Source organism: Callospermophilus lateralis, chromosome X, assembly GCF_048772815.1.
Source record: "Callospermophilus lateralis isolate mCalLat2 chromosome X, mCalLat2.hap1, whole genome shotgun sequence".
Taxonomy (NCBI): domain Eukaryota; kingdom Metazoa; phylum Chordata; class Mammalia; order Rodentia; family Sciuridae; genus Callospermophilus; species Callospermophilus lateralis.
This window is the reverse complement of record NC_135325.1, coordinates 21,487,428-21,631,606: the sequence shown is the minus strand read 5'-3', so window position 1 is coordinate 21,631,606 and position 144,179 is coordinate 21,487,428. Positions and strand designations below refer to the sequence as shown.

Here is a 144,179-nt window from a genome sequence, read left to right as displayed (position 1 = left end):
GTATACACATATATGGTGTGTTTGTGTTTAAAAGATTTAAACAGATGTTTCATTAGGCTAATAATCATTGATTTTTATGTCATTTCTGGCTACTAGTAACAGACTTATTTCCCTAAAGTTTTGAAGTTTCAAATCTTGAGGCCCTACATTACATTTATTGTCTATTTAAAAGTCTTGCTTGTAATATCTATTCCCAAACATTACATTTTGATTTATGGAAAGGTTATAACTAATGTAATTCAATATGTAGGAAAGAGGTTTGAGTTGAGAATTTGAGAGACTCAAGATGAAATCTATGAACAATTTTCCAATCATTTAATCTCTGTAGACTTCAGTTTCATAAACTGTAATATGAAAAACTTGAATATATCTGTGAAAGTTTGATCTAGTCAGTTGGTTAGACAAAGAAAACTACTCAGGAACAATTAAAACTAGTACATGAAACAGGATGCTGAATTGGCAATGTGAAGTTAAGAGGAGAAGTTGAATGGGGCTAGAGTTAGTGCCAGCAAATGCTGAGTTGAGAGAAGCCAAGGGATCAGAATGCACTTCCAAACTCCAAAGTCAAGCTAGGAACAACTCTCTCCCAGATTTATTCAAAGCGAGTCAGTTAAAGTGGAGGATTGAGCTGAATCATAGAAGTCAATTCAAGAAGATTCAGGGTTGATCCAGAGGAAGGTCATGAGGACCTTGGAGAAGAATGCTATGAAGCTATAGCAGATACGAGACTTTGCTAAATTAAAATATTTATATCTTGGATCTCTGAAGATTGGTACTCTGCTGTCTTGATAATTTATTGCTTATAAGGCAACATTTGAAATGGATGACCTCAAAGTATTTTTGTTTCACAATTTTATGAATATTGTTTCATAACTTAATGAATAAGAATATGACAGTGAGCTTTCTATTTTTATTTTTTAAACACTAAGAAAAATCTTAAACTTCAGAAAGTTGTCACAGAATATGCATAAGCCCCAAACATAGCATGTTAGCAGTCGTTGCAAAGTTATAAATCATTTGATTTCTTAAGATTTTTCATACTTAAGTTCATAAATGAAGACGAATGGATTTACTATTTTGGAGGTGAGAGGAAAAACTAAAGGTCTATTTATCATCTGCTACATGCACTCATGGTATTATGCACTCTTAGATATATGCAAGACCTAGGTAAATGAAAGTGTAGTTGTCAAACTTTAAAATAAATCAGGCAATCATTTGTTTCTCCACAACACATCATCCTAATGCAAGAGCTTTTCACTAGGAGAAAAAATGAAATGGCTGAGCGTTGCATACTGAAAACCACCGTTTTAACAACTGATATTACCTGTGTCTCAGTCACAAAAATTCGAGGTGTATTAGAATTGTTTGGTAAATTATCCTTTTAATAATCAATTCTTTTCACCTGAAATGTCTTCATACAAATGCATCTTTAGATTACAATTAAGATCAGAAGATAAATAGCACTTGTAAATAAATCTACAGTAACTTTTATAGGTTTTTAGTTTAAAGAGTGAAGGCAATAAAGATCTAATCACTACACAGTTTTGGACTACTAACAAGAAGTGGCTGCATACATTAAATTGTGAGGCCACAAATTATGTTAATCTGTTTACTTTCAAACCAAACAAGTGAGCATTCAAAAGAAGATGAAATTTTACTTCAAATGTATAAACTAGTAATGAAAACTGAAGTCTTTCGCTTCACTTAGAAGATATTCTAATATTGTTTTTCAAATAACAGAAACAAAATGCTATATAAAATAAAATTTACCACCTTAGGCCAAGGCTTAAAACAAGTAAAATGTTACACAATGTCATAAATTTTGTTTTCAATTGCTAGTGGCTTTTCCCAAGGACTCACCAACTGAGTATAACCCTTCTCCCCTCCACCCTAGTCCCTAGTCCTCAGATGGCTTGTTTGTAGTTCATTAACTTAGATGTGCACCTCCTTCTTTGGGACAATTGGAGACACTCTTGGATGGCGATTTGGACTTTGATTTCTTCTCATGTCCTGGTGGAAGGCTTCTGGACCTAGAGCGGGACCCGGTCAGTGATGGAGATCTTGACACTGAGGAGGACTTGGAGTTGGATCTTTGGGTAGATCTGGATTTAGAGGTTGATGGAGAGCTCCTGTGGAAATGAAAGCAAGAACGAGAGTGATCAATCGGATCGGGATCTCGGGACCAGGATTGGCTCCCGGTGTTGGAATGGCTCTGACGACTATGCCCTGGGCTACAGCTCTGGCCATTGTAGTTGTCACTATCGTAGGGCCACCTACCTGTGGGGCGACGTTCCCCAGCGGCAGCCTTGGTGGGAATCTAGGGAACGACCATAGCGGGCCATCTGCACCCGTAGCTCCCTGCCATCCAGTACGATCCCATCTAGGGCATCCATGGCATCCTCAGCGTGGTGCTTGTGGTGGAAACGGACAAAAGCGAAGCCTCGGGACTTTTTAGTGAAGCGATCCCGTGGGATGTACACATCCCCGACAGGCCCATACTTCTGGAAGACACGACGCAGGGTGTTGGGCGACGTGCGGTAGGTGAGGTTGTCCACCTTAAGGGAGGTCATGCCCTCCACATTGGGAGGAGGACGGCTGTAACTCATTGTACCTAAGAGGTTTGTCTGGGGACCTTTAAGTTTAGAGGGGTCATTAGGAGAGAGTAACCAACTGGGAGACTGAGCTTTGCCCAGAGGGCTGCTCTGGTTGCCTTGGGTTCCTTTGGCTCCGCCTCTTTTTCAGTTGTCTTATGCCTGTGGTGCTTAGAGATTTTAGAATGTTACACAGAACCCCGCCCATCACTAGAGCTCAGACCACCTGAGAGAGAGGAATGACTACATACCAATGTTTAAAAATGTGATCTTAATCATGACATGATCATTTTGTGACTTTACATATAAATCTAAGCATCCAGTTTTATGTACGTATAGATATAACTCTCTGACCTGAAGTATTTTCGCACGGATTCATATATGCCAGATATATGAATATTTTCATATTTTATTCGTATTTTAAAAGACAATCAAAAGTCAAACAAAGTTTAATCTGGTAATGGTTATAATACTACTGTTACAGGGTAGAACCCTTTCCTGAAATGGAGGCAGAGCAGAGACCCTCCCCCTCCCTTTTCAAATCATGATTCTTACAATCATGCCCAAAAGTTTTCAGATATGTCACTTAGAATAACAGGTGTGAGTTTATTAGAAGGGATAGGAAAAGGGAAAAGGGGAAACTCTTGAGAGTGGGGGTTGGGGGCGTGGGGGGCCTGGGGTGTCCTCTAAAAGAGGAGAAGTATGTTGTGCCTCCTGACCTCCAGTTTTATTAGGGTCCCAGGGCCATTTCCAGAGAGTCCCACCCAGGCCTACTTCTCTACTTTTGACTGAAAACAGGATGATATCGGACTTCCAAATCTACACTTTGCATGACAACTCTAGGTCATGTCGTGAAATCTGTTCTTACAGATTCTATGGTTAGGGGGATTTATTCTCACCTCCCTGAGTTCTGGGATCTGGTCTATATAAGAGTCACAAAAGTCCCCCTCACCTCCCTTCAGGATAACTTGTACTCTTTTTATTGGTGTTTAGGGCCTGTATCTCTCCTGCAGATAACAGGTAGTTTAATGTGGAATGTAACATATCCTGTTGACCAGGCAGGGCAATAGATAAATTGCTTTTTTTTTAATGACAGTATGTGGGGTCAGCACAGTGGGCCCAGTTTATAGAATTATTTCCTTAACTTCATGTTCCCACCACATATCTCTCTATTCTATATCACTAACAGGCAAAAAGAGATTGAGAGTCATCTATAGTGTATGAACTGTAATCACAAACTATTATAGGTCCCCTACTCTGCTATAGGCTGCTTGAAAATATGAGTTAAAGGTGTCATGATCTGTGATTCCAAATTATATAATTGAATATTATACAGTTTCGTAGACATTATTGCTTCCTCGTTAGTTTACCCAATATACTTTCTGATTACTGGAAGTCTACTTAATGTAATTTCCATTTTAAAAATTGGCTATAATAACAACAAAAAAGAAAATGATAACTATATGAAGGTTATGCATATGTTAATTTGCTTGATTGTTGTGATTATTTCATAATATATGTGTATCTGTGTATCAGAACATCAAGTTGCACATCTTAAAACTGGAAGATAATTTTAGAGTTACATTTGATCAAATAGTTGCATCTTTTATCATGAATTAAGTTCATTACACACCAATATGGGTTTGATAGTGATTGGGAAAAGTACAAAATATGTTATTAACTATGGGTCACCCTCAAAGAATATTGTGTATTTGCAAGTCATAGAACGCTCTATATTTTATGAAGTTTTCCCTAAGGACTCCTTGTACAATATTCCTGCTTCTTTGACATAGTTGTAGGCTTACTACTATGTGTATAGGACTGTTATATATTTTTAGCCATTTTTTCTTTTTAGATATACAGTAGAGTGTATTTTGATATATTATACACACAGAGTATATTATTTAAGATTCCATTCTTGTGGTTGTACATGATGTGTACAGGACTGTTTTAGATATCATATATTCTGTTTACCTAGTACATGAAAGAATTAAAATGATTGGTTAAATGTATTCTGTGATTGCTATAGAAACTTTACTTGATGTAAAGCATTAGAAACCTTTATATCAAAAGGCATTGGAGGGCTGGGGTTGTGGCTCAGTGCTAGAGTGCTTGCCTAGCATGTGTGAGGCACTGGGTTCAATTCTCTGCACCACATTAAGTAAATAAATACATAAAGATATTGTTATTGTGTCCAACTACAACTACAAATTTTTTAAAAGATTTTAAAAATTGGACAAAGTACTGTACTGCATAGTGTTGTTAGGGAAAGTAGAGATCAATAATGTAAATATACAGAACTAAAACAATTTTATAAGATTTAAATTATCAAGTTAACATATTGGTCTGAGAAGAAATATGAATTTTTACATTTAGGATATAGATACAAAATCTCGTTCAGCAGTTGATTACATGAAGTGATATGTGAATAAACCAATTTATCAATCAATCATTGAAAATCTATGAGCCACACTGTCAAGCAAATGAATATGATTATAAGTAAAACAGACATTGTGATTTTTTTCTTCCTTGACAAGCAAGTACAGTCAATATTTGACAGAATAAACTAAAGAAAGACTATTCACCAAACAGTATTTCAATATAAAACAATTATTTATATGAAAGCAGAAAATAAGAGATAAATATTAGATGATGTTTTCATCTCCATTCTATGAGCAAGGAGTGTTACTCTAGAGGTAGATATATCTGTGCCTTGGAGATGGATATATACTAATCATTAAGATGTTTCAAGTATTCCCCCTTTTCCAATTCCATGCCACAAAATAACCTTAAAATTGTGCTTTGGCTTCCCAAGAAAATATTTCTCCTGAGAGAAAATATACTGATCAATACATAAAAGTATTTGAAGTCCATTTAAAAGTAATATTTACAAATATAATTCAAAAATTTTATTGTAGTTACATTTAAATTAGTTACATTTCCAAATTTTTTATGACTTCAGACTTTTGAACCAGAACTAGTAAAAACCCCAAATATAATCCTGGAGTATGGTGATCCCCTCCAGGTCTTTTCAATTCTTAGTTCTAGGTAGGACTATCCTTCCTCAGTCATAGCTTTCTTATTGCCTTGTTGCCATAGTCAACTGCAATGCTCAGCAGTACATTAATTATCTTGGGGCAGGTCTATGATTTGTTTGCATCAAGACTCTTTAGTCCTGGTGTGTGGGGGACCTGCATATATTTCACAGAATTGTTTCCTAGTGAATTCTTGGAGGAAAATATCTAAGAGAGTCCTCTTGGGAAATATTCAAGTCACAAAACCTATCATTCTGTGAACCCTCAGCAGACTCACCCAGTGTTTTTCTTAATATAGTTAGAGGATTAGTAGTCTTAGGAAATGCTTTGGGAATAATCATATTTGTGTTGAAATATATTTGGAAAGTGCTAAATATACTAATCTTTCTTAGCAACTGACAGAGAATGTTAACATATTAAAAACTGAATGATAGAAAACAAAAATATTTGCCTAACATTTATGGCATCAGCATTTCATAAGAGCATTTCACCAAAGAACACATTTCCCCTTCTTCAACAACATCCATGCATAGTTATACAAACTATATATTCCAATATATTGGAAAGTCCAAATTCATTACTTTTTTAAATCACATAATAATTTTGTTGTTGTTATGTGCCTGCTCCTTGCTTATATGTCACATAGTGACAGAAAATGGAATTTACCCCATATATTTCAATTGAGCAAACTTTAATGAATGGGCTACTAAAGAGATGCATGCCAGTTAAGAAAAAGAACAAGGAATGGTTGGAATTCAGAGAGGAGAAACAGCATGAAGCTTTTACCACCTCTAAAGCAGAAGGGCAAGTGTCTTGGAAATGGGCATGCCCACTGGGAGAACTAATCATATAGGGATTCAGCAGTTGCTCAAGATGTCATAATGTGGAAGGAGTGGTGGTGTTATCCTCAACTTTTCTTTTCCTCATTTATATTCCAGTTAATGTTCCTCTTTGGCTTAACTCAAATACAAGCTAACAAGGGAACGTGAGATATGCAGTTTGAATAGGGCAATCTTCTAAGGCAACAGTATAGAGATGAGCATAAAATGAAGCAGAAGGTGTCAGCAAACAGAATTACTAACACATCTTTTATGTTAGTCCTGCCTCCCTAACATAGATTATGATTCCACACTATCTTATACTAACATATTCACAATAAGAAGGTAACTCTAAGCCCCTATGTTTCCTGCTTGATAATTTAAAACAAGTGCTTCATATTGCAAGAGAGATCTTTTAGGACGTTTCATTCTTGTTGTTTGACTGTTTTGTTTGTTGCCCCTGAAGTCCTTGTTCTTATTGAAATTAACTCCCTACCCTTTAACTCAGCTGAATTTGTAGTTATATTTTAAAGAATTATTGAGTGAGGAAAAAGATCAAACCTGATGAATAACATTGTCATAATACAATCCTAAGAGTCTTTCCGAATCCTTTCTGAATTTTTTTCACTCTATTCAGGTTTGTATTCTCTAAATTAAATCCTTATGTTGGAAGACTTGGGGTTTGCCTTATCAACTCATATTGGTCAGTTAGATGAATTGGATTATTTATCAGGGTCTGTTCCATGGCCAAAGTTGAATTTGGTCTTCTGCTATAGTTTTGGATGACAATTTATGACTTCTTATGTTTGTTGTCATACCTCAAGAACTGTATTGGGAAAAAAAATATAAATCTTACCCACTGAGGCAGAAAAAAAATGGTTTGGATTTGATATTCCTTCTATTGTCCCAATAGTACTTTCATGAAAAAGTAGATATAAAGATCATAATTTATTTCATAATATGATCAAAATAGCATGTAGCTAATGTTTTCAATCTTAGGCCTGATTAATCAGTGATGTGATGATTATGGGAGAAATTCTTCTCTCTCTCTATATATATATATCTATATGTCAGATTCTGCATCAATAGAACATAATATTTAAATTGTTTTATATTTAATGTTACTTTCTTAATCTTTTTTTTTTTGTACCAGGGATTGATACTAGGGATTGAACCCAGGGGTGATTAACCACTGAGCCACAGACTCAGCCCTATTTTGTATTTTATTGGAGACATGGTCTCACTGGATTGCTTAGGGCCTCACTAAATTGCTGAGGCTGGCTTTGAACTTTTGATCCTCTTGCCTCAGCCTCTCAAGCTGGGATTACAGGCATGCAGGCATGTTCCACCACACCCAGCCTCAGTTTATAATATTCTTAATAATGAAGTGATTTGAAGATTACTGAAGTTTTTTTCTTCCAGTCAATATCTTATTAACAACATGAAAACAGAAAAGAAGATGACAATGCATTAAAAAATGAGTTTTATTTCTCATCAAAAAAGTTGTTGATTCATTCTTCAAACACTGTTACTGGTTTTTAAAAATGAATACATAAAAACTGCTGAGAAATACAACTCACTGAATTCATGGTTTTCCCTTTACCTGGACTCACAAGTAATTATTAAAAATTTGTCCATGATCCTATCTACGTCAGCACCAACATTATATATATATATGGTTGTCAATGGACCTTTATTTTATTTATTTATATATGGTGCTGAGAATTGAACCCAGGGCCTCACACGTGCTAGGCAAGCACTCTACCACTGAGCCACAACCCGAGCCCCAACATTTTATTATAGTAACAATGATGATCACAGTGTCTTAAGTTTAGCTATGCCTTAATTGTAAATGATGGTATAAATATTCACTGACAGTTCAAAAATAATGAATTTGAAGGTAGAACCAGTAAACAATTTGTGCTACTTGATATCAAAAGATCTTCAAAAGAGAGAAAGTGGCAATGCCAGAAAAAAAAAAAGGACAATAAGAAAGAAGACAATGGAGACAAATGAGTGATTGAGAGACTCTAAAGAAAGCAATTGGATTCTTGTTTTCCAGACTCTAGTTAATGTGTTTTTTATTTATTTATTTATTTTTTGGTACTGGGGATTGAACTTTGAACTCAGGGGCACTCAACCACTGAGCCACATCCCTAGCCCTGTTTTGTATTTTATTAGAGACAGGGTCTCACTGAGTTGCTTAGCACTTTGCTTTTTGCTGAAGTTGTCTTTGAACTCGAGTTCCTCCTGTCTCAGCCTCCTGAGCCATTGGGATTACAGTTGTAGGCCACCACGCCTGGCTCAGTTTTTAAAAAAATAATTTAATAGTGAAAGAAATTAATTCCTAGCACATGTTCAAGCTGTTTTTCCATATTTCTTGATCATTTGAAACGATTAAGATTGTGTTAGAAGATCCAAGCAACTATCCTTTTTAGTAAATATGTTTCATAAATTTTTTTTTGTTGGTGATTAGGTATATTTCAAAAATAATCAGAGGCTGGGCATGGTGGCGCATGCCTATAATTCTAACGACTTTGGAGGCCGAGGCAGGAGGATCACAAGTTCAAAGTCAGTCTCAGAAACTTAGTGAGACCATGTCTCAAAATAAAAAATGGTTGGGGATGTGATTCAATGGTAAAGCACCCCCAGTTTAATCCCTGGTATGAAAAAATTAAAACAAGCAAAGAAACAAAGAACAAATCTCAACTAGACACAAGACGTTTGAAGCTGACCATAATAAACAGAGAATTTAGTCTAAAAGTTGATTTTAAGCTTACTTTTGCTTTCCTCGGTTCTTAACTTCCATTGAGAAATTTCCTGAGGTTCATGAGGCATGCCTCCCCAGAATCTATTAATTCTTTCCAAAAATTCAATTTATTGCTTTAGTTTTAGAGAACTTATTATTAGAACCATCTTCTCCTTAGGGATGGAAAGTATCACATTAGTTATAATGAACAGGCTAAAACAGTTAGCCCTTTCTTATCATAGGAGTTTGATAATTCTCAAAGTCCATAGGTTTTCCACTTCTCAATCATGCCCCTGGGGGATGAATAAAAGATTAAACAATATTGGAGAACCTCTAGGTCTGCTTTAAGGAAGCAATAGAAAAATTTTCATATTTGAGGGAGATAAGATCATAGAAAGGAAAGAGGTTGGTGAGGAAAGTGGAGGGGGAAGAAAGAAGAATGAGATTGTCTTATTTTACCTATTATTATTTCTTTAACCAAACAGTTTATCTTTGAATCCCTTAGAAATTCAGGACCCTTCTTACCAGAGTTTCCAAAAGTAGTAACTTACAAAGTGTTATGTAAACTAATAAAGAACTCCCTGAATATTTTATTATGATGAACAATGAAGGTATGCTAGTCACGCGTTACCAGAAACTTGCCATTCTAACAAAATTTTAGAAGAAATATAAACTGAAGAAATATTGAAGCCTTTTATATATGATATTTAAAAGAAATATCAAAGGTTTTGCTTTAACTTTATTTTGGGGGATCAGGGATTGAAACTCAAGGGCACTTGACCACTGAATCACATCCCCAGCACTATTTTGTGTTTTATTTAGAGACAGGGCCTCATTGAGTTGCTCAGTGCCTTGCTTTTGCTGACACTGGCTTTGAACTCAGCCTCCTGAGCCACTGGGATTACAGGTGTGTGCCACCATGCCGGGCTTAGCTTTAACTTTAGAAATTATATTTTAGGTCCAATATAATGTCTAGGGAACCAGCTAGTTTAAATCTCTTAAATTTTATTATGGAAAAAAATATTCATATTAAAGGAAGTAAAGCAGACTTTATTCAGGGAGAGAGAAGTTGAAATTAACTCTCACTTCTAGGACAAGTGGGAATTTGTAGTCAAGCAGCAGAGTTGGGATCAATGAATGAAAAATAACTCAGAAAAAAATTCTGAGGTAAGAGGCATCTGGCTTTCTGGCAAACCAACTTGACAGGATTGTTGTTAAAGACAGACCAGGGTGATAAGTTACATACAGAAGGTGGGGAATGAGGGATTTAGTAAAGTAATCAAAAATGGTCAGATACTACAGGTTGGGGGGATGAAGAATTTGGTTAGATATCAGTAGAAAGAGATTTTATTTGTGCTAAACTGACCCAGCAGGAGTCTTGCTAAGGATAGTCCGAAAGAAAACTCAGAAAAGCCTGACTCAAATTTAGCTAAGGACAGAGTCTATCAGTTTCCAAATTTACTCAAATATGCAATATCCTCTACTTTATTATTTGTGGTTTTACTTGTATGTTTCAGTTATTCATAGTCAACTGCTGACTAAAAATATTAAATAGTAAAATCTAGAAATAAGTAATTCATTAAGTATTAAATCATACACTATACTGAGCAATGTGATGAAATCTCATGCTCTTCACCTCTGTCCCACTGAGGACATGAATCACTCCTTTGTCCAGTGTATCCACACTGTGTATACTCCCTGTCTGTTAGTCACTTAGCTATCTTGGTTGGTTATAAGACCAAAGTACTTATATTCAATAAATCTCATGTACTAGCCTAACGATACATCATGATGACTATGTCATTCACCTCACTTCATCACATCACGTAGACACTGTATCATATCACATATTCAGAAGAAGCAGCCTGAGTAACGTATTATATGAAATTTTGAGAATTTTTATCACAACATATTGTTCTGACTGTTCAATTTTTCAGGTTATTATTCATCTCTTACCATCTCTAATCCCTAATTTATAAATTAAACTTTATCATAGCATTTGGTATAATATGGATTTCAAAAACAACCAGAAATCAAAGCCAGACACATAACATTTAAAGTTGATGATAATAAACTGACAGAATTTAGTCTAAAAGAGGATTTTAAGCTCATTTTTACTTTCTTCATTTCCTTATGTCCTTTAAGAAACTTCCTGAGGCATTCTTCTCTGGAATCTCTCCCTCTCCTGTATCCATCTTTCTCTCATATATATGCATGCATGTATTACATGTATAATACACAAATATGTGTGAATAAACATAGATTAGCCCCCCACATTCTTGTGAGTTCCATATGAGAATCAAAAATAGAAAAAATTTGTCTCTGTATTGAACACATATGGACTTTTTTCTTGGTGTATTCTCTAAACATACAGTCTAACAACTATTTTAATTGTATTAGGTATTTTAGGTAATCTATAGATGATTGAGAGTATACGGGGGATTGTGTAAGTTATAGGCAGATACTATACCATTTTATATGAGAGACATAAGCAGTTGCAGATTGTGCTATATGAAGGGGGTTTTGGAATCAATTCCCCATGAATACCAAGGAAAAGATGTACATATATTTCAGTACTACATGAAGTTTCAGGTATTATTGGGGGTCTTGGAAAATATACTCTGAATAAGCAAGGACTACTATATATCACTGAGTTCTACAAGAAGACAGGCACTCTAGACCTTTACAATTGTGTTTCTAAAACTTTAATGTCCTTAGAAATCACCTAGGGACTTAATAAATGCACATTGTGATTCAATAGGTTTTTTGGTTGGCCTGATAACTTTTATTTCTAACATGCTCCCAGATGAGATTAAGGCTATATCTACACACCCACTTTGATTAGCAAAATGTCATTGCTTAGAATTTAGTCAGGCAGATCAAAATTGGAATCAAGGCTTATTTATTTACATATTGTCATTTTACTTTGGTGAATTTCAGTTTCTATGTTTCAGTTTCCTAATCCGTAAAACTGAATCAAGAGTACCTCTCTTATAACATTTTTTAACCATTAAATAAAGCACCCTTAAATATTAATATTGTGGACACTAAATGGTGACTGGTACATGGTAAAGTTTTTTTTTGTTTGTTTGTTTTTTTTTACTGGCAGTTACTTTTATCTTTGGGTGAATGCCTGATAATGATTTAATGATTTCTAGATAAAGTATATTTTTTAGTTGTAGTTGGACACAATACCTTTATTTCAATTATTTATTTTTATGTGGTGCTGAGGATTGAACCCAGGGTCTCTGCACGGGCAAGGCGAGCGCTCTACCACTGAGCCGGAACCCCAGCCCCTAGGTAAAGTGTCTTATATTTAACAGTCTTCTGTTAAAAACTAGGATGCTAGATAATAAGAATAGTTATTTTTTTATGTTAGAATTTCAGCCCTTATAATATATGCATTTTCTATTCTGTTATCTAAAGTAGAGAAGATAGAAGTACTAGAAAGGGATAGAAGTTCCTCATAAAATGGATGAGTGCTCTTGAAACATTCAACTCACAGAAAAATGGTCTCCTTTCATTCTATCAAATGGCTTTAAGCTTGTCATATCAACAAGTGCAGGGACATAGCACAGACAGAAAAAATTCTAATGCCAAGAAGGTACAATTTTTTTTAAAGAGCAATACTACAAAAACGTAGGAGTTTAATTATGAATGAAATAATTCTATATCACAGAATGGAAAATAATTTATTTTCTAAAACAATATGGCCTGACATTCATGGTGCCTTTTTTTTTTTTAATTTGACTTTTATCTTTTTAAGCCTCATAGCTCCCTCCTGTGTTTATAGTGGAACTAGACCTTTTCCATCTGCCTGTGCTACATCTCCTTATTTGTTCCACAGAATTTAAATAAGCTTCATTAACTACATTTCTCAGTCATCAAGTTGAAATTAAAATATATTATAGCCTTGACAAGTCACAGTAGAGCACTAGGAAGGAATTTTCTAGTGCAAAGTACCTATATGTATTCAAAGTAAAATGTGTATTGATTTTTTTCTGTCTTTTTAAAATACTCTTTTCAATTATAGAAACTACTTATATCAAATGGAATTTTGTTAACCTGTTTATAAGCTATTGAAACTATCTTCAGTCTACATCCCTAAAATTAATTTACCATGGATTTAACAAGTGGTTGTATGCAATTTATTATGCAAAATACCACAAGAAATAAAAAAAGCTTGGTTCCTTTCTTTTTGCCTTATAATCATACATGGAAAAGTTAATGCTATAGAAAAAGCACATTGCCTTAGCCTCAGGTTTTAAGATATCTCTAATTACCCATATGATCTTTTTTTTTTTTTTTTAAAGAGAGAGAGAGATTTTTTAAAATATTTATTTATTTATTTTAGTTCTCGGTGGACACAGCATCTTTGTTTGTATGTGGTGCTGAGGATCGAACCCGGGCCGCACGCATGCCAGGCGAGCGCGCTACCGCTTGAGCCACATCCCCAGCCCCAACCCATATGATCTTTGAGCATGGTGGTTATCTTCATACCAGGAATTATGGTTACCTCTGTATGTAATGAGGGGAAGACTGGCTAGTATTTCCCAAATTTGAGGGGTCATGAACTCTTTTAGAACATTGTTACAAGTCAGCTATTCAAGCCCCTCCTCTGATGCAGTAGACTTGGGGCCGCACACAGGTGAATCCTTTTATCAAACAAGTTAGGGATATATACAGGCATACACTTTCTAAGTTTGTTCATCTGGAATATTCTATTGTTTCAAAAAATAACTAAAATTCAATGAAAGGTGTAATATCATATGAATGAGGTGCAACTGCTACTAGGATTTATTAAAGAAGGGACTGGGACTGGGGTTGTGGCTCAGTGGTAACGCGCTTGCCTAGCATGCATGAGGCACTGAGTTCGATTCTCAGCACCACATACAAATAAAATAAAGGCCCATCAACAACTAAAAAATATTTTTTTAAAAAAGGGACTAATTCTATCTCAGATTATCAGGGAAGTTTTTACCCTTTAAAAGACAGATATGCTATTAGAACCTATGAAAAAGGGAGAGTAGCAGGTGGGAGTACAGAGAGACTAAAACATAGAGTAATAAAAGGAAACGGAAGGGATGGGTATGTAGTTCAGTGGTAGAGTACTTGTTTCACATAAATGCAAGGTCCTGGGTTCAATCCCAGCATGAAAAAATTTTAAAAAGTAAATGGAGCTGGATGCAGTGGCACATGCCTGTAATCCCCATGATTTAGGATTCTGAGGCAAGAGGATTGAAAGTTTGAGGCCAACCTCAGCAATTTAGCAAGACCTTGTCTCAAAAAAACAAAACAAAAAAAAATGGAAAGAAAGAAGGAAAGAGCTGAGGATATAGCACAGTGGTAAAGCTATACCCCCAGCCTCCCTGCAAAAGTAAAAGTAATGTAAGTTTGGTAATATAACCTCTATTAAGAGTATAAAGAATATTTGGTGTTGGGGTTATAGCTCAGTTGTAGAGCACTTGCCTAGGATGTGTGAGGCACTGGGTTTGATTCTCAGCAAATCAAATTTATTTATTTATAAAAAAATAAATAAAATAAAGGTCCACTGACAACAAAAAATGTTTCTTAATATTTTAAAGTGTAAAGTATAAAGATCATTTAATGGATCTGTGCACGGTAAAGGTGAAAATGTAAAATTCTTTATGTAAAGAAGATGCTTGAATTGTGGCTAAGAAGATTGGACTTAGTTTGTTTATAAATGGTATCCACCAACAGTGTTGTGGTTTGGATATGAGATGTCCCTCTAAAAGCTCATAATGTTAGACAATGCAGGGATGATGTTTGGAGGTGAATGATTATATTATAAGAGCTATAACCTAGTCAGTGGATCCATCTAGTTTGAATGGATTACTGAGTGGTGACTGTGGGCAGGTAGGGCATGGCTGGAGAAAGTAGGTCACTGGTGGTATGCCCTTGGAAAATACATTTTGTTCTTGACTCTTCACTCTATTTCTTTGCTTTCTGGTTGCCATAAGCTGAGAAGTTTTCCTCCACCATGCCCTTCTGTTATAATGTTCTGCCTCACTTCAGGCCCGAACTCCACCTCTGATATTGTAAGCCCCAAATAAACTTTTTTTTCCTCTCAGTTGTTCTTATCAGGTATTTTGTTCATGGTGTTGAAACACTAATATGACTAGCAATGTTTTTTTGTTGTTGTTATTGTTGTTTTGGATACTGGGGTTGAACTCAGGGGCACTCGACCACTGAGCCACATCCACATCCCTATTCTGTATTTTATTTAGAGACAGGGTCTCACTGAGTTGCTTAGCACTTCACCCTTGCTGAGGCTGGCTTTGAACTCTCAGCTTCCCAAGCTGCTGGGATTATAGGTATGCACCACTGGGCCCGGCTACAACTAGTAAATTTTTAAGCTCAATCTATATATTCAGTAAGGAGCACATTAGAAGTAGAAGAAATAAAGATAAAACAGGAATGCCACTTAGAATAGTTTTGATGTGGTTTGTCTCCCAAAGGTCCATGTATTAGAGGCTTTGTCCCCAGGGTGGAACTATGGGTAGATAATGTTGAAACTTCAAGAGATGGGGCCTGCCCTCAGAAGTATTTAAGTTAGTTCTTGTGGAATCCATGGATTCTTGTGAGGGTGAGTTGTTATAAAAGCTTAAGTCTCTCTTTGGCTTCCTGTTTTGAGAGGTGATCCTTCCTTCAACATATACTCCTACCATGATGCCTTCAGGCCTTTGCCAAATACAAACAATTGAAGCCACCATATCTTGGTTTGTTAGTCTCCAAAAGTGTAAGCTAAATAAACATTTTCTCTGTATTAAGTTAGCCTGTCTCAGGTATTTCACTACAGTAATACATAGCAGACTTACATATCACTAATAAGATTTTAGATGGCTTAGGTATGAAATTAGCCATGAATATGCACATTGAAGCTGGAAATCATAATTGTGGTTAAGGGAGATCTCTGAAGATGGGGTTGGGAGTTGGGACAGAAAGGACTTTACTGGGAAAAGAAAACTGACAGGGAAAAATTGTCCTATCTTAGAATTCAGTGAGGTAACAGATTATATTTTATATATTTTCTAATTATTTCTTTCAATTATTAGAATATTTTTGCAGAAACAATACCATCATGTTTCCAATATCCTTTTATATTTCTTTCTTTCAGTATCATGGTGTAGATAATATTGTAGATATATTATTGTTCACAGTTTCAGTCTATTGTCAGTTGGCCCTGTTGCTTTGAGGCCTGTGGGAAGACAGTATGTCCTGGTGGGAATGCATGACAGTGGAAACTGCATATGTCTTGAATATACAAGCCATAATCAATGCCAGACCTTCCCATAATCCCTGGCTCTTGTTTCAGTCCTGAGGGTACCTGGTAGGCATGAATAAGACCATTTATGAGCTGGCATTAAATAGCACCAGTCATGAGTTACCTTGGGCCTGGTGTTCCCAAAGCATCAGCAATGATGAAGAGGAAATGTGGGAAAAAAGGCCAAAGGAATTTGTGGTATAACTTGGAATACTCTTTATTCAGGATAATATTTATTCATTCTATTTCTGGTTTCAGGATATTATAAAATATGTGGGAATCACTAATTTTGCTACTGAATTTACAAGGTAAAGTTGAGGCAAAATCATTCTTGGTATCTTTCTTAATTTCTTAGGGTTGCCAAAACAAATTGGCACAAATTTGGTGAATTAAAATGGTAGCAGTTTTATTTCTCATTGTTCAAGAGACCAAAAGTCCAAAACTAAGGAGTTGGCAGGACTGGTCCCTCCTGGAGATTCTGAGAAACCATTCTGTGTCTCTTTCTTTGTTTCTGGTGGTTTCCAGAATCTTTAGTGTGCCCTGGTTTGTGCAGCATGATGTGATTAACAGCCTCTGTCTTCACATGGCTTTTGTCTCATGTCACTCTTTCCTTTGTTTGTTTTTCTGTGTCCAGATTTCCCTTTCTTTACTCTTACAGTGACACCAGTCATTGGATATATTGCCTGCCCTCTATGGGGAGGTTGCCAGTGCCTCCCCAGGAGGTCCCTTTTCCTGCCCAGGAGGGTATAAACCACCAGAGAAAATAAGTCAGGAATATTTAATGAAGAATAAAAGGCAGAGTCAGCATTATAGTTTTGAAGCAGAGCACCTGATAGGGAGCTGGAGCTGGACAATTAGAAAATGGCTCCTGTGGTTTATTTAAGGGAGTACATCAAAGGCAGGGATAAGGTTTCAGGAGTGGAGTCTTACTTCCTGATGTCTTGCAGTCAGCAGGTTGATTGGCATCTTGCACCTATCTCTGAGAGGCTGTGTGGCTGTAGCATGTCACCCCATCTCTGTGTGGGACCAGGCAGAGCTGAATAGGGCTTACATGTGTCTGGGTGGTCTTGGCCAGAGGAAGTTTCCACTGGATGTTCTCAGATACCAGATTCTCCTATTCATTGGTTGCAATGCCAGTGTAGTCCACACATAGCTCACTGATGGCTCTCAACAGCCCTCAGTCCAGGATGATTTCATCTTGAGATCTGTAGCTAATTACTCTATTTATAAATACCCTATTTACAGATTAGGTCACATTCCAAAATTCTGAGTGAGCATGAATATTTTTTGGGAGACACTCTTCAATCCACTGCAAGATTTATCTATGTTTGTTCTTTTCACACACTTTTTTTTTTTTTAAATGAAAACTTGCACAGAACTTCCAGATATAATATTTGGAAATAAGAGAGTTGAAATTGGTTTTGGAAACCTCAAATGCTGGACTTTTGCTTTTTTCTGAGGTAACTATATGGATCTTAAAAATAACATAAAGGAAAATATCGAAATCCATTAATTGTAACACTGACTAGAGTGCTACTTATCTTAAAAAATAAACCTACATTTGGAAATCAAAATTGAAATAAAGAACTATCCAGAGGTCCAATACAGATTCAATATTAGTAGAATATCATTTGTACTATAGGCAGTTTTATTGCTGAGTAACACAGAATTTATAACTCAGTATATTCACAAATAGTAAATTTAGTGGCCTCAGATACAATTTACCAGGGGCTCTCTGTGTTGATAGCTAGTGCAAATATATTGAGGGGTGAGTAGGGTAATATTCCTGTAAATGTCTTGAGTGTATATCTCCAATGCCAAGTTTCGTGCTTGATTTATATTAAAGGATCAATGAAAATTAAGGAAGGAATATATTTTATACAGCAAGTTTTGGATATTAAATACCATGTGCTCATACTAGAAGTTAATAAGATAGCTTAGTCAAAATTTTTCCATGTATAATTACATTGTTTCTTATCCAGCATATATATGTTCTACTGCTTCCAATTTTGTTCCATCTTGTTATGCAGTGATCTTGCTTCATTATTGTCTCTGTCCTGATTGCAGTTTCTTTAAAGTGGTTAATAACAAAATCTTCAGCCTTTTTCATTGCTTTTATAATTACTTAAAATTCAGACTCTAAACCGAGAAATACTGCCTAGGCAGTATTCCTCCAGTGACCTCTCTAGTTCACTTTACCTCTTCTGAACTGTTTTGATTGATAGCCTTCTTCTGTTCATTTTTTAATCATTAAATATGACTAACCAAGCCAGTTCTATTTGTATATGTGAGAGGTAGGACCCTTATCTCTTAAACATGCTGGTTTGTACTAAACCCCGGATAGCATAGCTAGTATTACACTCAGTTATAATTCAAATTAACAGTCTTTGGAATTCATCAACCACATTAGAAAAAAAAATGTTAAATGCTGTTTCTTTCCAGATAAGCTTTAGTCATAGTAGGAAAAAGTCACTGAACAACAGCAGATCTAATGTGTACTCGGAGCATCACCTAGTGGCAAAAGTATAAATTGCATATGACATAGGATGGAGGAAAAAAGTGACAGCTGCAATCTAATTAGTATTAAATTTGGTCTAATACTGACATATTGTTGAACTTAATCAAAGAGAGAAGCAGGAAAAATAAGGTAAAAATAGGAAAGAAACTTTTGAAAAATTAAAAAAACACATGTGTGGCTTTAAGTGAAGTAAAGGAGGAACATGAGCAAAAGAAAATGAAAGAAAAAAAAATTAGGGACAGATTTGATGGATCCAGTACTCTGATGATTCCATGTTTTTCTTGGTTCCAAAGGTTCCCAGGGTGTTTTACCACTGAGCTATATCCCCAACACTTTTGTATTTTTTTGAGACAGTCTTATTAAGTTGCTGAGACTGGCCTCAAACTGTGCTCATCCTGCTTCAGCCTCTGCAGTCATTGGAATTGCAGGTGACCGTCCTGCTTCAGCCTCCCCACTCATTGGGATTGCAGGGGCGTGCCACTTACATTTCTTAATAACTCTTATGTTTTAAATATCATCATCTTAATTTGTAATGCATTTCTTTTTTCTTTATTAATTTATTTTTAAATTGACAAGTAAAAATCTTATATATTTTTGGAATATGACATGGTTTTATTTAATTAATTTATCCATCTATTTATTTATTTAATGTGGTGCTGAGGATAGAACCCAGTGTCTCACATGTGCTAGGCAAGCACTGTACCACTGAGCTACAACCCCAGCCCCACAACATGATGTTTTGATATATGTATACTTTTAAGAAAAATTAATGAGAATTAATGTGGTTGGCAGTTCTCTTTACTTTTCCCATACGCAGTCACTCCTATTCTCTTTTACTCTGGTAAAGTTAACTGTATTTTCATTTTGTCACAATGGGCAGGAACAGATACCATGTGTGTTTCATTAAGAACTGTTTCTTTCCAGTGGCATGGAATATAGCCACAGTTCCTACCCTAACAATACTTTCCCCTTCTTCAAGATCCAGGTTTCTGCATACCCTTGGGAAGCTTGTCATTCACATAATACCACTGTCCTTTTCTATCAAAATGTGAGGTTAATAAAAGGTTCCAACTATTTCTTATTTCTGTACACACAGCTGCTTTGTATCAAATTTATTTTGACCTTACAGGTTTTATCAATTCAGACATAAAAATAGAGTGAGATTATTTAGAAATCATGGCCTGTTTTCAGAGTGTCATTCCATCGATGAGCTATTTAATATCAAACACGTGTGTTTTCCAAACCAAATTTTGTCAAGTTGTATGCAGATTGCACATCTGTATCTAATTATGTTTGTTTTTTCAATTCCTTAAACAAACTGATTTATCTCCTAGGCTTCAGTGGTTTGCTTTGTGTACATGTAGGACATGAAGGGCTGTACTTCTAGTTACGATTGCCACTTATGCTCTGCTCTACTGTGTTTAATCCCACAGAGAGTATTGCATACCATAAAACAATTGAATAGAAAAAGAAAAGCATAATTCAAAATTTCACAATCGGGGATCATAGAGTTTCTGTTCAACTTGATTGGATTAAGAGATACCTCAGGTTAAAAGGCTTTTAGGGGTGTCATTTGAGGGTGTTTCCAGAAATGATTGGATGTAGAATAGCCAATTAAGAGGGAAATCCCCCCCTCCCAAATGTGAGCAGCACAGTCCAATAGATTGGGGTCCTGAATAAAGAAAAAAAGTGGGGGCTGGAGTTGTGGCTCAGCGGTCAAACACTCGCTTAGCACGTGAGGGGCCCTGGGTTCCATCCTCAGCATCACATAAAAATGAATGAATGGAATAAAGGTATTGTGTCCAACTAAATAAAAAATAAAAATAATAAAAAGTGAAAGAACCAGGAATCTGATGCAGACACAAGCCCTGTTCTTCTTGAGCTGGTGCTTCCATTGCTGCTGAGGTCACATGAAGACATTGGACTCCAGCTCTTTTACTCTCTCAAGCGGACTCAGGGAGTTTTCAGGCCATTGGTTCTAGACTGGGACTAACTCATTGGTCTTTTCCTTCCTTTCTCAGAGCTCCAGCTTCTTGAACTGAACAGCTACTGGTTCCTTCAGCTCTCCAGTTTGTGGACAACCGTTGTGGGACTCTTCATCTTTTGCTCCTGTAAGCAAATCTAATGAATCCCCTGTTTAGAATCATCTATATCTCCATTTCCTGTTGGTTCTGTTTCCCAGCATGAACATGTGGCCTCATGGCGAGTACATTATGATAAGTTAACATAGGAAGAGAAGACTAGGGCCTGGTTTACAGATGATTCTGCACAATATGCAGCTATCATCCAAAAATGGACAGCATCAGCACTATTTCTCCTCTCTGGGACGGCAGGACAGTAATGAAGGGAAATCTTCACAGTGGGCAGAACTTTGGGTAGTGCACCTAGTTGTGCATTTTTCTTGGCCAAATGTGCAATTGTACACCAATTCATGGGCTGTAGCCAATAATTTGGTGCCACAGTCCGGCTGGCTGGGCAAAATAACCGGGGCGGGGGGGGGGAGGGTGACGAGCAACTTGTGAAGGTTGACACAGCAGGAGTGGGAGCCGTTTATTGTAGGACAGGAGGTGTATATATACATTCCACACAGCTTATCTTAATTAACATAAACTAGATACATCAGTCAACCAATAAGGAATCTCCACACTTAATGGCTCGCTGGAGTTACTTCACAAACCACTCCCTCTGGCATTTTGCCAGGCGCCATCTAGACTTGTTTACAGACTCTAACAGTTTGGTTGGATGTTCAGGGACCTTTAAAGAATAGGATTGGAAAATTGATGATAAAGACATTTGTAGAAGAAGTAAGTGAAGATATTTGTGTCCTATGGAAATGCTCACCAAAAGGTGACCTGCAGAGGAGGACTTTAATAATCAAGTGGATGGGATGATTCATTCTGTGGATAATGGTCAACCTCTTGCCCCAGCCATCCCTGTCATTACCCAATGGGCTCATGAACAAAGTGGCTATGGTGGTGGTGAACGTTATGCATAAGTTCAGCAACACGGACTTTCACTCACCAAGGCTGACCTGGCTATGCCACTGGCAGGAACCAATACTAAGCCCCCTATATGGTATCACTCCCTGGGGTGATCAGCCAGTGACCCTGTGGCAGGTTGATTACATTGGATTACTTCCATCATGGAAAGGTCAGCAGTTTGTCCTTACTAGAATAGACACTTACTGTTGGTATGAATTTGCCTTCCTTCATATAACACTTCTGCCAAAACCACTATCTGTTGACAAAAGAATGACTTATCCATAATTATGGTATTCCACACAGCATTGCTTTTGACCAGGGAACTCACTTCATAGCCAAAGAGGTGCAGGAGAAGGGATGGGATAAGGGAAGAACAGTGGGATGAATCTGACCTAACTTTCCTATGAACGTACATAAATATACCACAGTGAATGCCAGGATTATGTACATCCACAAGACACTAATTAAAAATTGAGCACCGTGGCATGTGCCTGTAATCCCAGCTGCTCGGCAGGCTGAGGCAGGAGGATTGGGAGTTCAAAGCCAGCCTCAGCAACAACAAGATGCTAAGCAACTCAGTGAGACCCTGTCTCTAAATAAAATATAAAATAGGTCTGGGGATGTGGCTCACTGGTCGAGTGCTCCTGAGTTCAATTCCTGGTACAAAAACAAACAAAAAATGTAAATAAATAGCAAAAAGATTGGTAGAGTAGAGGGAAGGGAATAGGTGGAGGGAGGAGGAGAGGGAAAGTACTTGGGATTGAATTAGAGCAAGTTATATCCCCTACTTTAATAATTATGTCAAAATGAATCTTAATGTTATGTATAACTAAAAAGAATCAATAAAAAGCTATTGCCAAACAAAAACAATACCCCAGTGGGCTCTTCCTCATGGGACTCACTGGTCTTATGTCTCCCATCATCCTGAAGCAGTTGCTTACATAGAATGGTGAAATGGCCTTTTAAAGATGCAGGTACAGTGCCAGCTAGGTGGCAATACCTTTCAGGGCTATAGCAAGGTGGTCCCCTGGCTACTTTAGGCTCCTCATGGCTCTGAATCAACATCCTGAGAAGGTAGTTACTGTGTTGGTGGGGACGATTGATCTATAATACCAAAGGGAAATTAGACATTATTTCACCATGGAGGTAAGGAAGAGTATGCCTGGAGTATACTCCCTAAGTGTTTCTTAGTATCACCATTTCCTTTTATTAAGTTCACTAAGAAACTACAACCACTCAATCCAGGCAGGATGAAAAATGTCTCAGACCCTTCAGGAATGAAGGGGCAATTTGAATCATCTGAGGACAGTTTAAAACACTAATAGCTAATGCACTCCTCCAAGTAAAGAACCAAGACTGTTGATGTACTTTGCTAAAGGCAAAAGGAATTCAGAATGGGTAGTAGAAGAAGATAGTTATCAGTACCAACCATGGCCTCATCACCAGTTATGGAAATGAGAAATATAATCACCGCAAATATTTGTTTCCAATTTTGTTAAGAAAATATTTGTGTATATACACATTTATTAAGAGGATATATTGGTTTACTCTCCTTTTATTCTTTATCATGTGATGTAATATTGATAATGTCAGTACTTAAAGTGACATTATAGTATTTAAGTTGTGGGATTTCAGAACAGCAGGTATCACGCAAAGTTTTTGCATCCTATTCTAGGGAAGGAACTAGTGCATTTTTGTTTATGCAAAGGATAGTTATATCCCTTAAGTCAGGATTATTGCCTTGTTATTGTTTTTATTTATAAATCCAGTCATGTATAAAGTTATGTTTTTGTGTCAAGTAGACAAGGTGTGGGCTTGTGATGGCTAATTGGGATTATCACCTGATTGGATCAAGAGATGTCTAAGAGGCTTCTGGGTGTGTTAATGAGGGTGTTTCCAGAAATGATTGGCATGTGGAATGATTGGCTGCTGTGATCACCTGAGTACATTGGACTCCAATTCCTTCACTCTTCCAAAGTGAACTCTGACCATGGAGTTTTGGAGTCTTTGGTCCTGGATTGGAGGTGTGTATTATTGGCCTTTCTTCTGAAGCTCCAGCTTCTTGGACTGAGTAGCTGCTTGTTCTCCAGCTCTCCAGCCTGTGGATAGCCATTGTGGGCCTATCCAACCTCTGATTGTGTAAGCCAATGTAATAAATATCCTTTCTAGAATCGTGTGTGTGTGTGTGTGTGTGTGTGTGTGTGTGTGCATGTGTGCATGTGTGTGTGCAAGCATGCATGCATGCACATGCTTGTGTATGTATCTGTTGGTTCTGTTCCCCTAGAGAACCTTGAGTAATGTTGGGATGAGAGTTTCTGCACAGCTGTAAAAATATAGGAGGCTTCTAAGGTTTAGATATTAAGACTTTCTCAGAGGCTCATTTGTTGATGGCTTTGTCCCCAGTGAAACTCAGAGCTTGGCAGTAATTAGATCATGCGGTCTCTGACTCCATGAACGGATTAATCCATTAATGGATTGCTAGCTTAATGGGTTTTGGAGAAGGGGCTGTGCTATAAAAGTGAGCTTTCTTCACTTCCTGTCTGGCATGAGGTGAAAAGCTTTGCACCACCACATGCATCCCGCCTTCTCCAGTGATGTTTTGCCTCACCACAGGCCCAGAAACAATGGATCCAAGTTAACATGCATTGAAACCTTTGAAATCATGAGTCGAAATAAATCTTTCTTTAAATTAATTTTCTTGGCCCTCTGTATCTACAGGTTCAACACTACAGATCAAAATATTAATAAAATAATTGCATCTGTACTGAATATGTACAGACATTTTTCTTGTCATTATTCCCTAAACAATATAACAACTATTTACATAGCATTTATATTGTATTAGGTATAATAAGTAATCTAGAGATGATAAAAAGTATATATGAGGGAGGATTTGCATAGGTTATATTAAAATACTATGCCATGTTATGTAGGGAACATAAGCATCTGCAGATTTTGGTACCCACAGGAGGTATTAGAACTAATCCCACACAGATTCTGAGGGACAAGTACATATGTGTACACGTGAGGGGCCATAATATCATTATGGTGTCTTCAAACTATACATAGCTAAAACTTATGAGCATATTCTAGGCAACGAAATATATTTGATATCCCCTAAGCAGAATAATAGTCTTTTTCTTAGAGTTGGAATGATTTTCTGGCATTAACCACTGGCATTATGTTAAGAAGCAGTTACTTTATTTGTTTATTAATTACATATTTATTCATTTTAAACACTACACTTTTATTTATTTATGCTGTCCTCATTCAATAAAGGATTGGGCATAAATATACATTATTAGGTAAATTGAGACACATGTATATTTTTACATTTGAAAAGCAACATTATTTTGGAAGGGTAAGTGGGAAATCAGTGTACTATGGACAAAAACCCCAAACAAGTTGAGGATGAGAAAATAAAAACCTTTCATTTACTAAAATAAGAAATAATGAGGCTAAAGAAAATGAAGACTTATGCCCAGATTTCAATTGCATGGTGATTCCTATAACATAATACTATACTATGAAGCCCTAGTTGGGTGTTAGGTTGAACTCTGCTACCACAGTGCACTGTGACTTGGATAAAGTTAACTAAATGGCTCTTCACTTTGTCTCTACTCAAGGTATATTACGTAAGTGATATTTATGCTGAAGAAGTACTTTCTTCTAATGGTTAAGAACATAGACCCTGGAGACAGAGGGCCTGGATTGAATATCATCTCTGACATTTGCTAGTTGTATGAATTTATCATCTAGGATTTAAATAGTACTTTCCTCATGTAGTTCTTGAAAAGATTCAATTTGTAAAGCTTTGTTAGGTGCTTGAGGTGGTGTCTAGTACCTGGAAATGGGTGCATTAGCTATTAGTGTTTCAAATTGTCCTTGGATGATTCAAATTGCCCCTCTGGGTGAGCAGTTCAGTAAAAATGCTATTAAGAATGTGACTATTGTGAGAAATGCTTCAGTGAACATGGGAAAGCAGATACTTGTTTGACATACTGTTTGATCTCCTTTTGAATCTATACCTGGAAGTGAGATTGCTGGATCACATAGTAGTTCTATTTATAATTTTTTGAGGAGTCTTCATACTGTTTTCCAGAATGACTCACTGATAATGTGCAAGGATTCACTTTTCTTCACATCTTCATTAATACTTCTATTATTTTCATTTGTCCTTTTGAGGATAGTCATTCTAATATGTATGAGGTGATATCTCATTGTGCTTTAAATTTGCATTCCTCTGATGATTAGCAATGTTGAGCATTTTCTCTGTTTGCCATTTGTATGCCTTTTATGGAGTATCTGTGTCTTTCCCCCATTTTAAAATAAGAGTATTTATTTTCTTGAGTTTCTTATATTAGCTTTTAACTCCCTATTAGATTGTGGTTTGCAAATATTATCTCCCAATATGGGGTTCTATCTTCACTCTGTTGTTTCCTTTGCTGTGTAGAAGCTCCTTACATCAAACCAAGAAACCTTCTTTAAAAAATTGATGTAACAAAGTTTCTTATGCATATTTTTGCTTTTGCCTGGATTTTGAGGTCATATACGAAAAGTCCTGGCCCTGAACAATGTCATAGAGAGTCCCCTTATGTTTTCTTCCAGTAGTTTGATGTTTTGGGTCTTACATTTAAATCCTTAATTCATTTTGAGTTGTTTTTTTTTTTTTTTCCCTGCTAGGGATGGAACCTAGGATGTCATGCATGCTAGGCAAGCACTCTACCAGTGAACTATACCACCTGCCTCTTGAGTTGATTTTTTTTTTATATGAAGTGAGTTGAGGTGTAATTTCATTTTTGCTGTGTGTGTGAATATACAGTTTTCCCAACAATATTTGTTAAACATACTCTCCTTTCCCCAATGTGTGTTCTTGGCAACTTAGAAATGCCTTTTATGAAGCTAATTAATCAGTTAATTGTAAATGAATAGGTTTATTTCTGGGCTCTTTATTCTATTTCATTGGTCTGTTTTTATGCCAGTATCATGCTGTTTTGATTACTAGAGCTTTGTAATATATATTTAAAATCAAACAGTGTCATGCTACCAGCTTTATTCTTTTTGAGGTCTTTTGCAGTTCCAATATGAATGTTAGAATTATTTTGTTTGCCTTGGGAAAATATGATTAGAATTTTAACACTGATTGCATTGACTCTGTTATTAATTTTGAGTAGTTTAGACATCTTAATGATATTATTTATCTCTCTCACATTTATTTCTGTTCTCTCCAATTTCTTGCATTAATGTTCAATTTTCAAAACTCTAAAACTGAATCTCCTTGATTAAATTTACTCCAAAATATTTGTGAGTGTGTGCGTGTGCATGTGTGTGTGTGGCTGGGGATTGAACCCAGGGCCTTGTGCATGAAGGAAAACACTCTGACAACTGTGTTATATCCCAGCCCTCCAAAATATATTTGATGAAGAAAGATGTCCTCTTGCCTGGTGTAAAGGGAAGGCAGATGGGCAGAGATTGGAGATGGGATTGTATTTTTGTCAGATTTCACAGGAGGCAGAGAGGGTAGAGAGAAATTGTAAGTCCTCTGGAGAGAATTTTAAGGGGCTCTCATTCACGAATTTAAGCTTCATGGAGCATGTGACAGGATCTTAAATATCTGTTTGTTGCAAGCCCAGCCCACGACGCTGGGAAACTGGAGTCGCTCTTTGCCACGGAAACCAGCCAACAGCGTGGAGCTGGGACCCACTGCAGATGTGCAGAGGTGGAGCTCCGCAGAGTTCTGGCACCTCGGAAAAGCAGGGTTACCGATCCTTCAGGGCTGCAGCGGTCAGACTGCGACCCTCGCGTCACCACAGGGCACTGGACCGAGGACCGAATTCTAGACATAGTGTAGGAACAGAACAGCCCAGCTCCCTCTACCTCACTGGACACCCCGGCGCGGAAATGGGCGGTCAGAAATGGGCAGTGGCCATCTTGGAAAACCTACCTCAACAACTTTTGGAGGGTGTAGCAGAAGTGTGATTGGTGTCTGAATAGGTATGTGATTCCCAAACCCCCCTCTACCCAGCTGTGATAACTCAAGACCTTTCTCCCCAGCTCTCGGTGTGCGTATCAGAGTCCAGTGCAACTGAGAAGGTGCCTGGTCTCCAACTACCCCTCTCCCAGCTGTGATAACCCAAACCTTTCTCACCAGCTCTAGGTGGGCGTGGCTATCAGAGGGAATAGACAGAACAGGTTGCCAGTTTCCAACTCCCCCCTCCACAGCTATGACGACTGGGTGACTATCCAATACAGGGATAATGCTCAGTTGATCGGAAGCACAGGGTGGCAAGGGTGCCGCATGCCCAGAGTGAACCCAGGGCTGCAGAAAAGAAGTACTTCAATTGGGGCCTGGTGGGCAGGAGAGGGGAGGGGGATAGAGACTGGGAGCAACCCAAAGAGACCAGGATTGAAGAGGCACCCAGCAGGTGAGGGAGAGCCGCCTCATAAGGATTGCTTCCACCACCCTGAGGGCAGAGACTCAACCTGGAATGCACAACACCACCTACTGGAAGAGAAGAAAACAGAATTCTAAAAGTACATTTTTTTTCCTTTTTCCTTCTTTCCTTTTTTCTTTTTATCTTTTTCTTCTTTCTTTTCCTCTTTTTTCATTCCTTTCTCTGTTTCTTCCCCCCCATTTTTTTCTTCTGATTTTCTTTTTACTTTTCTTCCTCCTTTTCTTCCACTCTTAACCTCCCAAGTGTTACTATTTCTACTACGGGTAATTTACTAAATGCAAATAGGTATTTGTTTCTATGCTTCTTATTGTACTCCCATGTACTTAACTACCCTAAAATATCTCCTGTCTATTCTGCTAATAACCCCCTTCACTAGCTAAGATATATTAACCCCATACCCTCACATCTTTCCCCCTTAACATAACATCCTACGCACGACCCTTAGTTCTCTAAACACCACCAGAAACTGTATGCCTTTTATGAAGCTAATGAATATATTTTAAATTATAATTGAATCCAACATCTCTAGACATAGAGACTAACTGTAAATATATTAATAACAAAAACTAGTTTATGGGTGATGTATAGTTGATATTGTGATCTGTTTACATTGTCTCCCATCACAAAGAGAGATCTCAGAAATATACAAGAGCAATACAAATCTATAGGGGAAAAAACAATAACACAACAGTAACACAGCTGGAAAGAAACGTGAGAAAAATGAAAAAAACAAGGAAAGAAAGGACCACAAACAATGTAGGACAGTTCAACATTAGAGGAGATAACAGCTACAGAAGAAAGAATATCAGATAAAGATTTCAGGATATACATGATCAGATGATCTGGAGTCTGAAGGAAGACTTTATACAGCAAATGCAGACAATGAAAGATCACTTTGACAATGAATTATAAAAACAAATCCAAGAAGCAAAAGATCAACTCTACAGGGAGATAGAGGTTATACAAAAAAAAAAAAAACCAAACAGAAATCCTGGAAATGAAGGAAATAATAAACCAAATTAAAAACTCAAATGAGGTTATCTCCAGCAGAGTAGAACACTTAGAAGACAGAACATCAGACAACAAAGACAAAGTATATCATCTCAAAAAGAGTATAGACACTTCAGAGAGACTGATAAAAACCACAAGCAGAATATCCAAAAAATTTGGGATAGCATAAAGAGGCCAAATTTAAGACTTATTGGGATAAAGGAAGGTATAGAAGTCCAAACCAAAGGAATGTGCAATCTATTCAATGAAATAATTTTAGAAAACTTTCCAGACATGAAGCATGAAACAGAAATCCAAATCCTAGAAGCCTACAGGACGCCTAATGTACAAAACCACAAGAGATCAACACCAAGACACATTGTAATGAAAATGCCCAACATACAGAACAAGGAGAGAATTTTAAAAGCCACAAGAGAAAGGAAACAGATTACATTTAGGGGTAATCCAATTAGATTAACCACTGATCTTTCAACACAGATGCTGAAAGCTAGAAGACCCTGGAACCATATTTCAAACACTGAAAGATAATGGGTCCAACTAAGAATCTTGTATCCAGAAAATTAAACTTCAGGTTTGAAGAGGAAATAAAAACCTTCCACGATAAACAAAAGTTAAAAGAATTTGCAGCTAGAAAACTGGTGCTTCAAAACATCCTTGGCAAAACATTACATGAAGAGGAAATGAAAAATAAATAGTACAGTAAAGGGAAAACTAATCAAAGAAGAAAAATAAATCAAGTTAAATAACAAAAATAAACAAATATGGCTGGAAATACAAACCTTATCTCAGTAGTAACCATAATGTTAATGGCTTAAACTCACCAATCAAAAGACATAGGCTAGTAGACTGGATTTAAAAAAAAGATCCAACAATGTGCTGCCTACAGGAGACTCATTTGATAGGAAAAGACATACACAGACTGAAGGTGGAAGGTTGGGAAAAATCATACCACTCACATGGACCTCGGAAGCAAGCAGGGGTGTCCCTACTCATATCAAATAAAATAGACTTCAAGCCAAAGAGATAAAGAAGGACAGTACATACCACTCAAAGGAACCATTCACCAACAAGACATGACAATCATTAATATATATGCCCCAAACAATGGTGCAGCTATGTTCATCAAAAAACTCTTCTCAAGTTCAAGAGTCAAATAGGCCACAACACGATAATCATGGGTGATTTTAACACACCTCTCTCACCACTGGACAGATCTTCCAAACAAAAGTTGAATAAAGAAACTATAGAACTCAATAACAAATACCTTAGACTTAATTGACATATAGAATATATCAACCAACATCAAGCAGATACACTTTTTTCTCAGCAGCATATGGATCCTTCTCAAAAATACACTATATATTATGCCACAGGGCAACTATTAGCAAATACAAAGGAGTAGAGATATTACCATGCATTTTATCCAATCATAATGGAATGAAATTGGAAATCAATGGTAAAATAAGGAAGAAAAATTCTTACACCACATGGAGAATGAACAATATGCTACTGAATGAACAATGTGTTAAAGAAGACATCAAGGAGGACATTAAAAAATTCTAAGAGGTTAATGAAAACACAGACACAACATATCGAAATCTCTGGGACACTATGAAAGCAGAACTAAGAGGAAAATTCATTGCATGGAGTTCATTCCTTAAAAGAAGAAAAAAACAACAAGGAAATGACCTCACACTACATCTCAAAGCCCTAGAAAAAGATGAACAAATCAGCAGCAAATGCAGTAGAAGGCAAGAAATAATTAAAATCAGAGCTGAAAACAATGAAATTGAAATAAAAGAAACAGTTGAAAAAATTGTCAAAACTAAAATTTGGTTCTTTGAAAAAATAAATAAGATTGACAGACCCTTAGCCATGCTAGTGAAGAGAAGAAGAGAGAACCCAAATTACTAGCATACGGGATGAAAAAGACAATATCACAACAGACACTACAGAAATACAGAAGATAATTAGAAATTATTTTGAGACCTTATACTCTAATAAAATAGAAGATAGTAAAGGCATTGATAAATTCCTTAAGTTATATGATCTGCCCAGATTGAGTCAGGAAGATATACACTACTTAAACAGACCAATATCAAGTGAGGAAATAGAAGAAGCCATCAAAACATTACCAACCAAGAAAAGCCCAGGTCTGGACGGATATACAGCTGAGTTTTACAAGATGTTTAAAGAAAAACTAATACCAATACTCTTCAATCTATTTCAGGAAATAGCTGAGATATAAAACTCAACCTAAGTGTTCATTGAAAGATGAATGAACAAAAATGTAGTAGATATATACAATGGGTTTTAAAATAAAGGAAATGCTACCATTTGTGACATTGAACTTGGAGAATATAATGCTAAGTGAAATAGGACAGATGCTAAAAGACAAATATTCACTTTTATATGGAATACAAAGAAGTCACCCTCAGAAGTACAATATAGAAAGGTGACTACCAGCAGCTGGGGTGGATTTTGGGGGGAATAAGGAGGTGTTGGTTAAAGGGTAAAACAATTTAATTTAAACAGGAAGAATAAGTTTTTGATATATAAATCACAAAAATTGTAATAATGCAAGGGAATGGATATGTTAATTAGCTAGACTAAATCTTTCCACAATGTATACATATAACAAAACATCACATCTGGCTCCATAAATATACACAATTAATTTTAATTTACCAATTCCAAACCTAAATATGTGGAAAAGCAGGAAATTGTGATACCCAGGAAGAAAGGAATTGTGTTTGATATACAGCCAACTTGTGTCTAAGAATAAAGCTTTTAGTTAGCATGACATCATCTATACAGATTTGGTGGTGGTACAAGGGGAATGGAAAATAAGGTGTAATGAAGTGGTAAAAATGGCTTCTTCCTAATTCTCCTATGGAAAAAAAAAATTCACCCAGATGAGATTTGTATTAATTCAGTTAAGCAGATGGAACTTTGGCTTACTAGGTCAATTTTTGTGGAAATAATAATAATAATAATAATAATTATTATTGTTATTATTATTATTATTATTTTGATACTGGGGATTGAACTTAGGGGCACTCTACCACTGAGCCACATCCCCAGCCCTATTTTGTATTTTATTTATTGACAGTGTCTCTCTGAGTTGCTTAGGGCCTTGCTATTGCTGAGGTTGGCTTTGAACTCATGATCCTCCTGCCTCAGCCTTCTTGGTCTCTGGGATTACAGGCATGTGCCACCATGCCTGGCTCCCATTATTGAGCCCAAATTCAGTGAATCTGAATTTGAAGAAAGTTAGTAAGCCTTGACATATTACTGCACAATCAGTGATGACAGAAAACAGCCTTAAAGCAAAAGACCTCTTTGGATCACCCACGTTTTCTCTGCAATATCAGTTATCCCTCTGGGCTTTCAATTGCCAGTATTGGTTATAGAGTCTTAACTGACACCTGAGTTTCTATTCCAATAATAGTCAAGAGCCACCAATATTAAACATATGATATGAAGCAAAGCTCTCTGGATACATTCAGCTTTATCATGGTTAGGAGGAAGAGAAGACGTTTTTCAAATAATGAAATGGAATATTGAGGTGATAAATGAGAATTTAAATGATTACACACTTTTATTTTTTCTTTGCTGTGTGGGAAGTGGAACATATCATATATAGTTATCTTATTAATCACAAAGTCATCTGCAGACATTTAAACAATATCAATATATTGTATAGGTAAAACTAAGTATGATGATGGTACTAATAGTAAACATGGGGTCATTTATTCATTGCACTAATTCCAAAGCACTTAGTGATTTCCTGGAATCAGAATGAAGATTGTTGTTATACTGAAATCAAATGAAAATATTATATCCTGGGTCCTATGTGTAATAATTTTTTCCCTAAGGCAGAAAAGCCTAAAAATGTGTTGAAAAGATGGAATGGAACAGGAATGGAACACTTTGATTCCGATGGGTCTTCTAATATTCATACTTGAAAGTAGCTCAGCTCAAGTCAAGTCCCAGGTGTGAGGGCTGACCATAATGAAATCATGGAAGCAATTTTAAGTGGTTTACTGAGGTGTTTTTGGCACAGTGGATTTCAAGTAGAAAGTTGTAATTTTTAGGTGCTTCTGTAAATAAGATACATATGTAACTAGACCAGGTTGTTTTACTCTCGTACTCTTCAAAGAGTCTAATACTTTTCTGGTTACCAAGCTGGTCCAAATTACCCAGGATATTTAAACTTTGGGATTACCCAATGATGCTCTTGTGTTCTGAAAATGATGGGATATCTATGTTAATATGGATTATCTGCCAGAAAATTTTGAGAAAGAAAAAATATATTTTTATATAAGTTTTTTAAAAAATATTTATTTGTTTTTAGTTATAGGTGGACACAATACAATTATTTTATTTTTGTATGGTGCTGAGGATCGAACCCAGTGCCTCACACATGCTGGGTGAGCACTCTACCTCTGAGCCCCAGTCAAAGCCCTTATATAAGTTTTAATTTTTTTTGTGGTTGTAGATGAACACAATACCTTTATGTTATTTGTTTATTTATATGTGGTGCTATGGATTGAATCCAGTGCCTCACATGTGCTAGGCAAGCACTCTACCACTGAGCCACAACCTCAGCCCCAGAAAAAATATATTACTAATAATTATACAGGACAACAAAAATAAACCAGATGTATTCTGTGCATATCATCCCCCCACCCCCAAAAAATCTCTTTCTTATGATAGAGTTTCTCAAAGTGTTGTGTGAGGAATTACAGCTGTGGAATCTCCAAAAAGAGTCCAGAAAATATAGATTCCTGGTTCTTAACCAAAATGAACTTCCTAAGAACCTCCTGAACAGAGACCAGGAATATGTACTTTAAGAAGCCTCCTCTTTTTCAACTCAAGCATTTCTATGTATGCTAAATTTTGCATGGTCTTAGAGAACAAAACTGATAGACACAGTGTTAAAATGAACCTGTCTCGTTCAGTTGGAAGGAACACTAATATTTGCAAATGAGTTTTCAAACAACATAACACATAGCTCATTGTATTAGTTGAAAAATTTTCTCCTTTCATTACTTTTTAATTTCAGTGTTAAATTATGTACAAAAGACTGCTACCTTCACTGTAGAGAGCTAGAACACATATTTCATGTATCTGTTTTCATTTTGTCACACTTTTCATTTTTTCCTTTGAATTTCTAGAAGTTTAGTATGGGGTAATATTAATGTATCCCCTTTACTTTTCAAAATGGATGGAGTTAATACTATGATCTTAGTCTTTCTAATCTATTATTCATCTTAATAATGAAATGTTTATACTTTAAACATCTTTCAGATATAAGGCATTGTGCCTAGTATTTGCATTGAAAAACAGTACTTAAAAAAATAAAACCTCAACTGATGGAAAAAAACCTGTCCATCTGTGTCTGTTTGACATTTGTTCAATGTCCATCTGTGTCTGTTTGATTGTGGAGCAGATATTCACTTTGACTACACAGTCTGAAAGTTTAAGGAGCTGTGTAAATTTATAGTCACTGTTTTGTTCAGGCCCCACAGCAGGCTTTCCTGCATTTGTGCCAAGGGAGGTGGAAGGATGGTAACTTTATTGGTGTGACATTGAAAAATCTAAGACTGTATTATGCTTTTGACGTTTGTTCAATCTCTCATTTAACTTAAGCTAGAAAATCAATCTCCCCCTTCTAAACCAAGTCTCAGCAGGTCTTTTGGAGAGAACAGAATCACTAGACCAACCAGTCTTTATAGAGTTCTGAGTATATTTTGTTATCCCTGACTGTATATATTTTCTTCACAGAAGGAAGTATGTTTTAAACTTGATGATCTTTCAGAAGTTGGACTTTAAATTCATATCAGTAGAAAGGCACTGAATTTTGGGGGGGCTAATAAATGATCCAATTTTCAAATTAGGAACAATAATATTGGTGATTGTGTTGAGAATGAATATAAGGGGAAATGGTTATGGGGACAGAAATGGGTGGAGGACAGCCACAAGAGGGCTAGGTAATGATTACAAGATTCTGAATCAGGACAATGGAACTCAACCAAAATGAAGGAATTTATGAAATAACTAAGAAGCAGAATTGCTTAATTGTGGTGATATATTGAATAGAGAAAGAAGTGGTTAATTTATTGCCTAGAAGAAGTGGGAATAAGAGGGATGATGACAAGACCAGTAGTCAGAATTACTTCTCTCTCTCTCTCTCTCTCTGAACAGAGGCATTAATAATAAATAACACCTAATTCTAACACCTAATTCTTTAGAGCTACTAGAGAGAGCTTACAATAAAAAATAATAGGTCAATAAATTACCCGAAGAAGAAATTAGTCTTAACTCTGATGAAATCTGTGCACAGAAATAAACCAGATAATAGCCTCCAAAATCTGACATTAAGTGGCATCCAAATGTCAATGATTATGGTTTCCTGAACTGTTTTGGTGGTGGTTAAGTCGCAATTCTAGAGTAGGTAATGTGGCATAGGGCTCATATCCTGCAAATCTATTTATTGACCTTAGTTATTCAAATAGGAGCCACAAGTATAGCTATGATGCATATTTTGTTGTCCCCACTCTTGGCTTCTGAATTTAGCTGTGTGGATCCAGTGACTTCCCCTCTGGAAAGTACTCTTGCTGCATTAAGTCTTTCTTTGAACTCTGGTCTAGTTGATATCTGGTCTTCTGATGATCCCTCTCCTCATTTCAGAGCTGGAAGGTACATTACTTACTTGGGAGATTGACAAGATCATCAGCAACAGTTGAGTTGGATGGAATGAGATTGAAGATGAGGGGTTGTTCACTTTTATCATATTTAAGCACTTAAAAATTTGGTCCAGCCATTATTTATGACTTGATAAAACAATTAGATATTCGAAAACAAAATTTGGCTCTTCTGTTATAGCTGGTTGCAAAAGATGGAGTTTTTGAATCAAGAGTATAAGCCAGTCTCAGAAAGTCACACAGTGAATGTATTCTCTGTATGTGGAAGCTAGTCCAAAATAAGGAGGGGGAAAAAGGAGAGAAAGACGGAAGACTGGTGAGAGGAAGGGAGAAGAGACATGATAAGGAAAGAACAGAGGAATGAATATGACCTAAGTTTCTTATGTACATATGTGAATATACCATAGTAAATCTCACCATCATGTACACCCATAAGATACTCTCAATAAAGAAAAAAAATCTTTGTGCTGCAATTGTGTACAATGAATCAAAATGAATTCTGCCATCATATATACCTAATTAAAATAAATAAATAAATTTAAAAAAAGAAGAAGAAAACCTAAAAGTAAATAGTAGAAAGGTCAGTAGAGTAAAGGGAAGAAAACAGGGAAAGAGAGGAGAGGAGGGAAATTGGAAATACTGGGGACTGCATTTGAGAAAATTATATCCCACCTTTTAAAAAAATTATGTCAAAATTAATCTTAGTGTTATGTATAATCAAAAAGAAAATTAATTGTGTATATCATCCTGATTCAATTTGGGCAAATTATATGACTCTAGAAATTTGTCAATGCCTTCACTATCTTCTATTTTATTAGAGTATAAGGTTTCAAAATAATTTCTAATTATCTTCTGTATTTCTGTAGTGTCTGCTGTGATATTTCCTTCTTCACCACATATGTTAGTGATTTGAGTTTTGTCTCCTTCTCTTCATTAGCATGGCTAAGTGTCTATCAATTTTATTTTTTCAAAGAACCAACTTTTTGTTCTGTCAATTTTTTAAATTGTTTCTTTTGTTTAAATTTCATTGATTTCAGCTGATTTTAATTATTTCTTCTCTTTTGCTGCTTTTGGTGTTGATTTGTTTTTGTTTTTCTAGTTCTTTGAGATGTATGTGTTAAGTCATTTATTTATTGACTTTTTCTCCTTTTAAGGATGAACTCCATGCTATGAACTTTTGTCTTAGAACTACTTTCATAGTGTCCCAGAGATTTTGATATGTTGTATCTGTGTTCTCATTCACATCTAAAATTTTTAAAATCTTTTCCTAGATGTCTTCTGTAACCCATTGTTCATTCAGTAGCATATTATTTAGTCTCCAGGTGTTGGAGGGCATTTTATTTTTTCTTTTATCATTGTTTTCTAATTTCATTCCATTATGATCTGATAGAATGCAGGGTAGTAATGCCGAAGTCTGGCTGGGCACAATTCAGGAGCCACTTGTCAAAAGAAACGAGCTTTATTTTTAGAACCACACACGCCAAACAAAACAGCTCCTCAGGAAAACCTTCAGAGTCCAACTGCCACCATAGGCTTCCCACAAGTCTCTCAACCTCCCCCACTCCTCCTGCTCTTGAGGCCGATTGGCTGGGTCACGTGGTCGGAGCCAAAAAAGTCCCCCAATGAGCAGCTCCACGGTCTGAAAGGGTGGGGAAACAGCCCAATGAGCATCACCGCAGAGGAGCCAATCAGTTGGCAGCTAGAAGTTTGCTGGGGCTGCTGTGAGCCAATCATCAGCTGGCAGCTGGAAGTTTGCTGGCAGCTGGAAGTTTGCTGGGGCCCCTTTGGCTGTGGGTCTCAACAGGAAGGCATTTTATTTTTTCTTTTATCATTGTTTTCTAATTTTATTCCATTATGATCTGATAGAGTGCAGGGTAGTATCTCTACTTTTTTATATTTGCTAAGAGTTGCTTTGTGGCATAGTATTGACTATTTTAGAGAAGGATCCATGTGCTACTGAGAAGAAAGTGTATTTGCTTCACGCAGGTTGAAATATTCTATATGTCAGTTAAGTCTAACTTACTGATTGTATTATTGAGTTTTATAGTTTCTTTGTTCAGCTTTTGTTTGAAAGATTTAACTAGTGATGAAAGAGGTGTTTTAAAGTCACCCAAAATTATTGTTTGTGGTCTATTTGACTCTTGAACTTGAGAAGAATTTGATGAATGTAGATGCTGCATTGTTTGGGGCATACATTTGTAATTGTTAAGTCTGGTTGCTGTATGGTTCCATTGAGCAGTATGTAGTGTCCTTTAGCCTTTTTGATTGACTTTAGTTTGAAGTCTACTTTATTTGATATGAGGATGGAAACCCCTGCTTGTTTCCGCAGTCCATGTGAGTGGTGTGATTTTTCCCAATCCTTCACCTTCATTCTGTGGATGTCTTTTTCTATGAGATGAGTCTCTTGGAGGCAGAATATTGTTGGGTCTTTTTTTTTTTTTTGATCCAATCTGTTAGTCATTGTATTTTGATTGGTGAGTTTAGGCCATTAACATTCAGGGTTATTATTGAGACATGATTTGTATTCCCAGCCATTTTTGGTATTTAACATGACTTGGTTTCTCCTCCGATTAGATTTTCCTTTAGTGTAATCCCTCCCTCTGCTGATTTTCATCATTGTTTTTCATTTCCTCTTCTTGGAATATTTTGCTGAGGATGTTCGGTAGTGCAGACTTTCTAGTTATAAATTCTTTTAACTTTTGTTTAACGTGGAAGGTTTTATTTCATTAACAAATCTGAAGCTTAGTTTTGCTGGATATAAGATTCTTGGTTGGCATCCATTTTCTTTCAGAGCTTGGTATATGTTGTTCTATGATCTCCTGGCGTTGAGGGTCTGGGTTGAAAAATGCTGAGCCACAAATTGGTCTTCCCCTATATGTGATCTGATTCCTCTCTCTTGAGGCTTTTAAGATTCTATACTTATTCTGTATGCTAGGCATTTTTCATTGTAATGTGCCTTGGTGAAAATCTGTTGTAATTTTGGATCTGGTTCCTGTGTAAGTTGGAGTGGGTGGTTCTGGGCTGCTGTAAGCCTCTTGTATTTGGTTTTTCAATTTGTTTTTAATGCTTGGGAAATTTTTTTGATATTATCTCATTGATGAGATTGTTCATTCCTTTGGTTTGAGACTCTGTGCCTTCCTCTATCCCAATAACTCTTAGATTTGGTTTTTTGATGGTGTCCCATAATTCTTGGATGTTCTGTCATGGTTTCTAACTTTCTTCACTGTGTGATCAACTTTATATCCAGATTGTATACTTTGTCTTCATTATCTGATGTTCTTTCTTCCAAGAGATCTAGTCTGTTGGTTGTGCTTTCTATTGAGTTTTTTATGGTATTTAACATGACTTGTTTTCTCTTCTGATTAGATTTTCCATTAGTATAATCCCTCCCTATGCTGATTTTCATCATTGTTTTTCATTTCCTCTTCTTGGAATATTTTGCTGAGCATGTTTGGTAGTGCAGGCTTTCTAGTTATAAATTCTTTTAACTTTTGTTTATCATGGAAGGTACAATGTCTTTTGATTGATGAGTTTAGGCCATTAACATTCAGGGCTTAATTTCAAGGATTTCTGACTGTCCCCCCCCCCAGGGTTTCTACCTCTCTCTTGATGTAATCTTTTGCTACCTGTATTTGCTCTCTTATCTCACTGTTGGAATTATCAATTTTTTGCTTGTATTTCCTCATTTAGGTCATTCTTTAACTAACAGATCATTTTAATTTTGAACCTTCTGAACTCCTTCTCTGACATTTCATCAACTTTGCTGTCCATAGGTTCTGTGAATATAGTGTCCTGGTTTGTTTGGGGCACTTTCCTCCCTTGTATTTTTTATGTTGTCAATGTGCCTTCCTTTCTTGCAGTGTGGATCTGAGATATTAACAGTTTCTTCCCTATATTCTTGTAGTACCCATGCAGATTTTCTGTACCTCACCTTGATGTTGGGCTTCCAAACTCTGCTGGTGTCCCTCAATGAATGCTACTGCATCCTGGATCTGGTTCCTGTGTAAGTTGGAGTGCATGGTTCTGGGCTGCTGGGCTTGACCTCCCTAGGTAGTCTGCTAGTCAGAAGGGACTATCCTGCGCCAGAGGCTAGGCTCTGGTGGGTATCTGTCCTGCTGAGGGAGGGGTGAATTGGGCCTACTGAGAGCCTGGATCCCATGTGGTCTGGTGTGGGCAGTCTGGGATGCATCTCAGCTCACAAGGCATTCCTCTGTACAGAAGGGGTAGGCCTGCACCAGAGGCTAGGCTCTGGCGGGTGTTTACCTCGTCAGGGGGAAGGGGTGGATCGGGGCAGACCTGCACAGGGCCCTATGGATGGATCTGGGCCACCAGGCTTGACCTCTCGTGGTAGTCTGCTGGTCAGAAGAGGCAGTCCTGCACCAGAAGCTAGACTCTGGCAGGTGTCTGCCCCACGGAGGGAGGGGTGGACCAGGCCTGCTGTGCATCTGGGTCCTGCACAGGCCAGTGTGGATGGATCTCCATAATAGTTCTTATTAACATAATATCAGCAAAAATTTCTGTTACTTCTGCTTTTGCGGTAAAACTTGTAGAATCTCGACTAATCTAAAACATGGGACAAAAAATACCTTTGTGACCCCCCCCAAATGCTTTTATGTAGACTCCTACAAAAATCTAAACCTACAACCATCTCCTCAACTTCTGGTGGTCCAGAGATTTTTTTGTTTGTATGCCATCAGCCTTCTTGGCTGTTGTAGCTAATAAACCTGCTTCCTGAAAATTCCTCAGGTGTCCAGTCTCTTCTGTTCTACATCAGCTTCATCCAGAGTCAGCATTCTAAGAGGCTTGGTTGGGACCTGGAAAGTTTCCTCTGGCCTACCTTCTCTGTTGCATTCTCTTGATCTAGTAAGAAAATAGGTTGACCCAGATTCAAGAAGAGGGGAATTAGAGACTACCTTTAAATGGGAAGAATAGCAGAGATTTTATTGTTATATTTTTAGCACATACAGCATATCTTAAAAAAAGCCTTGTTGACACGAAATTTCAAGTGAAATAGAAATTCAGATCTTTCTCTACTGTCTCAGGAATATCATATTATTTGAAGGTCTTTATATTCAGTCTGATTTTCAAGATAATGAATTAAGAACCTTTTTATAATAATAATTTCTCATGTTAGAGAACAGTGATAAAATTAATAGCTGTTTACAGAGTAACTGTGATTATTAAACACTCTGCTTGTGCTTTACTAATGTGTCCACATGTCCCATATAAGATAGATATTACTACCTTTATGTTGCAGATGAAGGCATTAAGGCCTGGAGATAGTAAATCACTTTCTTAGCTACAGTGATAAATAATATTTTAGAGTCAAAGTCATGGGATAGGTATAGCATCTTAGTTTTATTCTAAACATGATACTCAGATTAATTGAGACCATAATCCTTTCACTTGCATGGGCTTGACATTTGAGAATTATTTTCATTTCCTCCTTACGCTTAAATCTAACTATATAAATAAACATGTTTATTATGCAAGGACTCTGCTCTCTTCTGATTTCCTATCTACCTGATTCTACTCACCTCTCATTGCTTGATAGCTTTTCTCTTATTGCTGTCTTAATAGATTACTTTGCTTCTAGGCTTTCTCTACTTTTGAGCCACTTTACACTGTTCTGTGAGCTGTACTTGGTCCAGCATGATTATTCACAAACAAGTCACTTCATATCTCTGCAAATTAGTCTCATTATTCATAAAAACTCTCATTTCTCTGTTTTTTTGAGAAATAAATAAGATCAGATATTATATGCATAATTCTGCTTGTCACCTACATGTAATTTTATAGATATACAAATATGAATTATAGTTAAAGACTAATTTTGTGGCACCAGTGACGAAACTGATATTAGGTTTTTATTTCTTAAAATGAGTGAATATAGAGTATAGAGAACACAAAGGCAAATGAGCAATATAAAAGCTCATAATATATCAGTAAAATGTAATCAAGGAAGGCATCATACATAGATTCACAGCTTGTGCACTATAAAACCTCAGGGAAGACCATTCATGAACAATGAAGTTAATGACACTCATAGATAAGTGTGCAGCCTGTACAACTGAACATGCTGTCTCTGGAAGTAGGCTTTCATACTATCTTTCACCTAGTAGGAAGAAGAGGAAAGGACACTAAGCTCAGGGGAGAGTAAATGAACTTATTATGTTTTTTCCAGCTCTAGCATATTTCTTGTTTATTTGGTAATGAGATTGTTGATATTGTTCAGTAACCTAAGGAGGAGGGTTACTTCTTTCATCCAGAAGAACAGTATTTTCACCAGCTGGTATAAAACATCTGGTGTTGGTAAACATTCACCTGATACCTCTTTCATATAGACTCCATTTTATAGTGCTAACTAGGTATTGTCATAGCCTTTTATGGAGAGTCACAGAGTGTTCAATCTGGATTGTCTTATCCAAAGAAATCCACCAAATTTTAAAATTATATTATAAAAGAGTCCTACACTTCAAGCACAACATTTTGCTTAAATTCAAAGTATGGTGCTATAATCAAGTTGCTTCTCTTGCTTACATGTTAATGCCCATAGCTCTCAAAATATGTAGTAGTCTGAAAACTGATGAATGGGAGACAGTCTTTTTGAAATTATTGTTTGCATTGGGAGGAGAGGTTGGGATCCATTTTATGATAAATTTCCTGCCCTCGCTCCCTTTGGGTACAGGTGATTGAACTCAGGGACACTCTACCACTGAGCCACATGCCCAGCCCTTTTATTGTGTTTTATTTAGAGACATGGTCTCACCAAGTTGCTTAGTACCTCGCTGTTGCTGAGCCTGGCTTTGAACTCATGATTGTCCTTCCTCAGCCTCCTGAGCTGCTAGGGTTATAGACATGGGCCACTGTGCCTGGATGGGGCCTCTTTTGATATTCAGGCTAAATACAAGTTCCTCTCCTCTCCATTATAATGTAACTTCTGTTTTCAAACACTTTTGGCAACTTACTATGTACAGAATAAAATAAAATTGTAAGTCCTTCTTAATTTTACTTTAACATTTCCAATACTACTGCATTTTCATCTTTCAACTCTTATTTAGGATATCATCTATGGAGATGTCCTTCTGAGCAATGCTTCTAAAATAATTTCAATTGTTATGTTCATTACAGACCTTTACCTCCTCCTCTAATAAAATATAGACAGTAAGAGTGATTCATCTGGTTTTTGGCCTTTCCAGTTCCTGAAACATAGTAGATACTAAATAGATATACGTTAGAGAAAGAAATAAAGGAAGGAAGGCAGGTAGGATAAGAAGAAAGGATCCTTCTAAGACTTTGTACTTCCATCATGATCTACCATCACTACTTTCAAATCTTTTTTTCACATTGTAGGCTGTGCTCCCAATATCCTACCATTATACTCTAGTTCACATCAAACTTATCTGTAATCTGTATCCTTTAAGTACTGTGTTAAGTACAGTACCTCTCAAGATGGCCTATAAACTCTTTTTCCATAAGTTTTTGCCATACAGTTTCCTAAGTTATTTTCTTTTCTTAGACCCTTATAGTAGGGAAATGTGTGCATTTACATTTTACTAGATAGTAAACTTCTCAATGCAAGAACCAGGCATCAATATGTGACCCTTGTAATGCCTAATATCAAATATTGTGCACAGTAAATGTTTGCTTAGTGAACTATGGTACCTCTGTATATTGAAAATTGTATGGATTATTCAATTCAATTCAATTCAATTTTGATCTTCCCCACTCATGAATTATGTGACTTTGGGAAAATTATTTAACCTCTCTTGACTTCAGTTTTATTATTTGTAAATCATAATAATAACAAAATCAATGGATGTGTTAAAGATTAAATGATTCTATGCAAAGCAAATAAGATAAACTAGATACTATAAGTAAAGGGATCTGCTTGATGTCAGAAATCTATTTATAAGAATCAGGTGGTTTGTGTTAAAATATTAACTAGGAAGTGGAAGAATACAGGTTGATTCTTAAGGCAATGAAACTACTATGTATGATACAATAATGGTTGTGTTAAAATTTTCTCTATACTTTGAAACCCTATGTAGTGAACTGCAACCTAACTTAGTATATAACAAACTGCTAATTAAGCGTATATCCTTGTACCAAATAGCAAAATCTTGGCCAATCACAGCTCAACTTCAGTCATCATGGGCTGCCAAATGATGAGATTACATTCACAGAAGACAAATTCATTTGTAACCTATCAAGCTATCTGTCTAGGGCACTTTCATTTTCTCCTGTAAGTACTGCCTGCCCACATGGCTGGGTGAAGCCCACTTAACTTTTTCTTGTTCCAAGGGCTGTCTGGGAGGGACAGACAGTCATTCTTTGCTCAAATAAATGGTGCTAAATTTAATTTCTCTAAAGTTCTGGGAATTGAAGTGTATATATGATAAGTAGATACTCTACCCTCTACCATTGAGCAATACCCCCAACCCCTAAAGAATTTTTTTAAACATTTGTTATATTCCATTATAAATTTGCCCCAATTCATATTGTGTACAACACTGTGGTTTGTTTGAGGTCTAATGTAAAATATGGACTCTGAATTATAATGCTGTATCAATGTAGGTTCATAGGTTGTAACAAATGTATCAAAGAAGATAGGCTATGCATGTGTGGGACCAGGAGGTATGTAGGAAATCTCTGTATAGTCTAACAAATTTTTCTATGAACCTAAAACCTGAAATATAGACTATTAAAATATTTTTCAGGAAATAATTTCCTCCTATTTTAATAGGAAACAACTGATGTTTCTAACAGCCTCACAATTTTCCTGAAATGAAATCAAATGAAACAGAGAATAGCATACTATGTTACGATTTATATAGTTAAAAAGAATACTTCCTGACCACCTAATCATTAAATACAGTGTTAAAAATATTACTTTGTTTCTAGTAATATGGTCTTTCTAAACCCCAATAAGATCAGAGTTGCATATAGCTTTCTATGACATTGTTCAGGCTTTTCAAAATGTCTATAGAAACTTCTGAAGTTTTGAGCTAGGAATATAGCTCAGTGTGCAATGATTGCCTAGCGTATAAGAGGCCCTGGATTTGATCATGAGCATTGCAACAAAATTGAAGTTCTAACAAATATTTTTGAAAAGTTACTCAAGATTTTCTGAAACCATTGTGCGGTTTTAAAAGTTATCTTGAGGTTGGGGTTGTGGCTCAGTGGTAGAGCACTTGCCTAGTATGCGTGAGGCACTGGGTTTGATCCTCAGCACCACATAAAATAAAATAAAGATATTGTGTTTACCCATAACTGAAATATTTTTTAAAGTTTTCTTCAATTTGGAGATATACTATGTTTTATTTTTATAAAATCATTGACTGTAAATATTTGACTTTAAAATAATTATGTCCTCTGTAATGTAGATATTAATACCAAGAGCTATTCTAATGGTAAAAAAAAACAAATATGAAATTTTGTGAAGTGTATCCGTGTGTGTGTGTGTGTGTGTGTGTGTATATATATATATATATATATATATATATATATATATATATATATATATTACTTAAGTACAATGAGGGTCCTAGTAGACATTAAATTCTAATTTCCTTCTGTGCCCAAAATAACTATAAACAATAGATTAAATTTAACTTAACCTTTCAGTTATCAAATTCAGTTAAATATCTCATTTCACTACTATTTTTTTTTTTTTTGTGTGTGTGTGTGTGTGGTACTGGGGATTGATCCCAGGGCCTTGTGCATGCAAGGCAAGCACTATACCAACTAAGCTATATTTTTTAGATCCTCCTTTCACTAGTATTTAAGAATTTAGTCCAATTATGCAAAAATGTATCCAGACCTTATATTAATAATGACATCCATTCTAGCCCACCTTCCTCAATGTGTTTCCATATAGCCTAAGTGAAATGGCTTCTTTTTAAGATTTTCTAAGAAATATGGATGTTTTCTAGTTATATTCATTGCCACATGCATATCTTATTCATTTTCACAGTTGTTTTATAAGTTTATTATTAGGGGAGTTGAGGATGGTTTCAGAGCCACATATAAAATAATTGTAGGCAAATTTTATTCTTATAATATTCCACCCCCATTACTACAATATTCCACCCTACCCCCTGCTAAGTATTAATGAACTGGAGGGTTATCAGAAATGACCTTGTTTTGGGGACCAGATGAGTAGGAAAATGAGTAAGAAAGGAAATCATGGAATTAAATCATTTGGGTACAAGAGGGGTGGGTAAATACTCTTTTCTTGGAGGAAAGATAAATTTTCTAGATAGAAAAATTATTGTATTTGTCTAGTTACTGCATATTCTGGGAATAAAGTAGTCAAAAAGTATTTGTAACATTTTTTTGTGTATGTGTGAGTCAGCAAAGCTGTGATAATACATCCATTTTCATTGACTCAAAGACAATAAATGTAGTTGAAAGAATTGATTGATATCTTATGGAAGGTTCTCCTATTGATTGCATTAAAAATGCCCAGGAGGAGAAACAGAGATGGAGATAGGACTGACAGTAACTTATCAGTACATTTTGAAACATGAATGTGAATCTAGTTGCCATCAAGTAATCAGCAGAAAATAGTTTCAACCCTAATGCAATCTTCTCAGTTTCAGTGTGTTCCCCTCTCTCTCTCTCTCTCTCTCTCTCTCTCTCTCTCTACCTCCCACCCCTGAATATCTCTGCAATGACAGCATAGTAAGGTAAGATGAAAACTGAACTTGCAAACCAGACAGGTGAATTAGGTTCTAGATGGGTTCTTACTACTAGTGCTGTCCGAGAGAGTTACAGCTCTGAAAATATAATTATTTATCTTCAAACTGTCTATAAGAATCTTTTTTGGGTTTTAAATTTCTATAAAATTTGATCTCATTTTAGCATAGTAGAGATAGTATATATAAGTAGATACCTAGCTAGATTAATTAATATGTGGATTGGAAAGACAAGTGGATACCAAGACATGCACATTACATACATATTTGAGTGTGTATGTGTTCACAAGAGAATCATTTAAAATCCAGTTTCTTCTTAGGATCCAATAGACTTTGTCTCAGGATATTGTGTATTCTCCAAGCCTACTAAGATCATTTACTATTTCTCTTGATAGTTCACATTCTCCCCCTTTCCTAGAGAAAAGGTAGTACTTAAGTTTCTGAATCAAAGTTGGGCTAGAGGTTAGTCACACTTCTATGATTGTTCCTATGCTGCTATTTGCCTCCATTTGCAAATTAATAAATCCTTATGCCATTTTTTCCTATTTAATCTCTCTATTGGTTCATTACAGAAAACCTTCAGAGGATAGAGAGCAAATTTCCCTTAGCCCCAACACTACCTATCTCCAAGAAAGACTTAATGTTAAGGAAGAGTTACAGATATGTGGAAAGAAGATTTTAAGAGGATGATGTAATATTATTAAAGCCTTTTACCTAGTATATATTGAGGGTTGCTACACAGGAAAGGCTGCATAATACTTGAAAAATTGGCCAGGTCTCTTTTCATTAGTTCATCATTTAAAACATGGTGATATCCCCATATTTATTCATCCTTCCATATTTCCTTAAATGTGAATATCGTGTTGAGAATGTTTCTGATACTTTTTACTTCATCTTTTGAATTCTATTGAAATTTAAAATGGCGATTTAAGCACTAAACTTTTCAAGAAGCATTACTTTATTTAAGCTACCATGAAAAATTTGAGAGTGTAGCACACAGTCTTTGCATGGAGATTCATTTTCAAAAAGTACAGTTAGTTAACTATCCAAAAGTAATTTAGAAAAGAACTTAAATTTTAATTTTTTTATCATAAAGACATTAAAAGGAATTAACAAGTTTCACATCTCCAGTTCTTTGCCCAATTTTCTTTTTTAAAATTAAGTAATTTATTTTTTTGTAGTTTAGATGGACACAGTAACTTTATTTTATTTATTTATTTTTATGTGGTGCTGAGGATCAAACTCAGGGCCTCACACATGCTAGGTAAGCACTCTACCACTGAGCTACAACCCCAGCCCTGCCCAGTTTTCTTGTACTCCATAGCATTATAAAATTTCTCATACAAACATCCCTAATACTTTGCAGCAGTATTATTCATTTGACTTTTCCCTTCTTTCTACAAAGTCTCCATTATCCCCACCATGTGCACGTGCTTTTTGTACTGGGGATTCAGTCCAGAGGTGCTTAGCCACATAGCCACAGCCACAGCCTCCCCCCCCCCCTTTTAAAATTGTTTTACTGAGTTGCTTAGGGCCTTGATTAGTTGCTGAAGCTGGCTTTGAAGTCACAATCCTCCTCCCTCAGCCTCCCAAGCTTCTGGAATTACAGGTATGCCCCAGTGTGCCAGGTCCATTATTTTTTTTTATGAAGGTAGTCTTCATATCTCTCCTCCTAAGCATTCAATTGATATTTCAGAAAATGAAGAAATAAGGAAAACAGAATAAAAAATTATATAATTTGGAGGCTTCTTTTTTGGGGGGGTAGTGCTGAGGATTGAATCCAGGGCCTTGTGCATGCTAGGCAAGCATTCTACCACCAAGCCCCATCCCTAGTCCTGGAGGCAACCTTGATAAATGGGAATACTTCCAAGTTAATTCTTTATCATATCCCATGAATTATTATGATTATTTTATACTTTATTGTAGCTTTATCTACTATTAAAAATTTATGAAGAACATAGATTGTAACTATTTTTGTAGTACAAAGGATCAAACCCAGGGATCAGTACATGCTAGGCAATTGCTCTAGCAAAGAGCTACATCCCCAGCCCATAGACTATGTTTTTTTCCTTTTATAGCTACAACCTCACTTCATAAGAATGGCCAATTCATTAGATTCATAGGCTTGAAAGTTTTTAAAGGCTTCACGTCCCCCTGCCCCCCACCCCCCAAAAAATAAAAGCTGGAAATGGTTGCCTCAGCCTGTAATTCCAGAGGCTCTTCAGGCTGAGGCAGGAGGATCTAGAGTTCAAACCAGCAGCAAGACCCTGTCTCTAAATAAAATGCAAAAAAGTTCTGTGGATGTGGCTAAGTGATTAAGCACCCCTGGGTTTAATCCTCAGTACAAAAAAAAGTTCTTTTAGAATATAAAATGTAAATTCCCAAACTTGTTTTAAAAGATATTTGTCATGTTTGTCTTTCCAATGTCTAAATCCTCCTTACAAGTTTTATGATAATTTTTTACTCTGTGTGATCTTTCCAGGGAGAAGGTCTAGCTCAGATTTGGTCAAAGGCTTCTCACCTTTAAGATTGAATGTAAACCAAAATTCTTTAACAATGAGTGATAGCTACTCATAGAGGTAAGGTTGGTAGTAACCTATGCTTTGGTTGGTTGTGTTCTAGCCAAATTATTCCTGCTGAAAGTTGACTTTTCTTACTTTGTATGCCATGATTTACCAAAATGCCCTGTTTCTCCTCTAACCCTGTATCTGCACAATGAGCCCTTGATATCCTTCCTATAAATGTTTCTGATGCTGAAGACAAATTTGATTTCTATTATTTGCTATCTTATCATATATACTTGACATAAAAATACTAATTTGGTATCTGCTCACATCTACTGCATATGACTGTGCCCAAATCAGGGAAGTGCTGTTCACCTTGATGTCTGCCTGAATGGCACCCTTTAGACACAACCTGAGTAGCTGTAAAAAGCAACTTAGTATCTGCTCATCTTTCTACCCTTCAATTGTCTTATATCTGTGCTCTACAACTGACTCAATTTCAATTACTTTTACTATCCAGACAAGCCATGTAATCTCTTAGTGTTTTTGTTATCCTTTGCATGGCATGCTCCTCCAATGCAGTCATTTCAGCCTGTAATGCTGTTTTCAGCTATCAGCTACACTATAAAACTTTTTCTGTCACACCATTTTCTTGCCAGGCATTCATAGTAAATGACTTTGTCAAATGTTTACATTACTTTTTGCGTGTATTTCTTTTTCTTTCTTTCTTTTTTTTGGTACTGGGGATTGAACTCAGGGGCACTTAACCACTGAGCCACATCCCCAGCCCCTTTTAAAAAATATTTTATTTAGAGACAGGGTCTCACTGAGTTGCTTAGATTCTCTTTTAATTGCTGAGGCTGCGTTGGCCTCCCAAGATGCTGGGATTACAGGCATGTGCTTGGTGCCCAGCTGCTATATATTTCTATCAGCTCAAATCATGATCATTTTATTTTGATCTTCTGCAGTAACCTGTTTGACTTTTGAGCAAATGGATTTGCCTAAATATGGCCTGCTAAAGGAGGACCTAGTACAAAGCAGATGTTTAAATGACCATGTCTTTATGAACTCTTTGATATATTCTTTAACATTGATGATCCATTGAATAAATCAATTTAGTACTTGGAGATTTAAGTTTCCATTATCACACGTCTAAATGCTGCAATATTTACTTCTGCCAATTTCCAATGTCAAATAAAATTGAATCTCAGTAAAGAGAAACTATCTGTAAAGATTATTGAAAAATGGGAGGGATCTATTGCAATGGGGGAGAGGAACTATTATAATAGGAAAAAAGCTCTTATAATATTTGAAAGCATCTCAAATAATAGGCAAAAAGGTTTTTCTTTTCTTTTCTTTCTTTTTTTTTTTTTTTTTTGGTACCAGGGATTGAACCCAGGGGAGCTTAACCACTGAGCCACATCCCCAGACATTTTGTGTATTTTATTTAGAGACAGGGTTTTGCCAAGTTGCTTAGGACCTCACTATGTTGCTGAATCTGGCCTCAAACTTAGAATACTTTTGTCTCAGTCTCCTGAGTTATTGGGGTTACAGATGTGCACCACCACACCCAGCAGTGTTTTTCTTTTATAGGAAGAAGTAAATCCTAGAAAGAACAGGGGAAGTGGAATGAAAGGGTAGCATGATTAGATTATGGATCAGATAGTATTTTACAAGGAATCAGCCTATTTTCAGGGGAAATTATATGTTGGCTCAGGATGAGGGTGGGTCAGTTTTCAGGGACCTGAAGGAAAGAGAGGAATTTATATCTTTTGTTCTAATTGATCAGGAAGGACAAGGAGATCAGCTAATAAATTATGAAGAGTCATAGTTCATTTTCTGTTGCTATAAGAGAAAAACTGTAACTGGGTGATTTATGAAGAAAAGTGGTTGATTTAGCTTACAGTTCTGAAGTCAGGGAAGTTCAAGATCAAGAGGCTGCATCTGGTGGAGTCACCATGATGCATCAAAACATGGCAGATGGTATCACATGGCAGGAGTACAAGGGTGTCAAGCAGGCAAATGCTGAAATGAGGGGGTCAGATGATTTATAACAACCACTTTCTCATTAACTAAAGTGAGCACTCACTCATTGCTATAGATGCCATAATATATTCATGAGAGTCTCCATGATCTAAACACCTCACATTAGGCCAGCCTTCCTAACATGCAGCTTGAGGAATTAAACCACAGCTTGAATTTTTGGTGAGTACAAACCATATCTAAACTATACCATAAGGCAAGAAAATGGGAATTTGGAGAACTTTTGTCTGAATATGTTATAGGTAAACAAGTGGAGGCGTCCCTGTATCTTATTTAAATCATACGGAGAAGGGTGGCTCTTTGTAATAAGCCTCTGGAACACACAAATAAATTATTTCTTAATCTTTGTTGTTTTTGAGGATTATATATCTCAGGTAAAATTCAACATTGCCACAAATGATAATGTTTCCAGCATTTAGGGAGAAAATTAAATATACACTTTTTTCTTTTATAGTGATTATCACACAGCCAGTAATATCTCCATTTGTTAAATTCAGAGTTACCTTTTATGTTAGAGAACTCTTCAAATTAAATAAGTCAGAGGCATTTTTTTTAAGAGAACAAAACATTGCTTGTCTTCCTAAACCAGAGTGTGGATTGAGTATCAGAGATTTCTTTCATGCTAAAGTCACCTTCATTTCACTTGATAAGACTGTAGAGGGCACAATTATACTGTAACAAAGCTTCAATGAAAGACCGAGAGCTGCATTCAATAAAATATACCTAGTTAATACCTCTGAGCTGCCAATGATTTATATATGCCTTTCAGAACAAATGCTTTTTAAGAAATCTTTTTAAAGGAGAGTTTTCTTATTTGTCATCCTCCTTACTTTTTAATTAATCCTAACTGAATTTCAAGTGGGAGAATGTTGAAATGATAGAATTATAAATTAATTCAGTATTGTTGATCCTCTTCCCTCTGTACTAGAATATTACTGTAAGGTTCAAGCAAGGAGGCACAGAGAGTTTTTTAAAGAAAAAATGCTGGGAAAATGAGCAAGCATTTTCTCTTACTTTCTTAGTAGTGTAGAAAGAGGAAGAAATGAGGATCTCAATAAGCTGTGTGATTCACAGTTTTTTTTCCCCACTACTGGGATTGAACCCAGGGGTTCTTTACCACTGAGCTACATGCATCCCCAGCTCATTTTTTGTGTTTTAGGGGGATTTTTTTCTTTTTTCTTTACTTTTTTTTGGGTACTGGGATTTGAACTCAGAGGTACTCAGCCACTGAGCCCCTTCCCCAGCCCTATTTTGTATTTTATTTAGAGACAGAGTCTCACTGAGTTGCTTAGGGCCTCACTTTTGTTGAGGTTGGCATTGAACTGGCAATCCTCCTTCCTCAGCCTCCCAAACCACTGGGATTACAGGAGTGCACCACTGAGCCGGGCCTACCCGTTTTTTTATTTTATTTTATTTTTAATTTTGAGACAGAGTCTTGCTAAGTTGCTTAAGGCCTATCTATGTTTCAGAGGCTGCCCTTGAATTTAGGATTCTTCTGCCTCAACTTCAGCAGTCAGTGGGATTAGAGTCATGTGCCAACATGTCCAGCAATTCACAAATTTTTCTTTTTTTTTTTTTTTTTTTGTCTTTCGTTTCTTTGATACCTGGGATTGAACCCAGGGGCACTTAACCACTAAGCTACCTCCCTGGCCCTTTTTATGTTTTATTTAGAGACAGGGTCTCATTGAGTTACTTATGGCCTCGTTAAATTGCTGGGGCTGGCTTTGAATTTACAATCCTCCTGCTTCAACCTGCCAGGTCACTGGGATTAGAGGCGTGCACCAGATTTCCAACTTTTTAAAAGCTAAGGAAGTTTTCTGTATCAACTTATTTGTAGATTCACTGTCTTTTGGCATTCTTGATATGGTCTTATCATACTTAAAAGAGACCATTTTTCCTAACATATCACATCTCCACTTTCATGTTCATATGCATAAGACAAGTGGCATGCATGAACTCTTTTTTTGTTCTGTCTGTATGTTGATTTCATTCAACATTCCACCAAGATTTTATTTTGAAAATCAGTAATGACTATATAATTCTCAAACATTTAAGATTCTTCCTTTGTCTCATTTACTTTAAAATGCACATTGCTTTTGATACTTTACTGACCAAAGTTGTCTGTTTTTTCCCTTCAATGGTGTGATGATATACTACCTTGTTACCCTTCTTACATATCCAATAAATTAGTTACATATTCAATAAATTAAATGAGTGCTTTTTGTTTTCTTTTTCTGGTACCACTATTTTGTGCATGTTCTCGTTGCAATGCTATTTCTGAATAAGATGAATTGGTCTTTGGAGAATTTTGTCTGTTATTTATTTTGACACTAATTTGTTACTCTTCTTACACATTTAACAAATTAGTTTGTTACCTTGAGTGCTTTTTCCTTCTTCCCAGTGTTTTTCCTTCTTCCCAGTGTTCAGTCTTCTGCCTGCTTGTTCTTCTTCTCTATCGAATGTTATTCAATTTTATGGTTCCAAGTAATATACGGTATTGGGTTGAACATTATCTAATGATAAGTTTAATGTTATAGTATCTATATTGTTTTCGCTCATAAAAGCTCAAAGTTTATTTTGCCAACTGCCTTTTAAACAGTTACAAAACGGATGTCTTGCTAATTCTTCAGTTATTATCTATTCAAAACCATTTATTCTCCCCAAACTGGTTCTCTTTTCTAGAAATTTTCTACTGTGTACCTCTGCCATAACCATTAAATAAAATAATGTTTGAATCTTTTTATTGGTTCTTTTTAGTTATACATAATTATAAAAGCATAGAATATAAATTTGTTCTAATTCAGTCTCTAACACTTTTCCTTTCCCTTCCCTCCTTCCTCCCCCTGTTCCCATCACTCTACCATACTGATCTTTCTGCTATTTACTTATAGTTTTTTTAAATTAGTGTCTTTTGGGTGTACATGATGGTGAGATTCACTGTGGTATATTCATATGTGTACATAGGAAAGTGAGGTCAGATTCATTTCACTGTTCTTCCCTTATCCTGTCGCTCTTCCCTCCCCATCAATCTCCTTCTTCTAATTCACCAACCTTTCTTCTATTTTGATGGAATTCCCTTCCCCATCTCCCCCCCCCCATTTTGGACTAGTTTCCACATATCAGAGAAAACATTCAACCTTTGACTCTTTGGGTATGGCTTAGCATGATAGTCTCCAATTCCATCCATTTAACAGCAAGTGTCATAATTTCATTCTTCTCTATGGCTGAGTAATATTTCATTGTGTGTATGTAGCATACTTTCCTTGTCCATCCACCTGTTGAAGGGCACCTACGTTGGTTTCATAGCTTGACTATTGTGAATTCTGTTGCTATAAACATTGATGTGGCTGTATGCCTATAATATGCTGATTTTAGAACTTTGGAGTATATACCAAGGAATGGGATTCCTGGGTCATATGGTAGTTCCACTCCTAGTGTTTTGAGGATACTCCATACTGTTTTCCAGAGTGGCTTCACTAATTTGCAGTCTCAACAAAAATGTAAGAGTGTACCTTTCCACTACATCATTGCCAGCCCTTATTATTATTTGTACCATTCTGGCTGGATTGAGATGAAATTTCAATGCAGTTTAATTGCTATAGATGTTGAACATTTTTTTTTCATATTTTTTTTTGCCATTTGATTCTCTTGCCCCTTTATTAATTGGGTTATTTGGGTATTTTGTGTCAAGTTTTTGAATATTTTTTATACTCTGGTTATTAATGCCTTATGTGAGGAGCAGGTGGCAAAGATCACCCATTCTATAGGCTCACTCTTCATGCTCTTAATTGTTTCGTTTGCTGTGCAAAAGCTTTTTAATTTGGTGCTGTCCCCTTAATTGATATTTTTTCTTGTGCTTTAGGAGTCTTGCTAGAGAAGTTGGTTCCTGTGCTTACATGTTGGAATGTTGGGCCTACATTTTCTTCTAGCAGTTGCAGAGTTTCTGATCTATTTCCTAGGTCTCTGATCAACTTTTGGAGTTTACTTTTGTGCTCTGCAATCACATTGCTATCCTTTTATGTCACGTTGTAAAGGCCAGAAATAACTACGCTAGTCTCTTGAGTCCATTAGAAGGTACAGTCCAAGAGGACAGACTTGTTTTGGTATGTTTTGTTCCTGCAGCTTAAATACAAATGACGGTGACAAGTTCATTGAATATTTATTAAATGAGTGAATGAATAAAGATTTCCAAATATCAAAACCTAAGCTCATTCATTACTAGATGAATATTTTAAAATTTATTTTATTGCTGAATTATAATTATGAAGTAGGACAGAAGAGACTGGATACCTGAGGATCTTTCAGGAAGCGTGTTTATGGACTGCAGGGTTCAGAGGTGGCTCTTGCCTAAGAATTCTTCCTCTGAGCAATTAATATAGAAATTCTTGGAACTTTATATCCAGTTGAGGAGCCGGGGGTGGCTAGGAGGTTCATATGGCAGGCATGTTTCATTTCATCCTCTGGACAGATGGGGGTTTCACTTTTTTTTTTTTTTTTCTGCAAACCTGGTCTTTATAAACAAAGAGGAAGTTACAAACCACAATGCTTTCTGCAGATTTTTTCTGATAGCTGATGTCCTGTGCAAAAAGCTCTCTGATAAGAAGAGGATCTTACACCTCATAAATATGATGGGGGTTTATGCTTAATTATGGTAAGGGTCCTCTGTGTGAGGGTCTCTGGTCTACTTCAATTATGCATAATATTGGAACTCATTATCCCACATTCATACATGCATGTAACATAATTTAATTAGTCTTATTATCCAGTACCTTTCTTTTCCTTTTTCCTTTCCCTAGATGAATATTTTTAAATGCCCTGTTCATAGTTTTTTTTTCTATTAATAAATCATTTAGTATATTTTATCACTTTTAATATAGTCCATTTTCTTAAGGAGGTGCTAAGAAAATAAATTAATGCTATGAATAAGATTGACCATGCTGGAGCTAAACAACCTAAATTTGATCATGATTTCTTCCTTTCCTAACTGGAAATGTTATATATTTAATTGTCTTATGCCTTTTTATCCACATCTCTAAAATGGAATTAATGATCATTAGAGTGGTGTTAATATGAAATGACTTAGTGCATGTTAAGCATTCAAGCAGTGTTTGCCATTTAATAAAACTTCAATACACATTACAATTATTATGGATCAATTACCTTTTTAGTCTGCACATTTCAAAATATTGTCTATGCATACATCAGTGGTGTGATGGTTAATCTGGATTGTCAAATTTGATTAGATTAAGAGATGCCCAGGAATAGGAGACTTCTGGTCATGTTGATGAGGGTGTTTCCAGCCATTATTGGCCTGTAGGACAGAAAACAGAGGGAGACCTGCTTCATTGTTCGTGGTACTGTCCAGTAGGTTGTGGGCCTGGATGGAACAAAAAGGTGAAAGAGGGAGGAATTCATTGTAGATGCAAACTCAATTTCTCTTGAGTTGGTGCTTTGATTGCTGCTGTGATCACCTGAGAACATCAGTTACTAGCTCCTGCATTCTTCCAAAGTGAACTCTGACAAGAGAGTTTCCAGGTCTTCAGTCTCAGACCAGTGTTGCATTGTTGGTCTCTGTTTTTCTGAGGCTCCAGCTTCTTGGACCTGGAAGCTACTGGTTTCTCCCTCTCCAGCCTGCAGTTAGCCATTGTGGGACTATCCCTGCCTTCTGATTCAGTAAGCTAATGTTTTAAATCCCCCTTTAAAAAAAGAGAGAACACTAATACAAGTGGCACCAACATATTTAAAACAGCATATCCTGTTTTTAACAAATTTTTATGTCTGACCCCAATGTATTTACAAAATATTAAATCAGTGATAATGCTTTCACTATTTGCACCCTCCCTTCTTTTATAAACACTTAGTCTCCTTGACCAAATCTTCATGTTCCAGGGACTGAAATTTAGAGACCTATGATCTAAGGAATACTTGATTTAAGTATTTGTTGATTGATGCAATTATGTCTAAAATCATTAGATTACAGACGTAGGAGGCATTTTAATAATTCATTTACTTAATTTGTCTCAAGTGAAGCTATTTTATGTTTTAAATGTTACTTAGCAATGTTACTTAGCAAGGACAATTTAAATCTCTTTTGGAAAATTAATTTAGATATCAAAAATAAACTTTCATTTTTTTTCAGAATAAATGAGAAGGTTTAAGTAGCAACTATATTTAATGGATTATAGATTATTATTATTATTAAGTGTCATACACAGAATAAATGGTTTGCCTTTGAGCATTTCTGGATGATTTTGAGTATATATTAATTTTTGAACTGAATCTCATACATAAAAGAAATTTTCTAAATAGTGGATATTATTTACATTTTTAAATTTTAATTTAGTGAGACATATGAACTTTACTGTAATCTCCATCTTTTGGAAAAAAAGATTTATTGCTACTCCTTATCTGGGATTTCTTTTGGGTAAAAATATTTAGTATCCTTAAAAGAAAAGAATCATCTTTAATTATCATCTTATTCTTAGAATGTATTTCCCAAATGAAGAAATGAACATTTGATTTTAAAAAGGATTGAAGAGAACCAATTCATGAGCTATTTTAGTCCCATCATTTTACAAAAAAAAAAAAAAAGATGAGCAAAATACGAGTTGCTTAGGTAAGCAATTTGTCAAAAAGCAAATGGTTGCATATTAAATATTAAGAAGGATTAAGATTTTTTGTTTCCAGTTCAATAACCTTTCCACTGTGTGACAAATTTATCATCTTGTCACAAACATTAAAACATTTTTCCTGTGCCCTGAAAGGAACACACTATCACATTTTGGCATACAGCTATAAAAACATAAAAAATTAAATTAAAAATTCTGTATTATACAGGTGGTGGCTCATTGGTAGTGGCTTAAACTAAAATAGAAAATATGATTTCACCATGGTGTATTCATACATGAATAGGTCCTACTGTTATGTATACCTAAAAAAGAATGACTAAAAATAAGGAAAAATATATTTAAAAAACTATAAATAATCAGAAATACTTTGTTCATTTACTTTTCTGAATTTTGGTAAACAGAGCTATTCTAAGTAGGACTGAGAAATTGTAAAAGTCCTGTTTTTGTGAATACTGTGGTTGTTTTGCTGACCTCATTTTCATCTTTCTTCACTCTTATAGATGGCTGTATTCGGTGGTGTCTTTCATTCATACTGAAAGATAAATTGTCTATAGGGTTTAAACTGCTGCACCTCCCAGGTATGTGAAGGAGGATAATTTAAGAAAAGCAAGAAAAAGTAAAATTGCATAATAAATATTTAAATGTGGGATTTCTTCATCAATGAGGGAGGCAGTCACAATTTTAAATTATGAGAAACAGACTTTCCAATGTTTCTAAAGACATTGTTAATTTCTACAAAGAAATAAAAAATAAATAAGCAAACAAAAGACAAAATAGTCAAATAGAAAAACAAAACAACTAATGAGATATGATTGATTATATTGAAACATACATTAATTTTTATAGTATTGATTCATTGATAAATTGAGTCACTCCATGAATATAGTATATTTCTTTTTTTTTAATTAATTTTTATTGTAGGTTGTTCAAAACATTACATAGTTCTTGATATATCATATTTCACACTTTGATTCAAGTGGGATATGCGCTCCCATTTTTACCCCATATACAGATTGCAGAATCACATCAGTTGCACAACCATTGATTTACATATTGCCATTCTGGTGTCTGTTGTATTCTGCTGCCTTTCCTATCCTCTACTATCCCCCCTCCCCCCTCCCCTCCCCTCTTCTCTCTCTACCCCCTCTACTGTAATTCATTTCTCCCCCTTATATTTTTCCTCCTTTCCCCTCACTTCCTCTTGTATGTAATTTTGTATACCCCTGAGGGTCTCCTTCCATTTACATGCAATTTCCCTTCTCTCTCCCTTTCCCTCCCACCTCTCATCCCTGTTTAATGTTAATATTCTTCTCATGCTCTTTGTCCCTACTCTGTTCTTAGCTACTCTCCTTATATCAAAGAAGACATTTGGCATTTGTTTTTAAGGGATTGGCTAGCTTCACTTAGCATAATCTGCTCTAATGCCATCCATTTCCCTCCAAATTCTATGATTTTGTCATTTCTTAATGCATAGTAATACTCCATTGTGTATAAATGCCACATTTTTTTTATCCATTCATCTATTGAAGGGCATCTAGGTTGGTTCCACAGTCTTGCTATTGTGAATTGTGCTGCTATGAACATGGATGTAGCAGTGTCCCTATAGTGTGCTCTTTTTAGGTCTTTAGGGAATAGACCGAGTAGGGGAATAGCTGGATCAAATGGTGGTTCCATTCCGAGCTTTCCAAGAAATCTCCATACTGCTTTCCAAATTGGCCGCACCAATTTGCAGTCCCACCAGCAATGTACAAGAGTACCCTTTTCCCCACATCCTCGCCAGCACTTGTTGCTGTTTGACTTCCTAATGGCTGCCAATCTTACTGGAGTGAGATGGTATCTTAGGGTGGTTTTGATTTGCATTTCTCTGACTGCTAGAGATGGTGAGCATTTTTTCATATACTTGTTGATTGATTGTATGTCCTCCTCTGAGAAATTTCTGTTCAGGTCCTTGGCCCATTTGTTGATTGGGTTATTCATTATCTCATTGTCTAATTTTTTTAGTTCTTTGTATATTCTGGATATTAGGGCTCTGTCTGAAGTGTGAGGAGTAAAGATTTGTTCCCAGGACGTAGGCTCCCTATTTACCTCTCTTATTGTTTCTTTTGCTGAGAAAAAACTTTTTAGTTTGAGTAAGTCCCATTTGTTGATTCTAGTTATTAACTGTTGTGCTATGGGTGTCCTATTGAGGAATTTGGAGCCCGACCCCACAGTATGTAGATCATAGCCAACTTTTTCTTCTATCAGACGCCATGTCTCTGATTTGATATCAAGTTCCTTGATCCACTTTGAGTTAACTTTTGTGCATGGCGAGAGAAAGGGATTCAGTTTCATTTTGTTGCAAATGGATTTCCAGTTTTCCCAACACCATTTGTTGAAGATGCTATCCTTCTTCCATTGCATGCTTTTAGCCCCTTTATCGAATATAAGATAGTTGTAGTTTTGTGGATTGGTTTCTGTGTCCTCTATTCTGTACCATTGGTCCACCCGCCTGTTTTGGTACCAGTACCATGCTGTTTTTGTTACTATTGCTCTGTAGTATAGTTTGAAGTCTGGTATAGCTATACCGCCTGATTCACACTTCCTGCTTAGCATTGTTTTTGCTATTCTGGGTCTTTTATTTTTCCATATGAATTTCATGATTGCTTTCTCTATTTCTACAAGAAATGCCGTTGGGATTTTGATTGGCATTGCATTAAACCTATAGAGAACTTTTGGTAATATCGCCATTTTGATGATGTTACTTCTACCTATCCATGAACAGGGTATATTTTTCCATCTTCTAAGATCTTCTTCTATTTCTCTCTTTAGGGTTCTGTAGTTTTCATTGTATAAGTCTTTCACCTCTTTTGTTAGGTTGATTACCAAGTATTTTATTTTTTTTGAGGATATTGTGAATGGGGTGGTTGTCCTCATTTCCATTTCAGAGGATTTGTCGCTGATATACAGGAATGCCTTTGATTTATGCGTGTTGATGTTATAGCCTGCCACTTTGCTGAATTCATTTATTAGCTCTAATAGTTTCTTTGTAGACCCTTTTGGGTCTGCTAGGTATAGAATCATGTCATCTGCAAATAGTGATAATTTGAGTTCTTCTTTTCCTATTTTTATGCCTTTAATTTCTTTCGTCTGTCTAATTGCTCTGGCCAGTGATTCGAGAACTATGTTGAACAGAAGTGGTGAGAGAGGGCATCCCTGTCTTGTTCCAGATTTTAGAGGGAATGCCTTCAGTTTTTCTCCATTCAGAATGATGCTAGCCTGAGGTTTGGCATAGATTGCTTTTACAATATTGAGGTATGTTCCTGTTATCCCTATTTTTTCTAGAGTTTTGAACATAAAGGGATGCTGTACTTTGTCGAATGCTTTTTCCGCATCTATCGAGATGATCATATGGTTCTTATTTTTAAGCCTATTGATGTGGTGAATAACATTTATTGATTTCCGTATATTGAACCAGCCTTGCATCCCAGGGATAAATCCTACCTGATCATGGTGCACAATTTTTTTGATATGTTTTTGTATCCGGTTCGCCAGAAGTTTATTGAGGATTTTTGCATCTAGGTTCATTAGAGATATTGGTCTGTAGTTTTCTTTCTTTGAAGTGTCTTTGTCTGGTTTAGGAATCAGGGTGATGTTGGCCTCATAGAATGAATTTGGAAGTTCTCCCTCTTTTTCTATTTCCTGAAATAGCTTGAAAAGTATTGGTATTAGTTCCTCTTTAAAGGTTTTGTAAAACTCTGCTGTATACCCATCCGGTCCTGGGCTTTTCTTAGTTGGTAGTCTTTTGATGGTATCTTCTATTTCCTCAATTGATATTGGTCTGTTTAGGTTGTCAATATCCTCCTGACTCAATCTGGGCAAATCATATGACTTAAGAAATTTATCGATGCCTTCACTATCTTCTATTTTATTGGAGTATAAGGATTCAAAATAGTTTCTGATAATCTTCTGTATTTCTGAAGTGTCTGTTGTGATATTGCCTTTTTCATCCCGTATGCTGGTAATTTGAGTTCTCTCTCTTCTTCTCTTCGTTAGCGTGGCTAAGGGTCTGTCGATTTTATTTATTTTTTCAAAGAACCAACTTTTAGTTTTGTCAATTTTTTCAATTGTTTCTTTCGTTTCGATTTCATTAATTTCAGCTCTGATTTTAATTATTTCTTGTCTTCTACTTCTTTTGCTGTTGTTTTGCTCTTCTTTTTCTAGGATTTTGAGTTGAAGTATTAGATCATTTATTTGTTGGTTTTTTCTTTTTTTAAGGAATGAACTCCAAGCAATAAATTTTCCTCTTAGAACTGCTTTCAATGTGTCCCATAGATTCCGATATGTTGTGTCTGTGTTTTCATTTATCTCTAAGAATTTTTTAATTTCCTCCTTGATGTCTTCTATAACCCATTGATCATTCAGTAACCTATTGTTCATTCTCCAAGTGATGCATGATTTTTCCTTACTTCTTTTATCATTAATTTTCAATTTCATTCCATTATGGTCAGATAAGATGCATGGTATTATCTCTACTCCTTTATATTGTCTAAGAGTTGCCCTGTGACATAATATATGATCTATTTTTGAGAAGGATTCATGAGCTGCTGAGAAAAAAGTGTAACTGCTTGATGTTGGGTGGTATATTCTATATATGTCAGTTAAGTCTAGGTTATTAATTGTGTTATTGAGCTCTATAGTTTCCTTATTCAACTTTTGTTTGGAAGATCTGTCCAGTGGTGAGAGAGGTGTGTTGAAGTCTCCCATGATTATTGTATGGTGGTCTATTAGACTCTTGAACTTGAGAAGAGTTTGTTTGATGAACATAGCTGCACCATTGTTTGGGGCATATATATTTATGATTGTTATGTCTTGTTGGTGTATGGTTCCCTTGAGAAGTATGTAGTGTCCCTCTTCATCCCTTTTGATTAACTTTGGCTTGAAATCTATTTTATTTGATATGAGTATGGACACTCCTGCTTGTTTCCGAAGTCCATATGAGTGATATGATTTTTCCCAACCTTTCACCTTCAGTCTATGTATGTCTTTTCCTATCAAATGCGTCTCCTGAAGGCAGCATATTGTTGGGTCTTGTTTTGTGATCCATTCTACTAGCCTGTGTCTCTTAATTGGTGAGCTTAAGCCATTAACATTTAGGGTTATTATTGAGATATGGGTTGTTCTTCCAGCCATATTTGTTTATTTATGTTACTAAACATGGTTTGTTTTCCTCTTTGATTATTCCCCCCCCCTTTACTGTACTACCTCCCGCTGTTGGTTTTCATTGATATTTTCCATTTCCTCTTCCTGTAATATTTTGCCGAGGATGTTTTGAAGAGATGGTTTTCTAGCTGCAAATTCTTTTAACTTTTGTTTATCATGGAAGGTTTTAATTTCATCTTCCATCCTGAAGCTTAATTTCGTGGGATACACCATTCTTGGTTGGAACCCATTTTCTTTCAGTGTTTGAAATATGTTATTCCAGGATCTTCTAGCTTTCAGAGTCTGTGTTGAAAGATCAGCTGTTATCCTGATTGGTTTACCCCTAAATGTAATCTGCTTCCTTTCTCTTGTAACTTTTAAAATTCTCTCCTTATTCTGTATGTGGACATCTTCATTATAATGTGTCTAGGTGTGGATCTCTTATGATTTTGCACATTCGGCGTCCTGTAGGCTTCTAGGATTTGGGATTCTGTCTCATTCTTCAAGTCTGGGAAGTTTTCTCGTATTATTTCGTTGAATAGATTGCTCATTCCTTTGGTTTGGACCTCAGTACCTTCCTGTATCCCAATGACTCTTAAGTTTGGTCTCTTTATGTTATCCCATATTTCTTGAATGTTCTGCTCATGGTTTCTTAACAGCTTTGCTGAGCTGTCTATGTTCTTCTCCAGTTGAAATACTTTGTCTTCATTGTCTGATGTTCTATCTTCTAAGTGTTCTACTCTGCTGGTAGTATTCTCAATTGAGTTTTTAAGTTGGTTTATTGTTTCCTGCATTTCCAGGATTTCTGTTTGTTTGTTTTTTATAACCTCTATCTCCCTGTATAATTGATCTTTAGCTTCTTGGATTTGTTTATGTAATTGATTGTCAAAGTGGTCGAAGTGGTCTTTCATTGTCTGATTTTGCTGTCTAATGTCTTCCTTGAGACTCCAGATCATCTGAAGCATGTATATCCTGAATTCTTTATCTGACATTCCATCTGCTGCAGATATTACCTCTTCTAAAGTTGAGTTGACCTGCATTGCTTGTGGTCCTTTCTTTCCTTGTCTTTTCATATTGATCGCGTTTCTTTCTGCTTGGTGAAACTGTTGTGTTATTGATTTTTCCCCCTATATATTTATATTGCTCTTGTATAGCTGCAAAGTCTCCCTCGCAGGCTTTGGTGGTGGTTCTGCCCCTCCTCCAATTGAGGCAATGTGCCTACCACGCCGGGAGGCCGCTGTGCCTGTACTTTCGATGGGCCTGTTCTTTCGGTGGTCACAGGTCCGCCTACCTTGCAGGCGTGAGCAGCGGCTTTGCTCCTCCGCTGGCCACTAGGCCTGTTCTGTCTGTCGGTTGCAGGTCTGTCTACCTAAAAGGCGCTGGTGGCGGCTCTGCCCCTCCCCCAACCGGGGCGATGTATCTGGCGGGCCACTGGGCCTGTTTTGTCAGTGGTCACGGTTCCGCCTACCTTGCACGTGCGTGGAGCAGCTGTGTCCCTCCGAGAGTTGCTGGGCCTGACCTGCCGGTGGGTGGCAAGTGCACCTACCTTGCAGGCGCGGGGGTGACTCTGCCGCTCCGCGGGTCACTGGGCCTGATCTGCTGGTGAGTCGCAGGTCTGCCTAACTTGCAGGTGCCCGGCGGCTCTGCCCCTCCCCCAACCGGGGCGGGGCGATGTGTCTGGTCGGCCGCTGGGCCTGTTCTGTTGGTGGTCACGGTTCAGCCTACCTAGCAGGCACGTGGGGCAGCTGTGCCCCTCCGCAGGTTTTTGGGCCTGACCTGCCGGTGGATCGCAGGTCTGCCTACCTTGTAGGCTCGGGGGGTGGCTCTGCCGCTCTGTGGATTGCTGTGCCTGTTCTGCTGGTGGGTCGCGGGTCCTCCTACCTTGCAGGCGCCTGGCGGCTCTGCCCCTTCCCCAACCGGAGCGATGTGTCTGGCGGTCCACTGGGCCTGTTTTGTCGGTGGTCACGGTTCCGCCTACCTTGCACGCGCGTGGAGCAGCTGTGTCCCTCCGAGAGTTGCTGGGCCTAACCTGCCGGTGGGTGGCAAGTGCGCCTACCTTGCAGGCCCGGGGGTGGCTCTGCCGCTCCGCGGGTTGCTGGTCCTGATATGCTGGTGAGACGCAGGTTTGCCTACCTTGCAGGCGCCTGGTGGCTCTGCCCCTCCCCCAACCGGGGCGGGGCGATGTGTCTGGCCGGCCTCTGGGCCTGTTCTGTCGGTGGTCAGGGTTCTGCCTACCTAGCAGGCTCGTGGGGCAGCTGTGCCCCTCCGCAGTTTGTTGGGCCTGACCTGCCGGTGGGTGGCAAGTGCGCCTATCTTGCAGGCCCAGGGGTGGCTCTGCAGCTCCGCGGTTGCTGGGCCTGATCTGCTGGTGATTCGCAGGTCTGCCTAACTTGCATGCGCCCGGCGGCTCTGCCCCTCCCCCAACCGGGGCGAGGCGATGTGTCTGGCCGGCCTCTGGGCCTGTTCTATCGGTGGTCAGGGTTCTGCCTACCTAGCTGGCTCGTGGGGCAGCTGTGCCCCTCCACAGTTTGTTGGGCCTGACCTGCAGGTGGGTGGCAAGTGGACCTAGCTTGCAGGCCCAGGAGTGGCTCTGCTGCTCCGTGGTTGCTGGGCCTGATCTGCTGGTGATTCGCGGGTCTGCGTAACTTGCAGGCGCCCAGCGGCTCTGCCCCTCCCCCAACCGGAGCGATGTGTCTGGCAGTCCACTGGGCCTGTTTTGTCGGTGGTCACAGTTCCGCCTACCTTGCACACGCGTGGAGCAGCTCTTTCATTAGTGCCTGGGCACACTCTCCTTGTTTGCCTCCCTCAGGCCCTAAGTTTGTAGAGCTTGGGGCTGAGAACCCCCAGCAAATTTGCTTACCTTCTGGTAGCCACGCCCCCGTATCTGATGCAAGAGACCTCAGTTGTCAGCACTGGTGGGAGCGGTAGCCGTGAGTCCCACGCCGAGGCGAGTCGGTGCAAGAGACCTCAGTTGTCAGCACTGGTGGGAGCGGTAGCTGGGAGTCCCGTGCCGCGCGGTTCCCGCCGGCTCCCGCGCCAGCGCCGCCGCGGCTGCCGCGGCTCCCACCGGCTCCCGTGCCACTGCCCCAGCTGCCGCCGGCTCCCTCGCCGCAGCCGCGGCTGCCGCCGGCTCCCTTGCCGCAGCCGCGGCTGCCGCCGGCTCCCGTGCCGCCCTCGGTCTGGCTATTGCGCTCACAGGAGAGCTGGGAGGGGCCCTTAAGTTTTCCTCGCTGATCTATAGCTGAAAGAGCTGTTATCAGTCAAAAAAAAAAAAAAAACAAAACAAACAAACAAAAAAACCGAGATGATGACGTCAGCTCTCCAAGATGGTGGCCGCTGGCTTCCTCTGTGGTCTGACCGATGTGGAGAACTGAATTGGATGGCTTCCTTCCCCGTCTCAAGCCCAGAATTCAGATCTGAGTACAGTATTTGCACAGCTGGCGGGAGCCTGCAGAATCCGTAGCGCTGTATCTTTGCATTGTTATCTTACCGTCGTTTCCCAGCGAGCGCCGCAGACTCTGGCCGCGGGGCGATTTGCTGCATACGCAGCGTGACCCTCCGTGCGGACAAATCTCTTGCGTTTGAGCTCCAGTAGCAGGTCCTTATGCAATGGAAATCCTTCCTCTAGGTTTCAGAGCACCCCAATTTTGCTGGAAATTCCTAACAAGCTAGCTTTTATCCATTCTACCTTGTCTTTTTCCTGCTCAGTGACGCAGTACACGGGGGTGCTGCACTCCTTTCGCAGCCATCTTCCTCTCTCCAGTATATTTCTTAATTTACTTTAATGTTTCTCAGTAATGTTTTGCAATTTTATACATAGAGGTCTTCATATCACTGATTATATTTAATTTTTAAATGTTACTGTTAAGAGGAACACTTTTTTCCTGAATTCCATTTTCTTTTGGTCTATGTAAAAACAATTTTTTTCATATTGATACATTGAATTTTTTTCAAGAGCCTTGTTAAATTATGTCTTACTTGTAGACTTTATTTCATATTTTATAGTGATTAAAGATTAGTCCTCTCAAACAATGTGGTACTTCTAAGATTCCATGCAAACAATAATGTTCTCTAAAAATTTATATAGTAAAAATTGACAGGAAAAAGGATAAACTTTAAGACAACAATCATTGTGGGTAATTTTAAGCACAGATTTCCTCAGTACCAGAAAGAACAGTCAAAAGTCCAGATCTATAATATGAATAACAAACTTGATCAATTTGAACTATGCAAAACAATCATTTCAGCAATGATAGAAATCCCATTTTTTTATGTACATAAAGACCATATTCCAAAAATCATTACACAATAGTACTTAAAACAAGCTTCAATATATTTCAGATACTGAAATGAAAATGTGTTTCTGACTATTAAGACACTGAATTAGAAATCAATAACAAAAATAACTTTAAAATCTTTGAATATTCAGGAATTTTACTTAAAAGTCACAGATTAAAGAAGAAATTGTAGTAACATTAAAAAAACACATAATTTTAGCTGTAACTCATAGTTTCTTATACTATAACTCCCATCATATTACAGTTACCTCACAAAGTTTGTGTTCTATTGTTACGGTTACCTCTAGTTTGTGGCAGGGCCTATGGATGTAGCTCACAAGCCATAATCAAATGTGCCAGGCAGAAATTTTAGATTTAAGCAATAGGATTTGACTTAGACCTATTTAAAAAGAAAATACTATTTTTACAGCAATAAAGTATTGCTCACAGAATTGCCAAAGGGACCTAAACTATCAGCCAATAACCATGCTTAAACTTATTTTGTGTCCTAATCTGGTGAAGGTATGGCTGCCACTACTGCTGGATTACTTGATTACAGAATGTAATGCTGAGCTCACAAATACAGGATATTAGATGCTGGTACTTCTGCAAAGTGGATGTTACTTCCATCACTGCTCTTTTGTATCACCAGAACAGATTTTACAATTTCTATTCTATTCATTTTTCCATCACTGGCAGCTTCTAATTCCAAATCTGGGGCACATGCCTCCAATTGTCAGAAGCCAATACTTGTGCTACTGCCCTAGTTTCCATGAAGACTGAAGGGGACAAAAAAAAAAAAAAAAAACAAGTACTGTAGATCTTTAGTTTCTATAGCTTCTAGAGTGGAAGGTCAATTTGCTAAACAAAATGGGAGATTTTTAAAACATGGGAATGGTTTAAAATAAGGAGCAGGGAAAAAGCCAACAGTCTTTGGAGTTTTGCTTTTAAATAAGCATATCAACACTCAGGTTTTGTTTTCTATTTTTCCTTTTCTCCTCCTCCTCCTCCTCCTCCTCCTCCTCCTCCTCCTCCTCCTCCTCCTCCTCTTTCCTTTTCTCCTCCTCCTCCTCCTCCTCCGGATTGAAGCCAGGGGGCACTTCAACACTGAGTTACACCTTCCATCCTTTTTAGTTTTTGAGCAGGTTCTCTCTAAGTTGCCTATGCTGGCCTCAAAATTGTGATGCTCTTGCCTCAGTCTCCCTAGTTACTCAGATTACAGATGTGCACCACTTCCCTCATTTCTATTTCTTCCCTTTTATTAAAGAAAAATGTGATCATTTGCTACTCTCCATCCTAATTGAAAATGACGTATTTCATTTATTAAAGATAGAGCAGTTTCTCACCTTAGCACTGTTGACATTTGGCTCAGATAATTGTTGTGAAGGGCTGTGCTGTGCATGATAAAATGTTTAGCAGCATCCCTCTCACGTATATACTAGATGTTGTAGCATCTCTCCTCAAGTTGTAACAATCCGAAATATCACCCCAGATTGCCAGATATCTTTGGGGGTCAAAATTGTCTCAGTATGAGAACAACTGCATTCTTTGTAAAATGATCATTGTTTCTTGCATCCCACTGTGTGGACTGGTTCTTTAGGCAAAATACACATCTTTATATTTCTATCACATATATCTTTTTTGATATTCTATAACATGAACTAATTTAAATTTTCACTATCGTGAATCTTTCTTATAAAAATAGTGAGGAGGTACTGAAGAAGAAAGGAGTATTCATTAAAATACAATTATCTCCAATTCAATATCAAGGCATCTATGCCTTACAGTCACACATTTTACATGTGAACTCAAAATTTCCAAATAATTTATGACTAAAGTGCAATAAAACAATTATTAGGGGGGCTGGGGTTGTGGCTCAGTGGTAGAACACTTGCCCTGCATGTGTGAGGCACTGGGTTCAATCCTCAGCACCACATAAAAATAAATATAATAAAGGTATTGTGTTCATTGACAACTAAAATAAAAAATAAAAAAAACAATTATTATGATACTTTTGATTAATACTGTAACACTTTTAACAATGTGTATTCATATTTGTGTCCTCTTACAAATTTTATTAGGAATATATCTTGAGATTATTCTCATGCATTTTTGTATTAATGTGTTGCATTTGAGGATATAAATATATTTTCCTATGCAAATACTGAATTAAAACTTCTGTGAGAGCATGTATAATTTTATGAAATTTGAGCATAAAAACAAAGGCATTCTTCTGAGCCAAGGGAACTATTTCATAGGGTATGCTGGAATAAATATGTTATAGCACAATAAGAAAGCATGCACAGGCGTGTCATTCTTCATTTTTGTGACTATTCACCTGGCTGTGTTAAAATAGCACCTTTGCTGGATGCCTGTAATCCCAGTGGCTCAGGAGGCTGAGATATGGAGATCACAAGTTCAAAGTCAACCTCAGCAATGGTGAGGGGCTTAGCAACTCAGTGAGACCCTGTCTCTAAATAAAATACAAAATAGGGCTGGTGATGGGGCTCAGTGGTCGAATGCCTCTAAATTCAATCCCTGGTACCCCACCCCCACACCCAATATAGCACCTTTACCTGGTAAGGGTTCTTCACCCAGATATTTAACCCAAACCTTCATCCCAGAAGGACTGGAGTTCTCTTTCAGCCTAAGTGCATAAAGTTTCTTTTCCTTTTATCACTGGACATATCAGGGTTAAGGAGTTATATTATAGTGCTGTCCAGAATACATTCCTTCTTGGTGGAATGCTAAGACATGGGTATATGTATCCCACTTTGTGACTGGCAGCTCAGATCAACTGGTCAGCTAGTGTTCCAGAGTTACAGGTTTTGTATTTGTTGGGGCTTGGTAGCAAATCGAGAATTGTTTCTTTTCTAAAAAACTTAAGGCTGTGTTCTAAAATTCCAAGCATTTCCACACAACTCTAATTTCAAGACTTTCTTCCAACTTCACACACTTCTCTGTTGCAAACATCTTAACACTATTGTGTTCATGATATTATAAGAACTAAGAACAGAGCTGCTTACACTGCAGGAGTCCTACTGCAGAGTCTTCTCTTGTGAAAAACCCATCGATTAGCAAATATATTGAAGCAAACACACTACATTGTAGAATCTGCTGCCTCTAAATTCTTCCAAAGTGTCACCTCTCTCTATTTTAGTGTTAGGGAGCAGAAGATGCAACCACTAGTATTTAACCCTGCAGAGGATTTCCACAATTGTTAGTTGCTATGAAAAGAAAAACCACCTGATGTATTCAACATAAAAGGAGGAAAGATTCATTTGGGCTCACAGTTCCGGAGGTTTCAGTTCATGGTTGATTGGCCCCATTGATTTTGGGCTCAAGATAAGACAGCAAGCATATTCATGGCAGGGAATGCATGGTGGAACAAAACAGCTCACCTCATGGTGCCCAGGAAGCAAGGAGAGAGAGAAAAGGCTGGGACCACAATATCCCCTCCAAGGGCATGCTCCCAATGACCTAACTTCTTTCTACTTGGCTCCAACTCCTAAAGGTACCACCACTTCCCAATAATGCCACTAGTTAATCATAAAGTCTTTAGTATTTGAAACTTGGGAGACATTTAAGATACAAGCATAACAATAATTTCCCAGTCCACTTCACTGAGTTGGGAAGTTTCTGTATGTTTGTGCTACTTACATGTAGTCTTATGGGCACATATATGTCTTGTCCAGATATTTTGGTTAGTGAATATACTGTTTCTGGGTTCCTTGAGCATGATGCCATCAGAACAGAAGACAACCTATCGTCAGAAGACCAAGGTCCCTTTGAGCTAAATTGTGACATAGAATGAGAAAGTTGCAATAAGACTGTAAAATTATACTGTTGCTGTGTGAGTTGTGAGTATATCATTGTGATATTCTCAGCTTTTTAGTCTAAAGGAATAAAAGTATCTATCTGATCAATAGCTGCATAAGTAGGTTCCTTAGAAACTCATTGATTTGTTTTATTGAAGAGACAGCAATCTCAGTTTCCTTTTACTTATTATAATCCAGTGCCATACTTCTGAATATTCTGAATTATGCATCATACAAACTGAAAAGTTAAAAAACAGAATATGATGGGAATCATTAAGTCTGAATTTGTAAAGTTTTCAAAGGTGAAACAAATCACTGTGGTTCTCTCAGGGATTTAGTAAGGCTTTTGATATGATGTGTTAATAGAGAAAAGGAGGTTCCAAGATCTTCTTGCTGGCTTTTCCAAATAATAGATATTATTCCCTAGGAGTCACAGACAAGATAAGATGATAACTTGTGGTTGAGCCTACATCTTTAATGGTATACTCAGAAACTAATAAAATGTCCTTAGAATTTTGGGGTTCTACAGTGAGCTAGTCTTAATTTATCATCCCATCTTCATAAGGTCCCAAGCTGACCAGTGAGCTATGGTGATGTTCAAGGGATCAAAGACCAAGGCTGAAAAGGTTAGAATGAGAAGAATTGGCTTCCACTTTATAGGTATCTTCTTGTAAAGGTTACTACATGTCTTCAATTATGGTGAAGAAATTGTCTCAATATAAATTGGAAAATCTATAAATGTTGCTAAATGATTATTGAGGATTCAGCTATTCCATATTAGAATTCACCATTATGACCTCTTTCTACTAAAAAGAAAGCCCAACTTTTATTTCACTCAGTGGTCTGTTTCAATTTTCCAATTTCTCAAACTTAAAAATAATTTTTGGGTGGTTTTTTGTTTTGTATCTTAACATTATGGATGTGAAATTTAAGAAATTTTCCACATCAGTAGAAAGTGAAAGGTATTTCAATCCTACCTTGAATTCAGAATTTAAGACAAGCATGATTTTCTCCTTATAGTCCCATATCCCAAAGCCTTTATAAGCAACTGTGCCACCCTACAGATTTAGAATACTCCTAACCTTCATACTTCATTATCGGAACTACTATTTGGCTTTTCTTAGTCAAATCATTAATGCATATTTAATAGCAAGATAATTTTCTTTTTTGGATCATTTATTATTTTTTCTTTATTAGTAATTAAAAAAATTCTAATTTGTTATATGACAGCAGAATTCATTACAATTCATATTACATATATAAAGCACAATTTTTCATATCTCTGGTTGTATACAAAGTATAGTCACACCATTCGTGTCTTCATACATGTACTTCAGGTACTGATGTCCATCTCATTCCACCGTCTTTTCTACCCCCATGCCCCCTCTCTTAAATCCTTCTGTGTTATACTCCCCAACCCTATTATGAATCAGCCTCTTTATATCAGAGAAAACATTCGGCATTTGTTTTTTGGGGACTGGCTAACTTCAATTAGCATTATATTCTCCAACTCCATCGATTTACCTGCAAATGCCATGATTTTATTCTCTTTTAAATAGCAAGGTAATTTCAAGAATTACTTTTCTCATTCTGTGGTACAGGATGCCAGAGTCTTATTACCAATTGAAGATTTACTGCCTTTAATGGCAGTCAGGCTAGATTATTAATGGCATTTTCCCCCATTTCTTCCATGATCTGATCTCTCCTTATCAATTTTTATGTCAGAGTAAACATGGTTTATTGAAGCTTAGTTAAATAGTAAATAAGCTTATTACAAATGTATTGGGTTATTTATAGAATCTCTGAAAAGTTTGAGAACCAGGATTGGAATTCAGCAGCTTAAAATTATGCCTAGAAATCACACTGTAGAATTGGCTCAGGAAACAGCCTACTGCAACCACTGAGCAAAGACACTGCAATTGAAACTACAAATACCAATGACATGAGACACTAAACACTATCATTTAAATCACGGATAAGTTTCTTCTAGATGTTGAAAGTCACTTCTGAGTCTTACTGCCAGAGTACATCTGGAACAGTATTTTATTCTTGGTAATAACTTCTAGTCCATTCTCCAGAGAGTATATAACTGATTGATGGAGCTTAGGTCATATGCCAGCCTATGTCTTTATGGGATGCTTAGAAACCAAGTAGCTGGCATTTTTTAGTGTCTATAATGAGAGACAAGTACAGTTTTATAAAGTGAGGATTTTTATAACTTCCATATGGGTTCATATATTACATGGTCCAAACATGAAATAAGGGTTAGCCATTAGTTTACTAATGAATAAATACTAATTAGACAAAATTTTATATGTGTGTCTGTACTTGCTTGTGCAAATGTGTGTATGTACCTGTATGTATGAATGTGTAGGTGGGTGGGGTTTTATAATTTTGCATTTTCTGACTTTAAATAATGTAAGGCTTTGGTTTTTTAAAAATATTTATTTTTTAGTTATAGGTGGACACGATATTTTTATTTTATATTTATATGGTGCTGAGGATCAAACCCAGTGCCTCACGCATGCTAGGCAAGTACTCTACCTCTGAGCCACAACCCCAGCCCCAAGCCTTTGTTTTTTACTGCTACTTTTCTGAATTCAGAATGAGAATTATTCTTGTTACAAGGAGGAAAATGAAAGCATCTATTTTAAGGTAAATTAAATGAAATATAAATATGAAATTAACATCATCCTTGAAGCAGGAATCTCAAAACCATACTTCTTCTGGATCAGTGGTGTAGTCAGTGGTTGGCTTTATTTATTATTAATGGAAAATATTTATTTAGCACATTATTGCAAATAAATATTTTAGAATGTGTTCGGCTATTATCAGCAGAATAAAAATATAATATAACATGTAAGAAAAGATATTTTTCTTTTCAGTGTAACTCCTACTTGTGCATTTTTCACATTATAACAATATATAGTTACTGTTAAGTGGAAAGACTGGATTAGAACAGTAAATTGCTATGGAGTCAGCAAAAAGAAAAGCATTATTATTATTGTTATTTTGCACAATATTCAAATTTTGTATTTAAGACAGTTTTGAGAAACTTTTCCTCTGGCTAAAAAGTGAGTTCATTTTTAAAAGAGCAATGATATGAAGGGATGGCAGCATTTTTTAGAATCAAAGGAATGAGCAATCAAGTTATTTATTTATTTATTTATTTATTTATTTATTGTGTGTGTGTGTGTGTGTGTGTGTGTGTGTGTGTTTGGTACTATGATTGAACCCAAGGGCACTTTACCACTGAGTCACATCTTCAGCCCTTTTAAAATTTTTCAAAAAAAATTTCAGTCAGGGTTTTGCTAAGTTTCTTAGAGCTTTACTAAACTGCTGAGAGGCTGGCCTTGAACTTGCAATCCTTCTACCTCAGCCTTCTGAGCTGCTGGAATTACTGGCGCGTGCCACTATGGCTATCTAATAATAATTTTTGACAATTTACTACATCAAGATATGAGTTTTACATAGTCTCTAGAAATTTTACTTTCATCGTCTATATAATACATAATAAAACATTTAACTGACAGTGTTCTAAAGCAAATCACATCTTAAAGGAAAGATCATATAAGATTAAGACTTTTCCAGGTGACTTGTCCAGGACAAAACTCAGTATTTACAGAAATATAAAACAGTCAGCACCTCCACTCATGGCTTAAAACTATATTATCAACCATACAAAGATACAGGAAAATATGAACTACAATGAGAATAATCATTTGCTTAAAATATACCTAGAACTGACACAGATGTTAGAAGACATGGAAATCAAAACAGATATTATAGTTGTACCCCATACATTCAAAAAGTTAAGCATAAATATAGAAGATAATTTTAAAAGGACCAAATTGAAGTTTTAAGGGTGAAAATTACAGTGTCTTAAGATTTTAAAAATCATCGGATGAAATTGATACCACATTAGACATGACAGAAAAAAAATGATTAGCATTTCTAGGTCAGAGATGATAGAAGTAGAAACCCTTCAGCTCACTGTCACTCTTAGAGAGCTTCTAACAGGATTCAATGTGATGGAACAGTAGCCCAGAGAAGGATTAGCGGATATCACTGATTGTAGGAAGTGAAGCAAGATATGGCTTCCATTTTGAAGGTGTTTTTTGAAAAATGATGCAAGAACAAGGATGAGTTATGAACCTTCCCATGCTGACACTGAAGAAAAAAATCCATCCTGTATTCACAGAACTCAGTATTATTAGAAGAACAACAGTAGTAGAACAACAACATATCCTAAACACCAATGGGCCGCCCATAGTCGTAGGAGTAGGGTCTTTCTGTTTTCTTATTCGAACTCAGGTTCATAATCAAACAGTAGGTGCTTAGAGGACAGTATGTGTGAAGCTTTTCGGTTTCTTGGGGGATTTGGCTTACACAGATGTCAAACATAAAAATAACATAATGATAATTGTATGCAAAGTGTTTGTATATTAAATGAATTCTTTAAATTGGTATTTATCAGCCAAACCATATAAAACTTGGTCCTTTCATGGTTTATTTTATGAGGCACATAATCTAATAATAAACATGGATGTGGCTATCTAAATTATTATGTTTATTGAGAAACATGGTATAACACGAGAGGATCTTGGTCCATTTTGCACCCATCCTTTTATGTTTTGTTTATTTATATTTTTGGTACTAAGGACTGAACTCAGGGGCACTCATCCATTGAGCCACTTCCTCAGCCCTTATTTGTATTTTATTTACAGACTGGGTCTCACTCAGTTGCTTAGTGACTCCTTGTTGCTGAGACTGGCTTTGAGCTCCTGTCTCAGCCTCCTGAGCTGCTAGGATTACAGGTGCGCACCCATCTCATCCTTTTAATTTAATAGAAGGCATAATTTAGATGGAAAATATAGCCTTATGGACTTTTAAAAATTCATCTTTGCAAATTAATAACAATAGAGCTGAAGCACTGAGAAAAGATACTGTAGAGAGTTCATTTCTTTGATGCAATGAGTTCTTAAATTGTAATTCTGGTTAATAAACAGAAATTTTGGTTGTAGATATTTAACTTAAATCTTCAGGGTACCCAGCCTCTCACCACAGTCTTCCTATTCACATACATAGATGGCCGAAAGATAGGTGGACCCCTATTGGCCGATAGTTAAAATGTTGGAAAGAGGGAAGAAGGCTAAAGCAAACAAGGCGATTGGAAGAAGAGGAAAGTTAGGGAGAGCCTATAGAGACACACGTTAAAAATAAATGTTGTAAGGACTTTAAATGGAAAAAAGGAAAGATTGTGCCAATCATTATTCTCACGTGTGTTTTATTTATAGAGCTTTCTTCAAGTAACAGACACACTTTCATGTTCTTCCACACATTAAAGAGTATGTATTGAGTATTTACATATTTGTGGGTTCATCTCTGATCGTTTTACTGTGACATAATATATGGTTGAGGCTCCATCTAAGAATAATAAGGAGATCAGCCAAGAATCACTCCACAATTCATCTGAACTCCTTACTAGCTAGTTATTGAGGATGGGGAGTGCACATAGTCACTTCACACTGGTGTGATGAATCGTCTTTCAGTAGTAGAGTAGCATGAGAAAAGCAATAATCATGGCATGGAACCTTTGGCTGAGCATCAAGTTTGAGGATTCTTGGTTTAATCTGAATGCCTAGGTTAATGTTTTTTCTGTGAAGTTAGTTTCTATGGGAAACTTTCACTGTGGTATTACTGAGCAAAGTATGAAGAGATGGAAGAAGTTGAGGGAAGGTGATTTGTATATCTGCATCATTCAAAAGTGTATTATAAAAGGAAAATTAGCCAGGCTATTATCACAAAATTGTTGGGGGTGACACAGTTGACATAACATGTATTTCCAGCTACATTTGAAATCTGACTTGAATTTCATGAAAAGACAAGCTATTAGATATCAATGGATAGAACTGTGCATTGGTTAGGGGTTCATGATATCTTGGCCTTGTCAAATAATTAGTGAAGAGTTAATTGAGAGCCATGGATAAGGAGAACAATGAAAGAAGTTAAGAGAAATTGATAAAAACTTAGTTGACACTTTTTATTATGATAGATTTAAGAGGTTTTCACAGATAATTTAAATTTATTCCTTTAAAAAAATAGATGTGCTGGCACACGCCTATAATCCCAGTGATTTGAGAGGCTAAGGCTGGAGGATCACAAGTTCAAAGCTAGTCTCAGTAAGGTCCTGTGTCTTTAAAAAAAAAAAAAAAATATATATATATATATATATATATATATATATATATATATATATATATATATATACACACACACACACACACACACACACACACACACATACATACATATATACATATAAAGGGATAGGGATGTGGCTCAGTAGTGAGTTCAATCCCCTATACCAAAAATAAAAAAAATAATAAAACATGTTTTAAAAAAGTAATCTTTCCCACTGTTTTTGTCAGGTAATCAAACATCAGAGAAGACTGTGTATGGAGAGTTTTCAATTTGGGGACTCTGAAGTAACCTAGGAGTGACATGAAAGTTTAAAGGGTAGTTACTAGTTATGAGCAAACCATCTCTTCTCCTCAAGCAGGCTGAGAACCTTACAAAATGGAAGCTACACCTGTAGAAAACTAGAGTTTATAGATGTTTTCAGAATGATTGAACCACCAGAGATTAGTGGTTTATAGTACAATATTAGGAAAGCTTATGTCATGGGACCTTAATACCAAAGTAGTATATGTATTCAATTATGATGGTATTTTAAAATGCTAAGAAATTATAGCTAAGAAATTATAGTATATGTTTATGGTTTTGTATGTATTATAACACCTTGAAGAAACAAAGTACTATATTATTCACTAATTTACTGTATCTCAAAATCAGTATTTAGAGGCTGATATTATATAGGTCCAGAGATATGTGTGTGTGTTTGTGTGTGTGTGGTTGAGTAGTTGTACTAAGATAACACCATTGGTCTGGGAGTTTCAAGGTCTCTGAAAAATATAAGTTTCTTTTCTAAGGGCTAGATCACTTTAAGAAGTCAGCTTGAAAATGTGTAAGTGTCCATATGAAACTTTTTGGTGAATTTGGTATATCTGGTGAATATATGCACCACGTTGTTTATCAACAAGGGAAGTGATTATATTAGCAAGATGACTAATACCAATATTAAAGAACCAAAGATGTTTGAAAAGTTGAAGTGGATTTAAAATTGATTCATCCAAAATTATTCTTGGAGTGGAATAAATGGATTGTCATTCAGTACCTTATTGATTTGCTTTCTGGTGCCTTTCTAAACAGCAGAAAATAGAAATCATTGAAAAATCCTAGATCCTCTTTCAGCTTGAGATTGATATGGAAAAGATTCCACAGACACACTGTATTCATGCGTGACTTGGAATTTTAAAGTTAGGAAAGGCAATTATCTTGGTACCTTAATTATTTTGACTTGGCAGCATCTCTGTCTCCACAGAGACAAGATTTTTTTTTTTTTCTGTAGCAGCAACTCTGTGTACTTAGATCCCTAGTTCCCAGGCAAAGCAGTGATTTTCTCTGGTGATATTATATAGAAGATGGATAACATATATGTACATTTAATGACTAATGTTGCAAAAATGAATGTGACTATCACACAAGTCAATAAATGAGATATGACCAAAAATCCAGAATTCTCTTTTCTGCCTTGCATCATCTCAAAATTCTCTTAATACAAATAATAACCTCATTTTGTATTAATCTGTTTTTTTGCCTTTCTTTCTAGATTTACTACCTATATGTTCATTTCTGCAATACTATTGATGGATATTTGTGTTTTTTGCCATTTGTGGGTGTCATAAATAATACTGCTATGCATATCATTTTAGTATATGTATCTTGGTGCTTAGGAGAACATATTTCTCTAGAAAGTGGAATGCAGAGTCACAGGAAAGTTTGAGGAATGGAATGAGTCACAGGGAAAATATATTCTTAACTTTTATATAATGACAAGGAATATCAAAAGTGGTCAAATCAATTTACACTTCCAAAAATAGTGGGTGAGTTTCTCAAATTTGAATTACTTGCCAACATTAGTCATTATCACTTCTTTAAGATTTCCCATACAAGGGGCACATAGTGGCACTGAATTATGGTTTGAATTTAAGTTTTCAAGATTACTAAAGAGGTTATGATCTTTAAATATACTTATTGACTTTTGAGATTGGCTATATTTCAAAGAATCTGTTGAAAATTTTCCCCATTTTTTTCCCCATTAGGTTGTCTGTTTTTTTATTCTTCAGGCTACATAAGAGATCTTATCATATTATTAATAGTGGTCTTTTATTGGTTTTATTATTGCAGTTACCTTGTAAAACTCTGTGTCTTATCTTGTCTTTAGCTATCCTTAAGTTTTATTTTGGTGGAAAATAGTTCTTAATTTAATATACATCAGACTTTTTCTTTAAAGATTAGATTTTTTATCTTAAAAATATCTTTCTGTTGTGTGACATGAAAATATCCTCCAATATTGTTTTTTAAAATATTTTTGTGAACCTTTCACATTAGATCATTCATCTACTGAGAAATAACTTTATTAATAGTATCAAGTAGGGGTCAAATTTTATTTTTTTTTTTCTCATGGATTCCTTATCACTAGAAACTTTTTAATAAAAAATTATTTTTGTGCAAAGATAACTCTGCCATGAAAGAGTTTGTATATATTTTTGGTCTTTTTAAAATTTCTATACTATTTTTTTAAAATTTATGCTTTAATTGGCTAGTAAAAATTGTATATATCTATGTGTATAACACAGTATTTTGATATATGTATACATTATAAATCTATATTCTTATCTTGGTTCATTTTTCTGTCTTTATATCAACGTTGCACTGCTTTACAAGAAATCTAAATACTTGATGAGAATAAACCTCTTACAATTTATCTTTCTCTTCGAGTGTGTGATTGTTATTCTTAGGCATTTGTGATTCATAAAAAGGAAGCTTTTTGAGTCAAAGTCAAAACTTTTGGGATTTTCACTTAGATTTTGTTTATTCTATAAATTATTAGAAAATTAACATTTTTTCAATATTAAAGTCTATTTTATAAACACAGAATATATATCTATTGATTTTTTCAAGGACTTTGAAAAAGTATTATAACATTGTCTGTAGAGAGTTTGCATATCTTAGATCTATTACTACAACTTCAACTTTTTGGTGCTATCTGAAATGATTTATTTCTTCTTAATTTCATTTTTCTGTTGGTTGCTCTTATATGAAAATACACTTTATTTTTATTGATTGTGTGTTATTGTCTCCAATCAATTGGCATTTTGGCTAACTTTCTGCACTGCCTAGGATTTCCAGTATATTCCTGAAGTGGTGATAGAAGTCATCTCTGTTTTATTCTTGATATCAAAAAGAAATCTTGAACCATCTCAACATTAAATATGATGTTCTTGTATGAAGACAGCCTTTTTTGAACAAGAAAATTTCTGTTTCTATTTTGGTAGGATTTGCTAAGGTTTTTTTTTTTGTTGTTGTTGTTGTCTTTAAAAATATGAATGACTGGTTGAAATGATAAGCTGCTTTTATTTGTTTTTTTTGTTTTGTAAGTTTACTTCCTTATTTAATTAGTAAAATAACTTGGTATTCCTTATACAATTTTTTTTTATATAATGCTGGGTTCAATTTAATTCTAATATTTTAATATTTATTATCTACTTTCCTAGGCAATAATTGCTGTCATTATCCTTTGTTATGTTGCTCTTTCTTTCCTGATATTAAGACATTACAAAAAAAATAACCTGCGTAGTGTCCCTTCATTTCTATACCTAGAAGAGTTTGTGTATATTTGGAATTTTTTCTTCCTTGAATGATTATTAGAAGACACTGGTGAAACTCTATTGGATTTAAACTTTAATACTATGTGAAAAGTATTGACTATTGATTCATCTTCTATAAGGATAAATGTATTTATAATTTTCTATTTGTTTCCATCTATTTTGATGTTATATTTTTCTAGGGAGTGTGGTTTTTTAAAAATTTAAAATGTATAAACATGTTTTCCCTTTTTTTTTTTAAGTACTCAGGATTGAACTCAGGGGCACTCAACCACTGAGCCATATCCACAGCCCTATTTTGTATTTAGTGACAGGTTCTCACTGAGTTGCTTAGTGCCTCACTGTTGCTGAGACTGGCTTTGAACTTGTGATCCTCCTGCCTCAGCCTCCCGAGCTTCTGGAATTATAGGCCTACACCACCACACCTACGTTTTCTCTTTTATTTTTGAAGATATATTGGTTCCTCTTGCCTTTTATATTTCTTTTTCTTAAATAGTCTCTCAAATAGATTGTGATTGTATTAGTCTTTTAAAAGAGCCATGTATCGACTTTTAAATTTTGTTGTTTATTCTCTGTCATTAATTTCTGCTTTTGGATTTATTATTTACTTTTCCCATTTTATTTAATTATGTCTTTTGAAGGTAGTGCATTTACTTCAAATAGAAGTGACTGTCTGACACTTCTATTTGAAGCAGCTAATCATATTACATTTATTGTAATTACTGATTTGTTTTGATTTTAATCTTCCTTACTTTTGTCTTTCTATTTGTCTTGTCAACACTCTTTCATATTTTTTTTCTTCCCTTTGGTTTTATTATTTGTAGCAATCCATTTTTACTGCATTGATTTTTGATATTATAAATTTGTTCTCATTATTTAATGAACAATTCATGCTAGAATTTTCTAAGTATTTAGAACTGAAAAAGAAAAAGTTTCTTGGAAATTTTCCAATAATAATTGTAATTTATATTGATAGCTATATCTGTATGCATTGTTGAAAAGCAAACATTTTTAAAAATGTTGGGCTGAGCTTGTAACACAAAATTAAATAAATTGGACCATGGGAGAAAAAATAATTACCAAAACAAATAGAACAAACAAGAAATAAGCATAGACGGTCTTAAAATTCCAGCTTACAGGCCAATTCAGACTTTTTGGTTTAAAAACTTAATTAAAGGCAATAATCAAGAAAATGTTATGTTGATGTAAGGACAGATGTATAAATAAGTTGGAAAATAATTGAGAATCCAGAAACAGAACATATGTCTATAGTAGACTCATTTTTCAAAAGTGTGTCAAGACTACTCAATGGGTGAAAAGAAAAAAATTTTTCAAAATATGATGCTGGGACAACTATATAGCCACATGCAACATAAGATACTCTACCTTATCTCACACTATAATCAAAATCAAAATGGACTTAAGTCATAAATGTCGGAACTAAGACAATACAACTCTCAGAAAAAATAAAGGAGAAAATTTTCATGACTTTGGATTTGGCAAAGGAGTCTCAGATATTGACCCCAAAGCTGAAGAAACAAATAAATAAATAATATAGACTTTATCAGCATAAACCGTGCTTCAAAGTACACCATTAAGAAAGTAGAAAGGGCTGAGCTTGTGGCTCAGTGGTAGAGTGTTTGATCCTCAGCACCACATAAATGTAAAATAAAGATTTTGTGTTTGCCTAAAACTTAAGAATAAATATTAAAAAAAAGAAAGTCGAAAGACAACTCATAGAATGGAAAAAATAAAACTTTGTATCTAATATGAGGGTAATATCACAACATATATAGAAGAACTCAAAATATAAAAATTAAAAATTTTGACAAATGAATCAATTTAATTGATGAAAAATTAAAAATAGATATTTCTCCTAGAAGACACATAATTGGCCAAAAAAAAAAACACTTAAAAAGATGCTTTCTTATACCTCTTAATTAAAGGACTAAAGAGTTAATATACAGTGTGTTAAAAACTTGGTCAGTGAATATTAGTTCTGGATTTTAAAGTACTTTTGCAATTCCAGGTAGTACTTAGCAAAATATATTTTGAGTACCTTGTGGATAATAAGGCTCAAAAAATTCAGAAGTATTAATCCACATTATTTTAACTAAATGTATAATTCTACTTTTACTATCCACATGAATTCAGTCATGTGAAACATGATAACGTTAAGTTTTCTTAAAAGGAACATAACATTTATATATGAAATATTACATGTGTGTTTGTGGGAGAGGGAAGAGGCTGGCAAGTTCAAAATCTGCGGGGGCCCATAGGGCAGGCTGGAAGTATGGAGACTCAAGGAAGAATGGATGTAACAATTTAATTCAAGGGCAGTTGGCTGGCATAATGCCCTTTTTGTTGTCAGGGGATATCAGTCATTCTCTATTAAGGCTTTCAACTAATCATTCTTTATGAGGCCCACCTGCATTATGGAGGGTAATTTACTTTACTCAAAGTCTACTGATTTAATTGTTAATGTCATCTAAAAAATATTTCCATGGAAACACCTGACAAAATATCTGGATACTGTGACATACGCAAGTTTCTGATCACTAATAGCAATTTAAAAGAAACCAAATCTTCTAAAGAAGATACGAAGAATTTAAGAAGCATAATGGAGGGGCAAATATACTACCTAGTATAGTTATTTAAGATAGTCATACTAATTAGAACACTGCGGCATTGGCACAACCAAGGTGTAGACAGAGCCCAGAAACATGGGTAGATTAAAACAATTATTATGATTGTTTTAATCATAAATGATGGTGCGGGCATGGGAAATCCATATGGACAAAAGTGAATTAGATTCCCCATCTCAAAATAAACAGAAAATAAATCCAGTTCACATGAAATCGCAAACATTAATGTTTTAGAAAAAATATGCAAATAGCTTTATGACATCAGCTTAAGAAAGGGTTTCAGAAACATAACATTCCAACTACTATATAAAGAAAAATATCAAAAGATTAGAAAACATTATTTTTTAAAAAAAGCCTTTACAAGGGAGAAGTCAAATTGGTAAAAGGGCAAAAATTAAAACAATAAATCTGAATGGCTAAGAAACTTATAAACGAAAGGTGAATCTCTATATCATCAAGGAAATTGTGATCCATGTACTAGGAGCTATACTCTTTGGTATATTTCTGAATCAATTATTATTATGTTAATTGTACATATTTATGGGGTACAATGTGGTAATTTGACACATATACAATGTATAATGATTAAAATAGAATAACTATTACTTCTGATTCCTAAAACATTTTTTCAAATTTTGCACATTGGAACCCCAATGTAGCATTGTTTGTGATAGAATGTGAACATTATCTAAATGCCCATCTTAAAAGAAGTTGAGAAATAAATTAGGCTATTTTCATTAGGTAGAAATAACTAAATTTAGTTTCTGTGCCTGTGAACATGGTTAGATGATAATCAATATATAAAAAGAGTGTTCAGGCTTAAAATATATGCAAACTAAAAGTGTATATGTGTGTGCATATGCATGTGTCTGTTATTTAAGCATACACATGGTTTACATATGGCATCATGGACACAGAGGATTCATAGGTTGTTTATAACTTTAGGAAAATGGTCTCTAGTGACATTTAGGAATTAAATCTTTGGAAAGGATGGTCTGCAAGTGAATTTTTAAAAATCTTTTACATTTTGAGTGAACATTTTCTTCTCTGAATCTATTAAGATTTACCGCAAGTAAGACTTTTTAAAGTGTGTTTGATGGGGATAAATGATTGTTCCCCTAAAGACACTAGTACTATTTGAGACCAAGGAAACTCCAGCACAAGGGTTTGTTGACATATGAATCTATTTTCTTGAAGTACTAATTATTTGTGGTTGTGACAAGAAAATTTATCTAAGTGTTAATTGGTATTTGTGTTCTCCTGACTCTACTACCACAACTTCAAGATGTAGTCAATATTTGATCTTCATTACTTCATGAGAGGTTTGTGTTAGGCTATAAAGCTGATGCTTCCTAGAATTAAAAGATTTTCCTGTATTTTATTTCAAAAAGTTCAAATGCTTTGAAAGAATAATGGTAGGTTATCTAGACAGAGATGGTAAAAAGGAAAGAAAACAAAACAAAACAGAAGACCCTTATAGAACTGCCAAGGGAAGAGGGGCAGATGTTCTTGAAACTGGAAAAAGGTTAGATATCTTCATATAGCAGACAACTTAGCAACTCATTATGGCAGTGTGCAGATATGATGTATTTCCAAAGAGAGAAGAAAGAAAGGTTATATAGAGTGTGAAGGTAAAATGGACTTAGACACCAGCGTTCCTGTGGTCCACGTTTTCCGGTGAAACAGTAGAGTTACCAGATTTGACATGATCATGAGAGTTCAACAGAGATCTGTCTGTCCTTAAGACCTGAGTGCAGGCCCAGCACAATGATGCATGCCTGTAATTTCAGTGGATCAAGAAGCTGAGGCAGGAGGATCACAAGTTCAAAGCCAGCCTCAGCAACTTAGCTAGGTCCTAAGCAATTTAGTGAGATCCTGTCTCAAAACAAGGGCTGGGGCCGGGGATATGGCTCAGTGGTTGAGTACCCCTAGTTTCAATCCCTGCTGCTCCCCCAAATAAACGAACTAAATGCAGAGCTTTTACCACATTTTTCAGGGTATTTTAAGCTTCCAGAATGCTCATGTGATCTGAGGAAAGAGACAGATTGTCAAATGATGACAAACTGATGTAGAATTTATTCTTAGCCTGAAGGGTTGGGGGCTTCCTTAAAACATTCTTTAATTTGATTTAAAGTAAGTAACTAGATGAACCACTTCTTGTCCACATGTATTTATCCAAACACTTAAGGTTCACTTAGTAAAGTTACTGAGAGTATCAATGTGATGTTGTAGAATTACAGAAATCTAATGTGGAGAGGGGGATTTTAGGGATAACTCAATCCAGCCAACTATTTTGTGAATAAGGAATCTGGAATTCATCAAAAATGGGTAACATTCTAGTAAATGAACAAGGTGAGATTTAAAGTGAGATAGTTTTGATTTCAGTTTATAATCTTCATATTATTTTTAAAAATAAATGTGACTAAGGCTGGGGCTGTAGCTCAGTGTCAGAGTGCTCACCTAGCATGTGTGAGGCAATGGGTTCAATCCTCAGCACCACATAAAAATAAATAAAATAAAGACATTCTGTCCACTTACAACTACAAAATATTTTTTAAAAAATAAATAAATGTGACTAAAAAGAGCATACTGTCCCTAAAATACTGTCTTGGGGCAATATTCCAACACAAAGATTTTATTTCTTTCCTTGAGTTTGGACAGTTTAAGATTATGCACACACACACACACACACACACACACACACCACTATAAATTAAATAAACAAAACAAAAGAATAATACTTCTTGGATTATTAACCCATTGATATTTTCCTGTGAACTTCAGGGATCTGATGCGTTTTAAGATTATACAAACAAATTCATTGGATTAGACAAAGGGGAATGAAGAGAAAGGAGGGGGTGGGAATGGAAAAGACAATTGAATTAATTGGACATAATTTTTCTATGCCATATATGAATACACCACCAGTGAAACTCCACATCATGTACAACCACAAGTATGGGATCCTAATTAGGATAAATTATACCCCATGTATGTATAACATGTCAAAATACATTCTACTGCTACGTATATCTAAAAAAAATTTTAAAAAAGATTATTCATGTTTCAGACAAATTATCTGAATTGGGGTTAGTTTCTGGAAATCAGTTTCTCGGTGGTTAGTTGAGTTCTACTTGTAATCTAAACTATTGGGGTAATTTATCTGCACTATTAAAATAGCCTCTGTTTTCCTTTAATCCTTGCTAATTTGCCTAAAGGAAATCTCCCACAGGTAATCTTAGAGGAAAAAACATAGATGAGATCATATATCTCCCATGCTTAAATCTCCAATCTCAACACTCCATTATTCTTTCCTATTTTAATGGAATGAAATCCAAATTTCTCACTGTTGACTGCAACTTCTACATTATCTAGCATCTCCCCACTACTTTCTTAATTATGCAACTCTCCTATTTACTTAACTCCAGCAACATTGATTTTCTGTCAACTGCTGGAGCATAAATATTCCAACCCCCTTCCCATCTTAGGGCATATGCAGTTGCTATTTCCCCTGCCTGAATTTTTCTTCATGTAGATTTCTTTATGGCTGGCTTATAGTTATTCAGTTTCTGCTCAGATGCATTCCCAGGCCAGGTCTTTCTTGATTATATCTTCCATAATGTAACTATTCCTTTCTGACCCATGCTACATGGCTTTTATCTGTGCATTTACATTTTGTTTGTTTTACTCACTTATTCTCCCTGTATCTAAATTGGACAAAACATATTAAATTTCATGAAATCAAGAATCTTATCTATATTGCTCATTGTTCTACTTATTATACCCCCAAATCTGTTATGCCTATTTCTTTGTGCACTGCACATTGAAAGGTCACCGTTAACGTAGCTGATGACTTTGAGAGTGACCATGGACCTTGGCCATGACTTGTATAAATGCTCACTTATTTTGTGAGTGCTTCAAACAATGCTTGACACAGTAATTAGTTAAAGAAATATCTCTAAATGCTTTAATTCATTCCAGTGGTCTGCACTAGAGCAGATGATGCAGCTTCAGGGTAAGGGAAAGTGCTTCTGTCAGGTATCAAGTACTTCTCTCTCTCTCTCCCTACCTTTTTTTTCCCTACAACATAAGTACTTCCCAGAAGAACTTTACGTCACAGGAATAATTTTCCTAAAGCAAAATAAGAATTTTCATAAAATTTGGTAAGACAAGTTCCCTCCCTGTCATAAAAGAAAACTAGCAAAATTTCTGTTTTTCCAGGTGCACTCACAGGTCTCAGCTTACATGCTGGCCCTTTATGAATTCCATTTTCACAGACTTCCCTGAAGGTTTATTTTAACCAGCTTTTGCCCACACAAATGTGGGCTGAATAGCAAGGAAGGTCAGCATCCTCAGCATCAAATAGCTAGGTACAAGCACCAGGCACTGGCACTGTATATAACCACAATGATCTCACAACAGGAAATGCATTTCTTTTTCCATGGGGCTTTCTAAACTGGTGATTTGCAGCTCTGTTGGAAATATCACTCTTCTTGCAATGGGTTAACAACTACATCGCTAACATATAATAGAAAGGTTTTAAAGGTCATGGTAGATTACTTTTCTGTCAAACAGACTCAACTACGGATGAAGAATCAAAACAACTGTCTTTTATTCTCATATAGGGGCCAATGATCTGCCTTTGGCCATGTCCAGTCTCATTTTAGAAATCTATCTTTTTCCCCTCTGGTTCATTTAATCCATCTCTCACATTATATTTTCCCCTGTTTCTACATTGCATTGCTTGTTTTCTTTTCTGTCTTTTCTTATTTCCTTTTATGAGAATTTGGTTGTACTAAGACATTCAATACAACTTGAAAATGCAGAGTTTCAACATAAACAAAAACATTACTCCCAGATCAAATCTTGCTGACTTTTTTTTCATTTTGAAGAGAGGAAATTTGATATGAATTTTTGTCTTTCTGAAGCTCCACTTTTATTGATCTGAGTTGCAAAATATAGGAAGCAAATGTAACTTTCTTTGGAAACAAGGCTGCCTTCTTATATATCTCTCTATTGTAATTTTATCTTGCTGTTTCTTACAGAGAATGATATATACTTTGCAGGAATGTTATCTCCATGATTTCTGAAACTTGAGTTGGAGCTCTTCCAAAGGAGGTGGGAAGGTAGATAATTTCATTGTAATATGGGATTCAAATATGCATGATTGACAAATTTCTTCTCCAGAGTTATTTAAAGGATGAGAAGAGGTGCAAACAAACTGACATAGAGATTTCACCAAGTGGAAGTCTGGATAGCATCTTCTCTGTATACAGATGTTGGGTAGAGTGATCATTATATTCTGGAAAAATATGGAATTTTCTAACTAAAAGATAGGATAAAATTGGGCTGCTTCAAATTTAGCTTCAACAATCAAAAACTGAAAATTAATTATTGCATTTGATGAAAAGCTATTTTTCCAACAAGTTATTGTGAACATTTTCAGGTATGCACTAAGATTGAAGAAATTTGATAGTGAGCACTTATAGTCACTTACCTGCTACTATTAACATCTTTCTGTATTTATTACATATTTACCCATTTCTCTCTCTACCCTTCATCAACCCAAATTATGTTTCATTTCAAAGTGGATTTCAGATGTCAGTAGACTTCTCCCAAATACTTCTGCATTGTTTTTTTAACATCCCAAATGAGTCTTATGCCAAATATATGTGTTTCATGAATATTTTTTCCTGTCTGTTTTACCTTTCTATTATTTAGTGGTATCATTAAAAAAGCAGAAATTTTAACTTTTGATGAAATTTAATTAATTAATTATTCTTTTATGTTACTCAAATGCTGATTTAATTAGAAATTGAAAAACAGGTGATGAGTGTATTATTTTTCATTTCTTGGAATTTGATACTATGGTAGATGGTTGAACATTTTGATTTGTGCTATTGCTGCATGTGTGAATTAATTCAAGATATAATATACTTTTGGGAGACATACAGAAGATTTAAATCATGAAATCTTGCTATTTATGCACACCCTCTCCCCTTCCAATCTTCTGAGAAATGGAGGTATTTACTTTCTTAAAAAGCACAGTGTCCTTTTTGGTAGTATATATGAATAGGAGGAAGGTTGATACAAAGAATATCCCAGACTCTTCTCTATGCAAAAAGTTGGAAGAAGGTAGATGGGGAATCACACAAACAGGATGAAAGAGAAGTGAGCAGTAAGGAGTAGCAAATAGCAGGAATGGGATTCAGGAAGAGAGATTTATAAAGATAATATTTTGGAAGACTAGCTGTGTGCTGTGTGATGCCTCACTCTGAAAACCAAAACTGACATTGATCTACAGATATTTCTAGAGTCTGGTTTTGTTTTGGATGCTTTATTTTATTGAAACTATACTATGTTTCATACCCTGAATTTTTCTGGAATTTATTTCCCATTCTTTGGCAAGTATATATCTCATTCACATATCTCTGTTCCTAATTGCTTCTCATAATGTCCAGTAACCACAGTATCATCAATATAATGTACTACCATATGTTTTTGTGACATCTAGATAATTAATATTCAAATGGACTATAATGTTATAGAGATTGGTAGAGTTGGCACAGCCCTTGAGTAAGCCAGACAAAGTTTAAGTGTACTTCTGCCTCTGTAAGATAAAAGTGAACTGACTGCCTTTCATCATCCTTCCTAATTGATGTGAAGATAAGAATGTGTTTTCCAGATCAGGAATCCAAGCTATTCATTTGCTCACTGAAAAAACAAATCAAAACAAAACAAAAAAATCCACAAGACTGAATAGTTTTGATTAGAATTATCACCTCGTTATTTTATGATAATTACCAGTCATTGTCCACAATCCATTTGCTTTTTGTACAAGCCAAGCAAGCTATTTCATGGGACAGAAAATAGAGATCACCATCGGCATGGTTATTTTGGTTTCTGTCCACCCTCCCTTATATATGGCATGGATAGACATGTGAGATATATATATTACCAAAAAGGACACTGTGCTTTTTAAGAAAGTAAATACCATTTTACATTTTTGTCAACAATGTATATAGACGTGTGTCTATGTGTATATACTTTTATGTCTGCAAATGTATATATATATACATATACATACCTAAATTATATATGTGTGTAGATAGAAATAATCTGGTTTCATATGTACGTACATATATGTGTACATATAAATTTTTAATTTTGTAGGAAGTTCACAGCACTTTCCATTTGTCTCTTACTACCTTTTCAATATGGTAAAATATACATTACATAAGATGTGCCATTTAATCACTTTTAGATCTATAGTTCAATGACAATAAGTACCTTCATATTGTTGTGAAATGGTCCCTACAATACATCCCCAGAACTTTCTCATTTTCTTAAAATGAAACCTCATACTCATTAAACAATATGACTTTTCTCCCCCTCCCCCAATTGTTCACAACCACCATATTACTTTCTGTCTTTAAAAATTGTAGGTACCTCATACAAGTCTAGTTATACAATGTTTGTCCTATTCTGTTTTATTTCATTTAGCATAATGTCTCCAAATTTCATCCATGTCAGAATTTCATTCCTTTAAAAAACAGAATAGTATTTTATTGTATGTATCTAACACATTATGTTTAGTTGCTCATCTGTTAATGGATGTTTGGAGTTTTCCACCTTTTGGATACTGTGAATAATGCTGCTATAAATGTGGGTATACAAATATCTGTTTAAGTTCCTGCTCTCAATATTTGAGGTATATTACCCTGAAAAGCAATTGCTGTATCATATGATAACACTATGTTTCCTTTTTTTGATGAACTGCCAGAATGTTTTCCACAGCAGCTGAACCATTTTACATTCTTGTCAGCAATGTATAAAGGTTCCAACTTCTCCATATACTCATCAACACTGTTTTTTAAATCTTTTTTTTGTAATTGTAGATGGATAGCATGGCTTTATTTTATTTGTTTATTTTTATGTGGTGCTGAGGATCAAACCCAGTGCCTCACACGTGCTAGGCAAATACTCTGCCACTGAGCTACAGCCCCAGACCCTTCATCAACACTTTTTATTTTCATAGTGTTAAAAAATAATAGTGATGCTAATGAATGTGAAGTGATATGGCTCTTCCTATCATAATAGCTCTTACTATGCTTGAGGATTCTGCCATTTCCCAAGTACACGTATTCTAATTATACATTCATGTATGGGGAAGTAAATGCTGTGTTGCTCACTAAACTCATAGAAACTATAGGATGGTTAACATGTGCCAAGACTTCATCATCACATGACCTCTATAAGCTTCACTAATATGTGAAATTCACAGTGATGTTTTGGGATACTCAGGCACGTAAACTCAGCTTGTTATTCTGTGAGTTTTCCTTTTTCTTGCTAAACAGTGCCCCTAGAAAATTGTCCTAAGCCTTTTTGGGGAATACCTTGTGAAAAATTCACAGAATACACTTTTGACAGTATTGCAGGAAACTTTCTGTAGGTGTTCTAGCCACCTGAGTTTTAGTTTCCGTCTGGGTGAGATCATGATTTCCTGTTATGACAAATCAATGCAGGGTTTTGCTCCTTGTACTTAGATTTTATTTTCATTTTTCTAGTTCAAGCATGCTCATCAATTGAATTCCTAGTGGAAATGCGGTTAACCACTGCTAGAAATCTGTTTGGGTCAAATCACTGCCATTTCTCTCCTGCTGACCTTTATGATTGCACTCAACTTTTTATGATGTTAAATGTTACTACCTAACTTTTGTTATTCTGCAATTTCATAATTCCTATTGAAAGTAGGAGAAATATTTCAATGATGACATCCTGTATTGTCACTTTTAACCCACAGAAGACAGACACTGAAGAGACTTTTCAAGGATGTGTATAGTCTTTTCATTTAGGAATATCTTAATATCTTTTTTTTTTTTTACCTTGGTGTAGAACATTTATTTTATTTTATTTTATTTTTTTTTTTTTCCATGAAACACTCAAAGTTCAGATCAGTGGGAAATAATTTTAATCAAAGAATTGTACATTTTCTTCCCACATATCCTGCTTTGTATTAGGAAATGTCATTGTGTTCCATTTCACTACAAGTAAAATTATTACAAAATATTTACAGGAAAATATTAAAAATAACTCAAACACAAAAGGCAAGATGAAATAAACTGGGTAATATCTTAAAGAAGAACATCATCTAGGACCTCTCAAGGAATATAACTGGGATAATTGAATGCATTGCATATAATTAATCTACTCCAACATTACCATTTTCTTAAATCCTTGGATTCCTTCCACTGCGTTCTGTGAGATATGTTCTGGCATTTCACCCTTAAGTATTGATGACTGTTGTATCCATATTTTATTCAACCAAACAAGCCAACTATTAGAGCCAATTCCATCTGCTACACCTAATACTTTAAATCAGAAATCTCGTGAAAATTCTTCACAATAAATTCAGCCCACTTCAACCTTACATTCCATCTTCCTCAATCTAACATTCATGAAATTTGTGTCACATAAACTCCAGAGGTCTCAAAAGATACAAAGTATCAAATTGTCCAGATAGTGCATTTCTATTGATGTATATAGTAACTCCTGCCAGTGTAGAGATTGTACTTTCTTCTTGGGGACTGCTGGAATCTGAGTATAGTTACAGGTTGGGAGGTCATAAGTGCTGATGTGAGTGGGTTTTGAGAAAAGTAGGAAATTCAGTTATGTGTTGTTTCATGACGGGTATTTCTCAAATGCACTGTTATAAAATTTCATTGTGTTAACATCATAATACGTACTAACACAAACCTAGATGGTATAGGTAAATCACTTTATTTTGCATAATAAAGTAAAAATGAGTTATGAGGCTGCTGCTTGTATAACACAATGTACTATTTCACATTAAATATTTTTTACAATATAGAAACATCACACTAAAAAGACAATAGTATAGTAAATATATAATCCAGTAACTTAGATGCTTATTACCATGTATTATATATTGTCCATAATTATATATGCTATACTTTTATACAACTTGCAGTACTTTTATCTATGACAGCATCATCACAAACATGTCAGTTATGTGTCATGATATGATGTCACAATGGCTATGATATCAGAAGTTGGCAGGAATTTTTCCGCTTCATTATAATCATATGCAAAGTCTGTCATCCACAAAAACATCATTATGTCAGACATGACTATACCTCAGAAGAGGGCTTTAGGGGATGTTAAGCAAAGAATGTTTAGTTTCCTTAGATTGATGGTGAAGAAGTTTTGCTTCCAATAGCAAGGAAACTTCAGGAAGATTTGGGTTAAAAGTTTTCACTATAATTTATTCCTACCTTTCTTTATCCTAAATCCTCAGTACTCAAGTCTTCCTTGACAATGCTTGAATGTTAATATATGAGACTCAATACAGATGTGCATTGAACTTATATTTTAATTCTTCAGTCCATAGAGTTAGATTTGAAGATGGATCCTCAGTCATATCTATAGTTATAATAAAGACATGAGGAACATTTAATGTCCCCATAGAGACTGTCTATGTATCTTCGCGGGCACCGATCTCAGTTTAAATATTTGTAATTTTCATTTGATAAGCTCTCATGTATGATCCAAAGCAGCCGATGCTACCCATAGTGCTTGTAGTTATTAATATCATAATGAACAAATGCTTCTACAACTTGCCCTACAAACGTACTGTCTTTCACTGGCAACTTATCTTAAATAAATACTGGTGGTAATTTAAATAATCACATTGCGACCATTTGGAAGAAATGCATGATCATTACATTCAGAATGAGGTTATTCTTACATTCAGGTTAAAAAAATGAATATCCTTATTCCAGGATACCACGTTAAGGGTCTGTTTCCTAGGACTACTCAGTGACAGTTCCTATAGGTAAGAAAGTCTGTTGCAGGAAATTCAGAAGGTAGAATTTAATAAAGTTTAAGGATCTTCTTTCAAAGATTATCCAAGCTAAGAAGTCAAAATGAGGATAGGAGGTAATGTAGAGTTTAGGGGAAACTTCTGGGAGATTTGGTTTAAAATTTTTTGTATTAATTTGAGTCTTCCCATCTATCCTTGCCCTAAGTAGAATTGCATATCCCCTGAGTAGAACTTAAATGGATGTAGAGGTTGCTGGTAGGTACTAGGAACAAAGAGGAAGATCTCTAACAGGAATCAGATTCATGAAAGAGACAGAGTCTCAGTTGTAGATGCCACTCAAACAAGGACATTCTGAATCCTTTATTCCCTCCTTTCAATCTTTTACAAGTGCTTCCCTTTGCTCAAATCTAATGAGAAGCTAGTTTTCAAGTATGATGGAAAATTCAGTTTCCATGAGCCTGTAATCTATAATGAAAGTCAGAGAAAGAAGTAGTGGAAAAATTGTTTTCTAATACTATTTTTGCTTCTTTCCTTATTTTCTTAGATTGCAATGTCCATTATTTAAATAATATGTTTGTATCCTAAACTCCCTTGCTGTAGTGTCTTTTTTATAACCAAACCTAGACAACACAAATAACTAATAAATTAAAGTAACTAAATTTCAAGTACTTACACAATGCAGAGAAATCTTGAACTACCTTTAATCATTAATTAATCTATTGTTACTGAAGTATTTGTTTTAATATTCAAAGAAGATTTAAATCAACAAGCAATTAAAATGCTAACATTGTTAACAAAAACTAAAGTTAATTGTATGTCAAATTATTGATAAATGAATAATTCTATTTTCTTGACCTCCAGCTTTTAAGGACTGAGATAATTACAGTCATATGCAACATAATGTTTCAATTGATGATAGACTGCATATTAAATGGTAGTCCCATAGATGATAGTAGAGCTGAAAAGTTCCTACCACGTACTGACATCACAGCCATGGTGACTTCATAGCACATCACATTATTCACATGACTGTGGTGATGTTGGTGTAAACAAACCTGCTGCATTGCTATCATAAAATTATAGCACATATATCTGTACAACATATATCTGATAATGATAATAAATGAATTTGTCACTGATTTATGTATTTATTATCCCTTTAATCATTAATTAATCTATTTTCCTGAAGTATTTGCCTTAATATTCAAAGAAGATTTAAATCAAAGAGGAATTAAAATGCTAGAATTATAAACCAAAAACTAAAGCTAATTGTATATCAAATTATTGATAAGTGAAAATAAGAATTGATTTAAATGTGTTTTGAATACAGTACTCTCAGTGTACATCCTGATGGAGATAAATTCCAAGTACTCACACAATGCAGAGAAATCTTAAAGTACCCTTAGTAGGTCTGCTGTTTGTGGTCATCATAAATAAATAATTCCAAATTATTTCACATATACATAGAATACAATGAATGAATAACTATAATGAGAGTGTTGAACCAGAAATCTTACTTTAGGAGAAAGAAAATACAAATATGTGGTGGAAGAAGGCAAAGAAGAACCCTGTGGTATTGTAGTGTTGGAAAACAGTATGCCATTTTACACTACCAGCAGCCTCATAAATCTCATATTTATGACATCTCTAGATGGTATTAAAAGGCACGCCAAATGATTGACCTATACCATCTTTTTGTGTGTAAATATACTCTATGAAATTTTTTGAAAGACAAAATAGTTCAATGACATGTTTCTTAGAACATATACTAATTGTTAGGCAACATATGACTATACATAATAGCTCATAGTATTTCCTTTATAAATACATGATCACTGACCACAAAGATCCTTCATTATTGTTCTGTAATTGTGCTGTAAAACCACTCATTTTTCCACTCTTTGCTAAATGTTTATTCTACATTATCCTTAAGATTTCCACCATTTATTGTGATACTGGCAATAATCTCTAATTCACAGGAAAGAAACATATTAGAAAGCCAATTTTCTGTTAATGAACATAATGTATCTAATATATCTGCTACCTTTTCTATCTCCTTTGGTCATTTAACAGAAAAGAAGGTAATTTGCATTCTTGCTTTGGATTAAGGGAACTTCTGCTCTGGAATATCCTCATGTGGTTGAATATATTTTTCTCATCTACATCTTTCCCATTAATATCTAAACATTCTAGAAGTTTCTGTCATATTGGGAAAGATAATGTGAAAAAAGAGAAGAGCAAACAAAAAAAATGCAACACCAAACTCACAACTCCTCTACCCAGTTCCTGCTCAGATTATCACACTTCACCTATCCTTTCTTTCTACAAAGCCACAGTTATAAAAATAATTCTTTAAAGATGTTTGTCTGTATTTGGTATTTTCACTTCATCACCTCTTCACCCACTCTCAATAGAATCCAGCCTTTATCATTGCAATAAAAATGTAAATAATTCCAGTTTCATAGATCTGATGGGCAGATTTTTTTTTTCCTTCTAGTTATTTTGCTTGTCAGTAGGATATTCTTTTGAATCTTGATTTTCCTTGACCTCTTATTCCTCTGGTTTTCTTCTTATCTCTGTGGCTACTGTTTTTTTCCATCTTCTTTGCAAATACATCTTCTTATTATACATTAAGTATTGATATTCTTCAAAATTCAATTCTAGGCACTATGTCCTCTCACTTTAGAACTCAAAACAAGGTTCGACAGGTATGTATTTGAGGCCTCTAATCTGAATTACATATATCCAATTGTCTATTTACTATCTTAGTCTATTTACTTCGGACATACATGGAACTCACCATACTTGTGGTGTCTCTAATCCATAATTTGTTCTCCATTTTTGTTTGTCTTAGTTTATGGTAGCACCATTCATCCAGTTATATAATCCTTAAATTCATCCTTTCCCATCATTCATAGCCTATCCATTATCAACCCTATCTAATTTACCTCCTAGATACTTCTTTAACTTATTCTTTTTCAATGGAACTATTTATTTCAATTGGTAAATTAATGCATGGATCTAAATTTTACTCATTGTTTTGCTTGGTGCCTGTAACTTCTTTGTCAGAGAAACTTCTGAAAAATTCTATTCATCTTCCCTATATTTTCTCCTTCTAGTCCTCTATCCTCCTATTCCCATTTCCAGAAAGTATCCAGTACTATCTAAAAATATTTCATTCAGTAAATGTGCTACTGCTAAATATTAAGATGTGAAGGAAGAGACAACAAAACAATTGGAAAGTGACAGAGATTTGGGTACAATAAGCAGTACATGATACTACCCTACCACTATAATAGGGCTCTGGGGTTATACGACTTCATTAATGAGAAATAACAGAGAGGAGCTATAGGGAAGCCCTGCAGTGAGCATAATATATCCATCTCATCAAATATTTCAGGGTTCTAGACACCACACCAAGACATTTGACAATGGAACGTGATGGTGTCTATGGGAAAAAATTTTAATTGTTCTTATATCAGTGGGAAGTCTATAAAAACCCCATGTCAGGACTTTTATACAACTCTTATTGTATAATATACTCTAAGTAATGGCTAAGGCTGACTTCTCCATGTGCTCAGTTATTTAAAAACTTAAATGCATTTAATCAAATAAACTATTATTGTGGTGGTAACACACAACTGCTTACTTTTTTGGGTGGAAGGGGCAGGTACCAGGGATTGAACTTGGGTACTCAACCACTGAGCCATATCCCCAGCCCTATTTTGTATTTTATTTAGAAACGGAGTCTCACTGAGTTGCTTAGCATCTTGCTTTTGCTGAAGCTGGCTTTGAACTCAGCCTCTTGAGCCGCCGGGATGACAGGCATGTGCCACCACACCCGGTACAACAGCTGCTTACTTTTTATGGAATAGTTACAGCTGAGTCATGGCAGCTGGCAAACATTTTTTTTTTATTGGTTGTTCAAAACATTACAAAGCTCTTGACATATCATATTTCATACATTAGATTCAAGTGGGTTATGAACTCCCATTTTTTACCCCAAATACAGATTGCAGAATCACATCGGTTACACATCCACAATTTTACATAATGCCCTATTAGTAACTGTTGTATTCTGCTATAATCTTTACTATCTGTTATAATGGACCTTATGTTAAAAAAACTGAAAAAAAATAAAATAAAAAACCTGGCAAACAAAATGTTTGTATCATTGTTTCATATTGATGATAGAGATCTTTGTGAGCTCTGACCTTTAATCTCTGGGTGAAATTAAAAAAAAAAATCTGGAATGGAAATTTAGAGATTTGTTTTAAAAAAAAACCTAAAACCAAAGATGGTGGTACCTAAATTTTAGTATCTTTATTTCATATGGTTTCAATAATAGAGCTAATTGTTGTGTGTTCCTAATGAAAATTAAGAACAAAAACAAAAAACAAACAAACAAACAAACAAAAACTAGCACAGATTTTCCATGATGAAAGAGCAATGATGGGGCTGAGGTTGTGGCTCAGAAATAGAGCACTCATTTGGCATGTGTGAGGCACTGGGTTCGATCCTCAGCATCACATAAAAATAAAAAAAAAAATAAAGATATTGTGTATCTAGATATTGTGTATATTGTATAACTAGAAAATAAATATTTTTAAAAAGAAAGAAAGAGCAATGATGGCTATTTGATGACTATCTCTTTTCATAGTGCAGGGGTTGGGGAGGAGGGGGGAATGGGACTGAATACATTCTGTGTGCCACAAAATGTTAAATTCAACATTTAAAAAAAAACTTGAACATTTTGAACCCAAACGGTTTGACACTTTTAAATTGAGTACAACATACATACATAATTTCCATACATTTTAAAATGAGTTGCTAACATAAAACTTAGAATTTTTTTTTCCAAATTAAGATGTGCTAGTCAGACCTGAGATAGCCTGCAGAGGGCAACCAAGCTTCATCATTGCAAAAATGCATCAAAATTTCCCATTTTCCCTAACAGAAGCATGGACTTAACTAAAGCTAGTTTGAAAAAAATAATAGTAATAGCTAATCCTGAAAAAAACACCATCACAGGAAGTCTGAGTAGTTCAGTTTATATGAAGTGTGTATAAAGAGACCGCCTGTAATTTGATACATTAGCAAATCAAGGGTCCTTGAATCTAAACGGACTTGGCCAAAGCTTCTACATCAAACAAACTTGTCATCAGTAAGTGAGGGTCCAATTTCTCTGCTTGCTGAAGCTTACTTATCCCAAGCACCTTGTTTCAGTAAACAGAGTTCAGTTATTGAAGTTCAGACGGCTAACATTCAAAGGCAGCTCTTCAATTGGTTGAAATATTACCTTTTAAACAGAATTTCACCTGAAGAATGGAGTAAGTAGTATTTTCCACAAGTCTTACAGTTGTTTCAGAATTAAACAATATATGAATCTAGTGGTCTGCAATGCAAGTTAATGTTAAACCTTTTATATATTTTGTCCCTATTTTCTTCTCCTTTATCTTGAGAAAGAGAAAAATAGAATCCAATAGTTATTCATTTCAGTGTTCTAGTAATATATTACTCTCTTATTACTTGTCTCCAAGTATATTTTTAAAAATCTTAAAGAAGTAGCAAAAAATTGAAATAATATTTCTTCATCCTCCAGACATGAATACATCTAGTAAATATTGTTGGAGTTATTAGCCCTTGACTGGTAATTAGCCCTTAATGGCAGGAACTGAGGTAGTATTTATAATTAGGAAATACATCCAATTAGCTCTTACCTTGTACCAATCGGTATTATTTCACTTATTTCATCTTCTTTAAAGCTACATCCATCAAAGAACAGTAGTTGAGTTTATCTTGTAATCATCATTTTCATGCTTCCTAATATATATTTAACCTATAGACAATTTCCTTTTATTCATTTTATACATTTTCCCAAGTATTGCTTCTGTGCTACCCTGTTAGATGATGCCCTTATTAGATAAATTTCTTACTGGTTTACTTAATTTTAGTCACTAAGATGATTCTAATTTCCTTCATCTTGACTAAACTTTAGATTGGCTTATTTCTTACTCTATCCCTCTTCTCCCTGTAGGTAAAACATTTAATTTTGAAAAATTTTAATTGTAGCCAGTATGGTGGCACATGCCTGTAATCCCAGTGGCTTGGGAGGCTAAGGCAGGAGGATTGTGAGCCAGCCTCGGCAGCAGTGAGGTGCTAAGCAACTCAGTGAGACCCTGTCTCTAAATAAAATACAAAATAGGGCTGGGGATATGGCTCAGTGGTCGAGTGACCCTGAGTTCAGTCCCTGGTACACACCTCCTAAAAAAGAAAACTTGCAATTGTAAATTTCTTTTCTGCCCCTTTGAGATGTAAACCTCCTCCTAGCCTCTTATGTCTTATAACCACGGAATATCTTTCCCAATGACCTGAGAGCCATTTCTTTGAGATGTAATCTTCAAGAATAGTATGCCAATTTTCCATTTTCTGTGGAAAGATAGGACCCAACTTAGATAAGTGCCAATTAGCAAAGAGAGATGGCTTAATCACATTGAGGAAAATACTCTGAACATTCTCTGGTTCTCTCCCATTGGCTTTCTCTGGCACTGAAAATCCCTCCAAACTTTTGTCTCAGAAGAGTTTAGGGCAATTTCTTTCTTTTTGCAATTGTCTTTCCTCCTGTTACAACAGTCTTGAATAAAAGTCCACCTTGTGTAATTTTTCTTTGACATCACTCCTTCGTAAACTCTAAACTGCCTAGTGTATGTAGATTAATCTTTCTAAACTTTTGAATCTATGTCCTCCACCATGATGTTACATGAAGCCCACATGCAAACTCCCCCATCATCTTACATCATGCAAATTCTTTTTTGGGCTGGGGTTATAGCTCAGTGGTAGAGTGCTTCCATGGGATGTGTGAGGCACTGGGTTCAATCCTCAGCACTGCATATAAAGAAATAAAAATAAAAGTTCTATTGACAACTAAAATAAATAAATAAATAATAAATAAATAAGTCACATACCATCAATTCATTCATTAAATTATGGAGACTTGGTTGGTGCACACCTGTAATTCTAGTGGCCTGGAAGTTTGCAGCAGGAGGGTCACAAGTTCAAAGTCAGCCTCAGAAACTTAGTGAGGCCCTAAGCAACTCAGCAAGACCCTGCCTCTAAATAAAATATTTTTAAAAATTATTTCTCAAAATTCCACTTCCTATATTCATTCCTCCAATAAAACTGACACATTAATATATCCCTAAAATGAGACCTTTTTTCCTATAATGTTTAAAACATGTTGACATTTTATTTTTATCTGCTAATAGATAAAAAAATAAAACAAATCACTTCAAGTCTTAGGATGAATAAGAAATTTTATACAGGAAATTGGTAACATCTATGATGTAACTACTGAGAATTTAGAAAAAAGACTAGTGAGAAAATTGAATGATTAGCAGTAACAGAAATCTGTTTCTTCCCATACTGGAAAGACAAAGTCAAGGAGAATGCTGTAAAGGAGACTAGGACCAGATTATCTGATGAGTGCTGGAACATACCAGCTCTGTCTCGCTGGAGCCACGAAGTTTACATGGTAGCTGCTAGAGGAACTACCCAAAGGAGAGAAAGAATGGGGGAAAACCTTTTGCCTTTAAACCTGCCATATCCAATCATTGACTCTCATCTATTGGATCTGATGAAAAGTAAGATGCCTGTACGAGTCTACTATATGACACAAAGTCAAGACAGGAAAGAATAATAGATGAATCCAAGGAAAAGCAAGCCAGAACTAATACATTTGCTTGAGTGTTATACAATAGCACAATAGCCTTTTTTAAAAAAGTATTTTTTTAGTTTTAGATGGGCATAATACCTTTATTTATTTCTATGTGGTGCTAAGGATTGAACTCAGTGCCTCACAAGTGCCAGGCAAGCGCTCTACCACCAACTCACAACCCCAAACTATGTTTTTCTCACTTCTTTGTCGTCTTAACCAATTGCTTTATTCCCTAAGCTCAAATTTCCTCATTTTTCAAGTAGGTATAAGAATAGTACCTAGCTCAATGGATTGTTTTGTAGATTGAGTGAAATAAAAAGGTAAAGTACTTGATATATAGAGCATGCTTCAACAATTAAAACTATCATCACAATTGCTTTTGTGTTAATATTATTAAAAATGTTGTTATAATCACCTATGCCAAATAGAATCCTATTTCAAAATCCAGTTTAAATGTCATCTTCATTCAAATTTCTCTAATAATTTCTGCCAAAAGTGATTTGTTCCTTAAATTTTTATAATATGTATTAGGTGATTTGTTTATTTGGCATCTATCTTTGGGTTTATTTAACTATATTTTTTCTCATAACTAGATTATAAAGTTCTAAAACGTAAGGAATATTGTTTGTGTATTTGTATATCTTTTATGTGAAATAGTATTATGCATTATCTACACAATGTACATTATGAAAATATGTTGATTGATGAAATTAATCACTAAGTATATGATAACTGTACTGCTATAAGGATAAAGTTCATGACTCAAACTATTATTGGAATAAGCTATAAAATTCTAGGTGTTATACTATTTAGAATTTATGAATTTTCATATTTTTCTTGATTAAATAGATCCTGTGAAAATAATTTGGACAGTTTTAACTTAAAGAGATTAATAAATGGCTTGTCACTTGTTGCACTTTTATACATATTCAGAATTGTTTCTACAATATTCAATATCCTGGCATGCGTAGCTGTGGGAGGCTGGTTAGCTGAATACAGACACCTTCTATTCCTGATATACCTATACTTGGAAGTAAAAGATGATTATAGTATAATAATGCTATGCATTTTTATAGTACCCTATCATTATTTCAGAAAGCTCAACCTTTCTCATATAGTATATAATGTAGGAAAGGAATTCATATTATATATGCAATCCCTAAGGGCATTTTTATCACTTTAAATTTTACCAACTTTATTATTCATGGTAGAGTGAATAGAAACCTGTGTGAGGGCATGGCCCTGAGATTGGCTTTTAGTAAGACACAGATAAGTATTAGGAAAGATGACAGTATACTTCATGAATGAAGAAATAGGGAATCTAAAATAGGGTTGTTAAAAGAGGAAAAACCAAGACAGAGAAGAGGGAGATCACCTTTTAGGAAAGGGATAGTGGAGTGAGGGTAGTACAGAGGCAAGTTTCCCTTTCTTCTCACATCTCCTTTCCTTTGGCTATTCCTTCCACGTTGATTTTTTTTTTTAAGAATTGGTGCATAATAATTATGGAGCAATGGATTCATTATGACATATCTATACAGCCGCATAACATAATTTAATCAATTTTACTCCTGGGGATTGAACCCAGGGTTGCTTAACCACTAGCCACATCCCCCACCCTTATTATATTTTATTTAGAGACAGGACCTTACGGAGCCTCACTAATTTGCTGAGCTAGCTTTGAAATTGAGATCCTCCTGCCTCAACCTCCTGAACTCCTGGCATTACAGGGGTTCACCACCACATGTGTCCCAGCTTTTTAAAAAAACCTCATTGCCCTAGGGGTAGAGATTTTTAGTTGGGAAATGCAAAGATAGTACAGGTCTACTAGAATTCACTTCCCCCCCTTAATTTATAACACTCTTAGCCTCTCTATACCTCCACCTATCAGTCAATAAAACAAAACCAAGAACAACAAACTCCAAATTAGATTGACAGTGGAAAGGCAGGCAAGGGACTGCTGGTGAATACTGAGGAGAAAGCACTCAGTGGAAGAGAAAGTTGGTGGCCCAAAAGCCAGATTGGGGGGTGGGGGAGGAGATGAGTTCCTCTGACTACTCAAATACATTAAAGATATGTGGTTGGAGAGAGTTGAAAAGTAGGGATAGATTTACTTCTTGATGTCTTTATTTGTTGTCTAAAAGTTCTCATGAAGATATCATTATGAAAAAATAAAAATTGAAACTGCAAGTGTGTAGGATTCTCAGCAGCTCAATTCAGTAGCATGTATTCAATCTTCACAGTTAAGTTTTATCATGTAAATTCTGGAGATGCATTGCCCTGCTCTTGTGATTTCCTAGACTTTTAAAATGAATGTAACATCAGTCTAGACTTAACCAAGCTGTCATTCCTAGTTCTGGAATCCAATTCTTTAATTCTTATTCTAACTAGTACCCTGGTCCTCATTTTTCTAAGTTAAGTAAAGAAATCTCAGTTTAGTTTCTTTTAAAATAATAAAAATAGGTTCACTATGGGCAAGGAAAAGATATAAAATCTTATGCATATATATGTTTATATGTATATACAGAATATAGATTATAGAGATAATTTTCTTACAATTACACCCAAATAAAACTCAATGGACAGTGAGTCTGCCGAAGAGTAAATCAGTATTCTAGTCATTGCTTTGAGGATACAGTGGAATTGAGCTGTAATAGTGTTTCTTCCCCACCATTCATACCTTGGGTTCATGGTGTAAAGCTCAAACAATAATAAAGTACTTTTATCAAAGCTGCATGAAGGAGAGCAAAAGGACTTTTGTTATAAAGATTCTCTATACTATAATGTAATTTGAACAGATGGCAAGGATCAGGTTTACCAAGTCTCCTTTCCTCTTATTTCTCCTGTTTCATCCCTGTAAAAGGAACCAATCTTCAACCATATCCAGTAATGGTAAGTGATTTAAAGGTGTAGGTCACAGAGAGACTCACTTTATCCTACACAGTAAAACAATTTCTTTAACTGAATCTCAAACTTCACCAGAGTTACTTGCCCTTAAATTTTGTAAGCACTATATGTCAGGCACTGTGCTTAGTGTTTTCCAAATATTTTTAATGAGATCCTTACAATAAACATGTGAAGTATGTTTAGGTAGTCTCATTTTACAGATGTGGCAATTAAAATGCAGATTTAGAAAGTGGTATAGCTGGAATTTAATCCCCTTCATGTTCATTTAAATCTCCTACTTATGTTCCTAAATTTTTTAACCAGAACCGCCCCATATTATAAGGCTATTGAGCCAAAGTTCAACGCAATATTAAATCTGGCAGATTTTAAATTACTTACACTTTTTAATACCATAACACACACACACTCAACAGTAGAAACTGCCAGAATGCCTATCATATAGTGTTTAAGGGAACAATACAACCATGATATAGAAGTAAAATGGAAGGAAGACTAATGTGTTAAACGTTTCACCCACAAGATTGAATTGTGCTAAGAGAAGCCCTCTTTGGAGCACCAAGCCATTATGTTGTAGAATTTTTAAACAGGGCTGTCATTACCCATAGGCTTAACCATGGAAATGGTACACCAGTTGACAGAGACAAGAATAGAGGTTAGGAGAACTAGCCAAAAATTGGGATCTAGGAGAAATCAAAATACTGCCAGGATAGAGGAAAACCACAGAATGGAAATTAATAGAAAGAAACAAGAGGATCATGAGTTCAAATTCAAAGCCAATCTTAGCAACTTAGCGAGACCTTGAGCAACTCAGTCTATAAGTAAAATATAAAAAGGGCTGGGGATGTGGCTGAATGATTATGCACCCCTGGGTTCAATTCCCAGCACCAAATAAAATAAAATAAAATAATAGGCTCTGATGATTTCTTGTATCATCTCTAATTCTTTTGCTGAATTATGGCAAAATTTGGGGGTACAGATAGCAAAGTCATTATCAGATCAATTATGCAAATGGTGATAAAATATATTGAAGGCAAAATAAGAGGGCAAAGCATCTGGGCTCATGACACTCATTTCTTGGATTGAAACCAGTAACTTGTCTCTGCATTTGCAGGAGGGCTAAGTAGTGAGAATGTGTCAGACAGAGAGTTATATTTGGTCCTCTGTACAGATGGACTCCCCTTGTTTGTGGTCTATTAGCTGTCATTTTGCCTCTTTTTCAAATACTTCTGTGCTTTATGTGATTCTTATCTGAGGCTGATGGTGGGAGTAGAAAAATATTTATGGAGGTAGTGGAGTCTTTGGATTATGTTGCAACTCTGGCATTATATAACAAGTGTCATTATGTGTGTGGAATTATGGAGTTTATAAATCACTGTCACTGTGTTAAAGTGGAAATTCTAGGTATCCTAATTTTAGTAAGTATTACATGCATTTGATGGATTTTCATGTTAACTTGTAGAGATGAGCATTGAAGAAAATCACAGGTAGTTAAAATTACCTTTGAAAATTCCTTAAATAATACATAAAGTATTCATGATTTTGTGTTTGCAACATTGAATAGCAGTTCCAATGCCAGAGCAAGAGAAACGCTGAAGAAGACCAAAGAACATAGCTAGCCATGGAATGTTTACAATCAGAGGGCTTGGTATCCAACCCATTTGGACTTTCCAAAAATTATCAAATTGAGTTGTGAATGAGATTGAGTGGAAAATTAAAAAGTGTTTCTGTTTTCACCTAAGTTTTATTGTTATGCTGAAGCCTCTACATACTTAAGTTAAATTACTAGATTCTTTTGTTTGAGAATTAAATGTAAATATGAACACTCAACGCACAAAGTCTGACACACAATTTCTTCTGAAATATATTTTGTGTATTTGAATCTAAACCTTCCTTGATCAGATACAATATAGTCCATTATTTGAAAAATAATATTTGTATATATATACAAGATATTTGTATTATTGTTCGGATTAAAGACTTCTGACCCTCAAGCCTTTGATTATTGAGCTTATGATCCTTTATAGAGCAGCTTTTAATAATGTGGATCCATCATAAAGTGGAGTAAATTTTCAACATCTACTTCAAAATGGTTTTTCTGGCTATTGAGGTCTAGAAGTCAGAGAAGGGAGATCTGAAAATATGGAGTCATCTACATAGAAGAGAAAATTAAATGCATGAAAGTTCATGAGGTTTATACACGTGAAAGAGTTGAATATAGAGTTAATTACAATATTTGGGGGGCTGTATGAGAAGAAGGAAATATTAAGTAAACCAAAAATATAATAGCATAAAAATTAAATGTTAAATAAACCAAGGAGAGAAAATATTTTTAAATGTGTGAGAGTAATTATAATGTTCACCTGATAATTCTGGCTATTTATATTCTAAGCACATGGGAGATTTTATTTCTCAGATTATTTAAAGTTTGTTGGGCCATGTAATATTGGTTTATAATGTGTGAATGAATTTGATATATGTGAATTCTATGCTGAAATAATTAATAACTGATGCAAGATATTTTGGAGTTCTTTTTCCCATTGGTTTACTAAGTGGTAATATTTAAAATGGTGGCTGTTTCTCTATCTTGGATGTTTGAGTGTTGATAATAAGTAATCCTACTTCCCCAGTTCCCAACTAACCTGTAATGGTCTTATTTCATAAAAGAGAAGTACATGGGACATTTTATGACAGTGAAGTTTTGGCAAGATTGATACAGTTTAGCTTATTTTCTATAGTAGCATATTGTAACTAAATCTCACTGATCAAAGGGTCAATAATGACACATTTAGCCAAAATATAATGTAGGTGAAGAATGAGAATAGGACATTGGAGATATATATTCCACAGGGAGAAAGAATGAGAGAACTGTATTCAGCACATTTTTCTTGTAGTAAAAAAAAGAAACAAAGAAAAAACCTGGTTGTTATGGAGGAAGTTACTCTTAAAGTAGTTCATGGAATTCCATCTGAAATGTTCGGACATAAAGGAAAGTGAAGTGTTAAGACAGAATTAAAGAAAGGAGCAGATGCAGTTAAAACTCCCATCTTTTTTTTTTTCCTTTTCCAAGGCACGAGACCAGTACATACTTGAAACCTAAGACAAACTATCATTAAGGAGAGAGAGAGAGAGAGAGAGAGAGTGGGGTGGGAGAATGTGACAAAGTTCTAAGGATTTAGGATTAGATAGGACAACGCAGAGATAGGTTATTAGGTGTACTCAGGAGCAGGGACAGTCCTTTCTTTGAAAATGGAGGGAAAATGAGAGGTGAAGAAGCAAGAAATGTGTTCAATATTAGCATTAAAATATATTTCACATTTTACGAGAGAGCATCTTAAATTTGAATACTTAAAGTCCATGACATAAATGATAATTGAAATAATTATTCTGGCACAATGCAAACTGTGGACATTACCCCTTCCCTGCTCAATGTGCTCAGAGCCTCCCACACAGCACTTCTCAACTTTTGAGGATGTTTTGCAGAGCAATTTTCAAAGTGTTCCTCATATCCTGAGGTTTTTTGTTATTGTTGTTGTTGTTGTCGTCGTCGTCGTGCTAGGGATCTAACCCAGGGCCTTGTGCATGCAAGGCAAGCACTCTTCCAACTGAGCTATATCCGGAACCCATAACCTGAGTTTTAAAACTCATAAAATCATATGCAAATCAGCTAAAAACCTTGAAAATTTGCCAGTAGTGCCAAGTTTACTTAACCAACATATATTTACAATGAGAGGAAGAATATGTGGGTGCAAAATTACACAGGATAAACCTTTAGTCTATCTAACTTCTTGATATGGAAATGAGACCACTGTGTCACTCAGAAATTATACCTAAGTGGCAAGATCAATCTAAACCAGTGGTTCTCAAATCTTGGCAAGTATCATAATAACCTGGCAAGCTTGTTAAGAATAGCAGTTATTGGGAACCACGTTGAACTTTATTGACTCAAAACACTGAATTTGGGATCCTGACCTATTTTTTCATTTGGTAAGATCAGCAGATGACTTGATGTATTTCAATGTTATTAACTTACTGACCAGAACATTTTCCATTAATTTGATATTTCTTTAATTTCTCTAATTCAATGGGAGGGCAGCCAACTGGTTGTGAATAGTAGACTGTACTACTTAGAAGCAAACAAAGCCAGGTATATAGACCAGGGATACTTAAAATCTGAGAAAAGATCTTGGAGTGTGATTTATTAAATCTTCATTTTATCGATGTGGGAACTGTGGATCAAATTGTCTGTGAATACTTCTTAAGGTCACAAAGTGTTGTAAAGGGCTTGAGATAGGGATTTAGGATAAAGAGGGAGATAGCAAATGTCCATGAACCACTGAGGTGTAGTAAACACTGGGCAACACTTACAACCTTTTAGCAAAATGCCCTTGGCTCTAAATTATGTGGCTCGACTTTGGCTCCATAATCCAGTCTGGCTCTTAACTACTGTCCCTCTATAAATATTGGACTTCCAACCCAAGGAGTGGCTTCTCACTCTTGAGATAGTTCACATTCTCCCTTGAATGTGTATCTACTTCCTAAATATACCTCTGTCTATACCTTTATTTGGCACAGTCTGAAATTCTTTTCCTGCACATAGGCCAAGAACCTTTCTGGTCCCAAGTTGAATTCTCCTACCCTCTGGCAGCTCCTTGGACTCTTCTCCAGAGGTATCTCTTCTCCCATGACAGGCTGACAACCAAATGTAGGATTTTAACTTGAATTTTCAGCTCTATGTTTAACATTAATCACATCCTATGGCTTTCTAAGGATTCTACTGTAGTCCCAGAAAACATTATTTGTTGTGTTTTTAGACACCCTACTTTTCTCTAAAGTGTTCCATTTCACAAGGGGAAAGAAAAGCTGGCTATGCTTTGTAGGTTAACTTCCTGGATTTTATATCTTTTTTGGAAGAGCAAGTGACACATGTACATGGAATGATTGGAAACACTACTCTCCTCAAAATGCATATTTGTTGTCTGTCCTCCCCTCCCATTCCACACTCTGTATACAGAAGGTTTCCTAATTTCCTCCAGAAGATATTGATTTGAGCGTTCAAGAAATTTCTTTCAACTATGGTTCTTTAAAAAAAATCAGAATATTGCAGGGAAGGGGCTCATTATCTAAACAATAGCTTCAGGAAATAAATGGGGTTTGATTGTTTCTTTCTGTGATTGGAAGACTTTAGGAAAAAATAACTGCCAGAGACCTTATGTTTAAGGTACAGAAAATATTTTGATACTATGATGTACACAAGGTAAAGAGTAGAGGGAGAGGAAACAAATGATAAGCAAGTTTTTGGACTGTTTTCCCTTGAATTGATCTAAGATATACTTGCCAGGCAATATTGAAGTTAAGGAGATGGGGTACTCACTGGTTGCTTTCTGCCATTTTCACGATCAAATAGAAAGTTAACCTTAAGTAATATGTTTATAAATCACCCTTATATATTACATTCCCTCTATTTGAAATATATAGCATGATTTCCTTCCTTCCTTCTTACCCCCAGTACTTCTATGACAATCCTAACAGGATGCATTACAAACTTTGGTAAAGAGAAAAAAATGTTTTTGCTATTATTCCTGTCTGATTCATTGATTTTTGCAGTGAAGTATTTAATTCATTAAGGCTTTGTTTTAAATTTTTCATGGCCTATTATTCTATGAACAAAATTAAAATACAACCTATAGATCAAAAGAAAAAAAATAGTTAATAAAGCATATACATGAAAAAAATACTTAAAAAATACTGGCTGACAAATTATATGAGCAAGTGTTTCAATGGAAAAATAAACAGTAATGTACAATAATATGAAATTAAATTGAGTTACACAATCAATTTGGGGAATTCACATTAAAACAGCAACATACTACTGTTTAATTTTCCATTCCATTGACAAAAATTGAAAAGAATGACAACACAAAGTCTTGGCAAAGATGTGGAAAAATATACATTTCTCATGAACTGTTTGAGGTCATGCAAATCAGACAAACATCTTTCAAGGGGGATTAACATCATGTAGAGCAATTGTTTGTAAAATCTTTGTTCCAGAAATGCTATTTTTAGGATTGCTAAAAAAAAAAAAAAAAATCCCCACATATGTTCAAACCTAAACAGTTAAGTTCACTGTGACATTGTTTTTAATAGAAAAGAATAAAATGTAACACAAATACTCATTAGAAGAATTAACTAAAAATTTAGGACACATCAATATTATAGAGTACTAAGCAAATGTTTAAAAGAATGAAAATTGTATATGCTAGCATAAAGCTCTAAGACTCATTTTAAGTTGATAGATTTATATTGGGTCAATTATATTATTGTATGCCATATGTTATAAGAAAATGCATAGATAATATGTTTAGAGTCATAACATAGTGAATTCTGTCATGTATTGCCCAGGAGCTTGCTCAGAACCGAAGGATTTCCCCCTGCTTCCCAATTTCTAGGTGGATTGCCTACTGATGGCTGACAACTGTTAGCATTTTTTGAAAGTTGCCTTTAGAAAGATAGTCCTGATTTTGTCAAGATAACAGGCCCTAAACATAATGACTAGGATTGATAGGCTTGGGCCCCTTAGTGCATGAAGCACAATTTCAGAGATTCCTCCTACATTTCTCCATAGACTCCATCAAAGCCTTGACTGAGATTGACTAATCCTATAACGTTTCTTTCCTTTCACAACTGTTAATGAAAAACCTCTTACACAGCAATCTCTTTTTAAGGGTCCGCTTCACAGAGAATCCAACTTACAAACCTTAAAATTTATTAATAATATTCACCTGTATTGAGGTAATTTGAGGTGAGAGAGGAATTTTGTTATTTTATTCACATCTGACTTTTAGCTCTTATGTATTCAATAAGAGGTATTTCATGCATTTTTTTTCAAATTGAAAATATAAATGAGTAAATGAAGTCTATTTCATTCACTGAAGATTTGAAGTACAAACTCTGTACCTTATATTTTTGCCCTGAGTTTGGAAGTTGAGAGCTTCTTTGAGATTTTTGTCGGCTTTCAAGACTTTACATTCCCAACAGTAACTTTCTACTCACTTAGGGATTTAATCCTTGCTTGTTCCCTGACCACTTCTGACTCTTTCCACTCACATTAGCCTTCATTTCACCTTCAGGAGACTCCTGTCCTCAAAGCAGAATCTACACAAGACTATGTGGGAAAGACTTTGTGACAATGGAATGTACAAATTAGCATGGGATAGAAATTCACTTATAATTAAGAGTGAGACATCATTGCTCTCTATGTTCTCTATTTCTGCTGCCTGACAAACCTCAATGGCCGTTTTTCTCCCTTTCACCTCCTCTCTTCTGTCTCTTCTAAATAAAGCTTCCCAAATCCTCTGATTTTAATTAGGGCAGAATAGAGTCTAAACCCTATTACTTGATTCTTAAAGAAATCTAGCTCTCAACCTCTACCCTGACTAGTTTGCTTTGGGCTACATTTACATAAAAAGGAAGGTAGTTAAGGTGTTCATTGAACAAAAGGTCAATTGCCTCATGAGTCTTGATGATACAGATAACTCTCATAAATATTGAAATTTTAATTCCCTTCTACTTAGACCAAGATTTTGAACAGTGTGATATAAATTATATAAGAGCACATTACTTTTTTTTTTTTTTTTACAAATTTGTTAAGTGAAGTTGATACATTTCTTTCTGTCCTTTGACTTGAATTCAATAAACGTGTTTTCACACAAGTATAAAGATTTGATTGAAGAGGGCGACCTCTAGTCTATATATTCCCAAACTATATCTCTGTTCTTAACTTTTCTGAAAGGGCTATTGAACAAGGATGTCCCATGTATAGCTACCACAGCCTTGTTGTTTAAACTATGAAGCCAACTTCTCCTCACTGAAATAAGTCTTATTCAGTGAATTTCAGGGTTGCCATTTAATTAAAACATTCTTAATTTTTCCATATTATTTCTAGGAATTCCATTCCCTACACATCCTAATTATGTTCAAAACTTCTACCAAAATAAATTGCATATAGTACTTTAGAATGGGAATAAAATATGGTAAAAAAATAGGAGAGGATAGGTTTTGCTAATATAAGCACACCAAAATCTTAATGTTTAACAAGAAAGATTTGATTTCTCATTCCATCATCTGGAGTGTGGCTAGTTCCTGTGGCAGTAGGAAGGGAAAGTGGTAAATTGTTGAATGCTAAAGGCTTTGAGTCAGAAGTGTTACATGTCATTTACGTTTGTATTCCACTAACCAAAGTAAATTGTATGAGTAAGCTGAATTTATCAGTGTAGTATGGTATATCCTACTGTGGTTCTGAAGAGAGGAAGATTAGAATTTTTATTACTTATTCTAATAACTTTCTGTAAGGGTAAAGAGCTGGGATATGTGAGGAGAATGGGCTGCAATTTAAATTAAGAGAGCAAGGATAGGTCTTATGGAGAAAATATTATTTGATCAAAGACATAACTTTGAGGTTAAAGGTGTTGGTCATGGGCTACAACTGGGAGAGGACATGCCCTAGTTGTTTTTTACATTATTTTTCAGATATAGGAAACAGCCAGTGTAAATTCACCAGTCAGTTGCATGTCCAATGTGACTGGAGTGGAGTGAGCAAGATAGAGATTGGAGGGAGATAAGATCAGAGAAAAAAAGAATAAGTAGTAATATCTAGCTTGGGACCTATAGGTTATATAATAAGGCTTCTGATATATACTCCAAGTTAAGTGGATTTGCCCTAAAGTATGGGCACTGTCACCCCTTAGGTCTTTTTCACTCTTGTTATGAACGTATTGTCCCCTTTCCTTTTGCTTGATCACTCTGAAAAATGTATCACTTTCCATCATCAATTCACAGTCTCCACATTTGTTAGGGACTTCTCTGCCACTGAGTGCAAAAGCATCTCTGTTCTGCTAGGACACTGCAGACACCACCCCCATTGCTTAATCAGGGGCACCCTCCTCTCTTTTTCTTGCTATCTGCCAAATTTTTTACATCGTTATTTCCCCACACTTTTCAAAGTCTTTGGCTCAGTGATGCTGCCCCAAAATATCAGTTATGTTTCAACAGACCCTAGGGCATTTTCGTATTTTTCTGTACTGCTTTTCTTTGTTTTCCCAATGGGGACATGGTTCATATCACTGAAAGATATGTAGGAGCTATGGCATTACAAAGATTCTGCAATCTCCTTTATTGGTGTGGGACACAGTGTAATGGATGCCGGTTGTGTTCAGAGTTAAAAAAAAAAAAAAGGCTTGCTCAACATAGAAAAGTCCCTTCTCTGAGGCAAGAGACCCTACTTAATGTTCCCAGAGTCTTTTCATTGCCAGACCTGAAGCGTACAGCTTCAAATAAAAGCAGAACGCTTTCTCAAGTACTCTCAGGAGATAACATCAAATAATAAATCTAAGCACAGTTTCTGGAGGTAGAGAATATCTAGGTTCAAATCCTGGCTCTAGTACTTACTAGATTTGTGATTTTGGATTGTTTCTTCAGTTTCGTTACCTTTTAAAAATAAATAGTATCTATCTCTTATATAGTGCTGTCTGGCACATAGTAAGTGCTCCATAAAGTTAAGTTGTTTTTTTATTATTCATCCTGGTTGGAAGTCAGAGCTCATGCGCAGGCCCTAGGCTATCTCTGATTTAATGGAATGATCTGAAACCTTCTGGGCTCCCTTTGGTAATAAACTGTTTTTGCTTTTCCCAGATTTATTTTATTCTGCCATTCCTCAGGGAGGAACCCCATAATAAATTGAGTGGCAGGTGTAGATTTCTTGGCAACATCAGTGTTCCGCTTAGGTTTGCTCACCAAAGCCTGAATGAAATGGTTGCTTCTGTCCTGTCCCCAAGATATTAGCCAGTGAGGTTCCTATTGAATCACAAGGAATGCTCAAGCTGCATTGTGTCCACTGTGAAAGTCAATGTTGTTCACCTGTCAATTACAATAGCAGTGAGCAGCCCTCCTTTATATAATGTTCAGAGAACCACAAGACAAAGGCTATTATATTTTTATTTTCCCAGAACTCTTGTGGCTGCTTATGTTGGTTCATTTGGGCATTTTTTTTAGAAGCGTGGAAGTCATTCACCTATTGGAGAAATGAAAATTTCTAAATGATTGAAACAAAAAATTGCTTTTGGAGGGGCAGGGTTTATGGCTCAGTGGTAGAGTGCTCAGCTAGCTCCATGCGAAGCCTGAGGTTCAATCCTCAGCACCTCATCAAAATAAAATAAAGATATTGTGTTCAACTACAACTAAAAAATAAATATTTTAAATAAATTGCTTTTGTAGTTAGAACATATTTTGGCTATATAATTACATCAAAGCCAAAATATGTTCTAACTACAAAAGCAATTTAGTATAATAGAAATATAGCCTATGGATCAATACATATTTCCTAAATTAAATGCAAAGAAAATTCAGTTAATTTTGTTAAGAATTCTCAAATATTTCATGACACAGACATTCCCTGAGATTGTGAAATTTGGGATGGGAATTATCAGGACACTTTTGTGCTATATGAGACCAGAATATGGCTCCCCAAAATATGAAGAATTGTTGAGCTGAAAACAATTAAGAAAACCTCATGCAGGAGAACTCTCGGTCCTCCTCTCTGCCTAAAAGCTGGGTATATATATATATATATATATATATCCTCCTGCACTCTCTACCAGGAGAGCAAAGTTTAACCACTGAAGACAGATTTAGATCCTCATCATCCTTAAGATGATATCTGAGGAATTTATATTAACAGGCTTTACTAAGTGACATTTGCCCTTTGCTTCTCTGTGTACAGATTCAAAGTCCTTTTCTTTTGTCTTATCACTTATGTAAACCTTTCCTATTCTTTGTTGAAAATACTGTATAATCTTCAATTCGAAGCCACTTCTTTGACAACTACTCATTCTCTACATATCCCATGTATACATGAAATATATCTGTTAATAAAACTTCTGTTTGTATTTCCCTTGTTGATTTGTCTTTCTTAACAAAGGTCCATTCCAAATATAAATCTGTGAGGGTAATTATATTTTTCCTATAGTGCTCAAAGCTTCAATGACTTCTTCCTGATGCCTGCCATTTATAGGGTGAATTTTTGATCATGGGTTTCAAGGATCTGATTGGTCTTCCTCCACACTACTGTTATAATTCAGCCTCTATTCATCTTTTACACATTTTTTGCACTCTAAATGAAATTGAATAAGTCTAATTTTTGGGAGACATATTCTCTATAGTCTCTTCTATGTGACAATCAGCTAATCCCAATATATGTATATAATTATTTTCCACATCAAAATGTAACCAATATTCAAAGTCCACCTCAAAAAATATATTGTTAATGGTGTCTTTCTAGTGATACCTTTGTAATTGATCTTTCTCTACTGAAGTCCAATAGGTTGCTGTCTGTAACTCTTTTATGGTATGTATAGCACTCTTCTTTTGCCTTTATTATACATTTTTCTCTCAGCTACTTGGCTGCCTGTGTCTATAAAGGAAACTTCTGGTGCTCTATCCAGATCCCCACCCCGCTTTTTTTGTATCAGAGATTGAACCCAGTGGTTCGTAACCACTGAGGTACATCCCCAGCCCTTTTTACCTTTTATTTTGAAACAGGCTCTCACTAAATTGTTTAGGGCCTCACTAATTTGAAGAGGCTGTCCTGGAACTTGGAATCTTCCTGCCTTCGCCTCAGGAGTTGCCTGGATTGCCTGTCTATGTACGAGGTCCATTTTGTGAAGGTGTTTGGGGCGGGAGTTGGGGGGGATCTCCTTTCCTCGCATGCAGCTCCTATAGCTTCTTGGGAAGAATGCTACTGGAATATTTTTGTTCAGAGAGAAGAAAGTATTTGGTAAATCATTGCCCTCCAGCCCAACCCTTGATTGATGACTAACAGACTTTGGATTACAGAATTACACAACTTTCTTTCCTGTGGGGAAGTTGTGGTGGACAATTCTCAGGTAAAGTTCCACTCTGGAGCTACTCTGTAATTTTAAACCCTGTCTATGCTGCTAGGATTTGGCTGAGATTAGATTCCTATTTATTTCCTCCCTTTTCCCATTCTGTTTGCTTTGCTCCCCTTCCAGGTTTCCTTGTATAGCACATCCTTAATAAATCACCCATGCAGCAATGTCCATCTCAGGATTTCTTTCTGGGGAACTGAACCTAAGGGATAAGAATCTTATGTTAAATACTATGTCCTATTCATCTTTTGTACTCCCCAGCATTCCCAATAGAGTGCCCAGTATATAGAGATCTTCAAATGTCAGCAGAATAAATGAATACATTAATAACAAATTGTTCATTGATATTTCAGAGTGATATCCAAATTGCTACCTTGCAGAAAAGAACAGAAGACTTTTGGCTACTAGCCTCTATCCTTACAACCTTTCCACCAAAGTTATCAGCATTCTGAGAATATGGGTGATTACCATAGAAAAATTATTGTGAGAATAAGTGTAATATCAGGAACATATTGTTTACCCACACAATACATTTTCATTGTACACCTATTATTTGTCATGATCTTTTAGAGGGAATTTCCATTAAGATAATTTATTTTGTTGACTTAAAATTCACCCAAGGTGTCACTTGACAGTGTTATAGTAACCAAAAAAATTGAAGAGCTCACATTAGATTTCTTTGTGATGTTAAGACTTCTCTTTAGTTAATAGTCACTCATTCAATAGGGCTGAGTTATGGAACCAAGATAACAATTTTCTTATTGCTGAATAGTTTAAATACCTATATTCTCAAAAACAGTAACTCCAAATACAAAAGCTCATATGAGGAATGTAAACAAAAATGTTAAGTGAAAGGGCTGGGATTGTAGCTTAGTGGTAAGAGCATTTGCCTGGCATGTGTGAAGCACTAAGTTCAATTCTCAGCATCACATATAAATAAGTAAATAAAATAAAGGTCCATCAACAACTAAAAAAACTTTTTAAAAAATGTTAAGTGACTCAAGTAGAGATTATAGTTGATGTTCATCAAAGAGAACCTGAAGTCTAGGTAACTTCCCCATGTGGAAGTATGATGGGAATTATATAGGGCTTGGAGAAGAAGGAGGAGGAGGCAGGAGACAGTTTTCTTCTTTGTAACATTGTAATCATTTTCTATTTATTGATTCAATCACTTCCTCACAACTGCTAAAACAAGTTATTTTCGTAGTTGTTTTTACAAACATTTTGAGGAAAGAATGAAGTAGCCAAAAAAAAAGTGAAGAAAAGTGAAAAAAAAAGGGGGGGGGGCGAAAGAGTCAAAGGTCAAATTAAGAGAGATTGAGGTCTGGTTAAATTGTTTTGACAAACACAATACAATTTTTGAAAAATTTCAAGAGAAATATGAACAATTATCCACCATTTTCCAATACCAAAAATATTAACTAATCTCATAAACTACAAAACCTGATGAAAATCCAAAAATTGGAGGCCATGAGTCTCTTGAATCAGTAACCTTAGAATATAAATCACTCTATTACTTTTCTTATTCTCTTCTGTGTAGTCACTATTTACGTTTGGGTTAAATTTCCCTAAATTATCCTGTTATAACAAATTTTGAGTTCCATAATTCCTTTCACATGACTAATCACTTTTGTCTATGATTTATTCTGAGAGTTAACCAAAGTCTATTTTAATTCAACTTTATTGTGAAGATTGAGTTAAGTCTGATGATGAAAAACGGTGTGTGTATGTATGTGTATACATATCTATATGCATGTATGCATATCTATATACATACATATATACACATATATGTAACATCTATATGTATATATGTATATCTATATATATCTATGTGTATCTATATGTATATCTATATGTACACACATATATACCTTGCAGATATACATACATACATACATATGTATATATACATACACACATACATACATATGTATATACATACATACATACATATATATATATACATATATTCTGAAAATATATTTTAGTATTGTTAGTCTTTAGATTTCAACATTATTGACTTTTTCCTTTTGTCATTTGTATGGAGCTAGAAAAAGTGTATGTACTGTATTCAGAAAACCATAGTGAGGTTTAATCTTGTCTATTTGTATATTTTAACAAATGGTTAAATGAATATTTTGAAATCAGCAAAATAGAAGATTAAAGAAAAATTCAAGTGCAAGATGCAGAGAATGTTGCAAAATAACTATTTTTTCAAAATGATAAATGCCTGTACATTAAAAAGGATTGATAACTGAATGCTGTTCATTTTATTGTGTTTGAATATATAAAAAGTTCTTAAATAATACTTCAAAGAATATATCTTAGATTACATATGTACAGTATTTAAATGTTAATATGATTCTGAACTAACCATACCATTTTAATGCTTCACTTTAAGCATTGTCAGCTAATAACCAGGAGAAAAGTAAAAAAATAAAATAAAATATGGTTTAATAATCTGACTCTCTTGTGCATTTTGCAATAGAATCTTCACTTATTTATTTATTAGTGGTATCAATTTTAAATGTAAAGTAGTTAAGATTTCTAAAGTATGGCTTCCTACCTCAGTATACAAGGCTTCATATTTTTCTAAAGTCCTACACTTTCCAAAATTTGTGCCTCATTTTACTAATTTCTTTCTGCTCACCTTTAAAATAGCACTGTTCCAGCAATACTATGTCAGAAACAGAGCACAGCTAATGATACGATCGACTTATTGGCACTGAAGTCTATAATTTAGAAAACGGAAAAATTCTGTTACTTCAACAAAGCTTAAAAACTGGCTCTATTTAGCTCACAGTAAAACTAATTCTTGGAAAATATGCTAAATCTTTTTCATTCTTAAGCACAACCCATAAGGAGATCTGGTAATTTTATTAAAAGACCAATTCAAATAGTTGCTTGATTATCACTTGAAAGTAACAATCCCACTACTTACTTTTCACTTTTAAAGTTCAGTTTATGATTTAAAAAAATTTAGGGTAGGAGGACTGGAAAATGACCAGACTCTAGAAAATACAGGAAAGTTACTAGGAATTTAATTTTGGTATCTTGTGGATGTGCACTAGATATAAAAAATATTGACTTTCCTGCCATACGTAGGTTTTACTTTTCAAACATGCAATCCACATTTATGTTTAATATTGTCTTTGAGATTTGTTTTTGGTGCACTACATTTTATCCATTTTTCTTTTTGAACTCAGTTGTGTAAAAAGGAACATTTCTGTTATTGCTTTACATGTGTATTTCTGATTGACATTAAATTAAGCTCCAGCCTCTTTCTTTTTCTTTTTTTTTATTTCTTCAATATCTCACTTGAAAAGAAAAATATAAATACAAGGAGGTTTCAACTCAAATAAATAACACTTGTCAATACATCTAATTATTTTAGGAACACACATCAGAAGTGATATATCATTTTGTTTTTATATTTTCATTTGAAAATTTTAAACAAGTGCTGGGATTGGTAATTCTATGCTAATAGAAGTTAGTTTTTAAATTTTTTTTAGCTGCTTAAAGAAGTTTAATGGTTTAAAGAAGTTAAGAGCATCTGCATCACTTTGGCTGGAAAATCTGGAACTTCCTATGCTTCTCTGGTATGAAAAACGAATATTCAACTAGATGGCAGGAAGATACCAAAGTAAACAGATTGTTGGAAAAGTCTTTTGTTCATATACTAGAAAACCATTAATGGTCATGATGCTTGATTCTCCAATAACTTGGTAAGATAATTATTATACCACTACTTTGCTTGGTGTAGAAATGGACATACATCCAGTTCTGATGAATAAGACAAGAAGGAAAATTGAGAGAACTTTAAAAAGGAAACTTGTTCAATTCAAGAAAGAGTCATAGGAAGAGAGAGATTGTCTTCTGGTTGTTATCATGTCCGGATGTAATACTGGGAAATGCTGGATTCACCTTAACAACCATCTGAGGATGAAGCCAAATCATGAAGGGAGCAAAAGAGTCACTGAGAAATGTTACTGCAAATCATATACAGTCTGCCTACAACCCATTTTAAATTCTGGCACTTCTTGACATAAATACCTCACCAGCTTAATTCAAGTCTTTTTATTTTCCCAGCAAAGAAATATCCAAATCAATTCATTCACTTTCATGTTTTTTGAGAATGCTGTTTATGTGATTATTATACATAAACAGAAGCTTTTACATAAATCTATTTGCAATTTGAATCTGTGATACCATTTTAAGGCAAGTCTTTTTTGGTGTAAGGGTGTACCAGGGATTGAACTCATGGGTGCTTTACCACTGAGTTACATCCACAACCCCTTTTTATTTTGAGACAGAGTCTCCCTTAGTTGCAGAGGGCCTTAGTTGCTGAGGCTGGCTTTGAACTCGTGATCCACCTGCCTTAGACTCTTGAGTTGCTGGGATTACAAGCAAGTACCACCATGCCCTGCTTTAGGTAACTCTTGAAAAATTAACAGAATATTTATTTTGTTAGTATTTGATATAATTATAAATTAAGCAAAATATTTTAGTTACTTTTATGTGTCAGCTAATAGTCAAATAATTATGGGCAGAATTCCTTAAGATAAGCTACTAATTTTGAAAGTATTTGTTTTTCTTGGGAAAAGCAGCTTTAGGGCAGTCATTGCTTCCATGGCTTTATTGGAGGATTATTTAGCTTCTCTGGAGAACAAATGGAAATGGGGTTGGGAAAACCAACCATTTATACTATCCATACCCTCCAAAATGACTAAAAATTGGGTGGGAATGTATGTCACGGATGCCAAAAATAAATATTTCTCATGAGCAACTGGCTTAATATTCGATATGCATGAGGAAGAAACAAAATTAATGCAACCTGTGTTAATCAGTTTTGCATTTCTGTGACCAAAATACCTGACAAGAACAACTTAGAGGAGAGAACATTTATTTTGGCTCACAGTTTCTGAGATTTAGTCCATGGTGTGCAAACTCTATTGCTCTGGGCTTAAGGTAAGGCAGAAAATCATGGTAGAAGTATGTGGTGGAGAGAGAAGCTGCTCAGGACATGACAACTGAGAAGCAGAGAGAGAAGGGAAGGGCCTTCAGGGAAGATGCACCCTTCCATGGCATGTCCCCAGTCACCCACCTCTTGCAGTCATGCCCCACCTGCCTAGAATGACCACTCAGTCCATTCAAACTAGGATTAACTGATTAGGTTACAGTTTGCACACTACATCATTTCACCTCTGACCATTTCTACATTAACTCAGGAGCTTTATCCAAACCACAATACAATCCTTCCCTGAGTTATGGCTTTCACTGCCTCAGTTGCTGATTTCTTCTATTTGTGGGTATGATGGGAGACTATCTGGGTATCTTTTCTTCTTTTGTCAAGGAAATATTCCATACTATCTTCGCCCGGTGACCACTACTCATGCATTTAGGCAGATGCATCTGCTGCACATACTACAGGAGCAATCACTTTCTCTGCTTCTTCTTTGAACACAGTACAGAGGCCGAATTTGCAGTCATTCCAGCTCTGCTCAAAGTAAAGACTCCGAGGTACAAGGGAAGAGACACAGAGTGCATGAATTTCAAGTTTCGATTTTTCACCACTGAGGCTACAGCAGGAAAAGCGATTACCATCTTCTCTGTGTTTCAACTTAACATTTAAGAGTGTAAGTGTAAAAGCTTCAAGGAACAACTTACTCAGTGCCATGTTGTAGGACAAGGATGAAAATACAGAATTTCCAAGGATCAGGGACATGATTTTTCTGGAAAAAGCTAGACATAGTGAATTCCTTACATAGTTTTAAAATATTCAGAGTACTTCAATTAATTCTAAAAGTATTTTAGATTGGAATGGATAGAGGTGCCAAGACAGATTATTTTTAAAAAGCCTAAAATTTTCTTTGTAGAACCACATGTCTTACTCCATGGAATATATTAGATTTGAAATAAAATTTACAGTGTGACAGACAAAACAGGGGCAAGCAATTTTTAGTAATAATTACCCTCAAGACAAATAAAATGAACCCAAAACATTTGTTCAGTTCCCTACTATGAAGTCATTTTTCTCACCCCAGTAGATGTCAAATACCTGGCCAATTGGAGATAGAAAATTATGCCTTTGGTAACCAGAAATCATCTGACTCTCAGAAATGAGATTTTTTAGCATTCCCATTAGGGTTTTGAGGTTGGCTTATTAAGACTAAATGGGCAACTGAACAAGATTACCTGTCCCTGACTGGAAGGAAAATAAAGTAAGATAAACTGGCTGGCTATATTCTTTAGCTGACCTCTTAACGTACTTTGTAAAATCTCTACCTGAGGACTTAACACCATGGGGAACGTGATCAGTTCATTTTATTGTTTAAGACTCATGGTTGATTCACACTTCCACTTGGAAATTTGGTCCAGGAAAGCATTTAGTAAGCATGTGGAATTAGGAAGATAGTTCAGGGAAAGATGCTCTAAAATATTGTCCTTCTTTATACTCCTCCCAGTCCCACCGACATTTCAAGCCAGCATGTAAAAAGTCTCCAGCCTGCAGAATATGTACGTATAAAGGATGGAGAGGGGTGAATCTGATGGCTTGGACCTGACAGGTTATCGGGTGAATTTCTGCATTTGACTCTTGAAGGACTTGTGCCCTAGGATGAGGTCTTTTTTGTGAAATTAGAAACATTAACAGATGTGACCTGAGGCAAACTATTAACAGGTTTCCTAGCTTCTTCATTTTATCTTTTTCCTTTCTTGAAAACCTGCTTCCCTACAATATACCCAGGAACTTCTTATCCCTCTGGCCTTCGTAACACAGATCAGAACCTGCTATGGAAAAGATCTTAGAATTTTAGTGAACTCTTGCCTTAAGCTTCATTCCTAATTGTGGAATAAATTATCCTATCAAAGGCATTTCAATCTTCACCTAGTAGAAAGGAAAATACTCTTTAATGGAAATTCAGAAATCACAGCATGTAGTCACTAACTCTGCAGCTTTGCTGGTCCACTGTGCTCTATAGGGTTTTCCCTCTAATTTGCTGAGAAGGCTCAAGGGTGAATATGCCACCAAATTTGCATAAGTGTGTGGTCTGAATTCTGTGCTCAACTTCAGTGTGGTTGAGTTAGTTACTTCAGCGTAACATTTCCATTGATCACTTTTGTATGGAGGGCTCCAGTGGATTTTAGCATGGCTAAAGCACCATGGTGTATTTTATTGCCAATTCTCTGTGAACCAGTCTTAGAGGGTGGGGGTTATGAGGAACTCAGAAAGAATATCAGATTTGTTGAAACAGATCATGGCCACTAAATGTTTACAATATAATTGGAAAGATAAAATCACACATGAATATAGCAACAGTAAAAATCCGTGAAATAATATAGAGAAAGTATGTTTTATCTTCAAAGGAAGGAAAGTCACTATGGGTTGCTATAGTTAGGGGAGCTATTCTGAGAAAAGATGTCTACTATGAAGAGTGTATGACTAGTCATTAGAATTTAGATTGAAGAGGGTGGAGTGGAAGCTTTCCTAGTAAGGAGAACAAGACAAAGTTAAAAGCCTATGTGTGCATTAATAGTTGGGCATTATAGAAAGGGCACAGAGGGGGATGCAAAGAGATGTAAAATTGCATAGACAGGAATAGGAAAAATCATGGATATGTTGGAAGCTACACACAGGAATTTAGCTTAGATGTGGGAGGGAACAATCAGCAGATTCTATGGTAGTGTGAGAGGATAATGAAATAAATTGGCAAAAGCACTTATATGTCGGTGCCCTTATTGTGTGACCCTCATTAAATTGTATAACCATTTTAATCCCCAGTTGCTTCATGTACAAGATACAATGTAGGGTTATGTGAAGATATGAGAATAGGTGAGAAATATACAATATCATCACCTTCTCATAATTATTATAAAAATGTCTACTATTTTATTATTGTTGCTTTAGACAATTAAGTTGGCTATAATTTCAATGATTTCTCCCATTCAAGAACTTGAATGTATTCCATCTCTGTTTGAATCTGGACCGATTATGAGACTCCTTTGAGCAATATAGTATCACAGAAATTATAATGTGTGCCTCACTTTGGGCCTAGACCCATGAAGTCCAGTATCTATGGACTGAGTTCTCTGAAACCATAAGAGCTTTCTGTCTTCTAAGTTGTTGTTGTCAGGTATTTTGGTCATAGTGACACAAAACTGACTAAAACAATTCATAAATCAAACTTTTTTATAGGTATGTATAGGAAAAAACATTGTTGCATTGCATAGGTCTTGGTACTATCTGCTGTTTCAGCCATCCACTAAGGTTCTTGCAACATATCCCATATGGATAAGTGGGGGAATACTGTACATTTGTTTTTATAGTTTTTTTTTTGTTTCAAGAAGGTTTGTTTTTGGGGTTCCAGGAATTCAGGGATTAAATTCAGGGGCACTCGACCACTGAGCCACATCCCCAGCTCTATTTTGTATTTTTATTTAGATTACTGAGTTGCTAAGCACCTTGCCATTGCTGTGGCTGGCTTTGAACTTGGGATCCTCCTGCCTCAGCCTCCTGAGCTGCTGGGATTACAGGTGCGCACCACTGCACCACCTCAAGAAGTTTTAAGATCGGTTTTTATACTGCACTTGATAAATGTAACATTGATCTTTTTTTTTTTTTTACTATCATGATAATATTGAGGGAATTTTGTTTGTTATGCATAGTATATAGAAAAGACTTTTTTCCAGGTGTTGAGGAGATAAAGGTCTTGATTAGGGAATCAGTGTTGAAAGTGAAAAGTATTTCTTCATTAACCATTCATTCATTTACTTGATAAATATTTATTGAACAACATTCATAGCACCGGGTTTGGGTGAGTGCTATCTATTATCTAGCTATGGAAGCACCAAAATTAATGTATCCTTTTACTAAAAATATTTAAACCTTCCAGTATTGACCAGTGCAAGAGCTAAAACTGAGATGCTCACTAGACTTATAAGGGAGATTAGCAAATTCAACAGTTCTATGCATCTACACTTCCTGGAAAAAAAAAAAAACAAGAAGCAGGCAGAAATAAAAATAAACACCCAGGCATAGTGATGCAGACCTGTAATTCCAGTATTTTTGGAGGCTGAGGCAAGGAGGATCATGAGTTCAAAGCCAGCCTCTGCAAAAGCATGGTGCTAAGCAACTCAGTGAGATCTTGTCTCTAAATAAAATTAAAAAAAAAAAAAAAAAACTGCTGGAATGTGGCTCAGTGGTTGAGTGCCTCTGAGTTCAATCCCTGGTACCTTCCCCCCCCCAAAAAAACCCCACCCACCCTCCACACAAAAGAAATGAAGGAGTCAGAGTGATATGATGGTTTAAGTGCAACTTTGAATCAGAATGCCTAGCTTTAATTCAGGTACCACCAATAGGCAAGTGAGAGCTCTTGCAAATCCCTTACTATAAAAAGGAGATAATAAGATAAATTACAACACGTTGTTCATAAGTATTAATGAAATTATACTCTATATAAAAGAGTAGCCTTGCCCCTTTATTCTATTGGTTGAAGATTTCCTTGTAAGTTATATCTGCTGTGTTTCAGTACCCAGGTTCCCAAGATGTGTCTCATGTGTTCAGTATAATATATACTATTTTAATTACAATTTAATGTTTTCTGTTCCCTAAATTTTCTATTTGGTCATCATCACAATGATTCCCCTTTTATTTTTTGTTTCTCATGAAAGAAGCTTTCACAGGAGAACGCATCTCTGTCTGTAAGTTGAGGTGTTAATTTAACCACATTTGTCCTTGTATTAGATCTTATTTTTCTTGGCAATGACACATTGACCTTTTATTATATACTCTTATTATTGTTCCAGTCTTGTTGCTGTGTTGTTCTACTTCATACCTTGATTGAATGTGTGATTTCCTCAGATATTCCGAAGAGAAAAATCTTTGGTTTTAAGCAAAATATCTCCTCATGAATAGCAGTTTGGTTGGTTTAGTATTTAGTGCTTATACTTACATAGATATCTAAAAGAGATAATAGTGGTAAGAGTTTACAATGTAAATTTTTAAATACAGGGAAGATATTTAGAAGTTTTAGCCACAAAACACTTGAAAATCTTAATTACATTGTTATCCAATTGCTAACTTTTGGTGCATAATTTAAGATTTTTCCATATTATGTATGTACGTGTTTTTGCAGTGCTGGAAACAGAACATAGGACCTCTTACAAACTGGGCAAATTCTCTACCACTGAGCTACATCTCCAGTTCATCCTCAGTATATTTTTTCCTCCATTGTCATAGTGCTAAAGAGATGATAATTCTAGAACCATTGTGCAACACACTGTCAAGTACTTCTATATAAAATATTGAGCACCCATCAAGTTATAGGTAATTAAATTCATATTGAAAACACTTAGGGAAACAGAGGATTGTGTTAGCATAGTGGAAACTCTCCAAATGCAGATAAATGTAGTGATTCCTTGATTTAAACTCTGAGAACACGGCTCTTCAGTACTACAGCACTAGGTGGCATGATAGCTACATATTGGTAGAACAAATCCACTTTGCTTGGAGATTCAAATTGTTTTCTTAATGCTTCAGGCAAGATAGGCATTATTAAAACAATAGAATACTGCAGTGCTCCACTTTCAAACACCAGTAGTCTGTGAAAGTGTATTCCCCTTTGCCATCATTGCATAAAGAGCATGGGAAGGCAGGATTCAAAATAGACACATTTACCTAATAGTCAAAGTTCTGAGATAAATTTTTCACTAACCATCAGACCAAAAAACAATGATAGCAATAGATCTCAAACCTAAAACAGACAATTTGTTGTACTTTGCATTTTCCAGAAATGTTCATATATTTTATTTTATTTGATGCTCATAAAAATGTCCATATTATAGAAGAGGGATGTAACAGAGATGGTAAGTGATTTGCCCATTATCACCCAGGAAGTAAGGTTATATAAAAATTAAAAGCAGGGTCTTCTGCCTAACAGGGAACTCTCACAAGAACTCTCACAGAAGAAGATGTAAGCTATTTACCATAGGAAAAATTAACAATGAATGTAAATTTTAATTAAAAAGCAGATGGCAGAATCTACCCTTTGCTAGGGAGAAAAAATAAGTCAACACCTGTAAAGCAACTATACAAAATAAAGTTCCTTATTATTTGGAAGTATTTTCCTAACTACTTTGTGGCTTATTAATATAAGGTCATGGATAGTGGTAGAAAACATAGACCTGGAGCTGAGGCTAACCTGGAGGTAAAGTTAGAAGTTTTAAAGTATTGGGAGGATATTAGTGACAAGAAAGCCTCAGTAATGGGTGTAACATCATTATTGAGGTTTGGCAGCAGGAAGCAGAGAATCGTAACTTGGTGTCCAGGCCCTGAAAGAACATGTGAGAATCAAAGGAGAAGGCCCAAACTTTCAGGGCACTAGGCTAGGGAACACAGGAAGGGCATGAGAAATAAAGCAACAAAATAAAGGCTCACCTACTGTCATGGAGTCAAAGTAAGGGCTTGAATATAAGACATAAGACAAGCACCCACCATTACAACTTGGAAAATCACTTCAAAATGTCTAAGACATTATCTCAGGAAATAAGCCTAAAATTCTCAATACTCTGTTCCGTGTGCTACAAGATGATCTTTTATGTTAGGGACGAATTTGTGGTCACAGGTTCAACACAAAGAGATTCATTTACCATTCAAATTAGGTCACTTTTGATAATTAGTCAGATAATGATTTTATTACATTAATAACCTATACATTCATTCTATATAAATGTGTATTATGGGAGGCAGGAAACATGCCTGAATAGGGGTACCCAGGACTCACATGCCTCTCCACAAAGGAGAAACAAAGAATGTGTATAACTACACATGGAGAAGAGTGACCAGGGAGAATACTATAATTTTTTTAAAATATTTATTTTTTAGTTGCAGTTGCACACAATAACTTTATTTATATGTGGTGCTGAGGATTGAACCCAGGGCCTCCCACATGCTAGGCGAGTGCTCTACTGTAAGCCACAACCCCAGCCCTGAGAATAGTATAAGTTAATTAGAAAAAAAATAAAAATTTTGCAAAAGCCAGAAAAGTGGGATAGCAGCATCACAAGAGAAACAAAATATCCCATCATCTGCGATCCCAGCTGCACGGCCAAGAGAATGGATTCTCCTGTCTGCCTGGGTAAAAAAGATAGAGTCCTAGAAAACTCTATCAGGGAAGATAGTGGCCATCCTGGCTATTTGAAAGTTTCTTGGCTCTTGCATGCTGATAGCCAAATAGATAAATGCCTGGAATCTGCCTGGTAGTCTTGCTATAGAAAAGGAATTTATTTCACCTCTTAACAAACCTCCAGGGTTCTATCTTTGGAAGGGATCTATTGTCTAAATTTGGACTTCTCTAGGTGTCAGAAAAATGTGAATATTTCTATATCTGAGATCCTACATATATTGTACTGTTCTGGCTCACAGGGTGGCTGCCTCAAAGGCCAGACTTCACTCCAGACACAAACCTATTGAGAGTGCTATATGATAAGGAATGGCTATTGCATTGCGGAGTGAAGCAAAGACTGCTGTCCTGAAGAACTGGGGAATCAGGGGAGACTGCTGAGACTAGCAGCAAGGCAACCTGATGTGGTTTCAAGTGGGTGCTAGGACTGAGGGCAGTTGCCTGCACAAGGTAGACAACGAGCTCTGAGATTGATTCTAAGGTATCCTCACCCTCAGAGGTATTCTGGGGAAGTTTCAAGCAACTCCACCACAGCTCTGGTTGTAGCCCTGGCCCCGTGGCATATAGCTCTCATGAAGATCTGTAGGTAATCTGCTCATTGCCTTGTACATTCTGCTCTTCCTTATATCTGTGAGCATCACAGCTGAGAGGAATTTTACATGGTGTCAGCAGTGACCCACTCTTTCTTGATCCCTGGTGGGCACTATGAATGAAAGAACTTGGGGGAGAAAAGGCACCATCCATTTCTAGTACTAGGCAAGCACAGGTAGAGGGGCTGAAGTCCTATTCCAGGTCAGGCATGCTCACTGTAGGGGCAGAGAGGTAATAACACAACTTTTGATGTTTTTGCACCTATATGAGTCTCCTGCATCAGTTGCCCCACATCTTGTCTCATCACTGACAACAAGACTGGTTGTAAATGCCATAGAGTGCACTGTGATTCCTGCCCTCTGAACCACCTGGACCTGCACCAGTGTCTAATCAGAAGACAAGTGCTTTAAGCTCCTTACCACTACTGGAGTGGCCTATATCACTGAAAATGAGTTAAATTAATTTAGATCAGCTGTCATTTGATCTAAATAAAAAGTCATTTTCAGTGCTACTTTATCACACCATCTGCAAGTACACATATTAAATCATCTGCTTTAAGCACTGTCTTATCAAAATTATTTCTCACATTTACAGTCTGATGCTGTTCAATGGATTTGTGTATTATTTTCATATGCTCAGTTGTATTATCCACAAGGATACTGATTTGTGATACTTACTCATGTACCAAATCAATTCTCTTTAAAAATAGAATTTCAGTGAAAATTTTTGTGGTTTTTTTTGGGGGGGGTGCATTGTTGTCCAAAGTGTTTATGTATTTTATTTATTTGTTAACTTTTTTTGAAGTTGTAGATGGATAGAATGCCTTTATTTTATTTGTTGATTTTTATGTGGTGCTGAGGATCAAACCCAGTGCCTCATGCATGCTAAGCAAGTACTCTGCTGCTGAGCTATAACCCCAGCCCTAAAGTATTTATTTAATCAAACACACATGGATGAAAACTTGTAAATTGTTTTTTCACATAAGAAATGATCAGGCTGGGGATATAGCTCAGTTGGTAGAGTGCTTCCCTCACATGCACAGGCCCTGGGTTCAATCCCCAGCACCAAAAAAGATCAAACCACTACAGTACAAATATTCATAGTAACTTTTATATAGTAAGTTTCTCATTGTAAGATTGCCAAGCCTTTATAGTTTTTATATATGATTTACATATTGTTAACCTATAATTTTTCAAGTTTCCTGTTGAAATATTAAATGACTGCCTGGTGTTCAAGCCACAGCATGGTAACAAAGAAACTGAATGGCAGGCGGGGCCTTGGTGTTAAACACTGCTTCTACTAAACTGTAGATAAAGATTATTCTGTTTTCCCTTCAGGTTGTCAAAGGGATCCCTGCATGGTGCCTTAAAAGCAAACTCTTAGGTACACACATGTATGACAACCAAGGAGAATTAGAGAAGTAGTTTCTTCCTTTTTTTTTTTAAAAAAAATTAACCATATGTGGATGCGAGGACTATTTTAATTGCATATATGTCACATCATACTAAATGAGACAAGTGCAGAAGATGCAAATATAATGGAAGGTCCACACATATTTACAGAACCATATCAGTGCATCTATTGATAACAATGCTTTGTTATAAAATGAACAAATGTAAAGCAGTGCTCAGAAATTGGGGGGGACTTCTGTTAAGGGCAGAGAAGCTAGCCTTCGATAGGCAAATCAGGGACAGTTTAAGCATCAATATAATCTCAGAGCAATAAAATATAAATAGGCAAATAATAAAAGGGAAGGAATTCTTGCACAACTGAAGTAAACCAGTATCATTGAGATAAATTGGGGAAAACATATGCTGGAAGAAGATGAAGAGTAAATAGAGGGCAAAATAAGTATTTTTTTTTGTAGGTCATAGTGAAAACAATGTATTTTTTTTCAAAGTGAAATGGAAAGCAATCGAAGCATTTTAAACGTCTGTTGTCTGATTTTTCTTTTGTCAAGATTGCTCCAGTTTCCATGTGGAAAAAAAGAGACAAAGTTTGGTCAAGTGAGAGCAAGGACTGCAAGAGTCAATGACAATAGCCAAGGAAAGAAAAGAAAATTTTTCCAAAAGGTTAAAGAGGAAGGACAGTACATGGGAAATGTCATTTTTTTTCTGACTTTACCTAAAATCTGTGTGTTCATTGTTCAACACAATCCTAAACAAGGTTTTTTGCAGACAAAGGTCTTTCTCTAATGGCAGGCTGTCAGGCTGCAATGCCACCTCAATCTCAGAAAAATAGAGAAGAGATTTAAAAAATGCAAGGTCTCCATTCATTCTATTTTGTTGCTTAAACTTTGTATTTACGGTGAGATGATAAAGTCACTGAATATATGTAATAGAAAATGAAGTGGTATGCAATGGCAGCACTTCTTTTCTTTCCTGAAGGAAATATCATATAGAAAATAAGCAATACCATCCAAATCATTTTGCAAAGTGGAATCATATTTTAGTGGGTTAGATATTTATCAGGCTGCATTTTGTATTTTAGCATCAACAGCCATTAAAGGCAGAAAAATTGAGTGTCTTTCATAGAAGAAGATGCATATCTTCAAAATAATTTTGACTCTCCACTGGAGCTTTCAAAGTTCATATTCATAACAATAGTATAAATGTGAAATAATATAACTTGGCATTAGGGTGAAAAACGGATTCCCTCAGCTATACTGATGATGATGCATGTTATCTTTCTTATTTATAGAAAATAATATGAACATGGCGTTATGAGTCACCTTCACACTCCTGTGCTATTCTTTCCTCCTCACATCAGCCCACATCAATAAGATATTGCCTACAAAATAACATGCCAGTACAATTTCCAGTTATTTCAGTATTGAATCTCTCTTATTTATGGGAAAGAAGAGATCAGGTAGAATGAACATGCGTCTACTCAAATGGAGCTGAGTTGTCAAGCTTATTTAGTTTTTCTAATCCAATAGTAAATGAAAAATCCCCTATTTCTTATGCCCCATTTGAGTTAAACTCAGTGACACGACATGTATTTTTATTTCTATAGAATATTTATCTCATCTTCCTAGCAGACTTTAACCTATAAATTTCAGAAAATAGATAACTTGCAAAATAAATATTCCATAGTATTGCATATGCTGATCATTATATTAGAATACTGTTAAAGAGTCTGAGAAATAGTTGTGTGCTGAGACAGAGCAAGAGGTCATCCTTTAAAAGTGTTATTAACTTCCCCAATATTTTCCAAAGTACCACCTCATTGCTAAAAATGCTACATTATCATTTGCTACATGGTTCCCAAAATAGTGGGGTTGGTATTTTGAGTCTCTGAAAAGAGCTTAATCTCTTTATGTTAGATTGTCCAAATTATTAACTCAGTGCAGATTGAAAGTGAAACATGCTATTCATCGTTGATAAAGACTAAGTTTTCAATTTGAAAATTTGAGGAAAATTCTAGTGAACTGTTTTGGACTATATCCACAAGGAAGAAGCTAACTCATATTGTGTCTTTATTCATTAAAAATTTTCTGTCTACTTAGTCAGCAGTTAATCTACCTCCTTTTGTACAGCATAAGATCAGATCTAGGAGAAAGCTACTAATACTTATGTAATGTGGTTTAGTCTTGGGTCACCAATTCAAATGTCATTGCCTTGGAGTCCTAAGTCTCAAACAAGTAACAGAGGTGGATATTTGAAATGTGTCTGTAGTGTAGGAGGCATGGTTTTACAAAATGCTGGGGGCTGAGGTGTGCCTGATTTTTTTTTAAACCAAGTGTATGTTAGGCAAATTTTAAGGGGAATCTAAAGCACTTCCCTTGTCTTTTCTTTCCTCCACCCCTGAATCATTTAACGAATTCCTCAATAGGTCAGATTTAAAGGTGTATTACTTGCCATGTAAGATGCAGGATGCTTTTCTTTTTGAGTAATTTGGAAAAGTTCTCACAATTGTGATCCCATTAGTGTGCATGCTTTCCTGTTCTGTGTTTCTGAGAGCCAGAGCTATCAGAGCTAGAGCCACTCCACGAATTCATTCCATTCCATAATCTCTTTTTGAGGTAAATATGAGACCGGAGACCTGCCCCATTTCCCTTTTCCTATGGATACACTTAAGACAGAGGTCTCTAAACTTCACAAGAATCACAAAAAGAAAAACAAAAGCCAATCTTATTTTCAAGGGAAACCTTAAATAGGGAAAAACTTACAACTGAACAGTATAGTTAATTAAAAAATCAGAATATAAAACAAAATTATTTGTTCAGGGCTGGGGTTGTAGCTCCATGGTAGAGTACTTGCCTAGCACATGTGAAGCACTGGGTTCAATCCTCAGCATCACATAGAAATAAATAAGTTTTATACCCAAAGGACTTAAAGACAGCATATTACAGTGTCGTGGCTACATCAATATTTATAACATCTTAATTAAGAATAGCTAAATTGTGGAACCAATCTAAATACCCTTCAGTAGATGAATGGATAAAGAAACACAATGAAATATTACTCTGCATTAAAAGAGAATAAAATCATGTCATTTGAAGGTAAATGGATGGAGTTGGAGAATATTTTTGTTTGTTTGTTTGTTTAACTTATTTGCCCATTTATCTTTCTTTCTTATTTATTTTTGCATTACAATTCTTAATACAGCATTATACCATGATTTATCATATCTCTGATTACATATAAGGTATGTTGACATCAAATTCACATCTTCATACATGTATTTTGTATAATGATGACAATCTCCTTCCACTATCCTTGCTATTCCCCTTCTCCCTCCCTTTCCCTCCTATCCCTATTCCCTATCTAGAGGTAATCTTCCTCCCTTGCTCTCCCTCCGAAGCCCATTTTGAGTCACCCCCCTTATATCAGAGAATACATTCGGCATTTTTTTGGGGGGGATTGGCTAACTTCACTTAGCATAATCTTCTCTAATGCCATCCATTTCCCTGCAAATGCCATGATGTTATTCTTTTTTATTGCTTAGTAATATTCCATTGTGTATAAATGCCACATTTTTTTTTTTATCCATTCATCCACTGAAGGACATCTAGGTTGGCTCCACAGTTTAGCTATTGTGAATTGTGCTGCTATATAGATTGATGTGGCTGTGTCCCTGTAATATGCTGTTTTTAAGTCTTTTGGGATAGTCCAAGAAGAGGAATAGCTGGGTCAAATGGTGGGTGGTTCCATTCCCAGTTTTCCAAGGAATCTCCATACTGCTTTCCAAATTGGCTGCACCAATTTGCAGTCTCACCAGCAATGTATGAGTGGACCTTTTTCCTTGCATCCTTGCTAGCACTTGTTATTGTTTATCTTCCTAATGCTGCCACTTACTGCCAAAAGTACTATATAGGTTCAATGCAATTCCGATCAAAATCCCAATGGCATTCCTCATAGAAATAGAAAAAGCAGTCATGAAACTCATCTGTAAAAATAAGAGACCCAGAATAGCTAAAGCAATTCTAAGCATGAAGAGTGAAACCGGTGGTATTGCTATACCAGACCTTAAACTATACTACAGAGCAATTGTAACAAAAACAGCATGGTACTGGCACCAAAACAGACTGGTAGACCAATGGTACAGAATAGAGGACACAGAGATTAACCCACAACATTACAACTATCTTATATTAGACAAAGGTGCCAAAAACCTGCACTGGAGAAAAGAGACCATCTTCAACAAATGGTGCTGGGAGTTGGAGAATATTATGTTAAATGAAATACACCAATCCCAAAAAACCAAATGCCAAATGTTTTCTCTGATAAAAGGAGGCTGATCCATAATGGGGAGGGGGTTAGGGCGACCATGGGAGGAAACTTTCCATAGGGCAAAGGGGACGGAAGTGAAGGGAGGGGGCAGGGGATAAGACAGTGGAATGAGATGGTCATCATTACCCTAAGTACATGTATGAAGACATGAATGGTGTGACTCTACTTTGTGTACAACCACAGATATGAAAAATTGTGCTCTACGTGTGTAGTGTGAATTGAAATGCATTCTGCTGTCCTATATAACACAGTAGAATGAATGAATGAATGAATGAATGAATGAATAAATAAATAAATAAATAAATGTATTGTGTCTATCTACAACCAAAAATATTTTTAGAACACTAGTTCAAAAGTACTAGGATGGTTTAATATTCCATGAGCAAGGAATGAGCAAGGTCAGTGAAGAAATATTATGTGATGATTTGCTGTTTTATGAACTTGCATGGTAACAATCAATCTATCTGGCAGTGGTGAGATACAACTCAGTGTCAGTCCTGCATATATTTCTCTGTGCTTGAAAACTTTGTTTGAAATCATTTGTGTACAAAGGCATTTGGGGACTTTGAGGAGTTTAGACTAATGAAACCAATACCAATAGAGTGAGGAGGAGTGAAGAATGCAGTCAAATGGGGATAATTGGACAGAGTATGCACATCTAGGTGATTAGCATCCACAAGAACAGGGTCAGAGATATGGGGCTTGGGGGGCATAAAATGTCTTGTATTTAAAAGAGCCGAGATAATTAGAAACATTCAAGCGGGGATTTATGCACTAAAAACAATAAGGCACAAAACAACCAGAAAGACTAAAAGACAAGTCTTTGATTTAAAGATAATCAGGAGTCCAGAAAGAAAAGGAAATGGTCAATATAAGATAAATATTGTGGATTATCTGATATTGGGTCATCAATGACTCAAGGGTGCTTAATGAGCCAGGTGCTGAAGTTGGGGGATTTAATGCTGGGAATTAAAGAAAAGTCACAGAGGAAAAACTTAAAGAATACAAGATAGGTAGGATAATGAAAATTGGTACTATATCTGAAGTACATAGATAAAGGGGAAACTCAAAGACACTGTGTACTTAAATACATTTTTCTACATCTATAAAACTGAGTTTATCTGTTCCTGATTTTTGAAGTAATTCCCTCTAACAAATGATGAAATTCAATAAAATATGATAAGATAAATGAAACAAAGTGTAGCACATATCATTTATTCAGTATATAGTAATCCTGTTTTCTTTGCCAGGATCCAATAAAATACTTTCATGAAAAATGTAACAGTAGACAATCAAGAATTGTTAATATTTTCCTTCACACATGCTTAGTGTCCTAGTCATTAATTCTCTTTGCCAACTATTTCCTGCTTTCTGCCTCCTGGAACAAGGTAGGATTGCATTGCTCTGCTCCATTTGATTTGTGGGGTTATGTGACTAATTTGGTCAGTGGTCTGTGAAAGAAGTGTGGTATGTCATATACCCTGTGTCACACCAACTGACCACATCAGAACCATCACCTTGTGTTATTTAGTCATAAGCACAACCTCCCTGCCAACATCACAGAGCAAAACATGTAGCAAATGCATAACAAAAACATATTACACATGTAGCAAAAGTGAAAAATAAATATATGTTGTTTTCTGCAACTAGAATTTGGGATTTTTGTGAACTGTGGCATAACCTATTCTAGCATGGTTGATACACTCGAGCACATTTCAGTGTAGATAGGAATAACAGGACTCAGCACACTGTAATCCACCGCTCTATGGGCAAAGATCAAAAGATAAAAGGCTTGGAGTATTGAAACTAGACAAAACATTTCCTACTCAGCAGTAAAATGTAAATTCACAAAAGTCTAGAATACAAAGACACAGAGACAGAAGAAAGATATAATTTTAGAGCAGCAGCAAAAGCAGCGGGAGATGTATTAAAGGTTAAGAGCTTTGTTCATTAGAAATAGAACTTAAGAAATAAGCAGAGTTTGTGGGAGCAGTGGCTTATGATGTTATGGGATCTGGGGAGTTGTAGCTGTGACTGTTGGACAAGCCAGAAACACAGATCTTAATGAAAAGCCACTAGCTGCTGCTTGCATCTCTCATATAAATAGTGGGTAGATTGTGCTTACAAATTGTGTTGATATTATGATAGGAATATATTATTTTAATATGGAAGGACAACCCTGATGCCAGTCATTCAAAGAAGAGAAGGGTTTTCAGATAGGACATATGTTTCTAGAAGGTATCTTTGTGAATTTATAAAACCAGTATATGACCAAATTGTAACTTTGAATTAAAATACCCTGTGTCTTTTCAGGAATGTTTTCATATACCAATACGGTGACAAGTAACTATGAAACTTTGGGTCACTTCTTTGTCCTAAACTCATTCTACTTCAGCATATTTATATTAGTCATCCTCATGTTTAATTTTTATAAAGTACTAAGTTTTTCCTTTTTATCTTATCTATCATGTTTAGACTTTAGGATTGAAGGTACAATCTTTAAAGAGTTTACACTTCAGTCATTTTTGTTTTACATTTTAGCAACAGTCTGAAACAGTAGTGAGGTGTCAAGCTCCCAGTTAGTTAACTGTGATTAGAACAAAAAGTAAAATCAGGTACAAAAAGTGGTAAGATTCAACTCAGTGTTGGTCCTGAATCTGAAGAACTTCCATTTCTTATTGTAGAACAGCAACTTTCCAATTGTTATATGACCTGAATGAGATGGTATCTTAATCATTTTTGTGTAAATGGGAAATCAAAATATTGCTGTTCTCCAACAATTTCCCTTTCACATATTACTCATTAAAAAAAATTTCCATTCAGAACATCATCCTTTTTAAGGTAGGATATTTCTTTCTGTGTTCATAGCCATGTGATTCAATTACATATACGTAAAGTGAATATAAAAAAGAAGAAAAAAGGTAAAGTGTCACATTACATCATTCTCTTCCTCCAGTGTCACAGTCAGGGTGGGGGGTTTAGTATAATATGTGATCCTAATTTCTTCCTGTAAATGTTTGGATACTACAAATTTGTGCAGTATGAGTTTGCATTTTAGCATTTTAAATGTGAAATATAATAATGTGTTCCCAGCCCATACAGACACCAACCAACTTCTCTAATAACATAATCCATCAAAGATTTTTTAAAATAGTATGTAACTGTTATAACATCTACTCCTTAGATATTTAACTTCATGTACTTTTTAATGGATATGATTATGCACAATTAATTGCAGTACTTCACAGTAGTGATAATAAATGACATTTCCTTCTATATTTCAATAAGCATATATTCTAAGGGTAAAGATCAATGCAATGTATATAAAAGAGACTAACTGACCAAATACCAGCAACATATGTATAAGGGAATAAAGTTATTTTTGTTATGTTTGCTGTAGCAAAGGAGACTACACCACAGGACATCTTAGAAGCATCTCAAATAGAACTTAGTGGGGGATCTTTTTATATGACTAGAGTTTGTGGTTGTTCCAAGGAAGATTCAAGAAAGCAGCGTCCTGTTGTGGATTAGTTGTCATCAATAAGATTGCTCAGTGGTTAGATATAATGTATATGAAATATTTTATGGTGGTGATAGACATAAACCAGGACTCTAGTTGACATTTGCAAAGAAACAGTAGTTACTCACATGTGTCAGAAAATAGAATTATAGTTTCTTTTGTGTTTCCTGAGTGAGTTTGTCTCTGTTTTGTCCAAATATGGTTGCTGGGTGACTGTATTTGAGAAATTTTTTAGATTCTGTTTAGTGCTGTGCATGTTCAGTTAGACTTCCAACCGGTTTGACTTTTTCACTAATTTATACCTGAGTTATTACTGTCACCAACCTTTTGCCAGAAATATATACAGGCGCTCCTGAAAGGATAGGAGAGATGAAGGTGATAATATGCAATAAGTTTAAACAATGTGAACAGCACACATGATTCTATCAGGACAACAGCTAAGACAGCAACACAATTTGTTTCTCTCCTATGGGTTCCTCACAAAATAAGTTCATATGTATTTTTAAAATTTTATTTTAATATTTCTATATATATATTTGTGGGGCACAATGTGGTATTCTGATATATGTTTACATTGTAGAATGATTAATTAAATTACCATAGCCATCACTTCACATCCTTTCAATGCTTTTGCAGCAAGAACATAAGAAAACTACTATTTTAGAAATTGTATTTTTGTTTTATTTTGTTTTTAAGCAGACAGATAAATTTGTATGCATTTATTGCATGCGATGTGATATTTTGAAGTATAGATACACTGTGGAATGATTAAGTCTAGCTAGTTAGCATATATTACCTAGTGTATTTATTATTTTGTGGTAAGAACACCAAACATCCACCCTTTTTGCACTTTCCAATGATATAGTATATTACTACTAGCTATATTCACCATGTTGTACAACAGATCTCTTGAATGTATTCCTCCTATTTGAGTGAAATTTTGTATCTTTTGATCAATCTCTATCCCAACAATCCCCAACTACCCCAGAAGGTTACCATTATGGAGTACAGTAACTTTTTGGAGGGGTCCCCCAAATTAAAGTAGAATTAACATGTTATTCAGCAATCCTACCTCTAGGTCTATATAAAAACTAAATTAAGTCAGTATGTCAAGGAGGTATGTGCACTGTCATTTTTGTTACAGCATTATTAAAAGAGCCAAGATGTAGAATCAACCTAAGTATTCTCCAACAAGTGAGAAAAAATTGTGGTACATATGTGAAGTCGGACAAATTTAGCCATATAAAAGAAGTAAATTTTAGCAGTTTGTTGGTGGGGGGGGGGGTACCAGGGATTGAACACAGGGGCACGTAATCACCAAGCTACATCCCTAGCCTCCCTTTTTTAATATTTATTTTTTAATTGTAATTGAACACAATACTTTTATTTTATTTATTTATTTATTTGTGGTGCTGAGGATTGAAACCAGGGCCTTGTACATGCTAGGCGAGTGCTCTGCCGCTCAGTCAAAACCCCAGCCCCCCAGTTCGTTTTCATATTTTATTTAGAGACAAGGTCTTGCTAAGCTGCTTAGGGCTTAGCAAGGCTGGCTAAGTTGCTGAGGCTGGCTTTGATCTCATAATCCTCCTGCCTCAGCCTCCGAAGCCACTGGTATGATAGGTGTGCACCACTTTGTCTGGCCCCTTTTAGTAATTTTTAAATACACATTATTAATCAACATGTTCCCTTTTCTTATCCTCATTTCATTCTTACTTCTGATCACCACCATTTTATTTTCTATTTTCATGAGTTTGACTTCTTTCAATTACACATGAGATCATGTTATATTCATCTTTCTAAATGTACACATATTTCTAAATGCTGATAGTGAATTATGTCTAAAAAGTTTTCAAATCCTTAGGGGCAACTATTTTGATAAAAGGAGTTGTTATAAGACATGTTGAACTTGAACTTTCTACCTGTAAAAATCTTCATTCATCGAGGACAAGAAATTCGTCAACTACCAATAGAAGCTGAATATTTCTGATATGAAAATCTAAACTCCAAATCTCTGGGGAATCCAAAACTTTTGAATGCTGACATGATGTCACAAGTTTAAATTTTTACACCTGACCTTATGTGACAACTTGCAGTAAAAACGCAGACAAACTAAAAATATTGTGTGAAATTATTTTTAGGCTATGTGTTTAAGGTATATATAAAACATAAATTAATTTTATTTTTAAACATGGTTTGCAGCCCCAAGGTATCTCATTATGTATTTGCAAATATTCTATGATTATTTTGAAAACCCAAATTTGAAATACTTCTGGTCTGATGCATTTCAGATAAGGGATATGTACCTGTAGTATAAATTCTCTAGTATATTGCTATACAAATCACTTAAGCAGAGAGTAGAAAGTTGGTTATCAGAGACTAGGAGGAAGAAGAAATGGAAAGGTCAAAGGGTACAAAATTTCAGTAATTCAAGTTGAATAAGTCTTAAAGATCTACTGTATAGTGCAGGGCCTATTGGTAACAAAATATTGTGTTATACACTTAATACACTTAATATTTTTCTATGAGGAGGTCTAATTTTTTTTCCTTTTAATGTTGGGGATGGAACTCAGGGTCTAGTACATGCTAAACTTGATCTCTATCACTGAGCTATGTCCTAGGTCTTTCTTTCGTGTAGTTATCACAATAATAATAACCACAAAGGCAGGAGAAAAATTTTGGAGGTGTTGAATAGGTTTATGCCATAGGTTGTTGTGATGGTTTCATGAAACCATGCTCAGATTGTATATATTAAATTTATGCAGGTTTTTCAATGTCAATTATACCTCAATAAAGTGATTAAATCAAACAACTATACTATCTCACAATGCAATATTTATTTTTTAACAATGGATTCTTTTGTAGCATATCAAACAAAAGCAATTACTGTCTCTTTAGTTTAAGAGATAAATGATGTTCTTTGTAGGCTTCAGTTAAAGTTGAAATCACCATGGCAATTCATCTTTGCATAATATCAAACCTAGTGAGCAATCAATAAATATCTCTAATTGTTAAATAATATTTGGGGGAAGAGCTTAGTGCCTTTTGAAGTGCTGTCCTGATTTCAGCTAATGTTTCAAGAAAGAATATAATTCTTAAAATTTCTTGTTGATAATGGAACTGCAATATTGACCTGTAAGAAATGACTCTTGGTCCCCTCCTCCCAGGCCTTTTTTTCAATCTGTTTAGATGTGTTAGATCTTTAAATTAGGTGCAATAAATATTAAGGTTCTGAGTTCTGTGTTCACTTTCAAATGTCTTTAATTATCTGAAAAGTTTCAGTTTCTGTGACTCACAAAATGTGAGAAAAATTTGTTTACGTTGTTTATTCACATATTCTAACACTTCCTACGTTAATATTTTTTGAAAAATCTATATTATGTAAAGTTAAGAAAAAAATGAAATATCCCTTGAAAATGGAAACAAAATTGGAAGGTGATAGCTAAGTCATTTTTCATCTAAATTCACAAACCCCGTAATTCACAGGAAGTAGGATGGAGAGGTGGTAGTGCATCAGTTCTGCAAAGAGAATACCTTGGCCAAAAAGCCATTTTAAAGCAAACTGTCAGAGAGAAGAAAATGAGCTTGGCAGGGCAAGACAAGCTCTGGTTGGATGTGTGCATGTTGGGCGCAGGGAGGCAGAATAAGAAATAAAAAGAAAGTCTTTAGAAGGAGACAGACCTGGATTTCTCTATCTCCATCATCTTTGTGAGAGAAATAACCTTCTTAAAACTCAGATTCCTGAACTGTTCAGTGGTGATTATTCTTACAGGCATTTGGTAGGATTCAATATGTTATATATAGAGCTATTTGTTAATTTCGGAAACCTTGTTTGTGCTCAGTATAGAATAACGATGAAACAATTAATATGGTAGTACCACCTTATCTGCAAGGAATATGTTCTAAGACACCCAGTAGATGTGTGAAAGTGATGTTGGTACTGAACCCTAAAATGTAATGCCTTTTCAGCATAACTAAGCCCTTATAATGTACTGTGTTTGGAACTTTTGCAGTTTGAAGTGTGACAGCAAAACGCACTAATTTAATTTTTTTTCTTCACAATTTCACAGGTAGAGGATTTGTTCTTTCTGCACATCTTAACAACCTCTGCATATGATTTTTTTCATTTCCCATTAAGACTGGAATGTCCACCTTTTCACTTAAAGAAACACTTTACGGCATTTCTGTGACACATCTGAATTGCCAACATCATTATTCTTGCTCTTTGTGGCCATTATTTTTAAAATTAATTTAATTTGATTGACCCCTAATATTTGTACATTTTAAGAGGGAAAATGTGAGATTTTAATTCTTGTTTGCATTGGGAAATGATCAGATCAGTGTAATTAGTATATCTATCACCTTAAACTTTTATCATTTCATTGTGATGAGTACATTAAAAATTCTCTCTTCAGGCTATTTTCAGATACAGAATGGGTTATTGTTAACTATTTTCACTCCATTGTGCAACAAAACACAATGTCTTATTCTTCCTATCCAGTTGTAGTAATGTGCCTGTTGCCCAATTTCTTCCCCCTACTATTTCTGGTCAGCAGTAACCACTATTCTATAGGTGATTTCTATGAGATTATTAGTAAGTAAAATAAGGGTCATTTAACATAGCACTATGGCACAACAACACTAGATATGATAACTGAGATAGTTACTAAGTAAGTCAAATGTGAGTTGCATATAGAGCAGAGATAAGCTGGAAAATGAGGTGATTTACATGTTGATTGGGTTGGAACAAGGGAAGATATATATCATCATGGCACTCAGAAATATACACAATTCAAAACTTATGAATTGCTCATTTCTGAAATTTTTCATTTAGTATTTTGAAAGTGCAGTAGACCATGGGTCAATAGAACTATGGAAAGTGATACAATGGATAAGGGGAAACTATTGTACACCTTCATGTATTTCTTACTATAAAGGAAGAAAATACACATTTTCTTATTCTCATTACCTCAAGAAAACTTTTATTAAAGTCTTAATAATCATTTTATTTATTGC

At 35.5% G+C, this 144,179-nt stretch overlaps 1 pseudogene; it reads right to left on the bottom strand.

Moving 5' to 3' along the window:
• Window positions 1–1,927: 1,927 nt before the first annotated feature.
• Window positions 1,928–2,606, bottom strand: LOC143639361 (serine/arginine-rich splicing factor 2 pseudogene; annotated as a pseudogene).
• Between the last annotated feature and the right edge of the window lie 141,573 nt (window positions 2,607–144,179).